Source organism: Podarcis filfolensis (genome assembly GCF_964270895.1).
Source record: "Podarcis filfolensis genome assembly, chromosome: 10".
NCBI lineage: Eukaryota > Metazoa > Chordata > Lepidosauria > Squamata > Lacertidae > Podarcis > Podarcis filfolensis.
This window is the reverse complement of record NC_139612.1, coordinates 54,416,168-54,555,529: the sequence shown is the minus strand read 5'-3', so window position 1 is coordinate 54,555,529 and position 139,362 is coordinate 54,416,168. Positions and strand designations below refer to the sequence as shown.

Sequence of the window (139,362 nt, the reverse complement as noted above, 5' to 3'; positions counted from 1 at the left end):
ATAATGCCTGGGTGAATGAGTGCTAGGAAATCCTGCATGTTTAAGCAAATTATTTTTCTCTTTTTGTCTATCTCTGTGTGCGCGCACACACCCATCACCGCAACCCACAACCATCGCACTAATTCTGCTTCTGGCTTGCTGCAATTCATAATTGATCCAGAGATTAAAGCTTGGGTGAAGATCAAACAAAGAAAGAAGTTAAAGTTCCCGAACTCTCCTTCTTCTTCCTGGGAAAAAGGCATTGAGGTTGGAGCAAAGCAAACTCGAGTACAAGAAGCAAATAAAACTGGCGTATGATGTCAAAGGCAAACGTCTCAAGGGGGAATGCTTGATATCACGAAGCAAAGGAAGTCAGGTTTCTCCTGCTGTTCCTATATGGGAGGGCATACCAGGATGTTAAAGGAAGCATGTTGCTAAATCCAAGGCACGTTTTATTTATTTAGAATGTTTCTTTCAGATAAATGGTTCCCAAGAACAGAGAGTGAACATGGAAACAAAAAAGGGAGGAACTCCCCGAAAATGACTGGGAAAGGAGCAAAACGCCTGGGGTATGGAAAGAGTAATTTCTCATGCAGCACAGTGGGACCATCAGGACAATCTACCATTTAAAAATATTTATAATTGCAAAACTGTATGTCGTATAAAGAAACTCTTCAGGAATAGCATGTTTAAAAAATTAAAAATCATGATAAGGTTCAAAAGCAATTTTTGAAAATAGACATACATCAAATGGAAGTGTGTATATGTGTATACACACGCACACGTATCATACCATTTCTTATATATTAATATCATGAAAACATGGTTATAGTATTGGATTTAAAATTGGAAGATCTGAGTTCAAATCCTCATTAACTAATGTTTATTTTTTTTTGTAAACCGCTCAGAAGTTCTCTTTACAATCAAGTGGTATATACATTTTGTTAAATAAAAATAAAAGCTTCACTCAAGCAGCCGCTAGATCTCAGCATAACCTACACCACAGAGTTGTTGTGAGGTTAAAAGGTGTCTGTGACTGTGTGGAGAAGGGTGTGCAGCATCCATCTGTGATACAATTGTTGTTAATCTACTTTAAAACATTTTGTTATTCCTTTCTTAGCTACCATGGAAGTGTCAGCTGAAAGGCTGCCTGGAAGTCCTTGAAATAAATAAAAATAAAGCAACACAACTGACATGAATTAAAAACAAAACAAAACAAAACAAAAGACCAACGTAATGCTTTAATGCCAACCCATGGAGCACTTGAAAATTGCTGAGATTTTTCTGCCTGCTGTAGCAATTATAATGTGTTGTGCTAGGTACTGTACATGTACAGTATGAATTGCATTTCCATTGCTTCTTTTGTTTACTTTTATTTATTTGTTTCCTTTCACTCTGCCTTTCTGGCTTCTAATTCTTTCCACTCCTTTGACCTGCCTCTCCCCCCTGCCCACTAACTGCACTCCATTCCTCTCACCATGGAGGCAGATTAAAGCGACAGAGCACCATCAGCACCTGTCATTCACAGCCACTGCTTCCACCACTCTCCACACAGACATGCTGTGGACCACTTGAGTGGAGCTTTTAGACCATCGGTGATCCAAGGACCGTAGCTTGGGAACCCCTATTTTAAAACGTAAAGTCAAGCGGAGCACAGCAAAGAAGAAAAAATAATGCGGAGTTCAGCCGAAAAGAACCCTGTTCTCAATATCCCCTAAACCAAAGCAAAAATACAGCGAGAATCTTTTGAAATTGCTTTCTACATTTTCCCCCCATTAACCCACAAATTGGGTAATTAATATTAATAATTGTAAAAAGAATGAATATTGATTAGGCCATTACTCTGATGAGTGCCTGAAAACCCTGCAAGAAAATTGAAACGAGCTCATAAAAATTCTACAAGTAAAAAAAAAAACCCACCTCAGCAGTAAACTACCACGATATTAACAAGATATTAATGAAGTGACCGAACATCTTCTGTGAATAAATATATGGAACTCCCAGGGTGATCTAGCCATGGTTTGTCAGGAGACAAATGTGGCCCATGTCGCCTTCTCTACTGGAGTTATCTATGCACTTGGTGTTATCTATGCTGTTGCAAGGAATGACTGCAGGACGATAAAGTCCTAGGGCTGATTAATTTGTATTTGTTATCTTAACGATGCTTCTCAGATTTGTTTACACTTCTGAGTAAATAAATAAGTTGCAAAGAGAGATTGTGGTGTGATCAATGGGCTTCCCTGTCTGCCTCCATTCATCTCATGCACTAATGCTGGGATAGGAAAAGTGGGGTCTTCTCCTCCACCTCCTATCCTTGAGAACTTCCAGCATGGTGTCAGGCTTTGGAGAATCGGCTTCCTCCCCCGTGGCCGTCAATGAGCAGATCAAACGAAAGGGAATTCTTACCAGTTAGTTTCATTAATAAACACAGCAAAAGACAACAGAAAGCTTCTTCCCAGAATGGCGGTGCTCCCAATGAAGGTATTTCATTGGGAGCCAGTGTGGTGTAGTGGTTAAGAGCGGTAATCTGGGGAACCAGGTTTGTGTCTCCGCTCCTCCACATGCAGCTGCTGGGTGACCTTGGGCTAGTCACACTTCTTTGAAGTCTCTCAGCCCCACTCACCTCACAGAGTGTTTGTTGTGGGGGAGGAAAGGAAAGGAGAGTGTTAGCCGCTTTGAGACTCCTTCGGGTAGTGATAAAGCGGGATATCAAATCCAAACTCTTCTTCTTCATCATCTCCCCCCTCCGTCCCTGTTAATCTACATCACACTTCTGCGTCTTGTAATCTGAGTTTATAGCCTCTGTGTTTTCTGTTCTGACACTTTCTGAGCTCTCCGTGACTTTGGGGGAGGGGAGGGGATGGTATCCACACTGTGAAGCTGTTAATTTTCTCTCTTCTAGTGTTTCTTCTGCTAGCTGTCCCCCACCCAGTATTTCCCAGCTTCTGCCTTCTGAACTATGCCCCTCTGCAAACCACTGTTCCAAATCTATACTGTCCTCCTGCTTCTGAGAAGATTCAGGATCAGGAGGAGGGGGTGGCTCCCACCATTCTTCCTCAGCACGGTCCCTGACACATGGCACCCATAATTACATATCATGTATATATGAGCATTGGCCCAAGCTAGGTCCCCACCATCCCCCAAAGCAAAGTTCACCAGTGTGTACTTGTGAAGATGAGAGCCCAATGGGTAATCCTGTGCAGTGGCGGAGGCTATCCACTCCCAGTCTTGTAGTCTTGAAAATAAGCCAATGTATATTATGCATAATTTATTGTAAGAGTTTGCAACTTTTGGATTTCATTAACACCATAGGTGGACACTTTGGGGTGCCTGGTCTGCCCAACCGACTCATAAACCGGGACGGAAATTCACTGGCTCAACTATTAAAACATCTGCTTTTGGTTCTTATCTCCTGATTTATTTTTTGTGGGAGCAATTTGTACAACCCTTGCTTGCTTAAAAAAAAATCTAAAGAAAAGTCCATAATGTTCTAGAGAGAATTACGAGGTCCCATAAAAGGGTTTTATTTCCTTGCAGGTGCACCATTAGCAAGAGGTCACTTTTTCACCAAGATTGCGATCAGATGGTGTCAGCAAAGGGAACAAAATGAAATGTTAATGACGGAGGCCATGCTCTCCAGTTTTTGGTGATGAATCAGTGCTTTGCAGCTTGTTCATGGAGTTACGGATCATCAACAAGCTTCTACCATTGTGTCCAGGGTATGTTCTTCCAAGAAGGGGGAGTTGGGGAAAATGAGATCACAACAGTAATCAGATTCTGCCTTCTCTCAATTGAGTTATATGCAGAAGCACATCAGAATACTTCTACTATCAGGAACTGACTGAACTTTTTAAGTGAATTAGTGTAGCTGTTCTAGAACATAAGCAGAATGCTCCTTCAACCTTCTGTGCTGGATCATCACCTTGTCATGGTGAGTGGGTTTGTATGTTCCTATGATCCTTGTGAGTGAAGCCATCAGGAATCTCATACTCCCAGCAGGGTCACCCAAAGCGGTAAGGTCAAAGGGTAGGAGCTAGACAAAGAATGATCCAAGAAGTCCTCAGTGGCAGAACAGGCGGATGATGACAAGCGGTATGTTACAATGGCTGTGAAGGTGAATGAAGGCTGCATCAGATAAGAATCTACCGGTTGTCGTGACTACTCATGCCATCGAACAGAACCTTACTGCGAAGACTGTGCGTTGGTCAGCGTACACTGATTTACACACATAAAACAAATCCACGCGCAGGCGTCTTCCAAAAACCCATCCCAAACCCCCAAAGTCCCATTGCGATCGGCAAATGGTAATGGCGGCAGGATCGTGAAATCTGGAAGCCCCTAGTCATGAACCGGCACATTAGTGTTGGATACAAATCAGTCATTCTGACTCAAGGAACGAGGCATTTGAGCAGCTCGGCAGCTGTATCCATGACTGAGCAGCCCTTTTTAGGATCCACTCTGCTCACCCTGAAAGGGGGGGGGCTAGAAACAGCACCCTAAACATAGTCTGCCTCCCTTTTCCCTTGACTGGATTACCGCAGCCAGTCACCACCTAGTGCTCATAAAAGACAATTGAAAATGTAGTATAAACACCAACAACTGGGAAACACTTGCCTGTGAGCGCTCCAATTGTAGAAAAGCCTTAACCAAAAGTGTCATGAGCTTTGAAGACACTCAAACTCAGGATGCAAGGGAGAAACGTGCTAAGAGGAAGGCATGCTTGGCAAATCCACACCGTGATCAACTCCCACCCAGAAACCAATGTCTCAACTGTGGAAGGACATGTGGATCCAGAATTGGCCTCCACAGTCACTTACGGACTCATTGTTAAAACCGTGTTTATGGAAGACAATCTTACTCGGCTACAAGTGATTGCCAAAGAAGAAGAAGGTGTCTCGGAAGCTCTGGAGCAAGACAAGTTCATCCTGTTCTCCATTATGCAGTCAACGGTCAGCAGCCATACAGCCCCAGTGGGGGCAAATCAGACCAGCATACCAACAGGACACTGGGAGAAGGGAGAGTGATGCTGCACTCAAGTCCTGCTTGCAGCCTTCTCACAGGCATCTGGATGGCCACTCAGTCAGTTCTTGGCTTGATCCAGCAGGCTTGCCTGTGCTCCTAATTGTACTTAAATGCTAGAGCAAAGACTTTGCATGGAGAAGGTCCCAGCTTCAGTCCCTGACATTTTCAATTAGAAGGATCATGTGGCAAGTGATGGGAAAGACCTCAGCGTAAAGACCTGAAGAGCCATATCAAGGGTGCCTATGCTACAATATTTCATTGCAGAGGCGTAGCTCCATCCACTTGACCATTTTTGTTGCCCTTTTCCGAACCTTTCCCAACTCTACAATAACCTTTTTGATTTGAGGCGACCAGAACACAGTATTCCAAATGTGGTTCCTCCATATCTTCCTTTATCACTAGTTTTTAGGAAAAGGCCCATTCCCAAGAACTTTCACTAGTTTCCTAAGAACTCATTTAGCTTCTCTTAGAATTCTTGATTTTGCCTTAATCTAAATTTCCGACTAAATTTCCACCCACGTTTTCAGTTTAGGCAAAATTCAGTAGGAACGGCCTTAACCCTCCACTTTGTCGGCTTCCAAGGGGTGCTAAGCAGAATGCTGACACAGCCAGATATTTATATCTTCTCAACCCTCCTTGAAGTATCTGTCTAGCCTCAGTTGTTACGACCTGTCAGATTCCAACGACGTCTTACACAGCTTTGTTTGAAATAAACCAGGCATTGCTAAACCAAAAGGGATTCTTTTGAAAGGCTCATCTCCATTGTCAGAGTGAGAGTTCTGTCCTGGGGTGGGGGAAATAGAACCTGGAAAAATATACAAGATACATGAGCTGAAGGTCTGATGGCAGAAAATCATGTCACCCAAACTGGAGAAATGTCATTAGTGTATCAACTCCTGACCATAATCTGTTCCTGCTCTTTCTTGAACCCATATATAGATCTTAGTCTTAGGACTGCCATGATGTTGACCCGTTTTGGAAATAACTCAAGCTACAAATGGCCCCTAAAAATTCTCCATCTTGGTTGCCAACTCAGTTCTAACATTGGCCGTATTTTCAACTTAGCAAGCAAAATTGTCAGCATCCCAATTCAGGTGAGTCTCTAGACCACCCTTCCCCAACCTGGTATTCTCCAGATGTTTTGGACTGCAGCTTCTATCAGTTTTAGCCATCATGGCCAATGGGCTGTGATGTTGAGAGTCATAGTCCAAAACAACTGAAAGGGCACCAAGTTTGGACAGACAATTTCATTCCGTTTCCAGCAACCCAGCGTACACATACAGGCATCGAGTGCCTATCATCTTTCTCCATTGAGTGTTCCAAATTTACCAGCGGGAGACTTAAATGGACAACAAGGAAGAAAGTGTTGTTCCCCACCCCTAGACAATGCCAGTCAAAGCAGAAATATAGACAGAATGACACTAGCCTTAATGGAGAGAGATAGCTGTACAATACAAAATGGGCCAATGCTGTCAAGCTGCCACGTTTAGCTAGCTTCCTGCTCCCAGCTTCTGAAAAGGCTAATTCAAATTGGGGCCTTGAGGGCAGTTCAGTACAGTGATAAGGGAAGCAGCCATGTCAAGGTTCCTTGTAATCTAAGATGCCGGATGCTCCCTCTTTCACAGTTCCTTCTGCTCCCTTTTCTATCAGACAATGAAGGACTGATCTGAGGAGTAACTGAAGGAGTGGATGAGAAGTTCTTTCACCCTTACCTTTTGTGTGGAGAGTTTCTTTGATGCTTGCTTTGTGCCGGAGGTGTGCAAAGGAGTCTTAGGCAATTTATGGCTTTCATATATTTGTTAACAGTTTCCCCCCTTGGGGGCAGAGCTGAACAGCTGCCTGCCAAGAGGTGATGGGCAGATAGACGGCTTTCAGTCAAATGACCTATAGCTGTAAAATAAACAGAGATCAGACAAATAAGCAGCCACGGACCAGCGTCGAAAAACATGCTTGGAAAGTGTGGTGGTTGGTCCTATTTCAGTAGAACTGCTCATCATGAAATAGTTGGTGGCATTTTACCATTGTACTGTTGAGAGTGTATTAACTTATGGTCTGTATGTGTGGTTTGGGAGCTGCATGATCAGGGAAAAAACAATGCTCTCCAGGGTTGTAAAGACTGCGGAGAGAATAATTGGGTGCACTCTTCCCACCTTGGATCAAATCTATGCTTCCAGGTGTCATAAGAAAGCTGCAGAGATAGTGCAGGATATGATCTCTTTCAGCTTCTGCCTTCTGGAAGAAGGTGCAGGGTTATAAAGACTAGGACTAGCTGCCTGAGAAACAGTTTCTATCCAAATGCGATTTTGGTTTTAAACGCAGTGTAAGGTAGTCTCTATGGGAGTATATTGTATTTAATTAGGGGGTATTAGAGTTTTTAGGGGATTAACCAGGCTGGGATAGCTGGGATGGTAGGCTTGTTGGTTTTTGAATGTCTGGTGTAGATTTTTCAATTTTGTTGTTCTGTATGGGACAATGACAAGGTGACAAGATGACAATAATGACAAGATTATTGTATCATATTGTATCGTATAGTCACATTACCCTTTTAAGGTTCTATGAGATGGTTAGAGCAAGATGCCATATGTAAGCTTGCACCCCTTTTGATATGAGGTTTAATCTCAGAGGAAATAAATGCTAAGACTTTTCAATCTTGACAAGGTACTGGGATGGGATCCTATGAAGCAGCAGGCAGGCAGCTCACTTACGGTACTTTCCAGCAAACCTGCTTCGACCAAGTACTCCAGCTCTATGGGAAAGGCTGTAACCCAGTGGTAGAGCACCTGCTTTTCCTGCAGAAGGTCCCAGGTTCAATCCCCAGCATCTCCAGGGAAGACTGAGAATGCCCCATGTCTGAAACTTTGGACAGTCACTGCCAGTCCGTGTGGGTAACATTTAGCTAGATGGACCAATGGTCTGGCTTGGAGTGAGGCAGCTTCCAATATTCCAGATGTTTATGGTGTCTGCTCCTCCTCCACATTTAACCTTTGAGGTGAGGTGGTTTCTAATCCTTTGTACAGTGGTACCTCGGGTTAGTACAGTGGTACCTCGGGTTAGTACAGTGGTACCTCGGGTTACGGACTCCGCTAACCCAGAAATAGTACCTCGGGTTAAGAATTTTGCTTCAGGATGAGAACAGAAATTGTGCTCTGACGGTGCGGCAGCAGCAGGAGGCCCCATTAGCTAAGTGGTACCTCAGGTTACCACTCAGTTTCAGGTTAAGAACAGACCTCCAGAACGAACTAAGTTCTTAACCCGAAGTACCACTGTATTTATTAATATAGGTACCACTTAAATTAATCTCCTAGGAGGAAAGACTAAGTCGGGTCTCTCCACCTCCAAATGCTAATCATGTGCAGTTGCCACAAAAGGTTTTCCCAACATGATGTTCAAAAATAGTTACTGGATTGTTTTGTAGGCGAAATATCCGATAATGTTGAAGGAAGTAAAGAGTTTCTATAAGGCTAATCACATTTCTCGGAGGCTCCTGGAATTGGTTTCAGTCTCAACATTTTTCTGATGGAGCCCCAGAATTCCCAAAAATTCTAAGAAAATGGTTGAAATGAAAGTGTATGATACGTAACCAATTGGTCTCCAGCACAGGAGACTGAAACAAAGATATGGAAGCAGCCTGCAATTCTCCGGAGGCCTGACAGCCTATCCCCAAAGGGTCATTAGGCTCTGTCTATCACCAGCTTTTCAAACTGTGTTGGCATCTCACAGGCCCTTGTTCAGCAAAGCACTTTCCAGAAGACTGCAGTTGGCATGTTTTGATCCATATTGCTGGGAAGAGGACTATGAGCAATGTTGGAGAATGCTAGTGAAAGCAGAAAACAGGAGTGGAAATCACTGATGTTTGCTTCTTCATCCCACGTCTGGAATGGAAATCAATCCAATGACTCTGTGATCAGTACTTGCTGTTGTTGCTTTCAGTCCACAAATGTTATGTAATTGATTGCACCTCCTGCCCCTGCTTGCCTTGCATTTCCTTTGCATTGAAATGAATGCATCGGGAAAATATAACGACAATGTAATTTATGTAAGTAACTTAATATTGCCACAGAGGACAGCCAGATGGATAATGTAGTTTTATGGAAGAAGACGAACAGCAATGTAATGGAAGCAGTGCTGCATGTGATCAATACAGGGCAGAATGGGAAACTATGCTTGCTTACATAGACATAGATTTGCCTTTAAATGTGAGCTGAATCTAATTTTTCTCCCACTGATTATATCCTCTCCCATTTGATTTGTTTATCCTGGTGCAGAGTCCAACAGTGGCAGTCACAAGTTACACTATTTTATTCTCATATAAGAAGGCTTAGTCAAGGGATGCAGGTGGCGCTATGGGTTAAACCACAGAGCCTAGAACTTGCCAATCAGAAGGTCGGCAGTTGGAATCCCCGTGACGGGATGAGCTCCCGTTGCTCGGTCCCAGCTCCTGCCAACCTAGCAGTTCGAAAGCACGTCAGAGTGCAAGTGGATAAATAGGTACTGCTCCGGCGGGAAGGTAAACGGCTTTTCCGTTTGCTGCTCTGGTTCGCCAGAAGCGTCTTTGTCATGCTGGCCACATGACCCGGAAGCTGTCTGCAGACAAACGCCAGCTCCCTCAGCCTATAGAGTGAGATGAGCACACAACCCCAGAGTCGGTCATGACTGGACCCAATGGTCAGGGGTACCTTTACCTTTTTAAGAAGGCTTAGTCAGTTCTTTCCTGGGCTAAGGTGAAGACCGCCATGGCAGATTTGAAAACCCCCAGTCTCGGAAATGGCTGTGGCAATGCTGGCTTTTCTGTTCACCGCTTGGGAAACAGTCTGAGCTCAACAAATATTTGCTAGGAACCTTGCAAGTGCCTCACTCGGTGTTTTGTAATTGATTCTACCACCTCATTAACTAATCCATTTCCAGATTAAATAGGAACGAGCTGTAAGAGGCAAAAGAGTGCAAAAAAGGGTGAGGAGGCCACTGTAATGGAAATGTGCTTTCGATGGGATATCGTTTTGGTAAACTCCTTAAATTCATTAGTATTCCGGGAGTTCCCTTGCTTACATGCCTGTGCTTAAATGTCAAGGTTGAGCTGAATGCAGCTGTCAGAGGTGAGCCAGGAATCAAAAGGTAAGAGTTAACCAGTGTGCCAGAGCTGTGGGACACATACACACAGCTGTCAATCTTGAGGATAAAATTGCCCACTTTTGAAGGAGGCACTCCAGAAATAAATTTGGGATTCAAGCTGTTTAGAGCCAGTTGGAAAAGGATGGGGAAATCTGTCAATTTCAGTTCTTCGCATTTCTCATTTTTCCAAACTTTAACACACATTTCGGCAGATTTTGTTTTTCTTTTGCGGAGGGCGGTTGTTCTCTTGAAAATTCACCAGCATTTTAGTGTGAATTTTTCCTAACGAATACATTTTTTTATGCAGCTTTCTCTAATACACACATTTTTGCAAACAATTCCCCCCATTACAATGTATTTTTCTTCACCAATATATACATTGTATGCACATTTCCCCCATATATGTTTGGTTTTTTTTGTACATATTGTTTGGCTGGAAAACTATAGAGCACATTCAGAGAAATGTGTATTTTTAAGGGTACTATAGCTTTGTTTCAGTTTGCATATTGGTTCACAAAGTATGAATTAGATAGTTTCTGATTAAAATGTGTAGCAAATCCTGTTTCTCCTCCACCCATACTAAAATATCACAAGCACAAGCAGCACTTTGATTTTATAAAAAATATTTTTTTATTAATTTTCCATTTAAACATATATATAATCACATCATTATTATCTGCTTTACTTCTTTGGCTCTTTGGTGCCTATTGATTTTCTTCCCTCCCACCTCTTGCCTTTCAAAAGTAACCTTTATATCACAGCATTTTATATATTTTCCAATTCTAATATAACTTATTGCAAAATACCTCAAAATTTAAATAAATGTAGAAAGGCAAAAAAATTCTCACTTCAAGTCTTCAGATAACCCTACTAGTATTGTTAATTGCTTACAATGATCTTTCAAATATTGTGTAAATTTACTCCAGTCTTTTTGGAATACTTGATCATGCTGGTTTTGGATTTTTCCCATCAGCTTTGCCAGTTCCACAAAGTCCATCATTTTCATCTGCCACTCTTCTTTCGTTGGTACTTCTTGTTGTTTCCATTTGGGGGCTAAAAGGGTTCTTGCTGCTGTTGTTGCATACATAAACAGTCTTTTACCTTTTTTGGTATCGCTTCATCTACTATACCCAGTAAAAAGGCTTCTGGTTTTTTAACAAAAGTGTTTTTAAACATTTTCTTAAACTTATATATAATTTCCCAGAAAGACTTTACCTCTTTACAAATCCAGCACATATGACAAAAGATACCTTCCAACACAGAGGCGCAGGCAGTGTAGTGTGTTTTTAGGATCAATGTTATATACACCCATTGACCATACATAGGTGAATAACACTGGGCAACAGTTTTTTACTTTTTGAATGTTGTCTAGATTTCTACAACTGATTTAGGGTATTTTTGCACTGCTGAATCAGGAAATGTTCCCGTTACAGATAGGTAGCCATGTTGGTCTGCCATAGTCAAAACAAATTTTTTTTTTTCCTTCCAGTAGCACCTTAAAGACCAACTAAGTCAGTTCTTGGTATGAGCTTTCGTGTGCATGCACACTTGGGTGCATGCACCGTGTATCTGAAGAAGTGTGCATGCACACGAAAGCTCATACCAAGAACTAACTTAGTTGGTCTTTAAGGTGCTACTGGAAGGAAAAAAAAATTTTTGTTTTGAATCAGGAAATGACATCCGTTTCTCTCCATCAGGTCAGGTTTACTGTAAACTGAATGGTGGGCATTGATAAAGGTAAGTACACGTAAATTGCATGTTGCTTCACCATTTTTCAAACTTCAGGGCTTGAACTTCCATTTCTTGGAACTCCTGGAATGCTCAGCGGCAGGGAGGTCTCTCTTCAGAGTCCAACAGTAGTCAGCCATCATGATTGCATCCCAGCGACCCTGATACCTGGTCTCCATCTCTTTCATGCCCTGATGGAATCTCTCCCCCTGCTCGTCACTCATTGAACCCAGGTTCTCAGGAAACCGGTCCATATGTGAAAATAGGTAGTGCATCTTGACGCTCATGTTGCAGCCCAGGTTTCTGAAAGCAGTCAGCATGTTGTTGACAAGTTCTGCGTAGTTTCTGGCCTTATTGTTGCCAAGAAAGTTCTTCACTACCAGAACAAATGCCTTCCACGCTTCCAGTTCCACTTCGTTCATTGACTTTCCGAACTCTGGATCTCTGATGAGCTGATGGATCTGAGGACCATCAAAGATGCCAGCTTTCAACTTCTCCATGGTCAATCCTGGAAAAGCTTGGCACAAGTAAGTGAAGCAGTCACCATCCTTGTCCAGAGCCTTAGTGAACTGCTTGATTAAGCCGAGCTTGATGTGCAGTGGTGGGAAGAGTATTCTGTCTCTGTCCACCAGAGGGTCGTTGATGACTTTCCTTTCTTTGCAAGGCACCAATTCCTCCCGCACAGGCCAGTCCTTCTTCGTGTAATGCTGAGCACGATCCCTACTATCCCACATGCACAGAAAACATGGGTACTTGGTGAAGCCAGACTGTTGTCCCAACAAAAAGTTCACCATCTTCAGGTCAACACAAATAAACCACTTATGCTGATCATAACCAATTTTCTCCAGCACATACTTCACCGCTTCATAGTTCTCCTTCAGTGTACTCAAGTGAGCCAGGAGTATAGAGGCAAACTGGCCGCCATTGTGTAGCAGAACACATTTGAGTGATCACTTGCTGCTGTCAATGAACAGTCTCCAATCTTTGGGTTCATACTGTGGCACTCCAAGCTTGAGCAGAAGCTGCGCAATATCTGCACAGTACACCAAGTCCTTCTCTTCCGAGAAAAAACGGAGCTACTCTTGATGCCTGTTGCGGAGGAAGCTGATGCAAGCACTGTCAGAGAGGAGGTTTTTTTCCTTCAATCTGGATGCCAACAGTTCGGCAGAGTCCTTTGACAAGCTGAGGTCGCGAACTAGATCATTCAACTCCTTTTGGGAAAATGGATGTGGAGCATCATCTTCAAGAACCACTTCTTCTTCATGTCCTTCAACACTGGAGGCATCTTCGTCACTAATGTCAGGAAGTTCTCCGAAGATAGGCACTGGAATTTCATCACAATGAGCTACAGGACGATGTGCTGATTGAAGATCAGGATACTTGAGGCTGCTCCGGTTCTTTCTTTGTGGGGCGGGTGCCCCATTAACTTAGTTTTGATCCCCCAACTTTATGCTTTGCCGCACCAATTTATGGAAGATTTTGAGGTTTTATGACTTCAAACAGATCCCTTTTTGACATAATCACCCAGAACTATCGGATCTGAATACTTCTTGTCATTAAAATAATCATTTCCAATCAAAACAATTATTTGACATGGCATTTTACCCCCACCAACTTCTTCTAAAATGTTCCACACAAGCGTACATGTGAACAAAAACGTAAAAAACGGCATGTGGCCATAGCTCAAAAACTTGACCTTATTGAGCAAAACCAACATGATTTTTGGATTCAGCGCATCAGATTCATCCTAAATCAGCTGAAAAAACGCAGACAACATTATCCTAAGTAGTTCTTGACACTGAATATATAAATAATATATAAAAAATTGAATTAACAATTGAAGTATTGATGAGATTGGTAAGATTTATTTATTTTTAATCAGTGTCTTGATTTAACACATTGCATATTCTAAGCTAGTAAAGGAGAAAACTACACCACTCATTATTTTGTGATTATTTTGTAGATTATTACCTAATAATCATAATGAGTTGTGATACATTCAACAACTTTATAAATAACTTTGATGAAGGTATTGAGGAGGTGCTCATCAAATTTACAGCTGCCACCAAACTTGGAGGGATAGCCAATGCCGCTGAAGACAGAATCAGGATTCAAGATTACCTTAGCAGATGTAACAGACTTCCTTGGGAAGTTGTAGACTCTCCTTCCTTGGAAGTTTTTAAGTTTTATAACATTTACACAACTGCTTTATAATATGATCATGGGACATCCAGAAAGTATTATACAATGCAGCTATATAAGAACATGTATTCTTTCCAAAATATAGTATTGATTCTCCAAGAATCGCCACCACACTTGCCAGCCCTGCTTAGGAAAGCTATTTGATGTTTGATGTTTGATGTTTTATCGTGTTTTTATTATTCTGCTGGGAGCCACCCAGACTGGCTGGGGAAACCCAGCCAAATGGGTGGGGTATAAATAAGAACATTATCGTTATCATTATCATTATCCTTTTCTGCATGTGCAAGAATAATAGAGCTTGAGGAAGGAGACAAGAGGAAATAAGTTGAGTAGAGATGGGAGAGGCAAGAATCATGTTTAATTTTTTATTATTGTTACGGCTCCTGTGCCCACCATGGAATAAGGCCCTTTAAAATGAGTTTAGCGCTAGCAACGCATGCCAGGATGCCTGGGAAGTTAAGCTGTTAATTATGTTCGCAGCTGGGAGCAACAATGCAAAGCCACCCCTCCATCATCCTGCTGACAGTGCCTCCAATTTCTTTTCCAGGTGGATTAGCTGTAAGGAAAAAGTTCCATTATGCTGCCCAATCCAGTCTTAGGTTCCACCTGCTCAGATTCTCTGCCCAGTCAAAACCACAGGGCTGGAGCCATTTGTTCCAATTGCTCTATTGATGCAGACTGCTCTCGTTTCTGAATAATGAAAGTGGGTATGCACAAATAATTTATTTGCCATCTGACAAAGCACTGTAACAGAATCTCCTTACGTAACAGTCTGTGGCTGGTTTTTTTATATATATAAAAAGAGTTGTTGTTTTTTACTTAAAAAAACCCTATTGACATGAAACTCATTGTAAGCGACTGTAAACTGGCATAATGTATGCCTTTGATGGCTATTCAGAAACATCAGCTCATAACAGGAACATATTATATCAACAGCCTATTATGCCATACACTCTCCACTATATTGCAAACTTGGTTTTAGATGTTTTGGGAGGTTCTTCATTGACCCAGTTCAGGTAGGTAAAGTCAGGATGGGACATGGATCTTGGTGGCATTTAAAGGCAACTAGAAATTTATTCTTCTTCTTACAATTTCCTCTGAGAGTGACAGAACATCATCAATTCCTGTTGCTGCCAGGATGACTTGCTCTATTATTAAGTCCTGGTGTGTGGGGGTAAGGACTCTCATGCAATAGCTGCTCCAGGCCCTGGCCAGACAGATGGCACATTTTGGAGCTTTTTAAAGAGGGAACGGGTTAAAAGGAGAGAGGCAGTGCTGCAGCCCTTGAAGCACCTCATAAAGGGATCTTCAGGACTGTGGGTTATGAAGTGGACTCAAGATCTGATCCAGATCACAACCCACCACTCTCCAATCAGGTGAGTTCACAGTTATCATCAGCAAGGAACATGCATTTGAGAGGGTTCAAAAAAATAAATAAAAATGAGGGTCTCTCAATGCACAGTGAGGACATCCCTGTAATCTAATAACAACTCCAGCTCAGCAATGTGTTCTCAGTGGCTCAATGTTGGAGGTTTTTTGGACTGTTCAGCAGATACATTTGGATACATTCCAACAACTTGACCTCACCTCACCCACAAAGGCATACTCCTCCATTGCCTTCAGAGAATAAATGAATGAATCTTTATTTGCATCAGCCATAGCAATAAAACAACATTATGATATACAAACAATAGAAATAAAAAGTCAATTATATAAAATACATTTGAGGGTTTTGAATCAATAGTCAAATAGTGGATCTTATTCTGATTACCCCAGCTAAAAACCTTGCAACCTTTGCTGTCATCTGCTCATCTTGAGCTGCCAAGAGAAAGGACACTGTGGCAGTGGTTGGGTGACCCGGAATGGACAATAAAAGTGGGGTGATAATCTCATTCCCCAAGTCTTTATAAAGAGTGCAAGCCAGAAGGGCATGTGCCACCAATTCAGTACTGCCATCTCCACAGGGACATAAGCGTTTTCTGTGTGAATCTGTTGGAATTGTCCCTCAAGTACAGCCGAGGGCAACATATTCAATCTTGCAAGAGTAAAAGCGTGTCTATATTTTAGAATTGCTAGATTATGCAGATAGAGTGCCAGCGAGTTGAAATGGGAAGGTGGAAAATAGTCATACCATGGGCAAAATTCTCTTATTGTGTCCAAGTTGTTCTGACGCCCAATATCATTTAGGCGCTGACAAATTAGACTGTTTGCTTTACTAAACCCCCAAGGTGAGTAGCTGTTGTGGTGATTTAGATACAGGTGGCTGTTGGTCACATTTGGACAAACACAGGTATGCTATGTTCGCTAGATGCCCCGTGTTTCTTGAATTTTTAAAATCCTCGATAGCTCAGCCAGCTTAACTATTGGAAATTGCTCCCGAGCTTGGAAATTTTGCTCCTGCAGCCAAGCTGAACTGGAATTTATTTCAAAAATAAGCAGAGAGACTGACTGCATCTCATCACCAATGCCCAGGAGCCAGCTGATCTTTCTCTCTCTTTTTATTTCTCTTTCTCTAGAGTTCATGATCACTCCTCGGCAATAAAACAGGAGCACCGTAGTAAAATTTTATTGTTGGGCTCACACAGTTGTAAAGAACAGTTTGTTTTTCAGACTACTTGTGCACTTCTGTAGAATGAGGACCAGGCAAAACCTTAAAACTGGATCCCAAAGTACCCCATATTTATACAGGTTTGTCCCGAAAGCTCAAACAGACTCAAGACTTGCTATTCTTGCACCTTGCACCCTCATGTCCCTGTGGCTTCCAGCTCCATTCCTGAGTTTCACATGTTATGAGCTTAGGAAGCTGCCTGATACTCTCCAGGCTTTCAGAAAGTGGTCACTCAGCCCTGCTTGGGACAACTTGGGACCTTCTGCAGGCAAAGCAGATGCTCAACTCTCTGAGATATGGTCCTTCACAGGAAGCTCTGAAGTGTGAGTGTTCAGCTGTATGGGTTTAGAATCTCTATGTGATCAGGAATCCTAGACCCTTCAAACAGAGGGCAGTCCTCTGTAAAGCACACATGTCCCCTTGCATGTGTGACATCAGGTGTGTGGCAGGTGGACATGGCTTGCTGAAAACAGCTTCATGAGTCCAATGGGAAGACCTGCAAAGCCATGTTTCATCCACAGGCCAGAGGTTCTCCATCCCTGATGTAACAGAGCAATCCCACCAGGTCTGGGAAGGCAGAATTGAAGGTGGTAAAAGAACCCAATTCCAAGTGTGATAGGGCTTGTTCCAGCAGAGTGGAAAGGAAGGAGTGTCATTTTCCCCACTCCTCTGAAAAGGAAGCTGTGTCTCCATTGACATCTTATTTTGGAATGTGCAAATAACAGTATAAATGAGCATCATTTTCTCACCAAGGACAATGGGACTAATGCTCCAAAGGATGTGCATATTGTCTCAGAAAGTGCACGTTAGGAAGCTTTGAGTTAAAATGTGAACTGAACTGAATTTCCCCCCATCTATACATTACAGAATCAGAGGTGGATCTGGAAGCTTCCCTGGGACTCCTTCCATTTGTCCCCTCCAACGTCAGAATTCTGACATCACAGAAGTACTGGCTGCTGACATTTCTGCACTCACAGATAAGGAGGCTTACAGTGTCAGATCTTCATCTCGAAGAGCAGAACACTCTCTCTTCTGGCCCTTGGAAAGGAAGATCTGAAAAATCCCATGTCCCATGGAACACTCTCCCAGGGACCATAGGATTGTGTTCTAAGTTGCCTTGATTACGATTTTATCTCTTCTGTTGATATTTTTGGCTGTTTTCAGCTGCCATTTTTCAATTTTATGGCTTTGTTTTCAATTGGTGCTCCTGCTGTTTTATTTTAATTTTAATTTTCCAGTGTGTTATATATGTATTTGTTGTTGCTATGATTTTATTCTACAGTGCCTCGAGAGATTTAACTGAAGACTGGCATAGACCACATTTATAAGCAACCTAACAATCGAGTACGAGCATACTCTCTGGCAATTCACAAGTGCTCGGAAAACATGCTTGCAGGAGTATAGTTGCTTCTTGAAGTCACTGCTAGGGACCTTCCTGTCCCAAAGGTCTTCTGCAGCTCTTGCCCTTATCAATGCAGCCATTGCACAAACCAATGGAGATGCTTCTTCTCCATCTCTCATAATAGTAGAATTTGGGGCCATCCAATGAAGATCAGTGCTGGAACACAGCACATTGATGAACCATGGAATATGCTATTGCAATAAGGGAAAATGCTCATCCACTTGGATGGCTTCAAAAGAGGATTGGGCAAATTCATTTATGAAGAAGAAGACTATCAAGAGCAACCAACCACAATGGCTATGTTCTGCCTCCACTATCAGAGGCAATATGTCTCTGAATGCTAGCTGCTGGGAACCACAAGTGGGGAGAGATGCTATTGAGCTCAGGCCCTACTTTTGTGCTTCCCAAACTCATCTGATTGGCCACTGTGAGAGCAGGATGCTGGACTGGGTGTGTTGTTGCCTTTGTATCCCTGGGCTTACATTTCGCAGAGTTCCATGGGAAGAGACAGTGCTTTTTTCTTTTAAAAAAATGTTTAGGGGTACTCTCATTTTGACTCAGTAAAATCACCATTTTATAGTTCAAATCAGGGAAAATAAATATAGTAATGGACAAAAGTATGAAGAACATGCATTACCTCATATTACACAGCTGACAGCTCACAGTAACTTCCACACCGGAAGTGCTAGATTCCAAATCCTACTTCACACATTAAACGCTCACTTCTGTCTGAGACTCAGGAAACACCGTGACAGAAAATGAGGCCGCCATCAGGGGCAGCAACGGGACTGACGATTCACCATGCTAGAGAAGAAAGGTGTTTGTTTGTTTGTTTAAAAAACTAGTTTCTTCTCCCATTAGATTCACAAAATGTTTAGGGGTAGCCCTGCATTCCCCCCCCCCCAGAAAAAAAGCACTGGGAAGAGACATTGAGTGTTACACCACTGTGAGACTTGCAGCTCTGTGAGGAGAATGGGGGTCTCGGCACCCTTAAGCAACTACAGTCCCTGTGATTCTTTGGGGGAAACAATGACTGTTTAAAGTGGTAGGATAGTGTTGATGGGTCCTTAGTCATTGGCTCTGGCTCCATCTACTATATGTTTCTCTGCCTTCCACCCCACCAGTCCCAAAGAGCACCAGTCACCACTGCAAAAAGGTCTCTCCTTCATTCTCTGACAACTCACATTCCAAAAGCACTGGAGAGCTACTGGCAGACAAAGTAAACAACACTGTGATTATTTCCCCCCTTCTTCCAAGGGGCTCAGGGTGGTATAGATGAGGATTGTTCCATCCAAGGGGAAGGGCCGTATCTCAGCGGCAGAGCATCTGCTTTGCATGCAGAAGGTCCCAGATTCAATCTCCGGTAACTCTATTAGGGATTAGAAACATTCCCTGTCTTAAAAAAAAATCTGGAGAGCTGCTGCTAGTCAATGGAGGCAATACAGATGGGCAGGATACAAATAAATTATTATTATTATTATTATTATTATTATTATTATTATTATTATACTGAGCTAAATGTTGTGCTTTTATAAGATTGTCATCTGCTCTGGGACCTTATGGCGAAGACATTAATTGTTAAGAAACGCAAGAAAGAGATGCGAGTCCTAGAGTATTGATATCACTACTGTGAAGGAATGGGTGAAAATAATGTTTCTGAAAGTTTCCCCATCATTCCTCAGGTAGGCCAGAGAAGCGACTGGCAGCACTGAGTGACTGCCGAAAATACACATATCTCCTGAAGGCAACTTTCTCAGAGCAGAGCCAAAGCATTTATTTAAAGTATATGTTTATTTCCCTGATAGCCGAAGACAGTCTAGGGGCCTCTTGCGATGGTATCACAGGGAGGACTGCAAACTCAAATTCCAAATTCCCTTTGATAAGGCTGCCAGACTTGCTTTGCCTGTCGTGGCATGTTTATGCAAGAGAATAATTGAAAATGCAGAGTTTATTTCATGGTGCAGGTTGAATGTTTCCAGCCTTTCCCCCATCAATCTTTCCCCCCTCCCTGTTCATTTATAAGCTCATCTTTACTTGGCAGCAAAGACCGTCCAGGATTTTATGGGTTGTGGTTCATGAGGCTAACCAGCAAAAAGGAGAAAGAATAGCCGCCCCACCCTCCGTCTTACGCTGGTGAAAAGTAATTCCCATGCTGTAGAAATTCAGGCCAAAGAACTGCATGAAGGGGTCTAAAGAACACAGAGTTCCTTTTCCTGAAGCCCTGCTGAGTTCATTTTCCAAGGCGGAGCCTAGATTCTCCACTAGTTCTCTGCAGCAGCTTTACTTCGCACTAATGAAGTTGGCTGGTCTCTGCAAATTCTATTACCCGCCCCCTCCCACAGTGGAAAATAGTTTGATCGAATTTTGAATTCAGACACTGCCAGACTCCTAATGAAGATGTTAGTGGGAACAATGCAGGAGGTGAACGTCACTTTCCACACCATGCCATACCCTGGGTGGACCTCCTGTGAGCTCCTCAACCCAGCCTCACCATCTCATTCCCAAAAAATATTTCCTGGTAGCAAGGCAGGAGCTTCGCTGGGGGGTGGGGTATAGAGACAACTTGCTAAGAGCCTCTGTGCAAGGCTTCCTTCCTTCCTAATGCCTAGAATGCTGTCCTGGAAGTAGCAGGAACCCCAAGAAACGTAGCACTGACTCCATACTAAGGATTGAGGTGCCATGGGAATATTCAATTTCCCAGGCTCCCCACCTCCCCAAGTATGGGATGATGCCACTGCAGAACTGAAGGCACAAGGAGGAGCAGAGTTAGGAGAGAAAAGGAAGATTGTTTAATTGTGTCTTCCCTAAAAGAGGGCATGTGTTGCGGTGAGACCTGGAGACTGATAGCCATGTTCAAATATATAAAAGGATGTCACATAGAGGAGGGAGAAAGGTTGTTTTCTGCTGCTCCAGAGAAGCGGACACGGAGCAATGGATCCAAACTACAAGAAAGAAGATTCCACCTAAACATTAGGAAGAACTTCCTGACAGTAAGAGCTGTTTGACAGTGGAATTTGCTGCCAAGGAGTGTGGTGGAGTCTCCTTCTTTGGAGGTCTTTAAGCAGAGGCTTGACAACCATATGTCAGGAGTGCTCTGATGGTGTTTCCTGCTTGGCAGGGGGTTGGACTCGATGGCCCTTGTGGTCTCTTCCAACTCTATGATTCTATGATTCTATGATTCTATGATTCTATGATTCTATGATACTATGATTCTATGACTGACCTCCTGTGTTGTGGGTGGGTTGGATTGGTTAGCCACAACACCCGATTGGTAGGTCCCTTGATGTTGGGTTCAATCTGGTCAATGGGGTGCAATCTAAACAGATTGAGGGACCTATGCACATGACCCAGAGCTTCGTCTTTCACCTTGTGCGTTTGGAACACCTGCCCACCTCTCCCTAATTTTAGGGCATTGTGCAATTGACCTTGCTATGCCATTGTGTGTCGTCTGTCATTGGGACAGGGGCATGGCAGGAATTTACCCACTTGGCTGATTGGCTGTTGCCATTTGGGTTTCGCCTGCCGCATAGCTAATCGTCACAACACAAGGTTGCGGACAGGCACTGGTTCAGATAGATAGATAGATAGATAGATTCTTTATTGTCATTACACACGTGCAACATTGCACAAGTGCAACGAAATTGGATGCCATCCCTTAAAAACAACAAAAGCAAAACAACAACAACAACCCACAAACCACATTCCAGCCACACCCACACCCACACCCATCAATCTCCCAAGTCACACTATCGAGTTACAGCATTCAAAAGGGCCACAGCTCTCGGGTAGAAACTGTTTTTCAGTCTATTTGTCCTTGACTTGATGTTTCTATATCTCCTGCCAGACGGCAGTAGTGCAAACAGACTGTATCCCGGGTGAGATGAATCCTGCAGGATGTTGTTTGCTTTCCTAAGACAACGGGAACCGTACAATTCTTCCAAGGATGGGAGAGGTTGACCAATAATCCTTTGTGCTGTGGTTATGACCTTCTGGAGCACCTTCCTCTCCCTAGCTGTACAACTGGAGAACCAAGCACAAATACAGTATGTAAGAATGCTCTCTATGGAGCCTCGGTAGAAGGACACCAGCAGTCTCTCACTCAGATTGTTCTTCTTTAAAAGTCTGAGGAAATAAATTCTCTGCTGGGCCTTCTTCACCAGAGCAGTGGTATTTGCGCTCCAAGTCATGCCCTGATCGATAGTTACTCCCAAAAACCTGAATTCCGCCACCCTCTCCACCCGTTCCCCATTGATATGCAAGGGCTGAATGTCCGCCTTTTTTTTCCTGTAATCCACCACTAATTCCTTGGTCTTAGCCGTATTAAGAGCCAGATTGTTCTCTCCACACCAAACACAGAGCCGCTCCACCTCGTCCCGATAGGCGGACTCATCCCCTCCTGAAATGAGCCCTACCACCGTAGTGTCATCAGCAAACTTGATGATTTTGTTGCTGGAATAGATGGCTGTACAGTCATACGTATAGAGAGCATAGAGCAGGGGACTCAACACACAACCCTGTGGTGAGCCGGTGTTAAGGCTAAGGGCTGTGGACATATGTGACCCTACTCTAACCCTCTGAGAACGTTCTGACAAAAAATCCAAAACCCAGAGACAGGTGGAGTTGGAGAGTCCAATCGCCTCTAGCTTGGACACCAGTCTATGGGGGAGAATAGTGTTAAAAGCTGAGCTAAAATCCACAAACAGCAGCCTCACATAACTCCCCGGCTGCTCCAGATGGGACAGAGCAGCATGGAGAGTGGTGGTGATAGCGTCCTCTGTGGATCTATTTGCCCTGTATGCAAACTGGTAGTTGTCAAAAGTTGATGGAAGACAGGAAATAATATGACGGCGCACCAGTTTCTCAAAACACTTCATGATGATTGGAGTCAGTGCAACTGGTCTGTAGTCGTTCAAACTACTGATTGTGGATTTTTTGGGCAGAGGGACAATAGTTGACGACTTCAGGCAGGGTGGGACAATAGACTGGTGTAAGGACTTGTTGAAGATCTTAGTAAAGACCCTCGCCAGCTGATCCGCACAGCCCTTCAACACCTTTCCAGTGATGCCATCAGGTCCAGCCGCCTTCCTCGGATTCACCATCCTCAATACCTTTCTCACCTCATGCTCCTCTACCGTGAATGAGGGGCCCCTAAGGGCTGGTGGCTGTAATACCGGCGTCTCAGGTGGCTCCCTCTCGAAGCGAGCAAAGAAGAGGTTAAGCTCCTCCGCCAGCAAAGGGTCACCGTCGACAGCACCAAGGTTAGGTTTGTAGTTGGTAATGTGCTGAATCCCCTGCCACATCTGTCTTGTGTTGTTGCTCCTTAAATTATCCTCAATCCTCAGCCTATAATCCCGTTTTGCCTGTCGAATACCCCTCTTCAAGTTTGCTCTTGCCACACTGTAAAGCTGCACCTCGCCTGACCTGAAAGCCCTGTTCCTTTCCCGCAACAGGCCCTGGACCTCTCTATTCATCCAGGGTTTCTGATTGGGATAAAACCGGATGGATTTGTTTACTGTGACAGTGTCTGTGCAGTGATTGATATAGCACAGAACTGCCGCCGTGTGCTCCTCCAGGTCTGAACGATCGAAAATATCCCAATTAGTTCTCTCAAAGCAGTCCTGCAGCTGGTGAATAGCACCTTCAGGCCAGATTTTAACAGATTTTAATATTGTGGGAGCCCGTTTCCTGAGTGGGATATATGCTGGTACCAGGAACAAAGACATATGGTCGGACTGGCCCAAGTGTGGCAGCTGTAAAGCCCTATAGCCGTGATTTACATTCGAATAAACTTTATCTAGTGTCTTGTCCCCTCTTGTGGGACATTTCACATGCTGATAGAGCGTTGGGAGCACTGTTTTAAGTTCTACATGGTTGAAGTCTCCCGCAATGATGTGCACAGCTTCAGGATACTTGTCTTGCTGGCTGCTGATAAGGCTCTGCAGACGTCCCAAAGCCAAGTTGGCATTGGCATCTGGTGGCACGTACACACCAGTTAACATAACAGCTGTAAACTCCCTAGGGAGATAGGCTGGTCTACATTTAACAGCCACATATTCCAAATCCGGTGAACAGTGACTGCCCACAGTCTTAGAATTATTGGACCAGCATTTGTTCACATATACGCACAGCCCCCCTCCTCTAGTTTTTCCGAAGTCCATGCCTCGGTCATGACGGTGTACCACCCAGCCTTCCAACTGAATAGCTGTGTCTGGTATGGACGGTTGAAGCCATGTCTCAATGACAAATAAAACGCAGCAATCTTTTACAAGGCTGTTCTTTGCTGCCTGCAACCTCAATTCATCCATCTTGTTGGCAAGAGATCTCACATTGGCAAGAAATATGCTGGGGAGTGGTGGTTTAGATGGACTCCTCTGTAATCTTACCAGGACGCCAGCCCGACAACCCCGCCTTTGCCTCCTGTCTCTACGCCGCCTTCGCCTCCTCCCTGGAGGCATAGTAATCCATGGAGAGCCCGGCGGCCTGGCTACTCCCACCGGAACGTTATCTAGGCGAAAATAATCAGCTCTTACAGCTTGTTCACACTGTAATCCGACCTTCAGAAGTTCCTGCCTGCTGTAAATCTTTCTTGCCCGGTCAGACATACTCAGACCAAGTAAAAATAATAAAACAAAACAAAACGCTAAGGGAGAGCACTAAGCCGCAGCGTCTATGCGCGCCGCCATTTGCAGAAAACCATTTGCAGGTGATAGGGATGGGAGAGCAGTCTTGCAATCCCTATGTGAAGGGTATTCCGTTAAAGGAATCTGGGGATTTGATGGTTTGGTCAACCCCTAAGGGGGTTGAGCCCGTGCCTGGGTCCGGGGGGGGGGGAAATCTGGGTGGTGAACATAGTCTGCTCCCAGCTTTTCGCCCACCCAGGTGTTCACCCTTGGCTGACCTATGCTGGTGCCCTGGGTCAGCACTGCCTGAAAGGGTGCAGGGAGCTAGTCGAACCAGAGCCTATGCAACCACTCACCTTCTGTAATCAATAAAGTTGTGGCCTAAATTCTGCCAAAACCAAAACTAAAATTTGAGTCAAGTGTGAATTTATTTAGGGGGGAGGTCTCTGGGTCTGAACACGCAACTTGGAGACACAATGCCCCTGTGACTCTGGGCAAATAGAAGTGATAGAGCATGTGCTTCTCCAGTGTCTATAGAGACATTCGTATTCGTCTCATCTCCCCACTACTCCATAAGTACCCAGGGCACACAGGTCAATTCTATACCTCCCTGCTGCTTTCAGGTATCAACCCTGTTCCAACATACAGTGTTGCCAGATTCTGCACAGCGGTGTGTGCCACAAACTAGATTAAATGAACACTCACATCAGAGTGCTCTCTAAACTGATAGTTATAGTCTTTTATACACTATTGTTTTATGCTCCTCCACATCTCTTAATGCTCTTTACCCTTCTTTTAGATTCTTTTAGTTTCCTTTAGATTTTTATAGTTCTTTAGATATACCTTCTGTTTCAATACTTTTTAGCTTTCCAAAACGTTTTATAGATTCTAAATGATTGTATTCCACCCTACTTATGCTGGTCTATGACTGTAATAAAGATTTGATTGATTGATTGATTGATTGATTGAAGAGGTACAGAAGTGGCTCCAGCAGCAAAGGCGAGAGTGGCTGTTGCCATCAGGAAGTGGGAAGGAACATTTATCCCCTTTAATGCTAATTTCACTCCCCCCCCTTCCAAAAAGCCAAAATGTTACTCCAACTTTGCAGGCTGCAAATGGGCTTGGCAAACTGGGAGGACATTTTGCCCGCTTTAGTTTTATTTTAATGATGATGTTGGCTGCATTGCTGTTTTGTATAAGATTTTTAAAGAATTGTCTGACTTAAGAACGATCTACAGTTTTCCTTCTCGCCACAACTAGCAATTTGTAAAGGCCAGAATTGTCAAAACAGTGTGCGCTGCAGCAGAAAGGTGACATTCACACATTGGAAATAAATTGTATTTCCTGAACAAATGTGTGCTAAGGCTTATTTTCTTTAGTGATATCCTTTTGCTGCTTCACCAGTATTAAGGAAGCAGGAGGCACAGGTGAATGCAAAGCACAATTTGGAAAGGAAAACCCCAGTGCTCTCTTAGCTTTATTTGCACACACATTTGGCCACCTGAAAAACGAAAATAACAATATTGACTTACCTTTTAGGACTGGTGTACCGTTGATGAGATAATGTATGGTTCCATAAACCTGTCTCCAGTGCTCCCTATGCTATAAAAAGCATTCTTCAGAGTAGTGGTTTGCATGACCCAGTAAAGAGATAATAACCCGGTAAAATTCAAAATCAGTAACAATTGCACATTTATTCAAAATATAGTTAAAATTCAACAAAATTAATGAACTTGATCCAGTGCTACCAACTTTTCAAAGTCTGGTGATCATTTACACATCCGGTGTTCCTTGCTTCTTAGTCATCCCAGGAAATCCCACCCTCAATGTTGTGGTACCACCAACTTTAGGAAGCACCAATGTAACAACAGTAAATATTTCAAAATTTGCATCATATAAAAAAGGAGCTGCAAATTTGATGCAAACGAAGAAGAAGAGGAGGAGGAGGAGTTTGGATTTGATATCCTGCTTTATCACTACCCTAAGGAGTCCCAAAGTGGCTAAGAATTTCCTTTTCCCTCCCACAACAAACACTCTGTAAGGTGAGTGAGGCTGAGAGACTTCAGAGAAGTGTGACTAGCCCAAGGTCACCCAGCAGCTGCATGTGGAGGAGCGGGGAAGCGAACCCGTTCACCAGATTACGAGTCCACCACTCTTAACCACTACACCACACTGGCAAACCTAGGACCTCTTTGGGGTGATGCATAACTGGCAACCTCCTTGTTTGACACTTGGTGCTGCAGAATTTTCTTCCAGTCGTCTCCCCTTGCTTTCTTTGCCCTTCAGCAATCTTGATCTGTGCTTGCGGACTGTTTTCTGTCTCAGCCACTATTCCAGAGCCTTTTATTCTCCTTTTGAGAGGCCAGAAGGCTTGCTTATATTAGAAACAGAGCTGATAAGCAAGCAGTGAGCAGCAATGGCACCCAACCAGGCCACCCACTAAACTGCCCATGGACAAAGCATCCCTTATCATAAGAAGCTTGTGTGTGTCCCCTGCCTCACTCTGCCCTTAAAGGCTGCCAGGCGTCAGGACTAGCAGCAAGACACATAACACTAATAGCAAGTGGAGAGAGGCAAACTGGAAAACCAGGTCTCTTGCTGGGACCCTGCAAGCATTCAGACTAAGAAGCAGGTTAGCTTGCCCATGGGGCACAGAAGGAGTCAAAGCTAAGGCACCATGCCTTAAAAATAAAGTAAGAAATTCCAGCCAGACAACATGATCAGCTTCAGTGGCGTAGCGTGGGTTGTCAGCATCCGGGGCAAGGCAAGTAATTTGCGCCCCCTAACCCGTGGATTTGCGCCCCCTAACCCGTGGATTTGCGCCCCCTAACCCATGGATTTGCCCTAACCCCAGATGTTGCGCCCGGTGCGGCCGGCCCCCCCTGCACCCCCCACGCTACGCCACTGATCAGCTTTTTCGATCAATATACTCTGGTTGATATTATAATTGTTAAAATTATAGAAGCAAATGTCTGTGACAGTCTTTGTAAAGATTAAAACACCTTTGACTGTGCAGAAGGCAAGGTTCACTCATTAGCTTCTGAATGGCGAAACATACAGAACTGAATCTGCTTCCATCTCTTCTGAAATGCTGGAGAAGGTAGCAAAGACTGTCTTCTACTAGCAGCTGCTGCAAAAGGCAGGGATTTTCAGGGCAGACAGGTTTGCTCTGCTTGCCATTTGCTCCCAGAAGGGAGGAGATAGTGAAGAAAAAGAAGTCCTGTTGACAGCACGGCTGTTCCTTCACCATCACTTCCCCTCTGGGGGAAACTTGGCTGCTATTCTCCTCCTCCTCCTCCTTCAAGTTTTGACTTCCTCAGTATCTCAGTATTACATTTACAGGAAAGTAAATCCCAATGAATTCAAGGCCAAGCCTTTTTTAAAAAAATGCACATGACAGTCACCAGTGGGTGCAACTGATCATTAGAAGGAAATCAGCAGCTGAGGAGGTGAAGTTCAACTGTTTTCAGCCCTGCTGAGAGCCTCACAGAAAACTACTGTTCCAAATCTGCTGTTTGTCTTGAGAGGAAAGCTCCCATAGGCGCCAGTGACAGAGTCTGTCCCAATGCAAATAGCATCTTCAGAGGAGAGATCTTTTTTGTCAGGATTTCAGCAGGGAGGAAATGGTTAAACCTCCACTCTGCCCACCCACTGCTAAGCACCGAGATGCCAGAATTACCAGCACACACACACAGTGGTTGCTTGCTTGCTTACTTATGTATTTAAAACGTGCATGCTAAATGCAAATGCAAAGACACATTTGATGTCAAATCTAGTTTGGACCTATGACAGAATTGCTTCTGAATGAATGCATGCATAGGATCTACTAGTTGCACATCTGCCAGCAGCTGCCTTTGGGACAGGGCTCTTTCTTCTCGCTCTCTCCATCTCTGCAAACAGACCATTCTGTGTGTTCCTTTATTAGTAGGATTATGTATGTCTATTGATATATGCACAGATGGAAGATGTTTAAGACTCTGTAGTCTCTGCAGAGACAATCAAGAAATTTGCTCTCCTACAGTTCACAAAAATATATTATGACAAGTGAGTTAAGCAAGGGCTGTTGGAATTTAAGGACCAATGAGTGATATAATGCCTCCAGGAAGTCTCAAAAAAATGGTTACATTCGGTGCTATTTTTCTAGAAAAAGAGGTGCTGGAACTCACCATAAACACCTCTCTTGTTCTCTTATAATGGCAATGGTGCCCACCTGACAGGAGCCAGAATTGAGTTCTGACGAGTTCTGGCTGATAAAAAAAGTCATGGTTACATTAAATCAATAAATGAATTTACTAGCATAGCTAGTTTGGTCCCAAAAGGTGTCACCTGGAAACACTGCAAAGGGATTTTGGGTCACACCCCTTAGGGCCAGAGTAGCCATGCTAAGTAAATCAATATTTTGATTTAATATAACCATTTCATTTTGGTTTTAAATGCAAATAGTTCTTCCTGGAGAAGAGACATTAATTGCTCGGATTACAGCAGAGAGGTGGTGGTGGTAGGGTTAACCCTTTTCTGTCCTGCTGCAATGAGGGTATGAAATCACTCACCCAAAGCTGCTATTTGCATTGGGAGGGAAGCTGCCACTGGCACTAATGGAAGGTTTCCTCCCAATACGATGAGCAGTTTTGGAGAAATGGTTTTCATTAGGACCACAGGATGGGAGGTCTCTCCCCCCCCCCCGCAACACCTGCTGCAATCTCAGTAATTGTTCCCACCCCAGGCAGATGCTATTTGCATTTTTTTTAAAAAAAAGTGTCACTGAGTATCACATTTCATTTGACCCTTAGATCACACATTACAGCTCTTTGGGCCATCAAAATGACTTGGGTCAGCCAGGAAACCAATCGTCTTTATATAAATAGAAGCTGCTTTCCTCCACCACTGCCCTTTCCCTGGAAAAAGAAAAGAAAAAAAAGGTTGCCACAGAGATTGCATTGCAATGCAATGAGATCTTCCATATTATGGGGGACTCACCAGAGACGTGTGTTGTTCTCAAACCAATTACCTTGCAAAGCTTTCTCTAGATTGTGTTAAATCATCTTTCCTCAGAAGTTGTGTACAGCACTATATGCTTGTGTGTGTGTGTGTGTGTGTGTGTGTGTGTGTGTGTTGGGTGGTTCTCAGTGCTTATAACAGGCTTGTGTCAATGAAGCTAAAGTTAGAGGATTTGTTTCTTATAGACAGAACAATGTGAGGCACAAATATCCTTTGGGACAATGACTTATTGATGTGGTGAAAGTCTCAGCTTGCTTGCCCTGTGTAATGTCAAAATGTCCCTGGGAGTTGCTTTTGTAAACAGAAACACACCTTGACAGCCACTTAAAAGATTTCTCCGCTGTCTAAGCATGAGCGCAAGCCCAGTAGCATAAGGGCACTCACAGAGAATCAACAAACACTAAAAGCTGTTGAAATTATGCATTGGCATCGATTTGTTTTGGGTCGTCGCAGCAGGAAACGGCAAGATATTTGATGGCATAAGTATTGGGAACAAGTCTTCTCCACCTGATGCTCCCCCCACCCAATGGACTACAACTCCTATCAGCCCCAGCCAGAAGAGACATAGTTCAATGGTGATGGGAGTTGCAATCCAGCAACATCGACCAAGGTAGCAGGTCGAGGAAATTTGCCTTGGAATGATACTTGTAAGTACGGAATGTGAAGCAAGCTGGAAAAATAATAACAAACACCCATTTTTAAATGCACATGTTAAAACTCAGGGCCACTACTAAGCAAGCTATTGCTGCGAGGGATGAGGATGCAGCTGGAAGCTACAGAGGACGCAGCACTGGCACTTTCCATTTTGCCTCAGGCGGCAAAATCTTCTGGGCCCGCCCTGCTTATGTTTATGGAAAGTGAAGAAAGCCTTCTGTAACCAGACTGTGGGTGCAGGAGGAAAACTCATGCTTGTGGTGTTCACAACATTTTGGGATGGCTACTGTGAGAAAAATAATAATGACACAGATGCCATATCCGTCAGAACAGCTCTCCACAATAGCTCTATATTCAAAGACAATGTGCCATTACATACCAGGTCCTGGGGACTAGCAACATGGATTGAGTACCGCTATCATATGGTTCAAGATGGCAATTGCTTGACCATGGAGCAAGATGAGGGACAGAAGCTGGGCCACGGAATAAGCTCTGCTGAGAGAACAGCAACTTTTGTCTCTTCCTCTCCTTGAACAGTGTTCCATAGCAGCTGGCTGGTTCCAATAACTAGCATAAGTAAGAACTGGTGCCTGAATTTTCTTCTTTTTCTTCTTCATCCCTCTCAATCCCTTTTCCTTTTGTGCCATGTGCCTCTTAGTTTGTAAACCCGAGGTAAAGGCCTGTCTTATCACTGATCTTCCTTAGCTGCTATGAGAGCCCTTTGTGGCTGAAAGGTAAGGTTTAAAAGGCTTCAAAGAAATATATACCGAGCTAGAAGGATTGGGAACATTTGTGCATTTTTAAGAACCTTTGAGGGTATCTTTGGGGTAACTTTCAAGGACAAAGGTACTCCCTCCACCTTCAGAACACTTAGTATCTGACAGGAGAGACACCTCCTTTGAAAGTGTCGTCCAGAAACACTCTCAAAGAGCAGGGAAAAAGATCCACTGAACTTTATTTCATGCAAGGTAGGTCTGCTTATGTGGAACTCTGTTGTTTTGTTCTGAAATGCCAGCCATCATCAATATTTCAATAGAAGGAAACTGACAGGTTTACGTAAGTCAATATAGCACAGAGAAGCTGTGGCAAGATTTACTTCCAATAAGAGGGAAGCCATGCCGTGTCACACAAGGGACAATTGCCCCCCATCATGCCCTGCTTGTGAGCTCCTGGGGAGTAGCTAGCTGACCACTAATGGAGACAGTGAACTAGGCTCGATGGACTTTTGGCCAAAAGCAACAAGGCAGTGTGTCTATGACTTTTAAGTCCTAGAGCTTGCTTTGCATAGAGAAGCTTTCCCCAACCAGGTGTTTTCCAGATGCTACTAACTACATCTCCCATCAGCCTTGACCATCCGCCATGCTGCCTGGAGATGATGGGACTTGTAGTCCAAAACATCTGGAGGGCTGCAAGTCGAGGAAGACTGGCATAGGGATTTGGGTGCAGATATTGCTTAAGGACAAAGATGAACAACATCAGCACTGTCAACCCAGCCAGATGGGTGGGGTATAAACAGGCTATTTTCAGGTGGGGAAGACCTTATTAGCTCTTTTAGCATTTCATGGTTTTGGATTTGATATCCCGCTTTATCACTACCCGAAGGAGTCTCAAAGCGGCTAACATTCTCCTTTCCCTTCCTCCCCCACAACAAACACTCTGTGAGGTGAGTGGGGCTGAGATACTTCAGAGAAGTGTGACTAGCCCAAGGTCACCCAGCAGCTGCATGTGGAGGAGCGGAGACGCGAACCCAGTTCCCCAGATTACAAGACTACTGCTTTTAACCACTACACCACACTGGCTCGTGGTGGCAGAAAGTGAAGCCTGCCGTGCAAACATATTTTTGTACCTATCCCCTGTTCATTCATGGGAGGGAAAACATTTTCAGGAAACACATTAAGAAATCATTATGGACTAGAGCCTTAAGTTGTTTTATTAAAAGGTGTAAATTACAACCAAGTTAGTTATTTCAGGGCAGGTACAATCTGGGGACAGAGACCCACTCTTGCTGTTATAAAACGTAAAAAGTCTGTTTTACACATCATAAGACAGCCAGTCTGCGCAGCATACGGACAGACCATTCTGACATCATGGAACCTCGATAGAACACGTCCTGTGGGATTTCCATGTGGGTCATAAGTCCTGCCCTTAGCATGCAGAGTCAGGCCTTAAGAAGATTGGACTCCAAAAGAGGAAAGGGGGGGATTTGGGGTGAATCTATACTTTCCAATATACAATAGTAAATCAGGTACTAAATGACATTACTGCCTTTTTATGGCAGACTTCTACAAATGCGGTTAAGGTTATACACTTAAAACACTAAAGTAAAAAATAAAAAAGAAGAAGAATAAAGAGGGCGAATTGGTACGTTTATTTCTTCCTATTGTACAATTAAGCTATAAATAACTTCTGGATAAAACGCCTAGGTGTCAATGAAACTTGTTAACCGATTACATTCGAGGAAGTCCCTTTCCCGCGTAGCCCAGCACATCTTCACTATTCCAGTGTCTTCTCCTGTTTCTTGCCTTCTTTTTTCTTTTTCTTGGGCTCTGTTGACACAAGAAAAAATTACAGTGTTACAAGAGCATCAGAAACAACTCCACAAGGTGCCATAGCTGGACATTTGCTAGGGCCCCAGGATTAGCAAAGGAATCACTGCCCTAACAGTGGTCCCATTGCTCACAAAAGCATCCCAGAAGATCAGGTGCAGCCTAAGAGAATGCTCACTTTGCACGCCTTGTTTCCTCCAGGTTTGGGGGGCCATCTGCGAGTGCCTCCCAAATCCTGGTGCCAGAAATGATCAGATACACAGCCAAAATCAAAGAAAGAAGAAAGGTTTCTTCCCAAACATCTAGAGTGTCCCTGATCCTATCTGAATTGAACTGAAAGCCTTGCAGAGTCTTCAATTTGGGTCGGGAGGAGGAAGGAGAAAGAAAAGCACCAAGGAAGACTCTCCCTGCACCTGCTCCAACCCTGGGGAAATCTAGGGCTGCTTCAACCAGCTCCAGCAAAACCCCGGTTGACTCAATTAGCCTGAGGAGTTGCAGGATCCAGGAGTCATCCAGAGCCAGTGCACGGCCGGTTACTAAAGCACACCTTTTTTTCTAGTGGTATGTTTCACTCTGACAACCAAAACAGAGTTGATTTTAGACTATGAAAATGTAATAATTACACTCACTTAGAGCAGTCCTGGGTCAAACTTTGTAATATCTAAAAGCTCTTCCTGAACATTTTTTTTTTATTTTTGGTGGGAGGGACATTTTGGGAGGGGGATCTCTGCTCCTCTGAGCATTTTTATGGGAATGGAGTGATTTTTACAGGGATGTCCAATGCTTACCAGAAATAAATGTCTTCAAACCTCCACTGAGCTGATCCTACCATTTTATATTTTCCAGAATGTCTCATTCCAATACAGTGGTACCTCGGGTTAAAGACGCTTCAGGTTACAGACTCTGCTAACCCAGAAATAGTACCTCGGGTTAAGAACTTTGCTTCAGGATGAGAATAGGAATTGCACGGCGGCGGCAGCAGGAGGCCACATTAGCTAAAGTGGTACCTCAGGTTAAGAACGGACCTCCAGAACGAATTAAGTTCTTAACCCGAGGTACCTCTGTATATCTTAGGCTGCAGGGGCAATGATCACAAATGAAAAAGGGGGAAATAAAAAATGGCAGCTGCCAGCCTGATGAGTTTTATCCTACCCCCAAATCACTAGAGAAAAATTCGTCCCTACTTTTGTGGCTTGCAGATGAGGCCATGAAATGGAGGGAGATTTGGATAGAAGATCCTGCTTCCTAGGTTTCTACACAAGTTGCTGTTCTGAGCATGTCTTCTTAGAAAACAGGAACCCATAAGGTGGCCCATACCCTCCCAGTGCCACAAAATGCTGGGATAATCATGAAAACCCTTAAGCCATTGCGGCTTCTCTCTTAGTCACAGAGAGCCAGCCATTGGGGGTGGGGTAGAGGCATTGGGAAAGAGGAAGGAGGGCTTCTTCCTGAAGCCTAGTTAGTGCTTACTAGGCTTTGAGAAGAAGATGGGTGGAGTGTAGGACCCTGTCAGAGCCCTCACGCCTCCTTCCTGAAGGACTTGCTTTTCACTTTCATTGCCAGGCACATGCTGGAATGCAGCAGAGAGCTCTACCCATTGAGCTTCCTCCCTGGAGGGCTCCTCTCATGCAGGGAAGGAAGAGCAGTTGCCCAGTTATGCCTGTGTGTCTCACTGCCTCCTTCGATCCCTTCACCAGGCAAGGCAGCCAGCCTTTGTTGACTTCACTCTGCTTCTCCATCCAGTTAATTCCATTGAAGGAGGCAGAGCTTACTTCCAAGCAGACGTGTTTAAGATGGAAAGCAAGAGTAAGTTATTCATAGGACAGGGTTGTGCAGGGCTAGGTTTCTTAGGGGAGATGAAGTAGTTGCTCTCGCCGAGCTCAATGAAACTGAGTAAATATGCGAAGTAAATAAGCGAAGAGTCCTACTGCACACAAGCACTGACCTGGGATCAAGTGGGACTTACTTCTGAGTAACCTTATACAGAGGGCGAAGCTCCAGGATGCAATCTTCCGCATACACGTCATGAAAGTAAACGTTCCTAAACATAATGAGACCTGATGTCATGGACTGACTGGACACAAAGGAATAGTGGGAGGCACCAGCTGGGGAACCACCAAGGGAAGTAGGTTCTGAGCCTGGGGAGTGGTGGTGAGACAACGATAAATGGTCAGAGGCAGAAATCTGAGAGGAGCTGTCAGAAGCTGAAGAGGTAACAGGGTTTGTTGAGAAGGGAGTGTCTGGCAGAAAGAAGTCCAGAATCAGAAGCTGCAGCAGGAGAGGACGGAGGCCAAGAGATGGAGATGAGTCAGGCTGGTGAAGAAGCCAGGGTGTCTCCCTCTCCTGCTGTGACCAGCTCCCCTCCCACCTGGTCTCCCAGGATCAGAAGAGGTATGAAGAGTGAGGAGCAGAGACAGGTGTGTCAGTGCAGTCTCAGATTGCTTGGGAAAGGAGATTATTTAGGCAGCTATTGTAAGGTGGGGATCTTCAGCCTCCACAACTCTCTCATAGGGAGAGAAGATTTGCTGTGCTCCAGATCATATGCAGAGTACTTTCTCTCTGCTAGAGGTGAAGAAAGGCCAGGACTCCAGTCCCAAAGCTTTTTTCCTCTCAACTTCATCAGAATCCAGATGGTTCTCCAAAGCAGCCTCTGTGATTTTATCTCCTCCTCCTCCTCCTCCAAATCCTTGTACGGAGGTTGTTTCCATTTCCACATCACAATCGGCTTCCTTCAATTTAGTGATTCTGTGATCCAGTCCTCCCAACTTTTCATCAATTTGGTCTGAAGCTTCTGAGTATTCCTCATTTCCACCTCATATTCTTCTTCTTCATCCTCTGGCTCATTTTGTTCATCTTGACCAAACATTGATCTGAACATTTTCGGTTGTTCAGTCATCATCAACTGTTTAACAATGCCAATTGTTACCAATACCAATACCAATACCAATACCAATACCAATGCCACTTATTGATCCAAAAGTACCTTTGTCATACTGGATGCTTTGAATGTTCTGGGTATCATTAGGCACCCAGTCCACCTTAATCCCCACCCCCTTAGAATCACAGCTACAACTGCACATCCCCTTCTCATGGCTAATGAAGGGCAACAGGGGTGCCCGACCCTTTAAAGCAGTGATACTGATGTAGGATAGGATGCCCCTATTTTCAGCTGAGGAATGTTGGAGAGCATGCCATCCCACTCTGCTTCCTCTACAGACGTGTGCTGGCAACGGTGCCAATTTCTGGTGAGATCTCAGGAGATCTTGCTGAAACCTTGTGAGACTTCACTGTAACCTGCCACCGCCACAGAATCCACGTAAGGGAGGCTTCTGCAGGAGGTGGCAGCAGAGTAGGGTGGCACTTTCCCGTTTCACCTCAGGTGTAACGGGATGAGCCACCCCTGCAAGAAAGCAATGATCTACTCCATAGATGGACCACGGTGATGGACCACTGATGTTGTGGACTATTACTCCCATCATCCTTTACCATTGGGCATGCTGATTGAGGCTGATGGAACGTGTAGTCCACAGCATACCTGGAGCACCGCAGTGGTCTACTCCCAATGCATATATTCAATGCCACTTTATAGACACCTAATACGCATGAGGATTTTTCTTAAAATAAAAATTCAAAAAGAATATTCAGGGGCTCGGAAGCAAGGAAGGAATGATGAGGAATAGTCTCTGGTTGAGGCAGAGGCGTTCTGATCACAAGTGCCAGCTCTACTTGGCATGCGAGGTATTGTCTCAGGGTCTAGCTTAGAACAAACTGAAAATAGCAGGCAGCTCCTGGAGAAACCAGGTCACAGCTCAGTGGAAAGCAAGAGAAAGGTTTTTACACATACATCTATAAACACAAAGACACCAAGACACCTCCCAGCTTTCCTTCCTTATTTACTGCGGAAACTGGGTTTACTTCCCTGATAAACTTATTTGACCCTGCTTCCCACCCCCAGTCCCCTTTCTCTGCCCCACATGCTGGCTGTATTTCCCCCCTGTCTGCTAAGGGCATAGATTTTCCTTTCTTCCAGAAGAGAGGCAAAGACAGAGAGATGGCAGATGATGGAGGCCAAGCTACCGAGAGATTTTTGGAGGCAAGCCGATCCAAACATGTTATAGGATCATAGAATTGTGGCATTGTAGAGTTGGAATTTCACTACTTATATTTAGAAACATTCATGGTAGTTGTTTTTAAATAATCTGTTGATATTATCTCATTTTGATTTTATAGTGCCTGCTATTTTTAAGTACTATTTTTATTGCTATTTTTAATGCATTTATACCTACTTTTTTTGTAAACAACTTAGTTATTAAGCAGTATATAAACCTTGTTAAATAAATAAATTACATAATTTGGAAAATCATATCACAGGAAGTGGCAGGCCTATATTGAATGATCTGAAATTAGGACTAGTTCTAACACTGGGCAAACTGAGATGTCTGGACCAGGAGGCTGTGGGGACAGCAGCCACAACCTAGCTGTTCCTTCTAACGCTCCACCCACCTACTGCTTCTCAGGAAGTTCCTCTCTCCCAGGACCAAATTATAAAATTTGTGGCCAATTTAGACAACTGCATGATTTTTTACTCAATTTTACACCATAACTAGGGGTTCTAGTTAAACTTAAAAAACTTATGCAAGATGGAAGCCATCTATCTCTGGTTTAGGACACAATCCACCATCCCATTATTTTCTCTTGATCTGCCATAGACCAATCTAATTAGCATCCATTTCAGTTTTGGAAGAAAGCTGTTACAGTTTAGGCTACACAGTTGTCATGGACTGGCTGGATGCAGAGAGTGGTGGGAGGCGCAACTGGGAACCCCCCCATAGGAACCCCCCAGGGGAAGAAGGCTCAGAGCCAGGGGATTGGTGGTGGGACGATGATAAGTGGTCAGAGGGAGAAGAGGGAGCAGACTGGGAGGAGGAGGAAGGTGTTGGGAACGGAAGAGGCAACAGGGTATAGTGAGCAGGAAGAGACTGGGGCAGAGAGCAGTCCAGATTCAGAGGCAGAGGGAGACCAAGAGGCAGAGATGAGACAGGCTGGTGAAGAAGCCAGGGAGTCTCCCCCTCCTGCTGTAACCAGCTCCCCTTCCTCCTGGTCTCCCAGAACACAGAGAGAAATGAAGATGGAAGCGAAAAGAAAGACAAAATGAAGGAATGTTAGGTTTCTGGGAAAGGAACCAGTGGGAAAACAGGACCATCAGTCCTCCTCATACCTCCCTCATTGGGGCAAGACCTACTGGGAAGAGTTGCTGTGATCATTAGGCCTGCACTGTTTTGGTTTCTTTGAATAAAGAGTTAACTTCACTGGCACCAGGTGTTTTATTGCTAACCTACTCCTGACTCTGGCTCCTCACAACAGTTGATGTCAAAATTCAGAATTATTGCATGCAGTTTGTATCACAGTATAAGCAGCTATTCTGAATGTGAAGTCATTCATATTGACTCCTTAATGGAAGATAACAAAATCAGAACAGTCCAATGAATCAAGTTTACAGGCCTTATTGTGCGGGAATTTAAATTCCTCTACAAGTGTGCTGATTTCTCCAAACGTATGTTTGCTTCGGCAGGTTGGAGCCATGATTCAGCATCATTTGTATGGCTTCCGTGGCTTTTTAGGATGCCATAACAACTCACAGTTGTTAAAACTGAGCCAGCCCCTCCTCTTACGGAGAAAAATAAATTGCGAAAAATAAAGGTAGTGCTTCGACTCTTGTTTTCCATTTGTGGCTTTAAATTGTGGGTTGCTTCTAGTCCTTGGGCACTATCTCTTCAACATAATTGCCTTCCCCCTGCTGCTTTTGTAGTAAAGGTTTATATACATAAAGTAAAGGTGATGGCTTAGAAAAGGCCGCCTGCAGCTATTCAGCACTGCTGAGCATTGCTATCAAATTACTAAGAAGTGATGCTAATCCATCACGCCTAGACCCAACAAAATCCACGGGGCTTATTCCTATGTTTGGTTAGGATTGGGGAATTCATTCCCAAGATTTCTTGCTTAACAGGTTTGTGAACTGAGCCAAGTGTTGGGATGTTGACTGTTTGCCAGCTGTAATTGATTGACCCCTGGATCTTGGCATATGACAGGTCTCTTTGTATCACCAACATTTATAAACTCTAAGTGCTTCTGTTGGCACTATAAACACGAAGCAGTCACTTAACTCTTGTGGCTTTGCTCAAGGGATCTCGGGCTCTCTGGTTTTACAAGAATGATGAAGAATCTCAAAATATTCCTTCACAATGAGATCGGCTGGGCAAGGAAAACTCCCCCGTTTCATGGTGATGGACAGGCTGCCAACTTTTCTCTGATATGGCTGCAATGCCTTTAACAGATGTATGGCAGGCAGAAACTTTGCTGACAAATGAAATGGGAAAAGCCTCCCCTGTTGGATGTCCACTTGGCCCACATCTCTTCAATTCACAGCCTACAAGAATAATGCTGAAAATCTTAAAGTCCGGGCCATGAGCAGAATACAAGCAGAATGCACCAAACAGGTATCCTTTACAGAAAGATCAAGATCTACACTAAATCCAAACTACACATCTTCACGGTCCCCACAAAGCCTCAAGTTGCTCTTTATACAGCTCTTTTCTGTGTTGCACACTGCTCTGCATTTTCCCACATCTTTGTGTGTTGTTCCGTTCCATAGGTTATGGAAGAAGTGAAGCTGTCGAAAACGTTGCCTGCGAGGCAATGAAAAGTACCATGCTTTTGCTGTTGTTGAAGCACAGTTAAACCTTCTTCTCTTTCTCCTCCTAAATTCTTTTATTAAATTTACAACCCGTTCTTCCTCTCAAAGGAGCTTAAGGCAGCAGTCACTTGGAGGCAGAGCTCGTTCCTTGTTACTATGTGGTCTGATGTGATTCACACCATTGGTGGTGGGAAATAAAATACTCAGCAAAAAAGATACCAAGACATGGAGTAAGTTGTCATTCGCCTCATAGATGGGAAGAGAGAAAACAGCACATGGCTGCCATTTTCAGCAACAACCCGCCATTTCTTGTCACATAAAGTTCTGTCCTAGAATTCAAGCTCTTTCTCCATTCCTTTCTCCTTTTCATTTCTATATAAATATAACAACAAATCATAACTGCCAGAACTGAATATAGACAGTTCTTCCAGATGAAGACAACCCATTAGATATCCTCTGCAGATTGAATATTTCCTCTTTCCCAAAGTTTCCTAACAATTTCAAGCTTCTTTCACCTTCTCGTTCTTTCTGAATAACCTTCTGCAACTTGAAAATCTTATTACATCGCCATTGGAGTCACCATCAGAGCTTCAACATTAGTCTAAACTCCATACCCTCCAACATTTCTCCAATTAAAATAGGGACATCCTAAGAAAAAGTGGGACATTCCAGGATCAAATCAGAAACCAGGACGGCTTCTCTAAATCAAGGATGCCCCTGGAAAATAGGGACACTTGGAGGGTCTGGTATATAGAACTTATAAGTAAATAAATATATGTTGATATAACAGGAAGATGAATGAGCACCACAACAGTTTGGAAGCATAGCAATTGTCTTCCAAAGGTTAAAAAAAGGCTGGAAAGAAATTGAAAAGAAATTGATAGTGATTTGCTAAAGTCTCCAAGAAGGCTTGCTTGCTTCCTTTTATAAAAGGGCAGTATGACTGTGTTGTTGTTTATCGTCATACCAGCTGCATTAACCTACTGATAGGATCTGTGTTTTAAACTGGTGGCGCAGCTTTGCTTTTATTATTCCACAGGTGTGAGAATTGCCTCTTGAAAATTCCTGTGAGATGCTTACAGAGGACAAAGGGTGGAGTGAAGGAGACAAGAAGGAAGGGCGAAATTAAATACAAGAAGGAAAGAAAGAAAGAAAGAAAGAAAGAAAGAAAGAAAGAAAGAAAGAAAGAAAAGGAAGGGGCGTAGAAGCCAGAAAGGAAGGAAGGAAATGATTTACCCATTTAGAATAGTAATGAGAATAAACATTTGCTTATGCTGGATCTTTTTATCACAATAAGCATAATAGCTCCAGGCACTCTTGCTGGTGATGGGCACTGCTGAATGCCAAAATATGCCACTGAAGGAAGATGCAAAGAAAAATATATATTGCTAGTTCATGCAAGCAGCACAAAAAGTGTCCTAAACTCTTCCTGAACCGTACCACTTCAGGGTGTCACATGTGTGTGCGTGTTTGATACTGTTGAATGTTCTGCCCGCAAAAAAAGCTCCCTGCACATATTCAACTAGCTTAGACAATGCTTTTCAACTGTGGGTCCCCATATGTTGTTAGACCACAATTGCTGTCATCCCTGGCTGGGGATGTTTGGAGCTGTGGTCCACCAGGACTTGGGGACCCAAGGTTGAAGAGCACTTGTCAAGCAGATGACCCTTCTCCCTGAAGGAATCCTTTACAACATGCAATGAAATTTTTAGATGGGGAGAGCGTTCAGAATATGTCCCCAGTCCTCCTACGGTCAGAAGTGGTAAACTCCAGAATCCTACCACCACCATCCACCTCATTTGACATATTGTGTAAATCAGATATAATAAATTATTTGCTACTATGATTTATTGCATTTGTGAGTTGCTTTATATTGCACAAGGCAACCCAAAGTGACTTACAACCCTCGACCACAAATACATGAAAACCAGGGGAGAGGATACATTAAAAACATCCCAGTCACTTCTAAAGGTCACATATAGTTAGGCCATCTTAAAAACATCATCTTAAATGCAGAGACATTACCTTGCCAACAAAGGTCCGTATAGTTAAAGCTATGGTTTTCCCAGTAGTGATGCATGGAAGTGAGAGCTGGACCATAAAGAAGGCTGATCGCCGAAGAATGGATGCTTTTGAATTATGGTGCTGGAGGAGACTCTTGAGAGTCCCATGGAATGCAAGAAGATCAAACCTATCCATTCTGAAGGAAATCAGCCCGGAGTGCTCACTGGAAGGACAGATCCTGAAGCTGAGACTCCAATACTTTGGCCACCTCATGAGAAGAGAAGACTCCCTGGAAAAGACCCTGATCTTGGGAAAGATGGAGGGCACAAGGAGAAGGGGACGGCAGAGGACGAGATGGTTGGATAGTGTTCGCGAAGCTACCAGCATGAGTTTGACCAAACTGCGGGAGGCAGTGGAAGACAGGAGTGCCTGGGGTGCTCTGGTCCATGAGGTCACGAAGAGTCGGACACGACTAAACGACTAAACAACAACAATAGTTAGGCCAAAGGCCTGGTTATAAAGGAAAGTTTTTGCCTGTCACCTAAAGGTAATGACGGCACCAGGTGAGCACCCTAGGGAATGCATTCCACAAATGGAGGGCCACCACTGAAAAGCCCTGTTCTTGTGTTGCTTCTTTCATAATCAGATTTTCACAGTTGCCTTTTTCATATATAGGCTTTCTAAAGGGAGCAATCTTTGCATTTTTCAAAATCTATTTACTGTTGATTGTTCCATTATCTCGTTGAACTCTGCTTAGTAGTAACTGCCAGGAAGAAGCTGAAATTGACAAGCTGTCCTAAGAAAGTCGAAGGACTTGCTCCAGAGTACAGACAGGTCCCATTTTGATGGACTCACATCAGGGCTGACCCAAAACATTTTGGCAAAATGGCTCCTCTTCCCAGCCAGGAAAGATGGGGGAAAGTGAAGATTGACATCAGGAAAAAAGGGGGGAATAAAGAGCTACATTAGGATTCACTGCCCCTGTGGATTCTGCCGCCTGAGGCGTTTGTCTCACCTTGTCTCATGGGTGGGCCAACCCTCACAAGTGCTTCATTCATCATGGCAATGGGCAATGGAGCTGAGCAGGAAATCCTTGGCTGTTCCTTTCGTTTCCCCCATTCTCCAAAAAAGCTCTTTTCACATGCCTAACTTCCAATCAGAATGAAAGAAGTTGTCTATGTGAAATCATCACTGAAATCATTGGCTGGGAGAATGTTGTTGTTTTTAATGCTTTTAGAGTGTTTTAAACCGATTGTAATGAAATTGAGTTTGCCACCCTGGGTTCCTTTGAGAGAAGATACAAATTGAATAAATAATAATAATACTTTTTTAAAAAAAAACCTTTTGAAGCTGAGAAAATCCCTCACTTTTCTGTCTAATTACTGTGAGCAGCAGCTTATTCTTTTGATATCTGTAATGCTAATATACACTAAATTCATGTGAGTCCACCTAATGAACAACATTAAAGATAGAGGGACATAATAATCAATCATGAAGATGAATCTAGAAAAACAATAATATCACATGAAGGGAAATGCAGGGCCTTGTTTCCTATTATGGTTGTATTTTTCTAATAGGACTCATGAATGAGTTTTAAACTGATTGCTTGGGTGGGTGAGTTTTTTGCAATAATTGTTAGACCTGAATTCTTCTTTCAGTTACCAAAATCATAATTTGGGTGCTTTTACAGGGATATTGAAGGGCTGGAACTCTTTCACCTCAAGGATCAGATAAACCAACTAAAAAAAAAAAAAAGCAGCCAAACTCCTCATTGTTAAGATGAGGCTGGCTTTTATATTTTCACCTTTGGATATCTGAAGTATAGAATATTGAACTGTATCCAAGGAAGCTCTAAGACATTTTGCTGTCTGAATAGAAACAGTAAATGGTCTCCCTCCCCAAATCAAGCTATAAAGAAACCAAGGCCAGTCAAGTTGTTTTGGTACGTGAGGCAGATAACCTTACAAGTACCTCTTCTTGGGAATAAAAATATTGCAGTTGCAATGGCAACTAGTATACACTACTATACACCAAGACTCACAACTTAAATACCAGTTTGCTGCTCTTTCATCTTTAAAAGCAGCTGCCCTCCATTCCTGTTTCCTGAAGTCTTCTTATGATGGCCCCCCTATTTCAAGAAGGTCTTAAGAAACAGGAGGAAAACCTCATTTACCATTTCCCAAAGTCTTAGAACTTCTTGCAGTGACAATTCCCTGAGGCAAAAAAGGGCCCCTACTACAGGTAATAAGAGATGTGGGGACCAAATGTGTCTTTGACACCTAAAAATACCTGAAATAGCTAGCAAGGAATGTGTGGATGAGAAGCAAGCAGAAAACTGACAAATCTGAGGGGGTTTGAGGAGCCACTTTAAAATGTTGGCAGGGGGATATGGCCTGTGGCACATGGGCTAGCCATCCCCAGGGCTTTTTTTCAGCTGGAACTCACTGGAACTCAGTTCTGGCACCTCTCAGGTGGGCGCCATTGCCATTCTAAGAGAACAAGGAAGATGTTCATGGTGAGTTCCGGCACCTCTTTTTCTAGAAGTACGTTTCCGAGCACAATTCAAAGTGTTGGTGTTGACCTTTAAAGCCCTAAACGGCCTCAGCCCAGTATACCTGAAGGAGCGTCTCCACCCCCATTGTTCTGCCCGGACGCTGAGGTCCAGCGCCGAGGGCCTTCTGGTGGTTCCCTCACTGTGAGAAGCGAAGCTACAGAGAACCAGGCAGAGGGCCTTCTCGGAAGTGGCACCCACCCTGTGGAACACCCTCCCATCAGATGTCAAAGAGATAAACAACTACCTGACATTCAGAAGACATCTGAAGGCAGCTGTGTTCAGGGAAGCTTTTAATGTGTGACATCTTAGTGTATTTTTGGTCTTTGTTGGAAGCCGCCCAGAGTGGCTGGGGAAACCCAGCCAGATGGGTGGGGTACAAATAATAAATTATTATTATTATTGTATAGGAAAAGAGCACTGGCCATCTCTAATGTAATGCGCATAGTTCTCCTAAAATACAAACTGGAAACGGTCCTTCTTACAGTGCAGTCCTATACAGCGAAATGGCCATGTGCCATACTTTACAAAGGTCAATTCTCCATTTGACGGTCTGTCAGTCCTCTGTTTTGAATGTGCCCCCCCTTTTAAAAAAGGGTTGTCCAGTGTTCAGTGTAAATACAGGGTGAGTCTTTTAAAAGAGGCCCCATGGAACATGTGTACTCTGTATCCACAGGTCATCTTTTAAAGGACTCACCCTGTATAAGGAAGGAAGAACAGCAAGGAACCTGAAGCTGTCCATTAGCAGTTAGCTTCTGAACAGCAGATTTAGCAAGTACCCCAAGAACCTGGTCACAGTCGTTGCCTACAGCAATGATTAATGAATGTGCAGCAATACATATGTTAGCACATTTTCTGCATATAAGTTATATACGTTTTATGCAAATCTGGATAATCTTGGGCTGAGTTCGAACTGAGCAAACTTAATACATAGCAACTTGGCTCCTCTCATTTTACAGGGCTGAACTGAGTGACTGTGGGTGGTTGAGAAGACCCATTCTACTGAGATTCCCTGGGAGAGTTCAAAGAAAGAAAGAAAAAAAGATCTTCCTCCTTTTCAGCCCACTAGAGAAGCTCTCTCATAGATTTGATAATTCAGCCAAGATATTCATAAGGTCACCCTTCACAAGAGGCAGTTTCAGGTGCTCTCAGCCTCCAAACTCCTGTTAACAAGTCTCTGCAAATGATCAAGATGAGTGGTTCTCTCCCTGTGACTGTTTACCTGTCTTTGGGAGCTGACGTTTGTGGGTTCTCTTTTTTAAAAAACAAGCATCTTTGTTTAAATGTGGGTTTAAATGTGCTTCATCTTTGGGTTTTTGGAACCCTGGTGGAAAGACACTTGTCAGGAAACAGCAGCACCTGCTGGCAGAAGGCGGCACTGCAGGCCACAGCAGTAGCAACACCCAGTCGACACAAGCTGCAAAAAAGAGGGACAACCTAGGGGTGGAATTAGGACCAGAGACATGGCAACGGGTGATGAGTTGTCCATTAAGCTGCTCCCCTTCCATGGAAAAGCCTTTCAAGTCACATCAGTCCAGATGGACTCTATCAGGCACCAATGAGCAGCCACAGAAAGGGATCTCCAGGAAGCACCAGTCACCAGAAAGGAACTCCCAGGACACAGCTTGAAGGCCCACAATAAAGCAAATGTGCCACAGCATTGTTGGTCAAGGGCTGGTCACTGCCTAGATGGGAGACCACCATGGGACTCTGCCTTGAGTTCCAAGGAAGAAAGATGAGCCATAAATGCAATTAATGAATTAAGAATTGATGCTTCAGCTGAGACTCCTGCATTGCAGGTTCCCCAGAATGATGTCTTATAAAAGTCTGATAGTTGTTTATCTCCTTGACATCTGATGGGAGGGCCTTCCACAGGGTGGGTGCCACTACCGAGAAGGCCCTCTGCCTGATTCCCTGTAACTTCTCTTCTCGCAGGGAAGGAGCCGCCAGAAGGCCCTCAGCACTGGACCCCAGTGTCCAGGCTGAATGATGGGGGTAGAGAAGCTGGACTCACCTTCCACTCTCTGTACATAACTGTACATCTGGAAGGAGGTGCTTGCATGGACACCCCTTTCAGGCATCAATGAAAGCGTCGAACGAAAAGGTTGCAGCCCATCACTGTCCCCACCCTGTGTTTATTGCCTTTGTCAATGGAATATCTAGAAGGGCTCTCTTATACGGGTGGTTTTAAAAAACCTCATGAGCAGAGCGCCATTAACACTCTGTATCCAAGGGAATTTTTTAAAAATTGTATTTTAGGTGGTACTTATTAATTTAACAATAGTGATACCTTTCTTGCTTTGTGGCATCATAACTATTTTCCAATGTTTGTGAGACACTAATAGATCTGAAACTACCATTTGCTGACTTTCTGGAACACATTTCTTACCGCAAACAGACCAGATGATTACAGTGGACGCTCAGGTTGCGAACGTGATCTGTGTGGGATGCACATTTGCAACCCGCAGTGTTCACCACCTGCAGTGGCGCGTCTGCGTACGCACGGAACTTCTGCACATGCGCAAAGCACATGTGCAACCGCCGAAACCCGGAAGAAACCTGTTCCGGTATTTCCAGGTTTCGGCAGGTTCGTAATCTGAAAAAACGCAACCTGAAGCGTCTGTAACCCAAGGTATGACTGTATATGGTATAGAAGCATTCAACACATTCTCTTAATTACTATATTTCAACTTTAAAACAAAAGCAAAACAAAACTTTACTGCCACCACATCTGTATAAAACCACCTTGTGTTGCATAATATACCGGTAATTGCCATTCTACTGTTTGCAGTATTGGCAATAATATAAAATTCTGCACCACTGCGGTGCTGCTCTAAATCTATTGGCATGCAGACTATAAATTGAGCACCAATGTTAATTGCAAGGAAACGATGTTTCATTTATCTAACTTTTAATTTTATTTATTGGATTGGTATAACACCCTTCTCCCAAAGGTCACGGGGCAGTTCACAACACAAAAATACAAAATGAGAACACAAAATACATGATAAAAAGAAGAACAAAAACAACCAATGACCCCTCTCCCGCAAACACTTTAAAAGGACACAGAATGGGCCATAGACCTTGGATATAATTTAGATTACGACAGGTGGGTGAAACTCTGGAATAAGGATATGAAATTCACAGCATGTGTGAGGCTCTGAGAAAATATGGAAAAAATGATGTACAGATGGTACATCACCCCCGTGAAACTGGGGAAAATGTATAAGACCGGGGATAAATCCTGCTGGAAATGCAAAACAAAAGAGGGTGACTTTTATCACATGTGGTGGGCCTGTGAAGAAGTGAAGAGGTTTTGGGGACTTATTTACGATGAATTAAAAAAAATTCTGAAATATACTTTCCCCAAAAAACCCGAAGCCTTCCTTTTGGGAATGGTTGGAGAGGAGATCAGGAAAGAAGACCAAACAATGTTCCAATACGCAACGGTAGCCGCCAGGATATTGCTAGCGCAAAATTGGAAAACCCCTAATATCCGAACTGTTAGAGAATGGCAAATCAAGTTATTTGAATTTATAGAATTAGCTAAGATGACACAAAAAATCAGGCAGCAAAAAAACGTAAAATTTATTAATGATTGGAATAAATTTATAACATACATAGAAACAAATTTAGGAAATAATAAAATCACAGTAGGTGTAATATAAAACCGGCGATGTATAGATAGAGGTTGTAAAAAGATACCGCAGAAAGATAATGTGGTGATATAGCTCAAAACTGAAATGGAGGGAAGTCAATTAATGTTATTTTGTAATTTGATATGTGGTTTGTCTTGTGTTGTTGTTTTTTTTCAGGGGATGTAATGTCTTTTTCTTTTCGTTTATAAGTTTTTGTTTTCTCTTTACTTGTATGTTTTTGGTTATGCTGTTTTTTTTTTGTCTTAAAAAAAAGTACTCAATAAAAAGAAATTAAAAAAAAAATAAAAGGACACAGAATGTTAATCAGTCAAAGCCAAAGGTCTGGTTAAACAGAAACACTTTTGCCTGGCAGCTAAAAATAAATAATGAAGGCACCAGGTGAGCCTCTCTGGGGAGAGCGTTCCACAGATAGGGAGCCACTGGAGGAAAGGCTCATTCTTGTGCTTACACCCTCTGGACCACTCATGGAGGAGGCACATGGAGAAGGGCCTTAGGTGATGGTTGCAGGGTCCAGGTGGGTTCTTATGGAAAGAGGTTGTGCTTAAGGTATTGTGGTCCTGAGCCATTTCAGTCTTTATAGATCAAAACTAGCACTTTGAATTGGGCCTGGAAACTAATTGGCAGCCAGTGCAGTCGAGCAAAGATCAGTGTAAAATTCTCAAACCATCTTCCCCCAGTGAGCGAATTTCCCAAACCGTCCGTCTTCAGAGGTCTTCTTATCCTCTCTGTCTAGAGCAAATGTTTTGCATGCAGAAGATCCCAGATTCCCTCTCCAGCATTGCCAGGTATGGCTGGGGATGTCACTGGTCAGAAACCCCAGAGAGTTAGTCGGTATAATCAGTGTAAACGATACTGAGTTAGATGGATCGATAGTCCAACTCGGTAGAAGACAGCTTCCTATGTTCCTATGTTTTTTTTTTTTTTTTTGTGGCTCACATGTCAACACCGAACAGGAATCAATGATCTTCACACAGCACATAGTCCAACAATCGCTCCCATGGGATGTAATGACAGACACCAACTTGAATGGCCTTAAAGGAGGATTAGGCAAATTAATTGAAGATATAGCTATCAATGGCTACTAGCCACAATATCTATGCCATATCTTTTCTATCAGAGATAGCACACCTCTTGAAGCCAGCTGCTGGAAATTGCAATGTTGTACTCATGTCCCGCTTGTGGGCTTCCTACAGACATCTGGTTGACCACTGCAAGAGCAGGATGCTGGACTAGTTGGACCATTCGCCCAATCCAGCAGGATATATATGTTGTTGTTTAGTCGTTTAGTCGTGTCCGACTCTTCGTGACCCCATGGACCAGAGCACGCCAGGCACTCCTGTCTTCCACTGCCTCCCGCAGTTTGGTCAAACTCATGCTGGTAGCTTCGAGAACACTATCCAACCATCTCGTCCTCTTCTCATGAGGTGGCCAAAGTATTGGAGCCTCAGCTTCACAATCTGTCCTTCCAGTGAGCACTCAGGGCTGATTTCCTTAAGAATTGAGAGGTTTGATCTTCTTGCAGTCCATGGGACTCTCAAGAGTCTCCTTCAACACCATAATTCAAAAGCATTAATTCTTCGGCGATCAGCCTTCTTTATGGTCCAGCTCTCACTTCCATACATCACTATAGGATATATATAAAAAGGTAAAGGTACCCCTGCCCGTACGGGCCAGTCGTGTCTGACCCTAGGGTTGTGCACCCATCTCACTTAAGAGGCTGGGGGCCAGCGCTGTCCGGAGACACTTCCGGGTCACGTGGCCAGCGTGACGAAGCTGCTTTGGCGAGCCGGCACCAGCGCAGCACACGGAAACACCGTTTACCTTCTCGCTATAAAGCGGTACCTATTTATCTACTTGCACTTAGGGGTGCTTTCGAACTGCTATGTGGGCAGGAGCTGGGACCGAATGACGGGAGCTCACCCCGCCACGGGGATTCGAACTGCCGACCATGCAATCGGCAAGCCCTAGGCGCTGAGGTTTTACCCACAGTGCCACCCGCGTCCCCATAGGATATATATAGAACCATAGAATTGTAGAGTTGGAACGGACCACAAGGGTCATCCAGTCCAACCCTCAGCTATGCAGGAATCTTTTGCCCAAGTTGGGCTTGAACCCACAACCCAATCTCATGCTCTACCAACTGAGCTATGTTCCCTCAATGTGCAGCTAAAAACAGTGGTGGGTATTTTCTAGCTTCTACTCTTGGTTCGCATGGAGTCGTCATGATTCCTTCCCCCACTCTTCCTCAAATCTTCTGCAGTACAGAGACAAAACGTCAGCATGAAGTCTTCCCTGAAGGTAAAATGTTTGAGACACACAGCTTTAAAGGGCTCCTGCCTCCGTTGTTTTCTATCCTGCATCCGTCTCATTATCCAGAGCAAGTAAACCAAAAGAAAAGTGCGATATTTGATTAGGCTCTCCTGTTTTTCAGGTGGCAGCAGGAACTCTGAACCAGTAAACAAGCATCCATGCAGCGCACCTTTTGTGATGGGCACACAATTCCTTGTCTTAGACACAGTGGTACATTTCACAGCTTCAGTTCCTGCTATCAGTTCCCCTGTGCACACAGCACTTGTTACAGCTGCAGAGTTCATTAAAAGACCCAATTAATTAGAACTTCTCCTTTTTAAAAAACAACCTTATTTATCTGGGATTGACACAGGTATGCCTGTGGTTGAGCATGCAGATCTCTGTGTTCTGGGGCTTACATGGTAAATTATTCCTTCACATTTTTCACTTTTCTGAAGCTGTCCAAAATCCTCAGCAGCAGCAGCAGCATCATAAACATCATTACAATAATAAGTGTCTAACAATACCTGGGCATTGTATATTACAGTTAAACGGCAAACAGAAACGTGTTCCTGGCTGCAGAGTCAAAGTTGAAAATCAACCACTAGGAAGGGTAAGGAAGTAGACATGGTTTAGGAAGACGGAATCAAATGAAAGGAAAAGTAGAGGTGGAGGGGAGGATTCCAAACCATAAACTAGAAGTGCTTCAGTGTTTATAGAAGTTTCAGGGCAGAATAAATAGGTTTTTAATTTAAAAGACAAGAAGGGGAAGGACAGATAATGCCCTTCTTATTATAAGATCACCCTAAATATAGCTCAAGTGTAAACCAAGCAAACAGATTTATCTTATCAGAACATTTGTCATTTGGGGACCTACAAAACAAAAAGAATCTTTCTACAACTTTTTTCAACAGCTTGCCTTTCTTCTTAGACCTTGACAAAATGGCTTAGTTTTATCTTTAAGGCAACACTCCCTATCCTTCACAGCCAAAGGAGGTGTTCCCTTTCTTAACTTATTTATGTATTATATACCTCTTGACTGTAACAAAACCTCTAAGCGTTTTATGGTGGCAAACCTTACTTTCAGTCAATTGTCTATAAATCCTAGATCTCCTTTATCAGTAGTTTCTTTCAGACAATATAAGATGCATTGACAAGATCTATTCTAAAGGAATGCCATAGCCAGTCATTTCATTGGTAGTCTTTCGTTCAACCTGGCTAGAGGGTGATGCAATAATGGGAGCTGCAGCAAGGGATGCTGAAGGATTCTGTCAACAACAGAAATGGCAGAGGAAGATGCCAATGTAAAGAGAGGGCTTGATTCCATCTTTTGGTTCCATCCTTCCTCTTTCAGACTGATGCTTACCAATACATCTGATTGAGGTTTCATGCTTTGTGGGTGGTAGCTAATGAAACCATGCAAGGGTACCATGAAGTTATCAGCCAGTTTTTGCAAGTGTGGTGTGTAGGGGGAAAAAGAGGGGAAATTAAGCAAGTAAAAATATCTGGCACAAATAGCTCCAGTTCTGCCAGTTGAATATGAGGCATTGTCCCTGGAGAACACAGTGCAGGACTGTCTGTCTGTTCCACTGGGGAATCGTTGGCCTGGACTGAAAAGTTTTCTCTTGAAGATTACTCTTCCCTGGAGGTGTGTTTTAGCTTGCAGGGAGCCATCTTTGAATGGTAATTATATTCCCTCTTGTGGCTGAAGCCTTGTGGATGGTTGTTTTGAATGGTTGCATGATGGCTTTGTGGGCATGTTCATTGCTTTGCACTCAGTAAAACTGCATTGTCCATTTCCCTTTCGTGGTCTGAGTTTTTTGTTCCTGCTTACACAGTCTGCAAAACTCTAGTCAGCTCTCAAACAGGCCTGTGCCCCTGCTTACCTGTCCTTTTAACTAGAGATGCTGAAGACTGAATCTAGGGCTATCTGTACTGCAAGCCACTCAGCTATGGCCCTTCCCTGCCAAGGCAAGAGTTCAAAGAGACCGAGAGCAATGTTGGAATGATGGGGAAGGCTCTACATCAATGATTTGTGAATGTGTGTTACCTTGAGGTTTGGGTTTGGTAAGCTTCCCACAGGGCTTTGAGATGGTGACCGTCTTCTGGCAGTCTGCATTGTGTAGGGCTCGCTTGAGGTTCCCAGTTCGAGTCTTCAAGGCAGTGTTTAGGTCACACTCTCCCCATGCCTGGAACTGGTATTTACACTCCGCTGCACAAAAAATATAAGTGAGCACATAATATTGTATTATCAGCCGTTGAAAGGTAAGAACAAAATATGGCTACTTGAACATCCTTGTATGTAGGGTAGCTTCCCAAACAGGGCAAAAATGGTATTGTTTTTTTGTTCCAATTACTTTTGCTAATATTTATGTTAGGTTATCTAGGACCAACCTCTTTTATACCAGGGATGGGGAGCCTTTAGCCTTCCAGATGTTGCTGGACTGTAGGGCCACACTCTGAGGCCACATTTACACCATGCATTTAAACACCTAGGATACCAATTTAAACAATCATAGCTTCCCCCCTAAAGAATTCTGGGAGCTGTAGTTCATTAAGGGTTCTGAGAGTTGTTAGGGAAACTATATTCGCCTCATGAGAGCTACAATTCCAAAAGGAGCTTAGTAATCAATCCCTCTTCCCTGGGGACTTTGATTTTTGAAGCCAAAATCTGCATTACAGAATTTGGAGAAGTGCAAAATCCAAAGGGTAACTGTGTTTTACTCTGCACATTCGTCTGGGGAGCTGCAGAACTTCTCAAGTCACACATGCACACAAATGAAAAAGTGAATCCCTTATTCCCAGAATTTTTCAACATGATCATGAAACCAAATGAATTATCTCTCTGCCCACCTGTCTGCCTTTACTTATGTTTTACTACAGAAAATTGCCTTGTGGGATATTGCATTTTCACTAGGTTTTCCTTTCACCCTGCATCAGAAAAATAAAAGCTCCACAAATCTTAATCCTAATGGAAGAGAAATGCCTAATTTAGTAGGATGATATGCTCAAATCTCCAGCAAATGAAGGCAACAGAATGTTGCTCCTAATTACTTTTCACCATTGCTTTATCATTTAACTGTCTCATCAAACTGACTTCCTGTTGCTCAAAATTTCCTGTTCTCCCAAAGACTTTGATGAGCTAATTAACCTACTCAGTCTGACATGGCCATCTTAAAAAAATAAAATCACTCTGATTCTTTTTTGAACTTTTGGAGAAATGAATGGAGCTTGAAAACTCACTTTTGTCCTATGACGCCTCCACAGCTTCCTTTTTCTGATACGTCATCCCATGATGGCAACTTTGTGGCCAGCGCCCACGGCACTTCCTCAAAATTCCGAAGGCGCCCTCCGGCTCAGAAATATTGGTAATGCCTACCCTAACAAATGGTTCAAGGTATGTACTCATACTTAGCATAATGGTTAATCTCAGCCCTGTGAACATTACCTCCAAATTGCTTCTTCCAGTTGCAGGGGATCTTACACCTTTGCGTCTTCATTGTTTGCTTACAATCAACTCCAGTCCGGGTGCCCTCACGGGTCCCTAGACCACAGTCTCCGCTGGTAGGGACACAAACGCTCCATTGCCATTCTCCACAGTCAGATTTTTTCACCTTCTTCTCTGGAAAGAACCACAAGGAACACAACTCAGAAGAAAATAAAGGTCAGGGTGCACCTAAAGTAACTCGTGTGGACTGACTGCTTGGGACGGGAGGTCACTGCAGTGGTGTAGCGTGGGTTGCCAGCAACCATGACCGCGCCAGGTGGAGGGGGAGGAAATGGATGGAGTACACATAGGCATTCAACTGCCTAACAGCATTTGCATCACCCAGCGATCACAGCAGCAGAGATAAGAAAAGAAGAGTTGTTCCATTGTCTGGAGAGGTCACTTCCTGGTTTGCATGGAGAAGTTGTTTTCAACAGAGCCTAGCGATGGAAGCACGCAGCTGTATTGAGGCAACATTGAGTGTCAAAATTTTGTACCCCTAACAATTTTGTGCCTGGGGCAGCCGCCTCTGTGCTACGCCACTGGGTAACTGCATCCTTGCTGTACTCTACTTAATACAAACCTTGAGGCAAGTCTGAGATTCCCCTGCTTAACCACTTATATATGATCAAACTATAAGATCAGAGCTAGTTCTTTGCTAAAATTAACTGATCTTGGGGTTCAGCAACCCTTTCTTTCTCAAAAGTTTTCCCCTCCCTCACGTAGCGATGCAGCCATTCCAAGACCTTCCTGAGTCAGACAGTTCTGAAGATATGATGCTATATTTCTTCCTTGCTGTAAGCCAACGACTCCAGGGATGTCAGATTCTGCTGCATTCAATTCCTCCATTGCCATTTACAATGAAACACAGCATCAGCAACTTGTCACTTCAGCAAGTCCCCAGTCACTTTGTCAAAAAAAAAAGTTAATGGTTTCTTTGTATTTCATAACAAAGCACAAAGTACTTGACATTCTCACATCAGTTGAATCTGTCCCCTGGGAGAAGAGAGAGTTGAGGAGCCTGCCCAATAAAACCCTAATATTTGCCGTAAGGTTTTGAATGAGGCACAAGGCAAATTTTGAATGAGGCATAGGACCTGAAAAGCCTGAGTAGTTTTCCTATCCTTCAAATGAATCCTGAGAACCAAACAAGACATTTTCATCCCATAGCATAAGTAATATGACCAAATGATGACCACTACTACCATGAATAGAGACATGTGACTCAATTTGCAGTGGGCTCAACCAAAGTTACTTAATTTGGGCTCATTTCAATCTAGGCAAGAATTAAGGTGGCCTCCATTCTGAGCTAATGAGAAATCACTCTCCTGATGATGTCATCAGAGGGTGACCACTCCTTGAGGTCTCCCAAATCCCATTTCCTATGAGCCCCACACTTAAAATGAAACAAAACCCTGGTGGTAGCAAGGCCTCACTATGGCAATGCCTCACTATCAGAACTTTGATATCCAAGTAAGATCTACAGGATGCATGGGAAACTGCATGCCCGATGGATCCTTGTGTCTGGGTTGCTGTGATGACACTCCTGAAAGTGTCATGCAAACCCTATGGAAAGGCTTCCCCCAGGGTAGCTGAAGTTTGAACAGAGGTTTATGGGGGGAAATTCGGGCCAAAGTACCAACAAATATTCATGAGGATTTTATTTATATATAACAGAAAAATGCAAATGGTTGCAGAAATAGTTCTCAGTAGTGGCACCCTCCCTGTGAAACACCCTTCCTTCCGATGTCAAGGAGATAAAGGACTATAGAACTTTTAGAAGACATCTGAAGGCAGCACCCTGTATCAGGAGGTTTTTAATCCTTGATGTTTTGACGATGTTTTTAGATATGTTGTAAGCCGCCCAGAGTGAATGGGGAAACCCAGCCAGATGGGCGGGGTATTATTGTTATTAAGAACTTAATTTAAGATTGGGAAAATGAGAAACCTGGAGGGATGAAATGGACAAATTTGTCCATATTTTCTTCATACATAGGAGTGGGGTGGCAGTCCAGTACTCTAGCCCTAGACTGCAATTGCTGTCCATCCATCATCTCCATGGCTGTGATGTACTGATGCGCCTACAAAGTGTTTTAGGTGACTGATAAAGGTAAAGGTAAAGGGACCCCTGACCATTAGGTCCAGTCGTGGCCGACTCTCAGGTTGCGGCGCTCATCTCACTTTATTGGCCGAGGGAGCCGGCATACAGCTTACGGGTCATGTGGCCAGCATGACTAAGCCGCTTCTGGCGAACCAGAGCAGCGCACGGAAACGCTGTTTACCTTCCCGCCAGAGTGGTACCTATTTATCTACTTGTACTTGACGTGCTTTCGAACTGCTAGTTTGGCAGGAGCAGGGACCAAGCAACGGGAGCTCACACCGTCACGGGTATTCAAACCGCCAACCTTCTGATTGGCAAGTCCTAGGCTCTGTGGTTTAACCCACAGCGCCACCCGCATCCCGAGATGACTGATATGCCCCTCCCCAGACAAATTGAAATTGCAGAGTTTTGAGAAATTAAAAGATAAGGTGCGAGATTGGCTGCACTATTTTCAAATAAGAGAAGCTTATAACATGGATAAAAAAATAGGTTTCCAGGTGGAAAAATCAAAATTGGAAACTGAATTGTTAGAACCCAAAACTAAAACACTTTCAAGAATGTATAACTTGCTGCTAAAATGGAATACGCAGGATGAAACAGTTAAATCTGCTATGATAAAATGGGCACAAGATGTTGGTCATAATATCATGTTCGCTGACTGGGAACAGTTATGGACCACAGGTATGAAATTTACGGCATGTAATGCCCTAAGAGAGAATATTATGAAAATGATATACAGGTGATACATGACACCAGTCAAGCTTGCAAAAATCTATCATTTGCCCGACAATAAATGTTGGAAGTGTAAAGAAAATGAAGGAACATTCTTTCACCTTTGGTGGACATGCCCAAAGATTAAGGCTTTCTGGGAGATGATTTATAACGAAATGAAAAAAATATTTAAATATACATTTCTTAAGAAGCCAGAGGCCTTTCTCTTAGGCATGGTCGGCCAATTGGTGCCAAAGAAGGACAGAACTTTCTTTATGTATGCAACTACAGCAGCAAGAATTCTTATCGCAAAGTATTGGAAGACACAAGAGTTACCCACCCTGGAAGAGTGGCAGATGAAGCTGATCGACTATATGGAATTAGCGGAAATGACTGGCAGAATCCGAGACCTGGGAGAAGAGTTGGTGGAAGAGGACTGGAAGAAATTTAAAGACTATCTTCAGAAATACCACAAACTTAATGAATGTTAAAAATGCTTGGATTGGTAACAAGTGGTAATTAGTGACAAAAGTTAGTAAGATTATGTAAAAAAGGTATTGATAAATGGTTAAAAATATTGATGTATAATATGTTATGGTATAAAGTTATAATATTTGAAAAAGGGTAAGAATTTGCTGAATTAAATTTTTATATGGGAATACAAAAGTGGGGAGGCGTGAGGAGGTCAAGAACATAAGTATATGAATTTGAGATTATTGGGAATAATGGATTTGTTTTTATTTTTGTGTTTTTTGTTTAATTTAACTTTTTTTTTAATTAATTGTGATTCTTTTTTTGTATTTCTGTGTGTTTTGTTTTTTCTGTAATGTATGGTTTTTTATTTTGAGAATTTCTATCCTTCCTTTTTGTAAAATCTTAATAAAAATTTATTTAAAAAAAAAAGATATGCCCCTCCCCCAAAAAGTGGTGGTGTTAATGACAATGGGCAGGATTCACCTGAGTGAAATCAGAGGAAGCTTGCACACAGAATTCTGCAGTAGGACATTCTTCTTCCCCTCGTGCCCCCTAAAACTGGCTTGGGAGGGACAGGAGAACCCCAGAACAGGATGTGGAGGGAAGCATATCATTCCATCTGGCAAGCTGAAATGCTTGTGATGATGGAACAACCAACATAGCAAGATGTTGAATTCTTCCTCGCAACATTTCCCCAACTAGTCAAGGTAGGGGAAAAGGGAGGGGGAAGAAAACACTTTGTATAGCAACACATGTATAAAAAAGACAAGGAAAGTGAAAGCTTCCCCACTTTTCGAAATTACTCGTAACAAGCAATAGCATCCTTACCTGGCTTTTCTTTTTTTCCTGCCTCAGTAGTGCTCACGGCTGCTAGCAGGAAAATAAACGCGAAGAGGACAGCTGTAAATACACGACTCTGTTCTTGCCATTTCTGCATTCTGGGAATTAAGAGGCGGGTGATATATCAGAAGGCAATACATGGTATATGCAAACAATATATAGGTAAGATGCTCCAGAGCGACTAAATAAACCTCTGTTTGTACTCATAGTGTACTGCTAATGGAATAAAGCACATTCACGTACAAGGAGAACAAGGATCTTACTAGGAAGCTAGAATATGAGTTCCAAGAAATGTCCCCCAGATTTGATACAAAGTCGAAGGTTCTTCTAGCAACCTGGGAGGCCTTGTGTTGGCAGTGACAGCAGTGGTCTAGCAGGCCTTGCACCAGCGGCAGCAGTGGCAGGAGGTGGCGACAGAAGCACAACATTGTGGGCAGGCTAAGCATGGAGCCCAATGCTGTGCAGCTTCAATGGCCACAGCTCCTCCTCTCTCATGCTCAGGAGACGTTTGTCACTGATGCTGTGCCACTCTCAGCTCCACCCTCAGCCCCCTCAGTATTGGGGGTGCTGAGTCCCCCTATAAAATTTATTGAGAGGGCTGAAGACACACCTCAGCCCCTAGGAGTTGGCACCTGTGGCTTTCATAATTCTGGGACTATCCCTGGGAAATAGGGACACTTGGAGGGTATGTGGTTTTCTCATAATGGATTGGCGTAAGTGGCTACAAATTGATTTGGGTCCACTCAAGGCTCTCTGTAGTGATCTGTCACTACCTCAGCCCAATCCAAACTCAGCACAAATGGTTAAAATAAACAGTGCAGTGCAGTTTGGGATTCAGACAAATTGGTTGTACAGCCCTACTGAAGAATGTTGAAACACTGTGAATATTAAGGTTGTTGTTGTTGTATGTGTATTAAGGAGAGAAAATGAATGATTACTTTGGCTGCATCAAATATGCTGATTTTGCCAAGAATATAAGAATTGTCAAAAAATTGGCCCTGCCTGACTTATGGCATACTTTCCCCGCCTTAACTTTATAGAAGCTTCAGAACAATAAGAAGAGGTTCACAACAACTGCCCCCCAAATAAATAGAAGTGGGATCCATTTTTTCACCATTTATGAACACTGTTATTATGAACAAGCCAAGTGGTTTATATTGAGTCCTAAGCAAAACAGATTTTAAAAAGCTTTTAAAACACAATGTAAATGTATCAATAATAAACAGCAAATTATAATACCAGCAAAACCCCCAAAACAAAGAGCAAAGTATAAGGTGATTCTAGATCATGGGCATGTGTATGTAGCATGAAAAGCCTATTTGCAAATAGGGCGGGGGGGACTTAATTTCTTAAAAAGAAGGTGCTTTTGATTTAAAAATGTGTCTCTTTTGCATTCTGTTCCGCCTAAAAGCATTAACCTATGAGAAGCTCAAAGGCATTTTTAGCTGTTTGTGTTGAAACAGCCGCATGCTATTCAGTTATCAGCTTTTATGCTAACCATGGCATCTGGATTCCACAGCATTTCTGTTGCTGCAGTTCCCCCTTCTCCGATTTTTGCTGTGGTGAATGTGGGCAGACCACATTATCAGGTTGCAATGCAAAACCCACATTTCTGGTAATAAGTCGCACTGAACTCAATAGGACTTTTCTCTGAGTAGACGTGTGCTGCTTGGGCATGATGGGACTTGTAGTTTTAAATATCTAGAGGGCACCAGCTTGGTCAGCTAGTGTAGAGTTAGGGGGCAGGTTGAGATATAAACTTCTTCACCCTTTTCTCTAATGCTGTTTTGCCACTGATAGTCCCCACTTCTCCAATATGACTTTAATTCCACTGGTCAAAAGATAAGCTCAGCCTTTCCCAATTTGCTGCTGCCTTTGTGCTATTGGGTGCCCAGTTCCCACATACCCAGCAGCCAAAGGAAGCAATTGTCAGGGATAAGTCCAACAATATCCAGAGGGCACCAGGTTGAGGAAGGCTTGAGAGTGCTTAGCCCTCCCCAACGGATTTCTATAGAAGCTATATAAAGAAAATGGTGGCAGGAAAAGAGAAACGTTCAGCCTATCAAGAGTTATTAGAGTTGCATCAAGGAGATGATAAGAATAAATAAATTAATGGAACACTTAGTAATGGGAGGTCACAAGCTTCAGTGGTTTTCTTATTTACAACTAGTAGAGAGATTTAAGCTTGGTTAAAAGATGGGGCATGGAACAAAGTAACATGGATTTTGAGATGCAATTGTGTAATGATGATGAACATGTTATATCAAAACTGTATAAACACTGGCTGAAATTTGAAATGGAAGATGAACAAGTTAAAGAATGCATGATTAAACGGGCACGTCTTTTTCATAAGTCTATAGATACTGTATGGGACGTGGGTGGCGCTGTAGGTTAAACCACAGAGCCTAGGGCTTGCCGATCAGAAGGTCGGCGGTTCGAATCCCCATGACGGGGTGAGCTCCCGTTGCTCAGTCCCTGCTCCTGCAAACCTAGCAGTTCGAAAGCACTTCAAAGTGCAAGTAGATAAATAGGTACCACTCCGGTGGGAAGGTAAACAGTGTTTCTGTGTGCTGCTCTGGTTCACCAGAAGCGGCTTAGTTATGCTGGCCACATGACCTGGAAGCTGTACACCAGCTCCCTCAGCTACTAAAGTGAGATGAGCACCGCAACCCCAGAGTCATCCTCGACTGGACCTAACGGTCAGGGGTCCCTTTACTTTTACCTTTATAGATACTGTAGCTGACAGACAGAGAATCAGAAATCTTTTTCTTTTCAAAGAAAAAAGAGGGAAAAAAATGCAAGTGTTTGAGTAAACACTTACAATTAACAAAAGAATAAGTATAAAAACTATAAAGATGAGGATAGAAGGATAAGAGACAATAACAATTAATATAGAGATACCATATGAAGATATCTAAAAGCAAACAGGGGAAGTTAATATGGGGGGTGGGACCAGAAGAAGAAGTTGAGGGAAGTCAGGAGGGAGGGGGGAAATTGGGGGAATGTATATTGTTGAGTCTGATGATCTGATATGTTGCAAGATGATAAAAATGTAAGACCTAATAAAAAAATTATTTATGTTAACTTTAGTACATTGTTTTTTCTTCCCTTTTAAAGCTTTAATAATAATAAAACCTTTCATTTAAAAGAGAGAGCACTCCCTTAATACTCTGCCATTCAGGGGGGGGGGCCTGATGCACCCACAGAAAAGAGGAAATCCATCATCAAAAGAAGGAACAAAAGACAGCAGAGATTTGAATACAATTTACATATACTAATGTATATGTATGGATTCAAATTTAGAAATCGCACCAAGAAACAGTCCTCTACCCCAAGAATGCATAACCTGCAGTTCTCCAGATGTTGCTGTACTACAACTCTCATCATCCCTTTCCATTGGCCTTGCCTGCTGGGACTGATGGGCAGAGGACTCTGACAACATCTGGAGAGCCACAGGTGCCCCATCTCTTCTCTACCCACCCTCCAACTGCCCACCCTATGGAGATGGGGGCAACTGGAGGACAGTGCATTCCCTTATAAATTTTATGCAGACTGATATGGGGGAACTGACTTTCACCACTCTGATTTCAGCACAAGACAAAAGCAGTGCATAAACGAGCCTCCAGTCTTCAAAAGCAAAGGCTTTAAGTTCATATTGAAAAGAAAGTAAAAGGACTCTGTCTCTAATCCGACAAGGGAAGAAGCAATTCTCACCATGAAATGTGTTTGAAAATGTCATTTGGCACTTTTAAGTGTCTCCTGCTGGTTGCCTTCTCACTGAAAAGTCACATAATTGCTATTGATGTGCACTACTGTGAAGGGAAGCCCAGTATCGGGGAGAATAAAGTGCTAACTTCTTCGGCGTTAGAGGACATATTTTAATACATAAAGATGTTGATTGCAATACAGTTAATTGTATGGCCATGAGATGATGATGTAACAGCATCCCTGAAAAGCCCCGTTATGACACTATAGTAATCTGTGAAGAAGAATCCGTTATGTACACTCCACTCCCCAAGCATCATTGGACAAATCTTGCATGAGGGGTCACCAATGTGGCACTGGTGGGCACAAATGTACCCACTGGTACCTCCTACGTTGCCCATGAAAGGTTTCTGTAAATATTTCCTCAAGAATCCACAATGCATGAGGGACTGTTTGTTCTTCCTGCTCACTGCTTGTTTGCACTTGCTTTGCCTCTCAGGCACTGAACATGCCCTATCAAACATGCCCACGTTTCATTAGGTGCCAGGATTGGACACCCACTCTTCCATCTGTTCTGAATTCAGGAAAGGTGCAAAAAGTCACCCTCCTCGCAGGATTGGCATTGGCTATCAAGCTGTTACTGGGCCAAGTTCAAGGTGCTGTTACTTACCAGTACATATGCAGCTAGACTGGTGACTGGGAGCAGCCGCCGAGACCATATGACACCAGTCCTGAAAAACCTACATTGGCTCCCAGTACGTTTCCAAGCACAATTCAAAGTGTTGGTGCTGACATTTAAAGCCCTAAACGGCCTCGGTCCTGTATACCTGAAGGAGTGTCTCCACCTTTGTCGTTCAGCCCAGACACGGAGGTCCAGCTCCAAGGGCCTTCTGGCAGTTCGCTCCCTGAGAGAAGTGAGGTTGCCTATGTGCCCACTGGGTCAAAAAGACTGATTCCCCCTATATTCCATGCTTTCTAGATTTTGTGGTCCCACCTGGGAAATGGTGAATCACTCTACTTCCAGCCCATAGCATTTTCCCACTTCTTCACCCTTTAGTCCATTCCATACCTTTTGACTCATTTATTTGTGGCAGTAAAAGAAAAAGGTTTTGTTTTGTTTTTTTGCGGGAAATCACATTTAAATGCTCATTAAAAATATTTTAAAATGTGTTCTTTCTCAGAACAGGCATTGATATTTTTCTCTCTCAAAATACTTTTTTTTCAAGTATACTTTTTCTGCCTCCCCCCTCAAAAAAAAAATGACCTTTGCATTGGAAGGTTTGGGAAATGCAAAGCTAGAAGGCAACTAAGTTCCGATTCACACATTAGTCCAGGGGCTTATGAAGCAAGTCACTTCAGACTGGAATGGACAAAGATCAAAGTCTTTTAGCCCACCCGCACATCAACAATATCCAGATTTTGTCCGCAACAGGGAGAGGCAATTACAGAGTCCAATGATTGCTTCCATTCACTCCGTATATATGCAAGACCTGGGGATGAATGGTGTCAATGGCTCGAGTCTTGAGGAAAGTTCAGCCACCTTCCGATATATCCACATTAGACTGTGAAACCAGGCATGCCTCTTATGATAAATCTCATTTCAAGGTGAGACGATCCCATATTGGACCCTAAGGCATATGTTCCGCTCTTCAATTGTTTGGCAGCGAAAAGGTAGCCTCGCATAGCCCTGAATTTGGGAGCAGTCCTCTGCTGAATTTCCCACAAAGATGGATATTCCCTGCAATGGAGAGAGGCAACATATTCACCCAAACCTCCACTGCATCCAGTCTCGTGATCATTTTGACACACCTGTTCATGGTCATCATTCTTGCAATCTGTTGCTGAAGAATACATTTGCCTCTATGGATAAGGCAAGTGGGTTGCATGTTCCCTGGCATTGAGATGCTCACTCATGTGCATCCCACTGAAAGTCATGTGATGCAGGGGCATGGCACCTGCAACTAGATGCACATTTAAATGCACCACATTACTTCCAGTGGGATAGGCTTTTGAGCAAGTACCTTAATGCCAGGAAGAATTGGCTTGGTTACCACAGTGTTTCCTCTTACCCTTTGATGCCCACCCGCTTGTGACACATGTAGTTTGATCTCCCTAAGGAGGATTCACCTACCATGGAATTATTATTATTATTATTATTATTATTATTATTATTATTATTATTATTATTTATACCCTGCCCAACAGATAATAATGATAATAATAAAAAGTGATAGAACATTAAACATTAGAAACTTCCCTAAACAGGGCTGCCTTCAGATGCCTTCTAAAAGTCAGATAGTTGTTTATTTCCTTGACATCTGATGGAAGGGCGTTCCACAGGGCGGGCACCACTACCGAGAAGGCCCTCTGCCTGGTTCCCTGTAGCCTCACTTCTGGCAGGGAGGGAACTGCCAGAAGGCCCTCAGAGCTGGACCTCAGTGTCCGGGCTGAATGATGGGGGTGGAGACACTCCTTCAGGTATACTGGGCCAAGGCCATTTAGGAAGTTGCAGAAGCCTCCAATCCTGATTTGTAACATTTTGTTGCCAAAGCATTATGGGAATACTGGAGATAGTGAAGCTGCTCAGCCCTGACCTCACTCTTCTCTGAACTATTTCAGAGAGTCCTCCCAAGAATTCTTGCTTTCTCTTTGGGCGAAGCAGGAAGCAGTTCCTATGTCTCTTGATGATCTCTTTCGGAAGGGGAGACGTCTGCTTGTACGGCTTCGCTCATCCTCGCGTGACAAACTTCATTTGCTTAGATAATTCCCTCTTGTGCCCAATTGCTAGAAGTACGGTGGGTAATTAGCAGGTATGAAACAAAAACACAACTAAGCAACACATGAACTGCAAGTTGCCAGTCGTGTTTATCATTTACACAGTGCTAATGATGTAAAAGGAAACTGTAAAGGGAATTCTTTAAAAAGTGGGAGTACTCTTGGCAAAACCTGTTTCTGGGGAATGATGCTCTTGGGGTCGTTTTCATGATCCAGGAACAGCAGCTTTAGCTATTCATCAACGTTTGTTAGGATGTGTTTAAATTTAATTCAAAAGAATAATGCATGGGTTGGTGGGAAAAGCTGCCAGAACCACGATTTGATAGCTCAGGGATGGATGATCAAGTACAAATACTTTTAATAGAGGGTCTGCTGTGTTCACATGCTGCCAGAGGTTTTAACGTCCAGCCACTACTAATTCCACTTTTTCTCACAACAGGTCATTATGAGGTGATGATTCAGGACAATTAAGTCATTCTGTGCTAGAGTAGTACAGGAAAACAGGTTGTGCTTGTACTTTAGACCTATAGTCCTGGTGGACACAGCTGTTTCAGGGAATGCATCCTTAAACCAGTAGGGGGAGCTGGAGTTTTCTGAAAAGGGGGTTTATTTGGACCCTCAGAGCCCATTATGGTAGCGTGGCTGTCAAAAGGAGGGCCTGAGTCGATTCTGAGTGCTGCTTCCCATCTCTTCCTCAGCAAGTTGTAAGAATGAAACTTTTGTTGTTGTCGGTATGAGGCCCAGCATAGCTTATCTAGCAGTGGCTAACTTTGCTCTCACAAAACCTCCAACATTTTACAATGAAAACAGGGACGTTCCTATGCAGGAGAAAGGCTGAGGGCAAGATCTGGAAGCTTAAGCAAAAGGTCCAAATGACAAAAGACAAGCTAGGCAGGCCACAGGCTAGGATGGGGATGGTGACTATTTTTCTGCCCAAGGGCCACATTCCTTCATGGACAACCTTCTGAGGACCACATGCTACGAGTGGGTGGAGCCAGAGGCAAAAGGGAGCAGAGCCATTGATGGGAATTTCACCTTCGTACAGTAGGCTACTTTCTGCATGCTCACAGTCCTCTTTATCCTACACCCAGATGAGCAAGAGTTTTTAGTGTTCAACAACACAGTCCAGCCAGGCCAGAACACTCAGATGTTGTCTGGGGTGGGGAGCATGGTTAAAATAAAAACATCATTGAATTCCTGCACCTACATACTTTGAGAGCTCAAGTGGTAGGAGAAGAGAGGAGGCATGGGAGTAGTGAAAGGCAGGGAATTCAATCCACATTGAAAGGAGGAGCTACCCAATTCCCATTTTTTGGAAGAATATGAGAAACAAAACATAGTCATCTTCAAAATTCACGCTTATCTGAATTTTGCGATGAAGTTATCCGGCCAAGTAATGTGTACAGAAATGCATATAGTAGGGTTAGGTGTGTGCAAAAATGCATACTTTGGAGAAAATAACATGTGGAAATGCATTATAAAGCAGTAAATTGCTTTGCAAAAATGTGTGTGTTGGGCAAAATTGCATACAAACATAAATATTAGGAGACATTTGCACTAAAATGCTGATGATTTTTCATTTTTTTTAAAAAAACCAAAAAGCGATATAGAAATGTGAAGAATTGAACTTAAGATTGGAAAAATTAGAAACCGAGAGAAGACAAATTGGTCACATTCGAACATCACCACACGGGAGTGTTGTGGTTGTGGGTTGTCTGTGCACAGAGATGTACACTAAGAAAGATTAATGTGGTGGGGACTTAAAGTCAATAATAGCCTTTCAAAACAAACCATGGTGTGGGGGGACACACATCACACATCTCTTAGAACAGGTGTCCCATTGGGCTATGGGGTTTTAGTCAATTGATTGGTTAGATTAATTATTATATTGATTCATTTTAGCACAAGGCTTTTGAAGAACCATAAGTGGCAGGAAACACATTGGGAGAGGCATCCCCCACCCCATCTTTTTCCACACATGAAGGAATGTCTTTCTAAGATGTGTCTGACATTTTAGTATCCTCTGAAAGCTAAATGCACCCATAAGTGAGGTTACAGGGAACCAGGCAGAGGGCCTTCTCAGTAGTGGCACCCACCCTGTGGAATGACCTCCAGTCAGATGTCAAGGAGATAAGTAACTATGCAGCCTTTAGAAGACATCTGAAGGCAGCCCTGTATAAGGAAGTTTTTAATGTTTTATTTTTATTATTGTATATACTGGAAGCTGCCTGGAGTGGCTGGGGCAACCTAGTCAGATGGACGGGCTACAAATAATAAAATTATTATCATTATTAGTTGGCCTTAGCAGGACCCTGAAAGCTGCCTGTGGGTTCCGATGTCCTGAATCCTAGGATTTTTGAAAGAGATCTCTTATTGCTACCTAACTGTTAAGAAGATACGCATTTTTCCCTATTTTCTGTCTGGTTCAACTGAATATATTTAGAGAAGCCTGTGTTGGGAAGGACCCTGAGCCCTGGAGGTTTGGGCAACTGGCACTCTCTCTCTCTAACCATCCTTTCCCCCACCCCATCAAGTAATATAGTTCCTATCTCCAGAAAAGGGCAGCTAGTTCAGTTACAGAAAGGTTTGATGTGTGTGAAATAAAGAATCCCACAAAGGCACATTCTGTTCTTTCATCCCTGCTTGGCCTAATTGGTTCATGCAGCTAATCAAATATTTCATTATCCCGGATAAATATTCTTCTTTTGTTCTGCTCCTGTTTCTGAAATAGATGGATTCTCAATGCCAATGCAGGGCTGAACGATTCCGTGTAAGGGCTGAAGCCAATGCTCTTAAATGTGTTTTGGATACATTTCCATTTAAATGTAAAATCAATGTGAAAGAACGACTCCTCGACTAAGCACCAAGTTAAGGTAGAGGGATATAAAAGGGTCGATTACCCCCAAACAAGGAAATGTCTAGTCAGACACATAACACTGGCCCAAGTGTATGGGCTTGAGGAGAGAGCAATCAAATCAGAACCTAAAACGAGTCCTTGTTGTGAATATAGAAACTGTAAGACAGGGCCTTTCTCAGAATAGCTTTATGAGAATTCAAATGTAGAATTGTTTATTAATCGATGAAAGTGTTGTAAATCATGAATAATACACACACACCGAGAGAGAGAGAGGTCTCCCTCCATTTTCTCACTATTCTGCTGTTTGCATTCCCTCCCCCATCACTTCATCCTAACATTATGACAGTATGGCAGGGCCAGAGGCATTACTTTTGCTTCAAGCAAACATTTGCCTATAGCATCTTCTTTACACTTGGACCACTGAGATGCCAGGAAGCACTTGGAAGCGATCCCTGCTCTGATTTGTACCACCTTGCACAGAAATTGCTTGAATTCAATCAGAGAGAGAAAGAGAAATGGTCACAGATATAGGGTGGTTGCCAGTACTAGCCCTACTCAGAGAAGACCCATTAAAATGAATGGACTTGAGTCATGCCTACTATTTTCAATGGATCTGCAATGAGTAGGACTAATACTAGGTGCAACTAATAATCCTGAACCTTCTCTCTCCTTGCCCCTAACCTGTTGTTCTACTTGCTGAAGGAGGAAAGACCATGATTTGGTTGGGGGGGGGAGGCTCTGTTTCTTCAAAGTGTCCTTCTTATCCCTCAAAGTCTCATTGAGGCCATTAGAGAAGGGTTTAGATGAGGAAGTGGAGCTCAGCTTCCTCACTTCTCTCCTGCTGCCTTCTTCCTCAAGCTGAGGCTTTTCAGCTAGAAGCGCAGCTTGTAGTTCCTCCACAAAATCCACGGACACTCTCCTCTTCCCCCCTCACACCAAGTGTCCTCTTCCCTCTATTGTTGTTGTTTAGTCATTTAGTCGTGTCCGACTCTTCGTGACCCCATGGACCAGAGGCACTCCTGTCTTCTCTTCTCTCTGTAGGACCTCTTGATTCCATTCTGCCTCCCAGTTTTTCTCATCTACCTCTGAGGCTTCTAGATGAAGTTACGCCTGTCCAGGGGTGTCCATGTGACATCAGATTTGGGTAGCTGTGATTGAACCACATGCAGTCCTTCTTGCAGCAGCAATGAAAGGGGGGTCGGCTAAACCAAAGAATGCAAGCTGAGGGTTAATTTGTTCTAAAAGTTTTAATGCAGTCAGTAGATACAGTGACAGGAGTCACACAGGGATGCTTCCAGAGAGCATGGGTCTATAAGAGCCAACTGGTAGGGGGCAAGGTCCCTTCAGGCCCCCCTAAAAAAATTTGGAGGACGCCCCCTGAAACAAACTTGATGGGCATTGCCATTCAAATGGTGTGCATGTGCCACATCATGTGATCAATTATTTGGAATGGGGTGTACCTCCCCCCCATTTTATTCAAGTTGACATCCCTGCATGGGCCATAATTAGGACAGGGCATGTTGCATGCTTAGCAGTTGCATGGAGTAAAATGAATTTCCTCCAGCCTTGGTTTATTTTGTATAGAAGGGGCAGCAGATTCATTCTGTTAGAAGCCTATCCTGGTATGTTCTGCTGCCATATATAGGACTTGGTCTGTAAACTATTAGGTACAGCATTTTTACTGCTGCAGTTTTGTTCAGCCTATTAGTTTAAAAGTTTGACGGGTCCTGTGTTTTCTGGATTCAGTCTGTTTTCTTCAGCTGCTTCTGCTAACATGCCTAACCTGTGGCCACAAGCGATGACAGGAGAATCATCAGTGAGTTAGGGTTGCCATGGTGGAAAATCCCAGGCCCAACAAGGACCATATGGTCTGACTCTGTTCAAGGCAGTTTTACGTATTTAGAGCAGTAACGGGGAAGCTGTTGGCCCTCCAAATGTTTTTTGGCTCCAACTTCCACTTGCCAAACAACATCTGAAGGGCCACACACCCTCCCATCCCTGGTTTAGAGTTCATGGAGCAAGTGCCAGCTTCTGAAAAGGGGCAAAAAAACCCAAGACCACCACTCTGTATTGATAATGCACAAGAGAACCAGATAAAAGGAAGAGTGCTTCAGAGCAGTTTAAAGGGGTGAGTGGAGCTCACAAGACAGTTAAAGAGGAAGTGAGAAATAAAACGAGAGAACCAGCAGTTAATAAGAGCTCAGTAGCCGGAGCCACGAAAGCGTGAGATGGATAATGAGAAGGAAGAGGCTGCCTCAGACAACTGTGCTGTCAAGTTGCTTCTCCAGAGGAGCATGAGGGACAAGCATTACTGAGAAGTAATGGTTCATTTCACCATCGATCCCTGGTGGAGGAAAAGGAAATAAAATGCAAGGGAAATAGGCATGAGGTAATCAGCAGAAGTCATTTGAGTTAGCGGAGTTTATGAGAAGCCCTGAAATGAGAACTTAGGATTTCTTCTAGCAGAACAGGGCTTCTCTCTCCCTCCCTCACTCCCCCTTTTTAGAATATGTTTATTCTAAAAACAACAGCATTTATTTGGAAACAAAAATACTCTGCCTTATTGTGCATAGATAGCCCAAGGGCCACATTCTCTTGTGCATAAGAACATAATGTGAGCCTGCTGGATAATGTGCCATCTTGTTCAGTAGGCACCCAGGTGCTCACAAGAGCACTCGCCACTCCTGTGGTTTCTAAAAACTGGCATTCAGAAGCATTACTGCCTCTGACCACGATGGGGGAGCATAGCCATCATGGCTTATAGCCATCCTTGTCCTCATACTTTCTTTTCTCTGTCCTGAATCTTCATTGTGAGCAGCCTTCCAGCGGCCAAGACAAAAGTCGTGCAGGGCATGTAGCTCTTACATTTTGTACCTACATTTCACCCACGCAAGGACCAGAGAAGTTTGTGTACACATCCATCCATCAATCTGAGGAAGAGGCATTATTGCAGTTGAAAGACATTGTCTAGCCAGGCAAAAGCTGTTGAGGAGGGTGCACAGCATCAGTGAGGGGTTGTTTGTGGGGCGGTATATAGCCTAGGCAGAGTCCTGAGGGCCAGATAGGGAGACCTGGGGGGCTGCATTCAGCTCCTGGGCCTGAGGTTCCCCAACAACAACAATGAAAAAGAACATTTCTATCTGTCACTTCTTTTTCCGTCTCCAGTCTTAACTAGATGCATTTGTTCCAAGTCAGAACTCCTAGCAGACCAGAGAGTTAATAAAACAGAATATCACCCCCTTGTGTCACACACTTGTCCATTCAGAGCTGCTGCCTCGCCCTATCTCTTTACATTTATGTTAGCCTCTGATGTCTGCTGAAAGGGAGCTCTGCCCCAAAATTCACCTTTTCTCAAATGTCATCCCATAAAACATCACCTTAATCATAACAACTGCATTGAAAGGTTCATGGGTGTTCCAATGAACCCACAAAATTAGCAAGATGCAAAGGACTCGCAGCTTGGTGAAAGAGTGCCTGCTTCGCAATTCAGGTTCAACCTCTGTCACCTGTATATATCAAGCAGAAGGTGATGGGGGGAACCCAAACTTAGACTCCAGAAAGCTCCTGCCTTCCAGAGTAGTGAATACTGGACTAGATGGGCAGATAATCTGACCTGCTATAAGGCAGCTCTCTATACTACGATGAGAACTTAATCATTTCAGCATCAACCACTGCATGATTATGTGCAATGGGGAGGCATGAATGGAGCTGTCCCTGGTACTGAAGTGAAGTATGCATGGAGGAATCTGCAGGATGTGAACTGTGGAAAACCCTAGCTGTTGCACTCTGTGCTCCCTGAATTCCCTATCTCCTGTGTCTCTGTTAAGCAAAGAATGTTGTGGTGGTTTTCTTCATTGAACCATTCATTTATTGGGTTTGAGGTGGTGTCTATTTGTTGTTTTATTGTTTTATTTTGTGAACTACTTTGAAATCTCATGAATAGTGGTGTAATTAAAACATACAAACAAATAATAAAGCACATTAAATGGAGCCAAATAAATCCAGCACCATTTGTTTATTTAAAACATCTAGATGCTGCCTCTCATTAAAACAACGTGAAGGTAGTATTCAACAGAAGTACCACCTCAGAGACACCCATAAAGGGACTCCATCAAAATCTCCTCACCCATGCCGGAGTTACACATATAATGGTGCTAACAACATTTGCCAGACATGTAGGAGAAGAACTCTGAATATGCTTTTCCTTCATTATATGACCATAGGCACTAGTGAAGCATGCTGGAGTGAAACATAGATGCCAACTATAAGCTCTGATGATGCTCCAAAGTGCATGGCTGTTGTGCATGACTACTGCTGCTTGTGGGCTTCCCATAGGTATTTGGTTAGCCAGAGAACAGGATGAGATTAGGTAGGCCACTGGTCTGATTCAGCAGGAATTTCTTATGTGCTTATGAAGTGAGCCCTTCTGAGTTCAATGGGACTTACTTCTGAGTAAGTGCTTATAAGATGGGCAGCTCTGATTTTGAAAATCCTCCCATGCTTTCTTCCACCAGTCGGTCACTTTAATCATCCATCACTTTCTTTCCTCTTCCATATCCAAATGAATGGCAACACATGTGGCATAATAACTGTGTAAGAATGTGTAAAAGTGTGAAATAATGTGGAGATATTCTCACTGGTGTGCATTTTAAAGAAAGAATGCATGAAAGACTCATTTTGTGTCAGTTGCTTTTAGAATCCATATCCTGGAGGTGCAAAGTCCTGTTATCTTAACTGACTTATTTTTGACAGCTTTCAGGCATCCACGTGTCCAGCCTTCTTGCAAATGCTTTACCCTCCACTGCAGGGTTGGGGTCCCCCGCTGATGGCTCCCAGGCAGTGGCTGATATGATCCCTCAACTTGTCACCCCAAATTATGCTTTTCCTTTCTTTCTTTCTACCTCCCCCATGCAGAGCTCTGCCAAAGCACGGGTTGATCTTTCCCCTTTTAGTCCTAACTGTGCCTCGGGATTCTTTGTTTAATTTTTATCTGTGAGTCACTTATTCCTACACTATTTTTGCTAACATTCCCGTCCCTGAAGCCCTTCTGAGAATAGCTACTGTAAACAAGCAGATAATAAATATATATTCTTTTCTATTAAAATTTCCCATGCTACCACTTAAAACAAATTAAATGCAAATAAAGCTGCAGGAAAGCACAAAATTGCCACTATTATTATTATCGTTATTATTATTATTATTATTATTATTAACAAAAAAAGAAGACTCTTATGATAATTGCTAGTAATTTAAATATCACTTCTAACAGTAGCAAAGTGCTTAATCAGAAGCAGGGCTCAACAAAGCATATCACTAGTGGCAGGAAGCAACTTCTAATGGGTTCTTGGTGAACAGATAGCAATTTGTTTGTACCTCACAGACGCATCGGAGAATATAGTTCTTTCTCCCTCTCCCCCTTTCTTTTTATTTAAAAATGGCAAGATAGGAGATTCTAATTCAATCTTAAGAAGCTCTTTCAGATAGTAGGAGTGGTTTCTAAGCAGAGATTGGATGGCCCTGTGTCATGGATGCTTTAGCTGAGATTCCTGCATTGCAAGGGGTTGGACTAGAGGTGGTCCCTTCCAGTAGCGTAGTGTGGGGGGTGCGGGGGGGCCAGTCGCACCAGGCGCAACATCTGGGGGTTAGGGTTAGGGGGCGCAAATCCATGGGTTAGGGGGCGCAAATTACTTGCCTTGCCCCGGGTGCTGACAACCCACACTATGCCACTGGTCCCTTCCAATTATTCCTCATCACAATTTTCAACCAAACAAATCAAAATTGGAAAACAACTGGTGCAGGCCTACAGGGATCTGCACCCCAGTCTCTGTGGGTCAAATCCACCACCCTTTTTCTGTATTCAAGACTGAATCTGCACTGGGATTTTCAAAGGCACAACTCTTCAGTGCTCCATTGTTTTCTTTATTATTACTTAAATTCATGTTTGCATAATCTATCATTTAAGCCATCACAATTATATATAGCTAGTGAATATTCAGTTCACAGCTTCAAAGTGATGAAGCCACAATTCAGATGATAATGAAAAACAAAACCCCTCCCACTTCCTTGAATAGAGCTCATAACGTTCAGAGTCCACTCCAGTCACTGGGAGTTCTGCATTGACTTCCCTGATGAATTATATTCAGGTCAGTGGATACAAAACGAACAATACAAAGTCAATGAGAAACTCCCTTTGATTGGTATGAAGTCTTTAATATACAGCTGTGCATTGATTTTGTACGGTTTTGTATTTTGCTTTGTCTGCAGCTAATGGGATGGAGAAATGTAATTGCAATTTTTTGGTTGTTGTTTCTAGAAAATGGAAAATGACTCCTGGTTCGGGTGCTGTGCTGCATGCAGAAGGTTTTGGTGCAACATCTGAAATGAAATTGACTCCAGGCAAGTAGGGAAATTAGTGCTACCCCACTTGCCCTTAAAAAAAAAAAAAATCTAAAACACAAGTAGCAAATGTGATGCCATCCAGATATTGTCAGACCACAATCAGTCTCATCCAGCATGGTTAATGGCCAGGGATGATAGGGTTTGTAGCCCAACAACGTATCTGGTGGGCACCATGTTGGCTACCCGTGGACTACAACATGCCTAGGGTGAGATTTGCTTCCCTCCTCTGCATTGATAAAAATCAAATTAAAGAATCATGAGGGAGGTGCAGGATTGTTTAGGGTGAGTGTCCACGTGCCTCTTTTATACTGTGAACTATGTGCAGGGAACTCAAGCCTGTAGCCTCTGAGCTACTTGATGGGTTCGTCCACACTTCGGCTTGTGCTGTGCCTAGAAAGCATGGGTCCAAGCAGTTTTTCAATTGACCTGCACCTTCTAGGCATGGGTCCAAGCAGTTTTCCCCTTGCCCCACTCATTGCCAAGCAATAGATCAGAAGAAATGGCAAACTAGAGGAAACCCGAATTGCTATTTACTCTAGCTGAGTGCTAGGCTTGTTCCACTTCCTTCTTGAGTGTTTTGTGTTGGAATGTGGCTGGAATGTGTCCTTGAGCTGTGATAATACCTCTTGCTTGCTTGAAAGGAGAGGTCTGTTTTTGTGGTTTGATGTAAAGCCCACCCTGACTTTTGCATGACTGGGATGTAGCTTACCTGTAAAGGTAAGAGTTACACCCACTAAACCATTACACCTGCAGCAGAATAGGTCAAACGTAGGGTCTACTAGTGAAGTCCTAAACATGTCTACTTAGAAGTGAGCCCTGCTGCGTTCAGAGGGAGTTGCCCTCATAGATGCAAGGCAAAGATTGCAAAGTGTTCCAAATCAGCACGTATGCATATTTTTAAAATCAGTGTAAACAAGGCTTCAATTCTGTTGCTTTCTGTTGCATAAATTGTGGAATTTATCTGGTATACCCAGAGGAATGGAACCCTATCCTTGATTTGATTTCATTCATTCATTAAGTCTCCTACATTCATGGTCTATTCCCTTGACTGTCTTGAAAAACACAATATTATTAGAAAGCTGTTTAAGATGGACACTTATGACCTTTCACCTCTGCCCTCTATTAATCTTTCCACAGATATGCAAGCTGCTTCGATCCATCCTGGAAATTGCTTCCCCTTTTGGAAAAAATATATATAGAAGAAACACTCAAGATATGGGCCGGGGGGGGGGGGAGAGGGGAACAACTATAAAGAAATGAGAGAGAAAATTAATTCATCGAAAACAAATGCACTGTTGCAAATGACTTCTGTTTTTCAGCCCACCATGTGATTGTAATTACAGAGGCACAGAGCTGGCTTTTCAGTCACTTTCTGGGTAAGTAATTTGTTTTCAAAGAACTGGACATCTGCAGAAGAGGCTCACTTGCACATTGCAAAAGGAGGAAGCAATTGCAATAGTTCCTCCATATGTTGATTAGTCATGTTAAAATCGCTCCAAGGATCTTTCTCAGTCCTGTGCATAGGGTATCAAACTGAGCTGGGTCACCCATGGCATAAGGAGGTGACGTGTGTGACAATCCTGGAGGATTTTTTCTGGCCTAGACCGACACTACCACCCACCTTCCCAGTGCTGAGCATCTGCCTATTCCCTAGCCCAGGCATAGGCAAACTCGGCCCTCCAGATGTTTTGGGACTACAACTCCCATCATCCCTAGCTAACAGGACCAGTGGTCAGGGATGATGGGAGTTGTAGTCCCAAAACATCTGGAGGGCCAAGTTTGCCTATGCCTGCCCTAGCCCATTAGACAGATCCCACCCCAAGACACAGCTTCGGCTATATATGCACTGCAGTGCACATTTGAATGGTTCTATGAATTTTACCCCCCCCCCAAAAAAAAACCACCATTGCATTAACAGGGGCAGAACTAGCTGCTCCAGCCCCTGGAGCAGCAGGGATGGGGCAATCCACACACAGGGATGTTGTGGTGATCCGTCCAGGGGGGCAATGCGGCGAGCTGCCCACGGAGTGTGCCTGGTAGGCGCAAGCCCCACGCTGCCATTTTGAGCAGCACAGGGGCCCGAGCCACCGTGTCACTCCCAGCAGAGACGCGTGGCTTGAGTGCACTGCAGGCCAGGCCCCGCAGTAAGTGCCGCCCCCCACGGTGTGCCATTTTGTCACCCCCCCTCAAGGGTGATACCCGGGATGGTCCACACCCCCTGCACCCCGCTTCCTACGCCCCCTGTGTGCTAGATCATATTACAGACAAATCTCACTTTGCAGAGGGAGGGATATTGTGATCCTAAATAGATGAGACGAGGAGGAGATGTAATCAGATCTGCTGCCGTTTAATTTTTTAGCACAGACCAAAGACTGGGGTTGTGGGGAAGGAAGCATTTTGGATTGGGACCCAAGCACTGATAGAAGAGCTGTGAATATAAATCAAGAAATAGTGTGCATGTGGGTGGGTGAATGGATGTGGAGACTGAAATTACGCAAGCAGAAGCCTAGGGTAGATTGCAGTATATTATTACGCAGGTAGAAACCTAGGGTGCCTAGGCATGGAGGAAGGGCTGGCAATCTAAAACTACATAAATCATACAGCTCTAACATGCTTTATTTTCTTCAGCCCTTTGACGTGAACTTCCTCCCCTTGTAATTACCCTTCCACATGACACCTTGTTTAGTCCCTGCTGATTTCTCTGCCCTCTTCCCCCACCTGGCTGTTAGTATAAATAGACATTATTTTTGCTGGGATTTGTTAATGAGTCAATCAGCAGTTTATGCCTCCTTCAGGTGAGGGAATTCTATCCTGATATGAGTGTGTTTGAGAAAGAGGGTGGGGGAGGTGGAAACAAACACTGTGGGAGCTTTGCAAAAAAGCACATGTAAGAAAATATTATAGCCCAAGGAAACTAGGCTTTTTTTGCACAAGATATAGGCTTATGTTATCTATTCTCTGGTGGGGGAACAAATAAGTTTGCTTCCTTTTTCTTGCTTGTTAAGATGTTGTTTCTTACTATTTGCAGTAAACAGTCAGCAGTTTAGCTAGACAGGAAGGCAGATTCTGCTCTGGAATCAAAGAATCACAGAATTATAGCATTGGAAGGGAAACAAGGGACCATGCATATTCCAGCCTGAGAACATTAGGCTGGATATTAAAAGGAGTGGGAAAATTCATGGGGTGATCTGAAGACAGAGTATGCATACATTTTTCCCTCCCTACACCCTTAGATCTGCTCTGTATCCCCTCCTTTACTAGTGCAAGACAAGTGAGGATGCAGACAATGTTTTCCTTGGGCACCTTCTCTTAAAGAATAGATAGTCTATCAATACCAATAGCCTTTGGTTACCTCCCTACCTGGGATGCGGGTGGCGCTGTGGGTTAAACCACAGAGCCTAGGACTTGCCGATCAGAAGGTCGGCGGTTCGAATCCCCGGACAGGGTGAGCTCCCGTTGCTCAGTCCCTGCTCCTGCCAACCTAGCAGTTCGAAAGCACATCAAAGTGCAAGTAGATAAATAGGTACCTCTCTGGCGGGAAGGTAAACAGCATTTCCGTGCGCTGCTCTGGTTCGCCAGAAGCGGCTTAGTCATGCTGGCCACATGACCGGGAAGCTGTACTCCGGCTCCCTCGGCCAATAAAGCAAGATGAGCGCCGCAACCCCAGAGTCGGCCACGACTGGACCTAATGGTCAGGGGTCCCTTTACCTTTACTACCTCCCTACCTAGGCTTTGCCAATGGGTGAATACGTCTCTGTTTAGGAGAGCCTTCTGCAGATAAGCAGTTCTGACTGACTCTTGGGTATGCAATTCTTCACAGGATAGAGCCTATATAACTCTCTCTCTCTCTCTCTCTCTCTCTCTCTCTCTCTCTCTCTCTCTCCTGGGATATGTATGTGTGGATTGTTTTTGAATTGCTTTGAATTGCTTTTGATGATTTTAAGTAAGTTTGGTGAGTATAAAATATAGATATTATGTGGGCCACAGACAGCAGGAAGCTCTTCAAACAAATTCATAGCCAGTCTTCTTTCCACTGGTCGCTCCATTATGAGATACATTATGTGGGAGTCTTTTAAATTGAAAGGGATTTCTGAGTCAATATGATTCATTGGTTAAATGGGGCAGGGGGAGCTCCCCTTCTTCACTCAAACAGTGGTATAATGAAAGCTGCCACTTCTCTTGCCCCTAGGTTGCCAGACCATAATTACGTGCCAAAATTCCATACAGTATTTTCAGGATGAAGAAACTGGCAAAGAGAGAAAGTGTTCTCTTGGCAGCGGTTCCCTGTGGGGTCATGTCAACAAACAACCATTTGCTCGCTTCCACAGGCCTCCCATTCTTCCAGCCAGACCATTCAGGCCAACTCCAGATCAAGATCTGTCACAAAGCTCACCTTCAAAAGACCCCCTTATTATCAAGAGCCCAGGCGCCAGCAGTTGGGAGTCCCCTGTCCAGCTGAGAACCTGCATTCACAAATTCAACTCAAAATACAGTGGTGCCCCGCAAGACGAATGCCTCGCAAGACGGAAAACTCGCTAGACGAAAGGGTTTTCCGTTTTTTGAGCTGCTTCGCAAGACGAATTTCCCTATGGGCTTGCTTCGCAAGACGAAAACGTCTTGCAAGTTTGTTTCCTTTTTCTTAACACCGTTAATACAGTTGCGACTTGACTTCAAGGAGCAACTCATAGAACGCAGTGTACATAGTAGCCTTTTTTGAGGTTTTTAAAGACTTTGGTGATTTTTGAAGCTTTTCCAAAATTTATTTTGCAGCCATTTGGTAAGTTAAGCTTTTAAAACTTTTTTTGGGGGGGGTTGGATTTTGGGTTGGGGTGTTTGGAATTCAAGGACTTGGTGTTGGGGAGGGGTTTGCAAGAAACTGGAAGCTTGTGTGTTTTTTTTCTGCATTTTTATGATTTTTTGTGACCATTGGGCCAATCTGCTGTTTTTTAAAAAAAATTCTGGGTTTGAATTTTGAAATGCTCTTTACAGTATGTGTGACTTTAAAGAGCACTTAATAAACTCTTGTTGTACCAAATTTGGCTTTGTTTGGACTTTTTTTGACCATAGGAACGCATTAATTGATTTTCAATGCATTCCTATGGGATTTCGTGCTTCGCAAGACAAAAAATTCGCTAGACGAAAAAATTCGCGGAACGAATTAATTTCATCTTGCGAGGCACCACTGTATTGTAAGGGAGCACATATTAATAATTTTAGTCTGGACATAACAACAGGGCACTGTTTGGGCTACAACACTTGCAAGCATCATCTGCTGATCCTTAAACTGTGGCCCGATTGGGTGGGGGGAGCTGTGGGGAGCTTGCAAGGGCGATGGGGGGAGCAATGCATGACATCCAGATGTTGGGAGCAGCTGGGAGTGGAGACAAACGCGGTAGCCATGCTACTTTGACTCTCCTTCCCCTCTGTGGCAGAAGGAGGAGGTGAAGGAGCTAGTCACTGAAGCAGTGACACAGTTGTGGTCTGTGCTTCACCTCCACACTTTTTGGACATTGGGGGGGTGGCGCCTACCCCAAAAATCATAAGGCGGGTGGCAAAAGGGCTCAGCTCCCTGGAGCTGGTGCCCCCTGGTTAAGCTACTGGTCTTGAGGGCATCTTCAAATCTGCCATGTAGGAATACGTCATAATCTGTAAAAGACAGGTGAACAAGAATAGTTTCCCACCATAATTGGAGAGGCATTGCAATGAAAGTGACCCCCCCCCCAAAGCAACAGGACATTTGTGGTATTAAAAATATAGCATGATTATGGCAGGAAGCTGCAAGACATGCACTGACTGGAAACGAAGCAGCAGAGCCACTCGTGAACTTTTGAAAGTGCAAACTGTATCGAAAAGGGGAATCATGTACAACCAATGCGAGCACAGATCATCATTACAAATGCACAATAAAATGAAAGCCTACAGGGGTCCTCTGCCTTTGGGAACAGTCACAGTTCTCAAGCATATAGCTCTCTATATACAGCTCTGTACCGGGTGTTTATATACAAGCTGCAGCAAGATTAATTACATGCTAGCTTTCTCATTCCACGTGGAAGACCCTTGCTATCACTCTCTGCTAGGCAAGCATTCCAGCTTGCAGTTTCCCCAGTTCCACTTTACTGCAGTGAATGCGCAAACTCAATTGGACAAGGAAAGGGACCCCACTTGAGGGTGAATGGGTGGGTATTGCAAGGATCAGAAGGCCTCCTTCTCTGTGTATTGTTTCAGCACAGAATAACAACAGTGGGAAACAACAGAGGAGGAACATCCAGCTAGGTGGACTCCCCATTCCCTGCCTATCATTCCCTATGGTATCTGCAGAATTTACTGGCATGGAATGATTTCTTGCTACGGTAGTAAGTTTGAGGTTTGGGACAACTGCCTGTGTCCTCCTATGCCCAGAGATCGTGAACAGTGTTTATTGCCAGTTTGTGTGTTTCGGTTTGGCACATGGTTTTGTGTGTCACCCCAAAGGAAGCTTGCGAAACCATGCCATGGAAGGGAAATGGCTGGCTCTTTGACAAAATTAGGTTAAAAAGTCACGGTGGGTTTGCTGTGTTTTGCACAGTGAAGGATGTTGACTGCAAAACTCCAGCTCCCAGAGTCTTCTGTCTTGCTTTCTCTCTCTTATTAAGTGCATGCATTTCATTGTATATGAAATATGCTGTTGTGTTCAAGCAGTCGCTGTTTCTTATCGGGAGTCCTTGTGATTAATTCAGTGAACCTCTTTCTCTCTGCCAGCACAATGCATCACAGCCCTCTGCTGGAACATGCTAGAGCTACTCAACGCAAGAGAGTTTTCTGGTTCTGGTCGAGAGTACAAAAGCACTACCCGCCTGCCTTTTGCGGTGCAAGACATCCTGTGACAGAAGATAGCTTTGTGTAAGATCCAAATGCCTATCTAGTATAGCGGGAATGACTGAGGTACCAGTGCAAGCTGTCTTATTTGGGGTGTACACGGCATATCTATCCCTTGATTCTAGCCAGTGTGGAAGAATACTTTGAGGAACTGAGTGATCCCAGATCAGTCCATTGTATGCTTTCTGCAGAAATGAAGTGAACAAAGCCTCTCTGAGAAGAGATGCCAGGGAGTGAGTACTGATTGGGTCCTATACACATGTGAAATCTAAGGCTGCAGTTCCAACCGTGCTTGCCTGGGAGCAACCGTCACTGGGTTCAGTAGGGCTTAAAGCTGCCCAACACTACAGATAGAAGGTTTAAGGTGAATCTTGTGACTGGTGTGCACACCCAGTAAAAACCACCATTCACTCTTATATATGAAAAAAAAAAACCATTCGACTTTTAATTTTCCAGCTGGCATTTGAGTTGCCAAGCTGACACCTGCTTTAGTGACTCTCAGAAAAATCTGCTCTCCCCTTGTCTTTTTTTGTCTGTTTTTTTAAAATACTACTACTACTACTACTACTACTACTACTACTACTAATAATAATAATAGTTACAGATAGGTAGCCGTGTTGGTCTGCCATAGTCAAAACAAAAATTTTTTTTTCTTTCTAGTAGCACCTTAAAGACCAACTAAGTTAGAACTAACTTAGTTGGTCTTTAAGGTGCTACTGGAAAGAAAAAAAATTTTTTGTTTTGAATAATAATAATGTTAAGCTGCTTTGAGCATTTGTGTGAAAGGAAAAGGTAGCAAATAAAAAGAAACTTTTTAAACTACATATGTTGTGCTGTCACACAAAAGGCTGCTTATCACTTTTTTAAACTTATTTAGTTATTAAATTTGTATCCCACCTGTCAGGGAACTGACATCGGAGCCAGGAGTGGAGGCAAGGCTCCCAAGCGATGCCGGAGAAGGGCCCAGCAGGGAGAGAGGGGACTCATCGGCTGGGGAAGGAAATCAGCGTAACACCAGGGATAAAGGGGGGCGGATGGGGGAATCGGAGAGGGGGCTCCAGGACTCTTCGCCGGAGACCAGCGGGGAGAGCACAGGTCCTCCGCTACCCACACCCACCCTGCGCAGAAGACTTCCGCGCAGGGAAAGTAGGCGTAGACTTGGCGTCAAAGAACTTCTTTGCTGGAAGAAGTTCAAGAAACGCCCACTGACGGATTCTGCTAGCGACTGAAACAGCCACGAAGTGAAGGGCTGTCCAGCCAGGAAAAGGTTTAACCAAGCAACCTCGCCAAGAGTGGCGGCAACTTACGCACGAGCAACCCCATATAACCATTACACCACCCTTCCTCCCAAAGGAGCCCAGGGTGGCAAAGACTTTTGCATGGAAAAACAAAATACAATGAAAGGTTGTAGGAGTGGGGAGGCCAGTGTTCAAATTCCCACTTGGCCATGAAACTCGCTGGGTCTGTCACAAGCTTTCAGCCTAACCTACCTCACAGGGTGGTTTGGGGGGATAAAATGGATAGGATAGAGAGCCATATTTGCCACCTTGAACTCTTTGGAGGAAAAGCAGGATATAAGGGGAATGATAAATGAATAAATGCCCTCTGCGCTGTAAAATTTTGTTGCGGGCCTTATTTGTGGCCAGTGGAGTTGTAGCCCAGCTCTTGAGCCCCAGCTCCTTATTCCTTGGTCAAGACTCAGCGCACCTATAGATTTAACCCTTTGCCCACAGGGAGAAATCTCCAATTGGCAGCATCTTCCTTCCGTGTGTGTAGGTAGAAATTTAGCCATGTTAAGTGAAAGGAAACCTGAGAGCCACACGGATATATATTATTATGCTAGCAGTCCTAGCAAAGGAGCTTTCCTGGAAAACAAACCACAGTACAAATATGAGTCTAAATCTCAACCATCTGTAGAAGCAGCTTGGGATGAGACCTGAAAAGTCACACAGAGGTACCAAAGAAAGCCATTGGTTGTGTGTGTGTGTGTGTGTGTGTGTGTGTGTGTGTGTGTGTTGCAAAGCTTGAATGCTGAAAAGTAATTCTTTCCCCAGTCCCCCAACTTGGAGCTAGCGGCACATTAATCACAGTTGCAGTTTGCAGAGAAGTATAAATCGCACACAGCTGAGGCTTCGCTGATAACTGAACGTTGTTGTTTTAACTCAATCTGGGGGGGGGGGGGAGAAACCCTGAAAAAAACCACAGAACCTCTGGTGGTGTCCATTCATCCTCTTGCTCAGCAAATACCTCCTGTTTGCAGTTTGGAGGATACTCAGTTCTGCTGCAGGACAAAATTGAGAGCAGTGGGAGAGCATGAGCAGATCTGCAGAAGAACATTGGCACGTCCCCAAGAGCTTAAAAAGGCAGGTAGCATCAGGCAAATCTGTTGCTATACATACACAAAGAAACACACACACACACACACACACACACAAGCAGCAGCACTATATAGAATAAGAATCAATTTATTTGGATAAATATAGCTGCAATCCTGCATATATAGTTCCCTGTAAGTAAGCTCTATTGAACTCAGTGGCCCTTACTTCTGACTGCATAAGTTGTTCAACTTGCCAAACAGCTGGAGCCCCTCAGCCTGCTGAAATGGAGGCTTTCCCTTTAAGAAATGCAAACCATCTTGCAAGGAAGGGCTGCTATTGAAAAGGCTAGTCAGAAGCAGGGAGCCCATCAAAGAAAAGGAAAGATGTGTCCAGTGCTATTTTTCTAGAAAAAGAGGTGCCAGAACTCACCACGAACGCCTTCCTTGTTCTCTCATAATGGCAATGGCGCCCACCTGAGAGGTGCCGGAACTGAGTTCCTGTGAGTTCTGGCTGAAAAAAAGCCCTGGATGTGTCTCATCTCTGCATCAATGGTTCCCAAACTTTTCCCCTCACTTACTATTTGAAAATTGCTGGTAGTCTTGGCAGACCACTTACTGCTTTTTCTGCCTGTTGTAGCAATTGTAATATGCTGTGCCAGATGCTATACAGTTTTTTAAATTGTATTTTTGTTCCTTCTTTTATTTTAATTGCATTACAATTTTCATTCTGTGGGAGAAAAATTAAAATATAATTCCAAATCAATATGAATATTTAATATGGACAATCCCATGTACCACCTGAATGAAGCTTACAGACAACTGGTGGTCCACAGACCGTAGTTTGGGAAGCTCCACTCTGCATTCTTATTTTCCTTATTCCTTCTTACTTCCTCCATGCTAATCTCAGGTACTCTGGCAGATGAAGCTATTGCTCCTGCTTGTGGGGAATCCTGAAGATGTGCACCTTGGGATTCCCCCTCCACAACACCAAGGTAAGTAAGTGGGCCACTGGAACAGAGGGGGAAGGAAGCAGCCTTGATAGCCAGGCATTCACAGGATCCAAGCATATGGGGTCCAGTTCATCTCATTCCTGTTTGCAATACCTTTATTAGGTCAACCAAAAATATCATGTCGTTGTGGATGTCCTAATTCAAACACACATAATACCTGTCGGGATGTGAGCACACAATCACATCTGAAGGCAGCCCTGTTTAGGGAAGCTTTTAATATCTGAAGGACTACTGTATTTTAATATTTTGTTGGAAGCCGCCCAGAGTGGCTGGGCAAACCCAGGCAGATGGGCGGGGTATAAATAAATTATTATTATTATTATTATTATTATTATTATTATTATTATTATTATTACTATTACTATTACTATTACTATTATTATTATCCTTTTGATGCAGCAACTGAATCCATGTACAAGTGAGCATAGATCATGGATGTGTCTACTGTGGGAAGTGCAACACAGGTTTGAAATTCAAGGGTTAATTCTGTTAGTGTTCAAGGCAACTAAGCAAGAGTGGGAGGTGTTGCTTGGCAACCAAGCAGAGTGGCATGATCTTCCCTGAGGGAGCACATGCTCTGACTGACTTTTGCAGTTCTGAAGGAGGTCTTCCTTCCATGTGCAAGGCCTGAATGAAGAGAGGCAAATCCTCTCTGCTTGTTTCTCCTCAAATTATATACTGTTTTTGTTCAGTTTGCTTACTCGAGTGTTATCAGGATTTGTTTTCTCTCTGGACTCTGTCTGCATTATTTAAGGGACTTTGCTAACACATGTGTATCGATTAAATCAGAGCAGAAAGAAGGACTCCTGACGCAATTGTGTGCACATCAAGATGCCTCTTTGGGATGTCATTCTCGGCATTGGTATGCTCTGTGCTGGTGTTTACAGTGGTACCTCGGGTTAAGAACATAATTCGTTCCGGAGGTCCGTTCTTAACCTGAAACTGTTCTTAACCTGAAGACCACTTTAGCTAATGGGGTCTCCCGCTGCCGCCACGCCGCCGCCACACAATTTCTGTTCTCATCCTGAAGCAAAGTTCTTAACCCGAGGTACTATCTCTGGGTTAGCGGAGTCTGTAACCTGAAGCGTATGTAACCCAAGGTACCACTGTATTAATAAACTGTAGGGAGAAGTATTGGTGGATAAAGTGTCCACTCCAACATTAATTGCAGAAATTCCCCAAATTAAAATGGATAGCATACAGAGTTCTGGGGCAGAGGGAACCAATGGAGCAAGGGGAAATCTACTAATCCACAGAGTTTCTGTGTGAGTAGCACACTGGTTTCTGGCTACATACATTGCTTCTCCCTACATCTTTATCCTCCCTGCTACAGTGAAACCAAATCTTAAACCTTCTGCCTTTCCGGTTACTTCCTGCAACCAAGCCACTATCGGGGGACACAGGCTGAGTGTTGTGCTAATTCTGCTATTGCTGATCTCGCAAAAAGAGAAAGAGAGAGAGAGACAATAGGGCATTTCAAACATCATGGCTTGATATTGTGCGGAATGGGATGGCAGCCAAGGAATCAGGACATCTGGTAATGCAGCCATCGTGCAGAAGTCCTTGGGGACTGGGAGAGAGTCTTAATTAAAACAAGGAGCTCTTCTCTTTTTGCATTAACCTATTGTTATCTTCGCTGAAAGACCAGACTCGTTCAATCCCTCTCCTTCCTCTCTCACATTGTTTCATTACCCTCTCTCAGCAGCAAGGCTTAAATTGATATCAAGTCCATTTCATCTGGTGTGCAGATCGAGTGAATGGGTGAGAGCACTGGTTTATTAGGAGAGAGAGGGTTTCCAGCTGAGTAGATACCAAATGGACCATTTACGATGGGACTAGCATGTTGCTCCCTTCCATAGCTGTCACAGATTTGAAAATAAGGGACCAGCAGCCTTGAAAATAAGGGACCAGCAGCCAAAATAAGGGACCTGCAGCCCCACCTGTTCCAGGCACTCCAGTCTTCCTGTCCTCCTGCAGTCTGGTCAAACTCATGCTGGTAGCTTCAAGAACACTGTCCAACCAACTTTGTAACCAGAGGTTCAACTGAATAGAATCTGAATCACATGCACCACAAGGCCTATGCTGCCTCAACTTAAGATGGCTCCCTGGCCTGGCTTTGCACTGCAAAGTTTGCAGCAGCACGTGCAACAAAATGGCGTCCAGCATTCAAACCCCCCCTCAGCTTGCATTAACTAGCCACACACAAGGCATGCAAGCTCCACCCCCCAGTTGTTCTTAGACTTCTTATTGGGTGAGCAACACAGCCAAGCAACACAGTTGGAGCCTCCCTCCTCCCTGGCCGACAGGGAGGGAGGGAGGGAGAGAGAGGAGCTGCTTCCTTTCAAATTTAAGGGACATCATTTAAGGGACATTTAAGGGACATCCATCAATAAGGGACAGCAGCGGGACATGGCGCTGGAATAAGGGACTGTCCCTTCAAATAAGGGACACTTGACAGCTATGCTCCCTTCTCTTTTGCACTGTATGAGAGTGGTATGAAAGTATATGCTTACCACTGGGTTCTCGTGTACCAAAAAGTATTACAATTATAATCACCCCTCTACCCAGGAGTTCCAGCAATCGTGAGCACTGAGTATCTTCACAATAGCTTTCTCAGGTAAAAAGTTATTTTCCCAAGGATAGCCTTCATGAATGAATTTGGACCCAGCTTCAAATTTCAAATCTTCTTCTTCTGTAAGTTTCTGCTTTATTGCTGCATTCTTCATTTTCAGTGTTCAAAACTTCTCTCTCTCTCTCTCTCTCTCTCTCTCTCTCTCTCTCTCTCTCTCTCTCTCTCTTTCTGTCTCCAGCAGTGTTCTTGAGTATCCAGATGTTGTCAGACTACAACTCCCATCATCCCCAACCACTTGATTAAGCTTGCTGGGAGATGATGGAAGTTGCAGTCCAATAACATCTGATGGGACTCCAAGATGGAAGAGCACTGCTCCACAACTTCCAGTTACAAAATGCAGCTTTAATTCGTATAGTTTAGGTTAGGATTCTAGTTCAGCATGTGCTTTTCTGAGTGCTCTGCTGCACTCACCCACCCACATGTGTCACTGTGAGAATAGCTACATTCCAGCCCATGCCTTATTTTTTATTCCCTTGCTAAAGCTTCTTTCACCTATATGGAAAGTTGTGTGCCAAACACTACATTATCTAGCCTGCCTCTCCTCTCACATCAAGGTGTTCTATGACTCTCAGTGGGTGATTGCCTCTGTCTAAAAATAAATGGTGTTATGATTAGTTTTCACTTGTATGTTGATTTAATTAAATTCTGCCATCATAACATGCACCGTGGTGCAACGGTGTCATCCTCATGTTATTAAAAAGGGCCATCTTTGTTCTTTTTCTGAACTCCTTTTCTTTCCTCCTTTCTCAGTGGTTTCATTTTTGATTGAAACTGTTTTCAAGTCAGGATCAGCTGCAATAAAACAAACCTACAGAACCCAAAAACGGGGGAGGGGAAAAGAGAGCAACAGCTGGAAGTCAAAATTGTGGCAAAAATTGTCAAATGGCTTATTTTTCAGCAGACAAAAAGATTTCAACAGAATTATTGCTGTTTCACATTTTCAAAGTGAAACTAACTTGCACCACTACTTTATTTATTACAGTAATATTCCACTATTTTCTCCAAGGAGCTTAAGGTGGAGTACAAAGTTCTCCCTTTCCTCTACCTGTGAGGTAGATTAGGCTGAGGGACTATGAAATGTCCAAGATCGCCCGGTGGGATTCATGACCCCTGGAGATTTGAACCCTGATCTCCCAGGTCCTAGTCTGACATTCTAATCCCTACATGACTCTGTCTATCTATCTATCTATCTATCTATCTATCTATCTATCTATCTGCACCTAATGAAATATGGAGCAGTTTGCAGCTTTTTTTTTTTTTTTTTACTAGCCACACATTTTAATCATTGTTTAGTATTGGGTTTTTTAAAAATGATGTTCTATATTTTAGCATTCTCTACTACCTTGAGAAACTGTTGGAAAACACAAAGGTATATAAGTGTGTGTGTGTGTGAGAGAGAGAGAGAGAGAGAGAGAGAGAGTGAGTGTATCAAGAAATATACCCTTTCCTAGAAGTTGACCCACTGAATTCAATGAAACTTACTTCTAAGTTGACATGCATATGCAGTCCTATGCATATTCTACTTGGGATAAATTCCCAGTGGACACAGTGAGGCTGACTTTTGCGTTAACACAAATAGGATTGTGCTAATTCCTTAATGATGTTAGAGAACAACTCCAAAATGATCGTGCTTGGTGTGGTGAGGCAAGACTTCATAGGAAGTTCAGACGCACAGGATTCACATGACCCTGTTCTCTTGTGGTCACAGAATCCTCAAGGCAACAGTGACAAGAGGATAGGAAGTCCCAAATCAAAGACTTGGAATGTATGAAAGCAAACAAACAGGACATCCCCACCCTAAGCAGCATAAAGTTACCAGTTTTACTGACTCAAATGTATAATCTCTGTACAAAATACACAGAGGGGCAGAGGGATCATAAAATGATCATAAAGTGATAAAAATATCAATTGTCAGATTTATACCCATATATGCTATCAACTTGTTGTCACATGAAAATACAATTCATAAAGGTGCATATGTTGATCGTGCTAAATCGTGAAGGTTGGTCAGCCCACTCTTTTCATAAAGGAACTTATTCATGAGTAGATATACTCAAATAAGGCATCAGTGCTCATGCAACCATTACCTGAGCGAATTTACCAAGGAAGTTATCTGCTAGTTTCTATGAAGAGGACTCTTCCAGACCAGCCTCCCTCAACCTAGTTCTCTTCAGGTGTTTTGGCCCTCAATCTCAACCGGCATGACCAATGTTCAAGGATGAAAGGAGTTGTGGTCCAAAATATCTGTAGGGGAACCAGCTGAGGAAGGCTGCATTGGAATGAATTAAAAAGTTCTTCAATCTACTAGATACAAACTTCTAGTCTGTATCTTCTATTTTGAGTTCTTACAACTGTATCTGTAAAAAGTGACTCAATACTTGTGAAAAAGAAAGGGGTGGAGAGGGAAAATGTAGTTAATTATAACCTCTGTTTTAACTTGTCCTTGGACACAGCATCATGTCACGAGGGATCCCCGCAAAAGCAAGAAACAGGCACATGTTTCTTGTCTCACATGTAAAAAGGGGGAAAGGGGGCAACGAGTTTGGCATGATGTGTGAAATCCAGTCATACCTCTTGTTACGTTTGCTTCAGGTTAAATCTTTAAAAGTTGCGTCCCGCGTCGACCTGGAAGTACCGGGTTACTTCCGGGTTTCGCCACTCACGCATGTGCAGACGCTCAAAATGATGTCACGTGCATGCGCAGAAGCAGCAAATCATGACCCATGCATGTGCAGATGTACAGAAGTGGGTTGCGTTCTGCTCGTGTTGCGAACGGGGCTCCGGAACAGATCCCATTCGCAACCAGAGGTACCACTGTATTAGATAAGATGGATCACGGAATCATATAACCTTAGAGTTGGAAGGGACCCCAAGGGACCCCAAGGTTCATCTAGCCCAACCCGTTGCAATGCAGGAATCTCAGCTAAAGCATCCATGACAGATGGCCATCAAACCTCTGCTGAAAAACCTCCAATGAGGGAGAGTCCACAACCTCCCCCAGGGAGACCATTCCCCTGTCAAACAGCTCTTACTGTTCCAAGGTTCTTCCTGATGTTTCGTCAGAATCTCCTTTCTTGTATCTTGAAGCCATTGGTTCGAGTCCTACCCTCCAGAGCAGGAGAAAACAAGCATGTTCCCTCTTCCATGTGACAGCCCTTAAGATATTTGAAAATGACTATTTTTAAAAATTCCAAAGGTACATCTGAAGTATGGAATTCAGGCATGGCAAATTGAAAGCACCCTTCAAATGTTCATTTCTGCAATCAAAGAAGCAATCAAAGAATCCAAAGCGGTGTGTAAGCAGGGGAGCTCTTTATGTGAACTCAGCCATCATCCAGCCCTGTCATTTAAATATGCTTCTCCTCCACAAGAGGCACAAAGCTGCTTCTCTGGAGTGTGTGTTAGGAGAAGAGCGAGGGGAGAGTTTCTGCAGGTAATTAGCCCTGGCTGCTAATCACATCAGCCAAAGATGATGAGCAAATTAAAGCTTCAGCCAAGCAGTTAGTCTGAAGGTTTCCTCCTGAGTCCCAGAGCAGCAGAGCTGGTTACCGTGAATCTCTGATCTGTAAATCCAAGCAATGGAAGGAGATCAGGGCTACATTCCCATGGGAATTGAAAGGCTGGCTGTAGATCCAGGCTGACAACACCTAATCATCAAAAGGAACCAGTGGACCTCTTGCTCCATCTGCTTGCCAAAGGCCCCAGGATGTGAATGGCCAATGCAGAGATTTGAACTTCAGACCACTTGTTGAAATCCAGCCCAATGAAATGAGAGTCGAGGGGCTAAATTAAATGTGATGTCAAACTGGTGCGACTGCAGTGAACGTGTCTCCCTTTTTTCTTCTGAGACCCCATCCTCACTATGCATCAAAGGCACTTTAAACAGTCATGGCTTCCCCCAAAGAACCCTAGAGAGTGTAGTTTGCTAAGGGTGCTGCGTCTTATCAGGAAATCCCTATTCCTCTCACAGAGCTACAATTCCCAGAGTTCTCTGGGAAGAAGGATTGATAGTTTAAACCACTCTGGTTGGGGAATAGTGCAGATGGGGACGTAGTAACAGCCATGGTTGGGTGCTGATCTAGATTTGGACTACAGTGTGGGAGGAAGGAGGTTTAACTCTGCACACACACACACACACACACACACACACACACACACACACACACCAACCCTGATAAAGATTATCTTTCTATTAACTGTGTAGTGCTGATGGAAGATTCACTCCTGGGGCAGGTAATAGCAGCTTTGGTGAAGGAGCTACTTTCATCAGGACCACAGTGTTGGGAAGAGCTCACCAGCACAATGTTGCCCTTCTCCCTACCATCTCCCAGGTGCTCTTTGACACTCGAGATACAGGGATGGAGGAGAAATGTGCTTCAGTTTGCATTTAAAGACAAGCCTAATTCATGCTTTCCCAAACAAGACACAAACCAACATTCACACTGCTTTGAATGTTGCAATGCAATTCTTCAGTCAAGTAATGTGTACCCAAAATGCACAAAGTGTGCATTTAAGTGCATATATTCATGAAAATGCATTATACTAGGGAAAATTGCTTTGCAAAAATGTGTTTGCAAGAGGGGGATTACACACAAATTCTAATTAATTTTCATGAGGGCCTTTTTTAAAAAAAGAAAGAAAGAAAATTGAGAATGTGAAGAACTGAACCTAAGATTGGAAAAATGAGAGGCTACGAGAGACCAAAACTGAGATTTGCATATCATAGCATGCATACTGTTATTGACTGTAAATTGTTTAAACTGTTTTTTAAACTTGTATTGTTTTGAAGTTGTAACCCACCCTGGGAAGGGCAGGTAAGAAATCAAATAAATGGTCCTAATAAGGATGATTAATAATAATAATGCTTTATTCAGCTCTCCTTTGAGAATCAGGCATTTCCTTAATGAAGTTTCAAGGAGGAGGAGAACAAGTCTTTGGCAATGGAAAGAGGAAGGGACCGAGTAAAGGGCAAGAGTTTAATTTAGCTTCATCTTCTTGCAGCTAAACATTTACGTTGGTCTAAAGGCCCCTGGAGAAGTTAACTGCACCCATTCTGCGTCAAAGATGTGGGATTTCTGCCACCTGCTTCCAGCTGTGTTACGCGGGCTGTCCTATCCCTTTTCCTCCCCCAACTATTTATGGATTCCTCTCCCCTTTGCAAGCTGGGCTTGTAAGCAGCTTTCTGCCAAAACAAGCTCTGATGATTAAGCTAACTACTTCACAAGGCTCAAGGCTTATGCCTCCCCTATTTACTGTTCCAGAAATAACTCAGGAAAAATAAAAGCAGATCTAAAAACCTCAAATATGCAGAGGAATATTGGGGAGGTGTTGGAAGAGCCAGGTACCCTCTCCTGATCATGTTGAGGAAATGTGATGTCAGAGGAGCAGAGGGTGGTCTGCTAGGGCAGATGGGGCAGTGCTCCACCAAGCTCAGTCTGGTCTCAACCATCTCTCAATGACCCAGTGGCATAGTGTGGGTTGCCAGTGCCCGGGGCTGCCCAGAGTGGCTGGAGTGTGGGGGGTATAAATAATAAAATTATCATTATGGAATGGGACGTCCCTATTTTCATCAGAGAAATGTTGCAGGGCATCCTTCCCTGTAAACAGAGATAAGACTTTTCCTGTAAGAAGAGCCTCGGGAGCTGTGGCCTCACACAGTTGGACCCTGTCACGGCAGCATATAAGAGCATTCTGCACTGCACACTGAGCTCAACACACATTCTATTGCCATTAGCTTCCATATATTCTACATTTTCTTACAGATGCACGGAGGCATCTGCCTAGAAGAAGGGAAAGGGCATGAACTTTTCCCTTGGTGATGCAGCAAGGCCTCCTGGGAGCTTCCCAGCCACCAAATGCATTCAACAAACAACCATCCCCCTGCAGTAATAGCCCCATGCTTGAATGGTGCCATAATAAATCAGTGTTCTGTGCACATTACAATACATGGTCTCCCTGCAGTGTGCTGCACCCTGCTCTCTGCAGCTCACTTTCGATTCCATCAGAAGGCACCGGCTCCCTACCAGAAGATGCCCAGTCTTCTAGCCACCAAGCAAAAAAGAGAAAAGGATCAACATTACCATCCACTGCAGCGTAACTACATAACTTGCGTATATACATATTTTTTGCAAAACAGTCATAACTCGGACTGTCAGCTCCCTGAAGAAAGCATAAGCCCTCAAAGCCTTTTGGGGATGTTGAATCCCTGTCCCTGACCTCCACATGTTGATCAGCTCTGAGTTCACAAAGCTGGCAGGCATAAAAGCTGCGGACAAGCAGGCTCTGTGTACACAGAGCTGATCAAGGCATGGAGGTCAGGGGGAGATGACGGGACACCCTGTGTCTACCTTTGCGCACTCTGCCAACACATTCCAAACATGTGTAAAGGGCTTTAGCTGATGACTCGTGTGCATTTCAATTGATTAGTCAACTAATCCGTCCAATTTGCATATGAACCACACAACCATTCTGAAGGAAATAAAGCAAATCTCTATAAACTGAAACGACAAGTAACGGGAAATGCAGCATCTGGTTCTTATACTGCAGCCAGGATTTCAAACAAATTAACTGGTTCTCATTTGCAGAGCCTTTGTTTTGAGCAGGAGATACTTTCCTTTTCCTTCCACTTCAAAGATTCCCCCTTTAAGATCCTGAAAGGTAAGATAAAGGTAAAGGACCCCTGGTTAAGTCTAGTCAAGGGCAACTATGGGGTGCGGTACTCATCTTGCTTCAGGCCGAGGGAGCCGGCATTTGTCCACAGACAGCTTTCCAGGTCATGTGGCCAGCATGACTAAACTGCTTCTGGCACAACGGAACACCGTGATGGAAACCAGGGCGCACAAAAATGTCATTTACCTTCCCACCGCAGTGGTACCTATTTATCTACTTGCACTGGCATGCTTTCGAACTGCTAGGTTGGCAGGAACTAGGACAGAGCAATGGGAACTCACCCCGTCACAGGGATTCAAACCACTGACCTTCCAATTGGCAAGCCCAAGAGGTTCAGTGGTTTAGACCACAGCGCCACCTTCAATTGGTGTAGACCATTAGTTTGAGTCCTTATAAAGCAGATAACTATATTTATACCTTTCTCCCCCACCACGGGAGATCTGAAAGGTGGCAACATGAGAACAGGTATTTTCAGTGGTGGCTCCTCACCTCCCTGGGGAGGCACACCTGGGGCCATCTTTACATATCTTTTGGTGCCAGGTGTAAATATTCATTTCGCTTTTAACTATATAGGGGCTTTTGGTGAGGGTGATTTTGTTAAGTGCTGGGTTTAATGTATGTATGTATGTGTTTGTTTGTTTGTTTGTCTGTTTGTTTGTTTCCTTAAAATATTGTAAGTCACATTTCGTTGCCATGGCAAAAAAGTGACTAGTAAATTTAGTTAGTTAGTTAGTAATAATGTGCTCTTTCCTGACTAGCATCATTCATCACACATATTTCTTTCTTGTGACAGAAGAATGCCAAGGTATGTATTTTTACTGTGTGTCCTCACTGGGGGGAATGCTCATGTACTTTTAACCAGCGCACCACCCAGGGGGAGGGAGAGCTATGCTTAAACCTGTACCCATTGTAGTAATTGTCCCTCTTGACTATCATAAACTTTCTTGAGCACAAATTGAATCACCTAAGTGCTTATCTTTCCGTTTTCAACTTTAGAGACTTTCCTTCCTGTTTGGATCCTACACATAGCAGAGGAAGCACTTTTCATAAGCACTCAAAGTGCTTAGTTTACCCCAATAATCTTTGCCACAAGCCAGTAAAGTAGGCCAGAGTGCTTGTCCTGCATATTACTGTTCAGGGAGGAGTTGAGGCTGAGAGACAGTGGGTGAGTTCCCTACCCAGCAAGTTTATAGCTAAGTGAGGACTGGTGTTTTTTTAGCATAGGCAAGTGGTGTCCCCCAAATGTTTCTGAGCTGCTGCTCACATCACTGGCCATGTTGGCTGGAGCTGACTGGAGATGGGGATCAACCAGTGTCTAGAGGGTGCTGCGTTTGCTAGCCTGGTATAGCTTGTCACACCATTTCCTACATTTCTCAAACAACATGGCAAGTATCCACTAGGAGAGAGGCGGGGAACCTTTGTCTGAGAGCTGCATTCCCACATGGAGTACTTTCTGTGGGTTGCTTGGCAGTAGTAGGTAAGGCTAAGGATTAAAGGGGGTGGGGCAAGGGCACATTTGGCTGCATTGCAGCCATGTCAAAGTTTTCTACATCTTCTTCTTCCTTGGCGATCACTCGTAGCCGAGTAAGATTGTCTTCCATAAACACGGTTTTAAAAGTGAGCCGGTAAGTGACTGTGGAGGCCAGTTCTGGATCCACATGTCCTTCCACAGTGAGGACATAGGTTTCTGGGTTGGAGTTGATTATGGTGAAGGTTTGCCAAGTGTGCCTTCCTCTTAGCGCATTTCTTCCTTTCTTCCCGAGTTCAAGCATCTTCAAAACCCATGACACCTTTGGTAAAGGCTGTTCTCCAATTGGAGTGCTTGCAGGCCAGTGTTTCCCATTTGCTGGTCTTTATACAACATTTTTTTTTTAGATTTGCCTACAGAGGGTCTTTGAACCTCTTTTGTTGACCACCAGCATTGTGCTTACCATTTTTAAGTTCAGAATAGAGTAGTTGCTTTGGAAGACAATAATTAGGCATCTGCACAACATGACCAGTCTAACGAAGTTGATGTTGAAGAGTCATTGCTTTAACACTGGTTATCTTTGCTTCTTCCATTACACTGGCATTAGTTCACCTTTCTTCCCAGGTGATGTGTAAAATTTTTCAGAGACACCATTGATGGAATCTTTCAAGGAGTTGGAGATGGCATTTATAAGTGGTCCATGTTTCACAAGCAAACATAGTACAAGAGCTTGGTAAACAAGCATTTTGGTTTCCCTGCGAATGTCCTGCATTGCAGCCATGTCAAAGCTTTATACATCACAACCACAACCACACACCTCCCCATTCAAACTAGCAAAAGGCATTGTTTCAGTTCAAGACACATTCTGGTTGGGGAAAAGGAGAAGCAAGGTTAGTGAGGGGCATGACCTGGAGAGAGGGTGTGATTTATGAAGAGTCTTAAAGGATAGATATAGAGGCATTGGGGGGGGCACATTTGGCCTGTAGCTCTGGGAGGGGAATAGGGATTTCCAGCAGTTCTCAGCACCCTTAACAAAGTAAACATCCCAGAATTCTTTGGGGAAAGTCACTAGTGTTTAAAGCGGTTTCATACTGCTTTAAATGAATGGTGCGAATGTGGCTACTGTGAATGGGATGCAAGCCAAATCACACACACACACACACACACCACCATCCCTAATCTCCACTTGAAGAAATGAGATCTGTTAGCATTGTCAAGGAAGGACTCTCCATCACTCGGGAGCAGACTTGAAGAGTTGGGCCGCCGAAACATGGCACATGGCTACACAAATGAATCACGTCTCTATTAAGTCGCCAAATGTAATCCTGACAGAGACGGCAAGGGCTTAACGTTCCCTCTCCCTGATCTCTTCCCCCTTCGTCTCCTCCCTCCATCTCTCCCCCCCCTTTTTTTTTGCTTTGATTCTTTTGACAGCCAATTTCTTGGAGAGTTACTCTAGGTTACATTGTGCCACCTCTAATGGAATTCAAAGCTTTAATTCAGAAAGTGGCCACTCTTGACCTCCAACCCCATTGCCACCCACTCTGCCACCCCCTTCTTTCTCCGTCACCATGGCAATGAATAGCGAGTAGGGAAAAATGGGAGCAAGTGAAGTCTAAAGCTTTTCACACCAAAAAAAAAAAAAAAACAGAGAGAAAGATGAATGAAACTCATTCATCACTGAGTGAGAGACCCAGAGAGAAGTACGACTGGAAAAGCAAATCGTAAGAGAGGGGAAGGGGGAGAAAGAGATGGAGGGAGGGGAAAGGGGGGAAGAGAACATGGGAGAGAAAAAGATGACTTCATGCAGGAAGTTATGTGATCTGAGAAAGGAAATAAAAGGACATACTGGTAAGAATGCAGTCCTCCTTATAAATCAAGGGCTTCATTCAACAACAAACCAAGAAGGTGAGGCAACTTCCCTGTTTGCATGAGTATGTCATAAACCCAATTAAGCATTTTTGATGCTCAAATTCATGTCATGCCAAAATCTCCAATTTTTCAGACGTTATCCACCCCTGCAAAACAGTTCGTTATTTCCCATGGCGCTTTAGAATTTCCTCCAAATTTCTGTGGATGCAAGTGTTCTCAGCTTATCAGTGCAAGGTAGCACATTTTTTCTTCTCAGTAAATACTTGCCCCAAACTTTGCAGCCTCACCAGCTGCCCATGCTTTCTGATCTGATCTGAAAAATCCCCATGAGAGTTCTCTCATGACGGCATCCCCTGGGCTTTCAGTGCAGCACAGGCACCTGGGAAGGCTGCATTGCATGAACTGCTGATGAGGTGATTTGCAGAATGAAAGAAAGGATTCTCACAAACACCCTTTTGCCATCTTGAGTAAGTCAGGTAAGCATACAGAAGGGGGAAGGAAATAATTCCTCATTTTGATGGAGAGAAAATTCCAAGTGGAAATTTACTCCACTATTCCAACGAATGGGGAAGAATGTGGACACAGAAGTCCCTGCTATAACTCTTCCTGTCACTGGGATTGCATAAACACAAATTTGGCTTTTTCATAGATAATAAATAACCAGAAATAAATCTTTAAAAGTACAATAAATTGGACATTACTGGAAATAATTATTTCTCCAAACTTTTAAATTTAGATGTGTAGTTTACTGGTGCTGTCCATTCTTCTTCTTTGGCGATGACTTGTAGCCAAGTAAAATTGTCTTCCATGAACATGGTCTTAACTTTGAGTCTGTAAGTGACTGTGGAAGCCAGTTCTGGATCCACACATCCTTCCACAATAGGGACATAGGTTTCCAGGTGGGAGTTGATCACGGTGAGGTTTTGCCAAATGTGCCTTCCTCTTAGCTCATTTCTCCTTTTCGCCCTGAGTTTGGCTTCTTCAAAGTCCACGACACCTTTGTTAAAGGCTGTTCTCCAGTTGAACCACTTGTAGGCCAATGTTTCCCAGTTATCCGTGCTTAAACTACATTTTTAAAGATTTGCCTTGAGAATGTCTTTAAGCCTTTTTTGTTGTCCACTGGTATTCCCGCAGGTTGTGCTGTTAGAATTCTAGCCTGTAATAGTTACATGTAACTCAGAGTAACTGTGTATACCCAAGGCAGGGCTGAAATCCCACCCATCCTCTTTGCCGCCTCATTCATAAGAAATGAAGAAAAAGCAACTACCTGACTTTTAGAAAACATCTGAAGGCAGCTCTGTTTTGGGAAGTTTTTAATGACTGATGTTTTAATGTATGGTGTTTTTAATCTTTTGTTGGAAGCTGCCCAGAGTGGCTGGGGAAGGAAGGAAGGAAGGAAGGAAGGAAGGAAGGAAGGAAGGAAGGAAGGAAGGAAGGAAGGAAGGAAGGAAGGAATTATAGCATTATTATTATTATTATTATTAAGTGCTAGGGGAGTCTTTTTTTCAGTTTGGATGAGCAAGGACTAGATTCCAGATACCGGGTTCACCATGTCTGAACAGAGTTCTGACATCTCTTGCTAGCCCACACAATCTCCATAAAACACCACTATGGGATGATGTGGCATCACTGTAACAGGGACTTCCAGGTTTTAAAAAAGGTACTTCTCAGTGCCAGCTACAGGGCTATCTCCCGTACCACCAAAACACTCACCAGAGCAATATTAGTGCCATGATTCTACAGGGATTGTTGGTAAAATAGCCACCATGAAGAGGAGCAACTACCGTATTTTTTGCTCTATAAGACGCACTTTTTCCCTCCTTAAAAAGTAAGGGGAAATGTGTGTGCGTCTTATGGAGCGAATGCAGGCTGCGCAGCTATCCCAGAAGCCAGAACAGCAAGAGGGATTGCTGCTTTCACTGCGCAGTGATCCCTCTTGCTGTTCTGGCTTCTGGGATTCAGAATATTTTTTTTTTCTTGTTTTCCTCCTCCAAAAAGTAGGTGCGTCTTGTGGTCTGGTGCATCTTATAGAGTGAAAAATACTGTATATCTGGTGAGCTTCTGGGGGTTTTACAGGGCTTTGCACATCTGCATTTCATGATGTTTCCTAAAATACCATTGCATTCACTCTCAAGTGAATGTTCCCTTTCATTGTAAAAGCAGATATGTGCACTGGTGCGAGGGAGCCCCCCATCCATCCCCTTTACACACTAAGCATGCTGAGTAGCAGGACATGGGGGGCAGCAAAAACCATGACTTATAGCAGATCTAGATCTCCCAAGAGTTGTTACAATAGCAAATGAGAATGGATGAATCTGACCATTGCGGGTTCTCTCATTTTTCCAATATTGAGTTCAGTTCCAGTTTGTGATTTAAAAAAAAAAAAGTTTTCCTGAACATTCATCATCATTTCATTGCAAATTTATCCTAATATACACATTTTTTTGTATGCAATTTTCCCTAATACGATGCATTTTTGTACATATTACTTGGCTGGAGAATTATTACAAAATTTAGAGAAGTGCTCGTTTCAAACGATGGCTGTGTTTTGTTTCAAATATTCAGTCACCCACCCACCCAGCAGCACTTAAGAAAGTGCAGGTACAAAGACAGGACTCAAAACTATTAAAGATCCAGTGGAAATTTAAATCTTTGAAAATCTACAACGGAAACTGTTCATGGTCCAGTTTCTTCTCGACAAGTTCTTCCTTAAGTATTCTCTTTTTGTGTTTCTTTATAAGCAAGATAATTGGATTGGAATGGACTTAGCAGACAGATCCCCCCCCCCCGTACTCAACAGACTATCTTAAGCAGCTTTTAGGTAGAATGCTGTGAATGGACACTGGATTAGTGCTGTCTGTCATCATAATGTGATTTTTATTTTTACAAAAACATTTAAAGTTTTTCTTATAACTGCCAAACCTCCATTGGGATAACCTAACATTGCAACTCCTTAACTGGAGGGATGACTGGGGCTTGGAATCAGGTCTCTATTGAGGGCCACATCAGGAATTTAGCATGAAGTTGAAAAATGCACACAACACCCACAGAGCACAATTCATTAAGTAATGCAACCCTCCTTGAAATTAAGGTGGTAAGCGGGGACAGTCCTTGATAAACACATAGGCCTGGCATCCTTGGCCACGCAGGAATGTTCTAAGACTTCACAGTGCGGCATGTTGGGCTCCATGATTTTATAATAATTACTTAACACATTAGTGAACAATGGAGGGGGGGGGAAATGATGCGATAAAGGTTCAGAAATGTGCCATGAAGGGCATCCTAATTGAGTTATGAAACCAGCACTTGCCTCCTAGCAAGCAGAGATGGTACTGAAAATTAGAACTTATGCAGTCAAAGAAAGAAAGTAAAAAAAAAGAAAAGGTCCCCTTCTAAAAAGAAATTGGATATCCAGCCCAAGTGATGCTGATGGAAAGGAGCAACGTTGGCAGGCAAAATGTAAATTGGAGATTTAAGAGAAGCCTAGTAGCAAATTTGAAGAACGAGGAGGCAAATGCAGGCCGACAAGTCATAAGGATTTCTTTAAGTACACCAGAAATAAGATGCCTTGTGGGAGAGATGGTGGGCCGACAAGACTGGGAAGCTATGGAGGGGCAATCAAAGGGGATAAAGAGATTGTCCAGAAACTAAATCATTGCTTTGCTGCAGCTTTTTCTGCAGAGCACAAGGAAGAAATGCAGAACCTTCAGGGTCAGGCAGGTATGAAAGCCATGAAGCGGCTGGTATGATGCAGCAGCAGTCAAGATTTCATAGGATTTGACAAGATGACTTGCATTATTGCAAATTGGCTTTACGGAATCATCTAGTCCAGTGACAGCCAAACTTGGCCCTCCAGCTGTTCTGGGACTACAATTCCCATCATCCCTGATCACTGGTCCTGTTAGTTAGGGATGATGGGAGTTGTAGTCCCAAAACAGCTGGCGAGCCAAGTTTGGCCATCACTGACCTAGTGAATCAACATGGGCAAATTTCCCTTTTTTGCACCGCCATGAGAATCACTCCTTCATTTTTCAAGTGTGCTAACTTAGCAAACCTGGGTTTTGAACACAAGCCCTCTTCAGGAATTCGGAACCCAGCAATAGTGAAGGGGCTTCTGAGACACTGATGGGGGAGAGCTATGGATTTATTCGGATTATCCCCAACCCACCAGCTGGACTTCAAGACAATGAATGTTTGAAGGATCAAGGCTGAGATTCCCTTGGAGGGAGTCCTGTCAGATGATGATGATGATGATGATGATGATGATGATGATGATGATTGATTGTTATTATTGTGTTTCATTTATGAATCACCTTTCACCTACCGGTAAGTCTTGAGGCACTTCAAAGGCATGTAAGAGAAACCACGAAACTTAACTTTAGAAACGATATAAAACACAACTAAAGACTGATAGTAGAAACTGCATTCCAAATGCCCTGCCCAACATATTCTGACTCTCCAGAGCCTTTTATCAGTGGAATATTTGGACAGCTTCTCCTTCTGCACAAGGAGAAGTTATAACACACTGCAAATGCATAGAAATGTAAAACCATACAAGATTACCCAGTTATTATTGCATATCCTATTGGCCATCAGCCAGATACTGTACTCTTGCATATATATGTTAAATAAATATATTAAGTTTCCTTAGACCTAGTTGGGTTTTTTTTTTGTATTTAGTGTGTCAAGGATTGTGTTCTCCAGCACCAGCTTGATGAAGCTAAGCTAGTCTGGATCTGGCCAATGTGTGGATGAGAAGGGGGGTGGGAGTAATACAAATACAAATGTAATTAATAAATACAATAATACAAATACAAATGTAATAAATAAATGGAATACAAATGTAATAAATAAATCAGAAGTACCGTAACCCATTCTTAGCACAGAAAGGTTGCTAAGAATGGGGGAAGAATGGTAAGTAAGAATGAACAGTGCTGGCCATTCAGTAGCAGTCAATGCACATTACAACTGTTAAGAGCCACTGCCTGGATTTGATAGTTTTCCTTTTTGCCTTGATTCTTCCCCCCCCCCCCCCATGTGCGGCATGTACTACATTTCAAGCCTGCAGACGGAGCCAGTGTTGTTTGCTGGTTCTCGCACAGCACCTAGAGAATTTTCAAAGCTCTGTAAATAATGCATAACTACAACTTGCTGGACAGCCAAGTGATTTGTCTGTTGTCGGGCCAGCTTGTGTAGGGAAGAAAAAAATGATTAACTCCGCCACCGATCACAATAAGCTAATCTGGCCAGAGAAGGCAGTAATTGATCATTTGGCCAGACATCCAGATGTACTGCATGTTGAACTTGTCGCATGGCCAGGACTAATTTCAACCACATGAACATCTCGCCACAGCAGTGTGCAGGCAACGCAAAGCTATGCAGTTGATTGAAATGATTAAAGATGGTGCACATGGGGACCAACCACCTTCATGGGCTGGGGTCAAGGGTCAGCATGAACAGGCCCTTGCCTAGGATCGGTACCCCAACAAGGGGTCTACTGACAAGAGTCCCCTGGACCTTCTCTTGCTTTTCACCATTGCATCCTGTGTGTTCATATGCACCTCCCTCTGGCCCAGAGGGAATGAGCTTGCAAAGGATAGCAGTGGTGAGGAAGAGGAAGAGTAGCTGTCATTGTGTGCTTCCTCGCTGGCTCCACTGGGCAAGCAAGCAGGTGTTAGGAATGAGGAAGTAGAGTAGCAGCAGCAGCAGCAGCTGGCAAGAACAGCAAGATGCTGGTAGAGTTTTCCAGACCAAAGGTGGCATTCTCTCATGGGCAACTTTCTGGAAGCCTCATGGCCATGGTGAGTGTGACCAGAGGCAAAAGTGGGTAGGCTTACATATAAATGGGGGGGGCAATGGATATAGCTCTTATCTTTGTACACTAAGCAAATACCAGCCATGCAAAATCCACAGGGTTTGGCTCACATGCCCAGACACATCCAGGCAAGCAGGAGGCAGGGTCGTGACTCAACACCACATTCCAGCCAGGAAAAGGCAGTCAAGGAGGTTGCACAGCAGGACTGGTGAGGGAGATGGCTGAGAGGCAGATAGGGAGGCCTGCCTCTAGGCCTGAGCTTACTTACCCCTGGGGTAGAACCACCGGGGGGGGGGGCAACTGCAGATGTCCTGTGGAAGCCCCTCCCCTTAAAAAAAAGAAACTCAGTGCTTGCACTCACCCCCTGAAGTGGCAGGCCAAATTAACTAAAGTCAACTGAAAGTCAACTGAAGTCAACCAAGTCAACTGAAATGGCCTATATATAGTCACATATTTCGGGATCCTAAATTACCAGTACTGCCCTTGAGGCTGACAAGTATTGCCTAATGCCTGCTTGTAATGTTCTTTCTGTAAATACCCACAGCAGGGTTATTTTCTGCTTCCATGGATGGAAAGAACTACCCTGAGTTACAGTAATTAACCAACTCAATGGAAGCATCATGGGACCAGCCCAACTCTCAAAAGTCGGTGGAGTTTCCGGCAAACAGCAGCCTCAAACCTCATCAGACGAATAATCACAAAAGTGCTCAGGAAATCCAAACTCTGTCAAGGAAACTTTGGCTTTCCTCAAAGTGATCCTCCAGTAAAATAGTTGCAGATCACGGCCAAGAGGATTTGGGAACAAATGGAGAAAGTCATCCCAATGAACTGGCAACTTTCTTTAAAATGCATCTCTGTTGCTCAATTGCAACAGCTCTACAGTGACTTCTGCCTACCACCAAGACAACCATAATTCTAATATGCCAGATATAAGAATATCTGGATCTCTTTGACATACACATTCCAGAGGCAAGGCAGAACAGGGTGGAATGAGCTTTGAAATATGACTGAGCTATTATCTTAAATTGTCCTTTCTGCTAAGTGTGGTAGACAGTGTATCCCTGTAATTTAATTATAATGATAGGGCATACTCCAGCCAAAGTTAAGCACTGTTAAGGCTCATCTATTTCAATGGGAGAATTAAGTATGTGCTTAAATCTCCTCCACTAAAATTAATGGGATTTAGGCCATGTCCCAGCATTACATTTAGCCACAACAATATAGCTTGTTCCTGTGCAAAGTCATCTGGATGCTCACCTGGAACATCTATGCTCTTACAGATCTATGGCGTGGCTCTTTTTCATGCCAGCTCTGCCTATCCTGAGAACAGGAGAGGGCTGGCATAGGATGTAACTGCAGCTTGGACTTCCTCTAGTCTGGTTCTAAGAGATCTCCATTGGTTCCCAGTATGTTTCTGAGTGTTTAAAGTCCCAAATGGCTTCAGCCCTGTCTATCTGAAGGAGCATCTCCGCCCTTATCATTCAGCCCAGACACAAAGATCCAGCTCCGAGGACCTTCTGGTGGTTCCTTCACTGTGAGAAGTGAGGTTACAGGGAACCAGGCAGAGGGCCTTCTCCGTAGTCGCACCCACCCTATGGAATGCCCTCCCATCAGATGTCAAGGAAATAAACATCTATCTGACTTTTAGAAGACATCTGAAGGCAGCCCTGTACAAGGAGGTTTTTAATGTTTATGGTTTTTGTGTTTTAATATTTTGTTGGAAGCCACCCAGAGTGGCCGGGGCAACCCAGTCAGATGGGTGGCATGTAAATAATAAAATTGTTGTTATTAGTGTGACCTCAGATTCCCCACATTATTTATTTGGAATCATTTGTAAACCACTAACTAAGATGTTGTTCCAACAAGCAGCCCCCACCACACCCCTGGTACACTGGACTAGGATATTTTTAAAAGGGGAAGGGAGGAAACTCACTACAAAGTAGCACACATTCACACATAGTTCATTCACACAGTCACACGTAATTCATACATATACAGACTATGCCTGGAAGCTGCTGGTTTGGATTGAGGATTTGTTTCCGTAGGAAAGTAAGTATGCTTAGACCACTGGAGGTCAATATGGTGCCCCCCAGGACTCCAATTCCCATCAGCCCTAGCCAGCATGGCCAACAGTTAGTGTTGCTTGGGAGCTGTAGTCCAACAGCACCACTGGCTTACATGTTGAACTCTGATGAGGGAAATCCCCCCCCCCCACTATTTTTCTTTTGTGTGGCTATCTGCCAACGCATGGGGTTAGAGCTGTTTTGGATCCACCCAATATCTTTTGGGAGGTTCCCCCACAACGCTGAGGGTCTGGAGGAGGGCAAGTGTGGAGATGACAACAACAACAACAACAACAACAACAACAACAACAACAACAACAACAACAACTTTTATTTATATACCGCCCTCCCCGGGCTCAGGGCAGCTAACATCAGATATATAACATTGGTATAAAATCAAACAATAATTAAATTACCTCCTAAAAACAGGTCAAAATCAAATTAAAGTCTAATTAGATGGCTTTTCACAGGGTTAGGGTTGGGAACAGTAAGTGCTCACCGGCCCACCTGTTTACGCTGATCTTGTATGGGCCTGTGAGAATGCTGGGAGGTCTCTTTCATATTAGTTCTTATACAAAAAGAAAAGGGGAGTCAGGCTGAGCCCCGATCAAAGGCCTAGCGGAACAACTCCATCTTGCAGGCCCTGCGGAAAGATGTCAAATCCTGCAGGGCCCTGATCTCTTGTGGCCAAGTGTTCCACCAGGCTGGGGTCAAGGTTGCAAAGGCCCTGGCCCTGGTCAAGGTGAGCCTAATCTCTCTGAGGCCCGGGATCTCCAAGGTATTATTATTTGCAGACCGTAAGGTCCTCCGTGGCAGGTGTACCAGGAGAGACGGTCCTGTAGGTATGGGGGTCCTAGGCCGGATGGGGCTTTAAAGGTTTAAACCAACACCTTAAACCTGATCCTGTACCAAGAGCCAGCACAGCTGGTATAGCACTGGATGAATGTGATCCCGTGGCTGAAGACCCCATAAGGGTCTTCTTGAGATGAGCGTGGTGTTGCTTCAGTGGCCAGCTCCTCTTCCTCCTGCCATGAAAGGAGGAGTCACCGGCCATTGTAGCCAAGCTGCGTTCAGCTCCGCACTCGGCCTCTTCCCGAAGATGCGACAATGCACACATGATGTCACGTGTGTGTGTGTCGTGTGTTGCACGTGTGATGTCACCCATGCAACGCCAGGCACCCGCAATATCCATTGCAAGCTGACACCTCTGGTGTGTGTAAAGCAGCTTTTCAACAACCTTGCATTTCGTCTGGAAAGAAATGGAGCTACATCTAAAGGAAACGCTGATGCAATTGGAGGGAAATTTAATGAAGAAAACCCATGACCGTTGACTGAAATGTACTCTGATTTGGTCTGGGAGGGAAACCACTGGTTGGATTTTCTTTCCTTTTTCTACCCTTGCCTTGGTTCTCACTGTAGGCTCAGCTGCACCCAGGCAATCTGTTAGTGGAAGTGCCGGAGACTCTCACACAAAACAAAAACACCATTGTGACCTCCGGGAACAGAGCAATCCAAACAAACAAGTGAGTCAGGTGACCCAGGCCACTGGGAGACAATCAAGGCATCTCAGAGGCCTTCCTTCAGTAACAGCAAGGATTCCTAGCAAGAGGATGGAGAAGCAAGTTGGCTTAAAAATAAATAAATCATTCTCTCCTGACAGCAGAAAGCTAACGACATCAGGTTGTGGTGTCCATGGTACCAATTGCAAATCTCACAGGTGCAAACTGTGAAAGGACACTTTAGAATGAGTGACTTGGGCACATCAACAGCTTGAGATCCAAGCCCAGATGTAGGCATATCTGTTCCTCATCAAGAAACCCATATAAGCACACTGATACCCTGATCAAGCTTTATGTTATGACATCAAGGGTAGGGTTGTTTAACACAGCATTGAACAATGCACTGTGACAACTAAAAAGTAATTAAAAGGCAGCTGAAATTTACAGAAGCCTGAAAAGCACTTTGAACATGACCCTATGTTGGTGTTTTTAGTTTTTTTAAGCCGACAAACACTATAGATGAAAGTGACTCCAAGCCAAGAAAATTGTAGGCAGTTGATGGATTCCTTACAGATTGCTGGCTTTTACCTACTAGGCAATCATCAAAATAAAGATACTGAGAGATCTGTGATGGGCATATTCTGTTGTTACTGATGATAGGCCTTATCTGAGCTTAATAGAAGATCAAAATGTTCCCTGAATCAATTTGAAAAGGCTATTGACCTGCTTTCTGCCAGAATCCCTCTTTACTGTAAACATATGACTGACCCCAAGAGAAAGAGTTTTCACAAACTGCCTGACACTCAATACAGTGATACCTCAGGTTACGAACCTAATTCGTTCTGGAGGTCCGTTCTTAACCCGAAACCATTCTTAACCTGAGGCGTGTTTTTGCTAATGGGGCCTCCCGCTGCTGCCGCGCCACCGGCACACTATTCCTGTTCTCATCTTGGGGCAAAGTTCTCAACCCGAGGTACTACTTCCTGGTTAGCGGAGTTTGTAACTCGAAGTGTTTGTAATCCAAAACGTTTGTAACCCAAGGTGCCACTGTAATCACAGTAGTACAGATACACACACACACTACAGTTATGATCACTATTAGATGCAAGGTTTGCATTTGTCAACATTTCCTAGATGCCTGTCTACAAAAAGAAATCAGTCATCATGTTTATAAACATTTGCATAGAATCTCAGATAGCATGAGGACTACTGTGTGCAACCGCTGCACTAAGGGACTGCTTTGCAACCCGCTTTGAGGTCATTGGTTTTTTGCAATCAAGTGGTGCATGAAATTTTGTAAATGAATATGCAGACAAAAAACACCCAAGAAGCAGCTCAAGATTTATGTATTGATTCATTTCATAGTAGTATTGTATGTAGACATTTCCGTTGCCACAAAAAGCTTTGGTCAAACCTTACTATTAATGACAACAATCACATGGGGGTATATGATCATATATAATTCCAGGGCGTCCCTTCCTTCCTTATTTCCTTCTGTACATCCATCCATCCATCCTTCATTCCTTTCTTTCCTTGGAAAAAAATAACCCAACGCTGTCACAGCTACGATCACATTATGGTCACAGCTGCAATTACGCCAGCCTGCAGCACACTTAGAAATGTCAACGATGCATTCTACGTGCAGCCGAAACCAGGGCACAGTACAAAATGCATGTGTTGGATAAAACCACATATATCCAATGTGCATCCACCACACAATGGACTATGTATATAGTACTAAATATAGATAAAACCTTAATAAGTAGCAAGAAATCTGAATCCCATACCAAGGGGAGTGGGAGGAACTTGACTGACAAGACTTGATATTTGGGAGGTACACTCAGAGATGCTGAGAGTCTAGCCCAGGGGTCAGCAAACTTTTTCAGCAGGGTGCCAGTCCACTGTCCTTCAGACCTTTTGGGGGGCCGGAGTATATTTTGGAGGGGGGGAATGAATGAATTCCTATGCCCCACAAATAACCCAGAGATGCATTTTAAATAAAAGCACACATTCTACTCATGTAAAAACACACTGATTCCTGGACCGTCCACTGGCTGGATTTAGAAGGTGATTGGGCCGGATCCGGGTCCCGGGCCTTAGTTTGCCTACCCATGATCTAGCCCTTTCCTTATGCTCTGGCTCAAACAAAGAGCATGGAAGAAGCCAAACTACCTGAGATATTTGTATCAACCTTGTCCTTTAGGCCCAACGCCTAGGGGTGTCACAACTCCAGCTGAGAGATACACCACTTTCAAAAGCCAGTATTGATAACACATCCTCCAAAACCACTTTTGAATTAGTTCCCACCTACCCACCCAAGAAATCCACTGGAGATATTCATCTGTTGTATATATTTGGAACCTCTTTGTGCTGATCCTGCTCTGAAATACAAAATGAAGCCAGCATGCAAAAAAGATCTATTTTGCATACTTCAAAAGTTACATGTACAAAAGGTGTGATTGCACTACACCAAATGCATGGCATTTCTTTGTGCCATTAACTATGTCTGGACTTCCAGATGTTGTTGGACAACTTTCACCCTCCCTCACCATTGACCATCCTTGCTGGGGCAGATGGGCTGCACAACCCTATCATAAACTGTTTTACTGATGCCCTCAGCTGAAGTGTATTGATATATCCGCTAGTAATATCTAGGGATGTTTTTGGTTTTAAACATCAGATTATTATTATTTGATGTTGCTGTTTTGTTTTATTTTTATAGGTGTTTGATTTTATTGTTTCATGGAGAACTGCCCCAGAAATTGTTACTGAAAGGTGGCATATACATTTGTGAAATAGGTAAAAGGCCAATGCAGAGGGACACCATGCCATCAAAAATTGAGGTCAACAATGGAGCTTAAGAGCACAGTGGAAGATCAGATAAAACCAAGGTGGCTGGGTGATGGAAAGAGAAAGACACACCGTGCTCAAGCTGGAGAGTGGCTGAGAGAAAATCAGGAAACTGAATGATCATGAGGGCTACTAGTTCCCTGTGGACAAGGAAGATAAAATCCCAGGCAATTACACAAAAGATATGGGTCAAGCACTAGCAAGGCACCTGAATCCCACGAGGAATTATGTGCATGAGCATGTTAGGTTAGTTACAGTGTCCTGGTTTCATACCACATCACATATTGATTGCTGTATGCTTTTCTTGGAGATAAAAAGTCACAAAATGAATCCCATGCATGCAACATGTATTTCTGCTAACAACATATTGCCAATCCATTAATTGAAGCTATATTCTCCAGCAGAAAATACTTGCCTACCTTTAGGGGAAATAATTATAACCTTACTAGAAAGATATGGTTCTTTCTCTCCTTTGGTTTAAGCAGAGAAGCAGATTCACGTTTTGGAAAATATGCTTTGGAAGGGCAAGTGTATTTGACCATTGGAACCAAGGCATTTTAGACTATTCAGATGAATTATGCTTGGGTGATACCATTTTGGAACGAAGGGCAGGACCACAGTTTGAATGCTTCCTCACATAAAAACATATCTTTCCACAGAAGTCTGGAACATTGAGAACAGTAGGATAGTACACTTCTCCCTGATATTCCCATTGAAGGAGAATTTGGATGTTGTGGAGCATTCATTTGTATCATACCAATCTTATTTTCTGAAACTGGACAGTCCTATGAAGTCCTATGTTCTTTACATTTAAGTGTAGATACAGTTTTATTGAAAACCAATGAGGAAAGAAATCCACAGTTTCTCCAGAAAAATGACAGACTTCCTTCTTCAGGGTTTTGTAGGGGGGGGGGGGGAGTGAACAGCCATCTTTTATTAACACACTGAGGTTGGAATAACTTGTCGGCCATTTCCATTCTACTTCTGTAATGTTCATTCCACTGAACATAGAAGGGACAGCGGGGTCATAATGGCAGGTCCCTGGGCAGATTTTTCCTGTGACTGAGAGTCCTGCAGGATAAGTCAAGGTCCAGGCTGGTCACTGCAACACACCCCACCCCAGCTGTGTGGTCGTGATACACACAGTAGATGTCTGCAAAGACCTATGATCCTAAACAATGGTGGGTTTACACACAAAACACATAAACAGCTGGAGTTTTCAGCTTCATTACACAAACTTATCTCTAATAAGCTCAACAATCTTCATAAGCTCAGAGCAGCTTTGGACAATACAATCAAGTCACTTGTGATACCGCTTCCCCATTTGGCTGACGGCACTTGTCTGCCAGGCAGGACAAATCATCTGTGTTTGTTCTCCCGCAAGTCCACTCTATCCTGTTAGAAACACACATTTCTAGCTGCATTTTCTTTTAAAATGCTCTTTTAAAAATACATCTCATACTTAAAAAGAAATGCTGATCACTTTATTGGCACATTGTAGAAGTGCGAAATATGGCGAACAACTAAGGTCTGATCTGCACAAGCCCCAGAGGTGTAGATTGGGTTAGTTTGCATCAGAATTAAGGATGGGCAAACCTGTCAATTTTGTTTTCCGTCAGTTCCCCCCATGCCCACCTCATCTTAGGTTCAGTTATTCACATTTGCACATCAGTTTGCAATTTTTAAAAAAATCCTCACAAAATTATTCAGCATTTTAGGACACATTTCTCCCAATCTACATAATTTTATATACTATTTTGCTTACTATATATATTTGTTGCAAGCAATTTCATGCAGTTTTGCCCATTATATGCAATTTTGGAAGCGATTTCCCCTAATATAATGCATTTTCAATTGTTATTTTCAGTAATGTAAGTTTTCTGGTACATAATCTGCTCCAGTCGATTACTTGGCTGAGGAACTTCAAGGCAAAATTCAGAGAAGCGCAAATTTTGCAGGATGGCTCTGTTTCAGTTCTTGTACTTTGGAAGGTATGGACAGTGGTGTCGCAACGGGGGGCGGTACGCCCTGGGTTCCATGTTTGCGGGGGAGATAAGAAATCACCCCGCGGGGGCTCACGGCAGCACAAGCAGCCATCGCACCGCAGCAGCCGCCTTTGGAGGATTCTCCGTTCGTGGCTATAGCTGTGAGCAGAGGAACCCGGCACCAGCAGCAATCCGCTAAGTACAGCGCATGTTCAGCGTTGCATGCATGCGCTGTATGTAGTGACACCACACTTGCACTGTGTAGCAGTTTGTCTCCGGCGCTGCTCCAGCGCCGTACTGACGGTACTGGGATCCCTCCATCACCACTGCAGCCATGAACACAGCTATAGCAGTGACGGAGGATCCCGGCACCATCTGTACGGTGCTGGAGCGGTGCCAGCGGTAAGCCACTACACAGCGCATGTGTGGCTTCACTACGTACGGTGCATGCGTCATACGTAGCGATGCCGCACATGCACCCTACATCATGATGCCCGCCCTGGGTGTCTCGATGCCTTCATTTGCCCCTGAGTATGGATTAGGTAAATTCATTGTTACTTGGAAACTGAATTAAATTCCCTCCATCCTTAATCAGAATCCACATAGGCTAAATCCCTTAAGCAATCCTCTTTGCTTGTAATGTCTGGAAAGTCTCACAGTGTCTGAGAAGGATCTTATGTACAACATTTTACATCTTTTTCTGTTCAAATGTCTAGTATGTTAATGGGTCTGGAAAGGGAAGGTTCTTTATCTTGGTGCAGCAATAAAACTTCCAGCACATCTGCAAAGCTAAGCAGGGTCTAGTATAGTTTCAAACTGGATGGGGACCGTATGCTTTGCAGAGTGTTGGACTAGATGACCCTTCCAACTCTACAATTCTATGATACTGCACATTACTTAATGCCGAGTATGATATACCTTAGTGCCTTTGGAATAATATTTGTTGAGGAGTATGAAGGTCAACATTGGTTCACATGGAGCTAATAATTTTAGAAGATCATGATGTTTTCTGCAGAAAAAAGAATTTTTCCTCACTCTTAGCTACCCTCACAAATTTGACCTTAAAATGTAACTGTAGATACTCAACAAAATAAATGCAAAAAATTAATAATCACCTGTTAGTAATTTAATCAATGTAATTCTCATTGGGGTGACATGTTTTTTCAAGGAAAGGAAATCTCAGGATTAATCTTCCTATTAAAGGGCAGTGTTTGACCCTAATCAGTTGCCATTGCACTGAGGACAGTCCCTAACTCCATCGTTGCTTGTCTTCCTTGAGTGCATCCTCTGTCCGTAGAAAAGTCCAGACAGAAACTCAATACTTTCCTCTCCATTTCCCTTCGCTTCCTCAAAGCTTTTTAATATTTATCCATATTGATCCACCATAATTTCAGAGTGATGTTATTACCAAATAGCTAAATGGAGCTCTCTGCTGTTTCATCAAATCCACACTTAGCTGAGATCATGGAACTTGTTCCATTATCCTATTAGCCTTCAGGGGTAATTCCCCAGGGGGTCCGCTGAATCTTCTTCGCTTCTCGTGTGTCTGGCAGAGAAAGAAAACAGCTTGTAGGGTCAGCCACAGATGAAAGTAGGGAGAGAGGGCATTTCCTTCCACCACCTCCGGACACCTCAAGCGGAGAAATCAGCTCCTCTGAGTTTTATGGAAGCTAAGGTGGGAAGAAAGCCTTCCTGTGTGCTAAATTCAGAGGCAGCCAATATGGCGCTCTTCAAATGTTGGACTCCATCAGATGCAGCCAGCATGCTCGGGAATGGTAACAGTTGTGATCTAGCAACATCTATAGGGTACTGCATTGGCTAACCCTGTGCTAACTCCCCTTATTTTTTGCACATATTGAAGATGCAAGCCTTCTTGTTTTGAGATTTATTTATTTTTAAAGTTTGCTGTGTGCTTCATTGTCCAGGGGTCTTCTTTCCACACCAGCACTTCTTTCAACATTCCCTAAATTGAATCTAACGAAGTGTCTAGATGGATTTTGAAATATACTTTGAGAATCCTCAGTTTCATGGATTTTATTTCAGTTTGTAATAGAAACAGTCAGTCACTGGGTGTGTCAGTCAGTGCTTGTGTGTGTCTGGCCCCTCCCAGACCCTAGGCTATATATCCTTTGTTCACACCCCAGGTCATACCTGATAGGCTGATTCAATCTAAAATCCTACCTGCCTATTATTCTGGGATTGAAGCTCCAGACATAACAGATTTCTTACATGGCAGCAGTGGGTTGATAGTGGAATTAGGGCACCGCTGAATTTTTGCGGAGTTCAGATTTTCATTGTGAGAGGAAAATCTGTTTCTACCTCCCCACCCCTGTGTGTGTGTGTGTGTGTGTGTGTGTGTGTGTGTGTATGCTTCCCCAGACCTCTTCACAGGCACTGATTCTGAAAAGGTTAATGTAAATGGCAACCAAAACCATCAAGGGTTGCAGCATTTGGGGCTTGTAAGTTTAGAGAAAAAGCATCTAATAGGCGATATGATAGAAATGCATAAAGGGTAAAGGGGACCCCTGACCATTAGGTCTAGTCGTGGCCAATTCTGGGGTTGCGGTCCTCATCTTGCTTTATTGGCCGAGGGAGCTGGCGTACAGCTTCCGGGTCATGTGGCCAGCATGACTAAGCCACTTCTGGCAAACCAGAGCAGCACACGGAAGCGCCGTTTACCTTCCCGCTGGAGCGGTACCCATTTATCTACTTACACTTTGACATGCTTTCGAACTGCTAGGTTGGCAGGAGCAGGGACTGAGCAATGGGAGCTCACCCCGTTGCAGGGATTCGAACCGCCGACCTTCTGATCGGCAAGTCCTAGGCTCTGTGGTTTAACCCACAGCGCCACCCATGTCCTGATAGAAGTGCATACATATATGCAAACTGGGGAGAAAATGGACAGAAGGAAGTTTTTGTCCTTCTCTAGCACCAGAACCTGCGGACATCCATGAAGCTGAACATTGGACAATTCAGGACAGAGAAAACAAAGAACTTCTTCGCCTAGCACATAGTTAAACTACGGCCTTTGCTCCCACAGTGATGGCCACCAACTTGGATGATTTTAAAAGAGGTTTACAAACATTCATGGAAGAGTAGGCTATCAAAAGCTCTGAGCCACAATAGCTAAATTCTCATTCCAGGGCTGGAGTTAGTATTCTTCTGAATACTGGTTGCTGAACACTATAGAAGGGGAGAGAGTTTTTGCACTCAGGTCCTGCTTGTGGGCTTTCAATAGACAGCTGGCTTATCACTGTGAGAACAGGATTCTGGGCTAAGTGCGCCACTGACTTGATTCAGCAGGCTCTTCTTGTATTCTTAAAATAAAACAAGCAAGCCAGCAAGAATAGGTGTGTTCAGGCTTTTATCTTTCCCACAGCAACATATCGATGGTACATTTTTCAAAAATCACTATTTCCATTACACCTTTGGCCTAATTCTTCAGTCCTCATTCTCAGCTGAACCAAAGCTTAACAGTACAATCCTATGCATGCCTCCTCAGAGATCGGGATGTCAGAGAACTTTGATGAAAATGGAAACAGGAGCAGAAATTGCCATTGTTTGCTTATTGTCCCATGTCTAGAACAGAACTCCATCCAGTGAATACAATCAGTATTGGATGTTGTTGTTGCTTTCAGTGCACAAATGATATGCAATTGATTATGTTTTTCTGCATTTGCATTGTGTTTCTTTTGAGTTGAAATGGATATGGGATGGAACTACATCATGACAACGTAATTTTTGCCACAGTGGACAGCAAGACAAATAACGTAGACAAACTGCAACAGAACGGAAGCAGGCCTGCATGTGATGAAAACAGTGTGGAACAAAAAAACAATGAATTCTTGCAACCCTGCACAGAGGTGAACCCCACTGAGCACAATGGGACTTACTTCAGCTAATTGGGTATAGGATTGCAGCCAAGCAGAGCAAAACTAATTTTCCTTTATGCCAAGGGTGGAGGAGATCTACTGATATATCTACTGCCAAATCTATTGAGCTGCTGTTTTGTAATGCTCAGAGCAGGAGGTGAGAGGCAGCATTTTCTCTCCCCCCCCACCGCCCCCATTAAACGCAGTCGAAGGCAACTAACTATGCCAGCCACAGGGTTAGCATACAGTCTGACCACTATAGTTTGGGGAAGCAAAAGAGCTGGAGATGTGAGACATACCCCTGGCCCACAAGCCCAACAGCACTTTTGCAATATCTATGTCAGTGGAGCCAAGGCACCTCCAACAGAGTAACTCTCGTCCCACCAACATATCTCTCCCATTCTTCCAGCCTCCAGCATTTCCCCCTGAATATTTGTAATTCAATTTTCTGCCCTTCATCCCTGGCTAATATCATCTCTCCCTCCCTTCCCTTTGTTACCCTACTTCCTGTCTAAATTTGGGTAACCTTCTTTTTCACTTACATTACCCTGAAAAGTGTAATGTGGTGAAGGGAGAGACAACTGAGTGGGGGGGGGGGATATAATGCCATAGGAATATAGAGAGCAGACTCTAGCATAGCAGAGTGACAAAGTGAGATTTGCACTGCCCAATGAACCAGCCTCAGCTCTCACCTTTTTATCACCATTGTTTTAACCCAGAAGCAGTTGACATGGTGCCATCCAGATGTTATTGCACTACAACTCCCATCATTCCTGACTACAACTCCCATCATTCCTACGCTGGCTGGGGCTGATGGGAATTCTAGTCCAACAACATCTGGAGCCACCACATTGGCTCCCCCTGTTGGCCAACAACAATCCAAGTGTCTTGCCCCTGGGTCCCAGTAACATTTAACTAAAGCAGAAGTGTAACATAAGATCAGTTCAGAATTTGACACTCTATGTCATTGATTATCACTGGTGTCAATGTTGTCATATCATACCTTGTGTTAACTGTGGCCACAGTAGGGTTCACTCGAACAGCCTCTGTACACTTTCATGTGCATTGGCCAAAGCCAAAATGGGCTGCAGTTAGTGTCACTGTGAAAGAGCTGTCCATGTGCATAGCAAGGTGCCCTTGAAATGTTTTAAACTGCAACTCCCATCCATGTTGTCTAGGGTTGGTAGGAATTATAGTCCAAATTTTTGGATGGCATCAGATGGACAAAGGCTGATGTATGGTCAGTGGCGTAGCGTGGGGGGTGCAGGGGGGGCTGGCCGCACCGGGCGCAACATCGGGGGGGGCGCTCGCACTCACAGCTCTCTGCCCCTACCTGGCTCACTCACTCTCTCTCACTACAGGGGGCGCAAATTACTTGCCTTGCCCCGGGTGCTGACAACCCACGCTACGCCACTGTGTATGGTGAGAGATGGAAAAGAAGTGGAGAAGGGGCAGATGCCTTACCTTTAAACTGTAGTTAAATCCAAATTCTCAGATCCCATTGAATACAATTTTAAAACACCAGGCCAGATTTTAATATAAGTGAAGACTAGTGGGTCAGTATTTTTTTAAGGAAAACTGGATTTAGATATTTAATTTTAATAAAAGCTACTGCAGCCCAGAAACCAAGAGTGGTGGCAGGAATGTTGCCCAGGTAGTCTTTAAAAACTGATTTTAAGATTAGGGTTTGGCAAGGGCAGGTTGGGGTATCTAGGGCAGCCAGATCTAATTCCAACCCATCTTGGTCTACTGTTGCATCATCATTTATTATTCACAGTTCAGATAGCTGATCTCCCAGTGGAAGAGTTCTCTTTAATTAGCATCAGCACCACAGGGTGAATGGTCATTTGACTGATTTTGCCTGGCAATGAAACTTTAGAACACCTACCATTATTCTAAAATGCAGTTAAGGAAACATTTAAATATAACCACACAACTAGTTTTGCCATAGGGTGACATCTACTTGAGCTGACTTTATCATGATTGTATGATCATATATGATCACAAAATCATGATTATATGGCCTGCTTAAAATCCTTTAACTTCACCATCATTATGAACCGCATTGAACCACTTGCCACAACAGATGATATCCTGTTGCACTCAGGTTTTGCTTGTGGGTGGGCTTTCCATAGGCATCTGGTAGGTCACTGTAAGAACAGAGTGCTGGGCCAGGTGGGTGTTGGGCCTGATCCAGCAGGCCTTTTCTCAAGTTGTTTAAATCTCTATGTACCACACACAACAAGAATGGGGAGCCTGTGCCACCCCAACCCCATGAGAGGTTGTTGGACTCTTATGATCATCCTCAACCATTGGTCTGACTGAGGCTGATAGGAGTTGAATTCAAGCAAGTTCTGAAGAGCCAAGGGCTCCCCATCCTTGGCACAAAGGGTTCAGCTGAGTCCTGGGTTCTTATCCTGACTGGGTGGCCTTAGTTAAGCCATCATCTTTCAGCCTAGTTCTCTTCACAAGCTAGTGGGGAGAATAAAATGGGACAGCACCACATATGGAAGACTGGAAACCCAAAAAGCCCAACGTCAATGAGGTCATGGAAGACTGTGTGATTGCTGCCCCTCCATTCCTTGAACCTTCTTCTCATCCTTTCCTCACACTTTCTATGGAACAATACAGTATTAGATTTCCATTTCTTATAGCAGGTGAAAAGGAAGTACGTCAGATGCCCAGTCTCTTGCTGCTTTGCTAACACTACAGGTGAAATTGGGTTCCCTGTGTTGCAATTGAACAATCAAACCACCAGTGAATAGTTTGAAGGTACAGTTTAGTAAGATGGCAACCATGTTGCACCTCAGCAAGCCTGGGTCTGGTCAGTGCCACTGGGACACTGTCTAGACTTCTTTATGGTGCCACCTTAGCTTCCATAGAATAAAGTTAAGATATAAAATTTAAACACAAAAAAGCAATCACGCACATATGCACACTGCCCTGAGTTCTTTCAAGCTTGGGAAGCGGATGTGGGATGCAAAAAAAGCAGCTTTTAAAAACATCCCATTCATGACAGTTGCATTGTATAAACATCCTTGTAAAACTCCCACTAAATTAGATTCTTGAAAATAGAGTTGCAGAAGCAGCTTTTTGCTGCTTTTTAATGCTAGAAAACCTCACTTGGCATCCAACCATCTGCAGTCTTGTCCCCGTCAGCCTCTAAATGTCATTTCATCCAATGGAGCGGAAGGAAAAGTGACCAACACTAGCTGGTACCGATGAGAGTATATGGAAAGCTCCACCCCTCTGCTTATGGCTGGGTACAAGAGCGCACACTCTCCGTGGGAAAAGATGTGGAAGAACAGGTTCTTCTGCACGTCACTCAGCTCTCCTTCATCCCATCTCAATACACCAGCAGGGCTCAAACAACAGGAGGAATCCAAGGGCCCTCGTTCCACTTCTAACACTTCTCTTACAGCCTGCCAATGTAGAAGATACCCGAGAGAAAAGCCCAGGAAAAGTCCCCACACATTTTGCCCCTCGTAATTTGCTCAGAGTTGACCCAAACTGGTTCCCCTGGTCAGTGCATCATCATGCCACCCATCTAGGACCCAAGAAATTCATGAATGGTGCTCCTATTATGTGGCACTCAGTGTGAACTTCTACTGGCGAATACCAAACACTGCTATTGTTACACAGAAGGAACAGCACCCTCACTCTGTTGGAAAACACAAAACACACATCCAGAAGCCACTCTGAGGTCCCCCATCAACTTTCTTCAATCCATGGAAACATTGAAAGTTAAGGATTTCTGTTGCTGAGCATCCATCCCCTTTTACACTGAAAAGAGGGGGGAAGAGAGATCAAACAGTAGCGTTTGCAAACCAAATCCACTTGTACTTACTTTGAGTTGCAAAATCTCCCGTCTCTGTTAAACAGTCTTCAATCCCCCGTGAGGACTTCTGAGCTTTCGCTACACCTTCACTCGGCAAATGCAGCACTTTTCCGCTTCTCTCTCTTTTTCTCCCCTTCTCGAAATTATTGACTCCTTTTCTTCCTTTGCCCCCTTTCCAATGTCCCTCTGCTCCTCCTCCTCTTCTTCTCAGTTTACCCTCTTCCTCTTTCAATTTCCCCCCCAGAATTTCTCTACTCAAGGCAGGGAACCTGATCCTTGCTTTGACTATAGAGAGAGCAGACTGTGAGTGACTGAGTGAGCGAGAGAAAAGAAAGGGAAGGAGGGGGGGAGAGAGCAGAGCACAGTTCCCTCATGTGATCTGACTGGGAAGCTTATTAAAAGCAGGTCACTCAAGGGGCAGTCTCTCCCACCAAGACCGATGGAAAGGCAGGAAGCGGGGAGGGGGGAATCAGAGAGGAACTCTCCATCAGGAATGACATCTTTTTCAAGGGGCTTCAGTCAGTGCAGAAGGAAAGTAAGAGGATACTATTCAGTTCCTCAGAAACTTCAGATGCAGGAAGCACCCAATCAGTTTGTAAGCTTTTGCACAACCAGTGAGTATCAACCCTTTTTGCTCAGTCTGTAGCCAAAAGTCAGCACTTTTTCACAACAGCTGGCAGAGATGCATTTTGCCAAAGCTCATCTGAGCTGGAAACAGCTTGAACAAACAGTCTACACAGGTGAACACTGCAATTTTAGTCACATACACGAACAAAGGATCACAACAGCTACATCTGTAAACAAGGGCCCAGTGCCAACAATTAGGGATAGGGGATTCTGCCAATTTCAGATTTCCTCAGCTTCTCATTTTTTTCAGATACAGTGGTACCTTGGGTTACATACGCTTCAGGTTACAGACTCCGCTAACCCAGAAATAGTACCTCAGGTTAAGAAATTTGCTGCAGGATGAGAACAGAAATCATGCTCCAGCGGCGCAGCGGCAGCAGGAGGCCCCATTAGCTAAAGTGGTGCTTCAGGTTAAGAACAGTTTCAGGTTAAGTACAGACCTCCGGAACGAATTAGGTACTTAACCCGAGGTACCACTGTATTAAGTTCTGCTCTCCACATTTCCACATCACTTGGTGTTTTTTAAAGTCCTCATGAAAAATTGCCAGTATTTTTCAGTGAATTTCTCCTCGTATACAATTTTCGCCTGGTGCCTTAAAATATATAATGAAGGCACCAGGCGAACCTCCCTGTGGAGAGCATGCCACTAATGGGGAGCCACTACAGAAAAGGCCTGTTTCCATGTTGCCACCATCTGGACCTTGTGTGGAGGAGACACACGAAGAAGGGCCTTAGATGATGAATGCAGCAGAGTCTGGGATAGTTTATATGGGGAGAGGCAGTCCTTGAGGTATTGCAATCCTGATCCATTAAAGGCTTTAATGGTCAAAATCAGCACTTTTAATTGGGCCTGGAAGCTAATTGGCAGCCAGTGCAGTAGGGCCAGGATTGGTGTGATATGCTTAAACCATCTTGACCCAGGGAGCAAGCTGGCCAGCTGAAGCTTCCAAACCAACTTCAGAGGCAGCCCTATGTATAATGTGTTGCAGTAATCCAACCTAGAGGTTACCAGAGCATAGATGACAGAAGTTAAGCCACCCCTGTCCAGATAGGGGTGCAGCTGGGCCACCAGCCAAAGCTGATGGAAGGCACTCTGTGCCACCAAGGCCACCTGAGCCTCAAGCAACAGCAGATGATTCAGGAGTACCCCAACCTACATACCTGCCCCTTCAGAGGGAATTATGATGTGCCTTATAATATGGCAAATGAAGACAACTGACGACATGCATCTGGGGTACAAGGTTCAGGCATGTACTAAGCATTATCCTTAGCCTTGAAAGGCCTTGTCCACAAGACCTCAGTCCCATTTTGCCCTGCAAACATCCCACCCACCCTTGGGTTAGGGTCTCACTGTCACTGAGCTTTTTGAGTTGCTGGTTGACAGGGCCGAAAAGGATATTTCTTCTTTCCAACCTCAACTGGCCTCCAGTTTGTGCATTTTTCACCTTTCCCTCAGTGAAATACAGCTTACTTGTATTAGGCGTTAACTGGTTTGGTAAGAACCATGGGTGGAAAGGGCATAGGGCAGGAAATACTAAATAGTAAGCTTGGGTTAGGGCCTCTGCTTGGCAGGAATCTCTCACCCTGGTCATCCAGTGAGATCCTGGAGGCTTGGCTCGCACCACAACAGAACTCGATTCTCGGAGACTCCCAGGGAAGGGGCTATGCACTTCCCAACGCTGACAGAACAACTTCTCCTTACCCAACTGCCATGCCAACCTCAATAAAGATTTGGCCTGGTTATCACTCAACACCTGATGTTCTGATGTTCTGTTTATTTCACCACTCCCAAGAGACCACATAATACACCTGCTTGGGCAAGCAGGTGGACCAGTGAAGCCAAACCTCCTTGAGAAAAAGTGTTTGTTCGCCGGTGATTGCAAAAAGCAAAACATTCCTCTGCTTAGGTTTTGATTCTTGCCCTCAGGGCTTCCTTCAAGCTCTTCAGTTTCAGATGGATTATGTATAAAGGCGATGTTTTTAAGGAGAGGGTGGGGGAGGAGAGGTAAGCGATAAAAGTTGCCGAAGTCAAATCCCTACTTTCAAATAGACTGAGAAAACAGCCTGCAAGGAAAGGGGGATCAGAATCGGTCAAGAATAAGGCATGCTGGGAAATCTCCATAGACTATGAAGCCTGAGCCTTCCTGAGGCAGTTCATTGAGTAAAAGGGAAGATATGATGGAGTTCTTTTGAAGAAGGATAGAAAAAGCTAGCATAAGTGTTCATCTGAAATCTGCTACTTTCTTTCAAACATCTCCAGTAGGCTAGTCCTCCAAGGGGTGAGGTAGGTACCCAAAAATATCTGTGGAAGGGAACATAAGAGGAGCATTGCTGGATTAGGCCAAAGGCCCTGCACTCTGGTCCAACCAGATGCCCAGATAAAAGTCACAAGCAGAACCTGACTACAGTACCACTCCCCTCTCCTAGCGTTGGCATATTTCAAGCTTTATTTAGACAAAGTGATTTTTGGTTTACTTGCCATAGATCCAGGACAAACCTCCGCCTTAAGGAAATTCCCCCTTGACGTCACTTCTACCTTTGAAATCCTGGTAATATCTGGGAAAATCTGGACGTATGGGCAGCCCTACTCTCCACATACAATGCCCAGCAAGTGGGATTCAGAGACATGCTGTTTCTGACAGTGGAGATGGAACATAGCCATCATGGCTGCTGGGAAATTGATTGCCTTACCCTCCAGGAATGCGACTTAATCCTCTTTTAAAGCCGTCCAATATGACATCTGGTGGGGTGCATGTTTCCCCTAAGAACTGAAGATGTTGGCACACTTGCAATTATTCTCGTAAAAACATAAGTGTCCTCCTTCAATAAATGCCCAAGTGTGGGATTAAGGAATATGATTCCAAAGAACTTCACCCGTTTCGAGACAGGTATGAATATGTCTATTATGAGGCATATAATATACCACCTTAATCTGATGTCTCAGATGCAATCTAGTTTGGGAGGGGGTCACTAAGAGTGGGGAGTGGGGCTCATATATAATTTTGAATGCTTTTAATCAGGAACCACCATCTATGGCGAGGTACTTATGGTAAGTAGCATTATCAATTGCCCTCTGTTCTGTGGCTACAGAAGTAAGGGGGAGCTTGCAGTCTCTAGCCAGGTGTCAAAGAGATGCTGGGAACTTTTTCCCCACCCCATTCCATTAAGACTCATAGAACTGTAGTGTTGGAAGGGACCTTAAGGGTCATCTAGTCCAGCCCTCTGGAATCACAGCTAACACGCATAATAAATAAGATCTGAGGCCTATTGGGATTTCTGCGCACCCCACCTCATTTCTTCAATAAGTATGTTTCCTAGATCACTGCACTACTGCATCATAAATGTTTCCTAGATCACTGCACTACTGAAAGCATGCATTGAAATGGCATTCCTTATGTCATAAGGAGATACATAAATCATCTCAACAATGATGATTTACTTATTGCATTTATAGTCCACCTTTTTCTCCAAACTGCTCCCCCTCCCTATTTAACCCCCACAAGGACCCTTCAAGGGAGGCTACTCTGAGAGACATGATCACACCTCAAGGACACTTTCTGGCTAGGCCAAACTCTCAAGGAGGATGTGAAGCAGTGCCAGCAGGCTGTGTGGCTAGGGAGGATGTTGGGTGAGTCCCATGGGCTGGGTTAAGAAACTTGGAGGGCCACATTCAGCTTTGGGCCTTAGGTTACTCATACCAGCTCCACACTGACTGGCAGCCAAGTTTCTAGTCCTAGAGGAGATGCTACAAGAAGAAACCCAGGGCATTCTGCATGTTCTTCTACCACTGATCTATGGATGGCCCTTCTGGTATTTATACCCAAGTGTTATGTACTAATTTTGGATACTAGAACAATAGGCAAGTAGGATCCTAGAATGCAACAACTGATTGGCTTGCAGGAGAAGACTAATCAGGCTCCAGGAAGAAGTTAATCAGCCTATTAGGCTGGTAGGATCGTAGAATGCAACAACTGATTGGCCTGCAGGAAAAGATCAATCAGGCTCCAGGAGGGAAGCAGAATCAGCCAATCAGACAGGACTCATTGTGTAAATAATGTATATAAAAACCTGAGGTTTGGGGGGCAATTCAATCACTGTTTTACAAGCTGCAATAACGAGCATGAAATCACTACAGGACTCTGAGTATATTTCACCAAGCATATCTCTCTCACACACACACACACACACACACACACACACACACACACACACACCTTATTTGATCTGTCTGAAAGGCTGACTAAGTGGAATAGGGCCACACCACACCAACAAAAGTTTTCTCTCTTTCTCAAAGCAAACAAAATTGCACACATGGCTCCATCAGCAGGTCAACTCATCTTGATCTTATCCCTTTGTTCCAGATGGCCCAGAAATATCAATTTCTTTCTTTCATCCACGCCAGCCTTTAGCCTCTGCAAGCATGAAGCTGGGGGGGAGAGAGCAACCCCATTCCAGGAAAACGAGAGAGAGAGAGAGAGCGCACATGACCATTTTAAAGATTTTTTCCCCCACCTTCTCCTCCACTGTTGTTTTCAGAGTTATTGAGCTGCCAAGCATCAGCTGTGAGTGCCCACAGCTGCCACCTCATCTACCATGATCAGATTTCCATTAGCGATCCTGAATTATTTAGCTGAAATATCGAGCATAGGGCTTGAGCTGCTTTCGGTCTACCTTTCATAACATGCCTGTGCCATGACAGGAATCTCTTCTTAGAAATTAGTCAGCCTCTGGGGCTTGAGGGGCAGGCGGGTAAGCCGATGGAGAAACCTATGGAGGTTTAAACAGAACCAAGCACACAGTCACCCACCATACCATTTCAGATCCTGCATGGCAGAGACTGGCAGAGGCAGTGGTCTAAAGGCAGATGAGGTGACCAGCTTCCTAAGCTAAGCAGGTCTGGGTCTGGTCAGTGCCCGGATGGGAGACCGTGTGGCAATCACATGTACCCAGCTTTGGGTTCCATGATGGAAGCAAGGTGGAAGCAGGAAAGCAGGCCCAGAAAGACTACCTGAGAAAAGCAAAAGTCTTTCTATGGGCACATCTACTTTCAGATGTGCTTAGAATCCTCAGTAAAGAAATGGGATGGTCTCTTTTGAAGATGCACTTCTCTGACATTTTGCAAACAAAAGGCCAAAACTCAGTTAAGTGATCCGAAAAGCATTCTTCTCCCGGTTGATAAGATTTTCATTTTGCGTGAACCATTAACATCAAATAACTTCCGCACATGTGACTAGAAAATGGCTGGCTTTGTAATTTTGAACCTGGAGCTGGTACTGTACCAGAGAAAGAAAAAGTGTAAGGTGGCAGCTTTTCTGTGTCATTTTCAAAAATAAGTTTAAAGAGTTTCAGTCTTTACAACCCCCAATGGGGTGACATCAATTAGCCGCTCCAGGATAGCCTTGTATGGTCTTCCTTTTTGTTTGTGGCGATTCTTTTTTCTGTTCTACTTGCAATCCTTTACATGGAACAAATTTCCTGCTCTCTGGGCTTTGAACTCAGAGACTTACAAGGAAGCAGATACAAGCTGCAGTTGGGTTGCCCCGAGTTCCTGATTCACCAGCAACTGGGCCAAGTGGCAGCTGCCTGGGTCACCTTGCCCTCAGCGCCCAGGCTTGCTCCAAGTGACCTTTGTCCCTACAATGACATCAACTCTACTTAACCATTTTCAAAATAAGTCTTGCTTGCCAGGAGCATTGAAAACTGCCTTATCCCAAGCCAGACCATTGGTCCACGTAGCTGAGTACGGTCTACATTGAGTGACAGCAGCTCTCCAGGATTTCAGATATTCCCATCCCTCCTTGGAGCTGCTGAGGATCCACCTTGGGACCTTCAGTAGGCAAAGCAGATGCTCGACCTCTGAGCTGCAGTCCTCCCTCAGGTATCCTGGACCCAAGCTACCTTTCAAAGGTAGTCATCCAAACTGTGATGTTTATCCCTGACCTAAGTTATGAGAAGAAGCTGGGTTCTGTGGGTATCAAATTCCCATGTGCCTCTTTCCTCTTCACTGTTTACGGTGATCCTTGAAGAAGTCTTGGATGTTACGCTGCAGCCTTCCGCTCTCCTGATCAGCAATTCTCAGGCTATTTTTCACGAGTGGGACAGGAACAATACAACAACTTGAGATGACGGCTCCATTAAGGTGGCATAAATTAAGCATAAATTGCACTATTATCTAACCATTGTTGGCAGCAACAATGCTGCAATATTTGTGTTTCAGGATTAATACTGGATATACCTTCAAAGGCTGTAATGCCATTAAACGTATTTGTATTGTATTGTACCTTCAAAGGCAGTGTAATATTTAATAACAAACTCCTGCTATTAATTTCATCCTGTTTAGTCATTGCTGGCTCTCTTGCACGTAAATGTAATGCCTGTTGCTCTGGGATTAAAGGAGCCTGAGTTCCTGCTTTTCCAGCTGAAATGCAGTCATACTTTTATGCAAAGGCTGCATCTGCAAATGGCACATAGTGTGTGTGTTTTGAGTTTTAATTGTAGACTTGGAAGGGACCGCGAGGGTCATCTAGTCCAACCCCTCTGCAATGCAGGAATCTTTTGCCCAACGTGGGGCTCAAACCCATGACCTTGAGATTAAGAGTCTCATGCTCCACCAACTGCTATATCAAAATTTATATACACCAGTTGTCTGTAATAAAACTTCTAAGCAATTTACAAGTAATATTAAAATTATCAATAAAAACAAGTATGGATAAAAGTGTATATGTTAATAAAAATAACATAAAAAATGCATTGTAGTGGGGAAACTTGCTTGCAGAAATGTGTATATTGGGAGAAATTTTCTGATGAAGGCTTCTTTAAAAATAATAATAATAATAAAGGATATTCAAACAGATGTGGAAATGTGGAGGACTGAATTGAAGGCTGGAAGAACGAGAAACTAAGAGGAACTGAGGAGGCCCCAAATGTTGCTGATCTTTGAGCAGATGGAAAAGCCCTGCAGTCCCACTGCTCTCCTGATGGAATGGCTGCTACAGATGAAAGGCAGAGCCTGATGGGGCTGGTCTTTAATGGAAAAGTCCAGCTTATACTGGAAATGAGATGTATTTTCTGGCCTCACTGGGAGGTGTTTCATCAAAGTCCATTCAGAGAACTTCATCACGTCACCGTGACCTTGAAGATACCAGAACAGCAATAAATTCCTCAATGCTTGAATATGTGTGTTTTGCAATATAACACTTTCCAGCTGATGAATATAGGACTGATCCCCAGAGTGGTTAGCATTCCACCTTTTGAACATTTCCTCTTAAGAGGATGCACAGGAAGTGAGAGAAACAAGAGCTAAACACTCTGAGCAACTGATCTGCTCTTCCAGAGAGAGAGGGATCAGACTTTCAGCTTCTGTTGGAATTTAAAAGTGCTCCAAGCTGTATCCCCTCTCTCTTGATTTTCATGTAATGACTCAGTCAATTACAGATAAGATTTCCAGGAGGAAAGCATTTATTCTGTACCATAAGCTTAAAAAAAAAAAAGCACAAGAAGCATCACAATGTAATTTGGTTTAAAAGCATGTGCGTGCACGCACACACACACACACACACACACACACACGAGAGAGAGAGAGAGATGAGAAAAACAGGGCTCTGGAAAGCAGGGTGATTACAACCTGCTCAAGACAGGCAGCTTATGATAATAATAAATAATAAATTTTATTTATATCCCGCCCTCCCCAGCCGAAGCTGGGCTCAGGGCGGCTAACAACAATAAAACAATACAAAAGTACAACACAAACAACGCTCTAAAATCATTCATTATAAAATTAATTAAGTTCAAGCCACTGGCCACTATTGGGCCAGGGCTCCGCGAAGATTGCCGAGGGAGGGAGTCAGGCTGTGCCCTGGCCAAAGGCCTGGCGGAACAGCTCTGTCTTGCAGGCCCTGCGGAAAGATGTCAAGTCCTGCAGGGCCCTAGTCTCTTGTGACAGAGTGTTCCACCAGGTCGGAGCCACAGCCGAAAAAGCCCTGGCTCTAGTTGAGGCCAGCCTAACTTCTCTGTGGCCTGGGACCTTCAAGATATTTTTATTTGAAGACCGTAAGTTTCTCTGTGGGGCATACCAGGAGAGGCGGTCCCGTAGGTACGAGGGTCCAAGGCCGTATAGGGCTTTAAAGGTTAAAACCAGCACCTTAAACCTGATCCTGTACTCCACCGGGAGCCAGTGCAGTTGATATAGCACCGGATGAATGTGATCTCGCAGCGAAGACCCCGTAAGGAGTCTCGCTGCAGCATTCTGCACCCGCTGGAGTTTCTGGGTCAGTCTTAAGGGCAGCCCCACGTAGAGCGAGTTACAATAATCCAGTCTGGAGGTGACCGTCGCGTGGATCACAGTGGCTAGGTCAGGGCGAGAGAGGTAAGGAGCCAACTGCTTAGCTTGGCGGAGATGGAAAAATGCCGCCTTTGTTATAGCTGCAATCTGCGCCTCCATGGAAAGGGAGGTGTCGAAGATTACACCCAAACTCTTAACGGACGGTGCTGGCACTAACTGCGCCCCCGCAAGAGATGGGAGTTGCCCCCCCAATCCCATATCGTCCCGTCCCAGCCACAGGACCTCTGTCTTCGAAGGATTTAGCTTCAACCGGCTCCCACGTAACCATCCAGCCACAGCTTCCAGACATCTGGTCAGTGTGTCTGGGGCCGAGTCAGGATGGCCATCCATCAACAGATAGAGTTGGGTGTCATCGGCATACTGATGGCAACCCAGCCCAAAACTCCGGACAAGCTGGGCGAGGGGGCGCATAAAGATGTTGAAAAGCATTGGGGAGAGTATCGCACCCTGAGGTACTCCACACACCAAGGAGTGGCGCGATGACAATTCCCCCCCAAGCGCCACCCTCTGTCCCCGACCAGAGAGAAACGAGCGCAGCCATTGAAGGACTGTGCCCTGGATCCCCACGTCGGCAAGGCGGTGGTCCAGAAGTTCATGATCGACCATGTCGAAAGCTGCTGACAGATCTAGAAGAATCAGCAGCCCCGACCCGCCTCGATCCAGCTGTCTACGAAGATCATCTGTTAGGGCAACCAGAGCTGTCTCGGTCCCATGACCAGCGCGGAAGCCAGACTGGAATGGATCCAGAGCCGATGTTTCATCCAGAAACCCACCAAGCTGTTCAGCAACCGCTCTCTCAATCACCTTACCCAGGAACGGAAGATTCGAAACCGGGCGGTAATTGGATAGATCTAAAGGATCTAATGATGTTTTCTTTAAGAGCGGGCGCACCACTGCCTCCTTCAGTTCCCCTGGGAATGTCCCCGTGCCAAGGGACAAATTGATGATATCCCCCAGGAGGGCCCGCACCTCGTCTGGACACGCTCTAATCAGCCAAGACGGGCACGGGTCGAGAGGACAGGTGGTGGGCTTTCCAGCTCGGAGGAGTCTGTCTACATCGGCTGGGGATATCCGGTCAAAGTGGTCCAATACTGGACCCGAGGACAGTCGAGGGGCCTCCAGTTCATTTATTGTATCCAAGTTGGCAGGGAGGTCATGGCGGAGCAACAAGACCTTCTCCGCAAAAAAGCTCGCAAATGCCTCACAGCCGTGTGTCAAATTGTTATTTAAATTTGGCTGTCCTTCAAGGGACGTTAAAGACCTGATTATACTAAATAATTGTGCCGGGCGAGAGCTAGCGGATGCAATGGAGGCCGAGAAGTAAGACTTCTTAGCAGCCTTCACCGCCATCTCATAGGTTTTCATAAAAGCCCTATAAGATGTTCTTGAGGCTCCGTCACGGGCACCCCGCCATACTCGCTCTAGCCGTCTGAGGTCCCGCTTCATTTTCCGGAGCTCCTCGGTAAACCAGGGAGCCCGGTTTCTGCGGGGTCGCAGAGGGCGCTTCGGTGCGATCTCATCGATGGCTGCCAGGAGCTGGATATTCCAGCCCTCAACAAGCTCAGTCAATGAGTCGCCAGGGGGAGCAGGTCCCGCAAGGCTTGGCGGAATCTATCAGGGTCCATCAGCCTCTGCGGGCGAGCCCAAATCGGCTCGGCACCTAAGCAGGGTGGGGGTGGAAAGTCAATCCTGGCTTTCAGAGCGTAGTGATCAGACCATGGCACCTTCATCGAAGGAGACATGATCACATCTATACCTGCACCAAAGATCAAATCCAGCGTGTGGCCTGCTTGATGTGTGGGGCCCGAAACAAACTGGGAGAGCCCTAGTGTCGCCATGGAAGACACCAGGTCCAGAGCCTGTGAGGAGGGAGTGGCATCAGCATGGATGTTGAAGTCCCCCAATACCAATAGGTTAGGGAACTCCAAGGCCCAGCCGGCCACCGCCTCCAATAGGCCTGACAGGGTGGCTGCTGGTGCGCTAGGTGGCCGGTACACCAGCCAGACAGCCAAGCTCTCCTCGGAGCCCCACACTAGGCCAACACATTCAATGCCGGGGATCGATGGTGATGGTAGAGCCCTGAAAGAACAATCTTCCCGGATTAATAATGCCACCCCTCCCCCCCGGCCCACAGTCCGTGACTGGTGGAGGACGGAGAAACCCGGGGGCGCCATCTCTCTTAAGGTAACTGTTGCCCCTTCGCGCACCCAGGTCTCCGTCACACAAGCCAGGTCAACCCCCTGCGAGATAAAGAAATCTCGCAGGGTGGTGGTTTTGTTGCCTATAGACCTGGCATTGCACAGCACCAGTGACGGAGGTGAGTAGTCCTTGCTCGCCCTACCCTCGTCCCTCGGGATGAGGCGCAGATTGGAAGGGGTACGAGCATATCCATATCTCGATCCCCTTCGCCTATAACATCTGCCCCCACCGCCATACCTCCCTCGCCCCTCCACGGTAGCAATCCCAAGCCTCATAGTAGCCTCCATTGATGGCAATTAATGTTATTCTTTCGCAGCCTAAGACAATAAAACCTTAAAACAATAAAAACAAAAAACAAAACAACCCAGAAAACAATAAAACAATACAAATAAAAGCTACAAAATTACAAATTCATCAAAATCTAACGAATTCCCAAGCCCACCCAAACATCCCTCCCACCCCCATATATAAAAATCTAAAGGGAAAGGAACATTTTAAAACATGTTAAAAAGAACTCTGCGCCCCTCGGGGTCCTCATGGGCAGTAGCAGCATCAGTGGCAACAACCGTCCCTGTGAGGCCCCACCTGGGCCAGATAGTGGTAGGAGCAGTCCTTGTGAGGCTTTAGGCCCCGCCCCAGGCCAGATGGTAAGTGGCAAGAGCAGGCCCTCAGACACTCACAGGGGAGTCCTCCTGGGCAGCAGAGCAGTCCTTTGAGGCTTCAGGCCCCACCCCAGGCCAGATGGTAAGTGGCAGGAAGGAGCAGGACCCTCAGACACTCACAGGGGAGTCCTCCTGGGCAGCAGAGCAGACCTTTGAGGCTTCAGGCCCCGCCCCAGGCCAGATGGTGAGTGGCAAGAGCAGGGCCCTCAGACACTCACAGGGGAGTCCTCCTGGGCAGCAGAGCAGTCCTTTGAGGCTTCAGGCCCCACCCCAGGCCAGATGGTAAGTGGCAGGAAGGAGCAGGACCCTCAGACACTCACAGGGGAGTCCTCCTGGGCAGCAGAGCAGACCTTTGAGGCTTCAGGCCCCGCCCCAGGCCAGATGGTGAGTGGCAAGAGCAGGGCCCTCAGACACTCACAGGGGAGTCCTCCTGGGCAGCAGAGCAGACCTTTGAGGCTTCAGGCCCCGCCCCAGGCCAGATGGTGAGTGGCAAGAGCAGGGCCCTCAGACACTCACAGGGGAGTCCTCCTGGGCAGCAGAGCAGACCTTTGAGGCTTCAGGCCCCGCCCCAGGCCAGATGGTGAGTGGCAAGAGCAGGGCCCTCAGACACTCACAGGGGAGTCCTCCTGGGCAGCCGAGCAGTCCTTTTGAGGCTTCAGGCCCCACCCCAGGCCAGATGGTGAGTGGCAAGAGCAGGGCCCTCAGACACTCACAGGGGAGTCCTCCTGGGCAGCAGAGCAGACCTTTGAGGCTTCAGGCCCCGCCCCAGGCCAGATGGTGAGTGGCAAGAGCAGGGCCCTCAGACACTCACAGGGGAGTCCTCCTGGGCAGCAGAGCAGACCTTTGAGGCTTCAGGCCCCGCCCCAGGCCAGATGGTGAGTGGCAAGAGCAGGGCCCTCAGACACTCACAGGGGAGTCCTCCTGGGCAGCAGAGCAGACCTTTGAGGCTTCAGGCCCCGCCCCAGGCCAGATGGTGAGTGGCAAGAGCAGGGCCCTCAGACACTCACAGGGGAGTCCTCCTGGGCAGCAGAGCAGACCTTTGAGGCTTCAGGCCCCGCCCCAGGCCAGATGGTGAGTGGCAAGAGCAGGGCCCTCAGACACTCACAGGGGAGTCCTCCTGGGCAGCAGAGCAGACCTTTGAGGCTTCAGGCCCCGCCCCAGGCCAGATGGTGAGTGGCAAGAGCAGGGCCCTCAGACACTCACAGGGGAGTCCTCCTGGGCAGCCGAGCAGTCCTTTTGAGGCTTCAGGCCCCACCCCAGGCCAGATGGTGAGTGGCAAGAGCAGGGCCCTCAGACACTCACAGGGGAGTCCTCCTGGACTCAAGAGCATAAGGTGAGCCTGCTGGATTGGGGCCATGGCCCTTCTAGTCCAGAATCCTGTTTTCACAGCAGCCAACCAGATGCCTATAGGAAGCATACAAGCAAGACCTTGAATGCAACAGTACTCTACCCACCAAGTGGTACTTTGAGATTCCCAGCCACTAGTATATACCACCTCTGACAGTGGAGGTAGAACATAGCCAACACCTTTTGTAACCCATAATTGAATATTTGTATTATTTAACTTGGGGAAGGATTCACAAGCTGCGCAGTAAGCAAACAAGGAGTGTGTTACAGCTCCATCTGAATGAGCTGCTGGTCAGAGAAGACAACACTGGACTGATTGGGCAAACAGTTTGAGATGGTAAGAACATAAAAGCATCAGAAGAGCTGGATCAGGCCAATGGCACATCAAGTTCAGCATCCTGTTCCCACACTTGCCAACCAGACGCCTGTGGGAAACCCGCAAGCAGTGTTAGAATTCCTGCTCCATGACTGCAGTCATGGGATTTTTGTCTATCACATGACGGTATATGTTTTGACTCCACAGAGTGGGAAGTGACGGAGACAGGGTGTTTGTGTTACTGTGTTCCGTGAAGTGGGACTATTGTCCTTTGTTTTTCCCCTCTTTGCTGTCTGATACTAGGGAGAGAGGGAGCCATGTTGCAGTGCTCCGTGTGTGTTTATATGTAAATAAAGTAGATTAGCCAAAATGCTGAGTTGCTGAGGTCTGTTACGCAAGCTGCAAAGACTCTGCGGATCCCTAAGTGTGCCGGTGAAGAAAGCTTATGAAGCTCCTGAATGATCGACCAGGAGGGAGGGAACATGCCAGTCAGGCATGTGTCTCTGCCAGGGTCCTACTCGAGTGTAGGCCGAGCTCCTGACAAGCAGCACCTGAGCACAAGAACACTCTTCCATCTTTTGGCTTCCAGCAACTGGTATTCAGAAGCTTTGCTGGCTCTGAACCTGGAAGCAGAGCAGGGCATTGAGGGCTAGTAGCCACTGATAGCTTTATTCTCCACGAATCTGTTGTATCCTCTTTCAGTGCCATCCAAGTTGGTGGTCATTACTGCTGTGTCTTTCTTGCTGAAGTACAGATGGAGGAATCTGCCCATTGCTCTTCCTCTCGGGACCCAAAATGAGGGTGAAAGAAGAGGTACATGAAATGCAGCTTCATCTGCCCTCACTCACATCAGTTGGATAGGCTATGTGAGTCAATGACATCATCCTGTTCACTATGTGATTTCCTGATTGGCTGGGATCACCTTATAGAAAAAATAACCCCTTCACAGAAAATGGTGCTGAAATAACAGCACAGCGCAGAACATTGACTATTTAAAAATGGAGGGGAAATGCAAGAGATTGGAAGGGACAACATATGATAGCAGCAGAGGAAAAGGTGGACAACTTTTTGCAGCCAAGGGGCTGGATCCTTAAGTTACCCAACCTCCATGGACAATTTTGACAGGTGATGTGTTTTTCTTTACCTGTGCAGCTGGAAATCGAACCACATGCACAAAGGCACAGGGCTGGTGATCAGTTGATTGTGAACCCCACTTTGGGTAGAAAGCCAAATCGTTACCTGCCCCACTTTAGAGTGCTCAAAACATTTCAGCTGCATTGTCACAGATATCCCTGTAACAACCCTGCAAGGTAAGTATTATTATCCCCATGTTGACGATATAAAGGGCTGAAGCTGAGAGAAAGTATCTTGCCTAAAGCCATCTGTTGAGTTCATACCAGAGGCAATATTTGGTCTGGGAACATTCAGATCTGTTGCTCAGCCTTTCAGCCAACTGCTTTACACTGACTCTTATTTACACTGGGCTCCTTAGAGAGTTTCTTCTACTAGCACCGTCTTCTGCACAAATCTCTCATTGCTCATCAGAAACAGCAGAGCAATCTCACAACAGGAGAAGAAAAGCAGTTGTTCCCTAAAATATGACACTCACCTGCTTCAGGACGTAGAGTGCAGACTAGATTTTGCTTTGAGCCAAGAATGACAGCGGGAAGAGATCACATCCTGCTTTATGCCAGTGGCTCTCAAACTTTATTATACTGAAAATCAACATTCATTTCTCTGTGGACCACCACATTTCCGTACCTTACGATAATCACATGTGGAAGCAATTGAAAGGTCCCTTACCTGAACCTGCTGCTTGATGCTGCCTGTTTGCTTCAATTTGTCCTGATAAGCCAGGGATGGAGAATTGGATTGGGTTGGTGGGCTGGAATCTAACCTCCCCCAAAGCCTGTTGGCTGTTTTGACAGATAGCTAGCTTGACCATCTGTCAATCACCATGGCTCACACTGATTGGTGGGGCTTAGAAAACCTACTTTTGGCAGGGAGCCACATCTTTACCTTAATAGCAGGTAGAGGTATAGTGATCATGGCTTGTGGGGAAATGACCCCATGGACTAAATTATGCCTACAGGTCAGAGTTTTCCCACCACCCTGATAAGAGTTGCTTCCTCTTCAACATCCTGGTGGAATGTGCTGCCCTTCCTACTGCAGGCTTTCCATGGGAAACTTCCTGGTACCTGGTCCAAATGTTCCCTGCCCTGCAACTGGCTTTTTCTCCATCTGGTTCCATGGATCATGCTAGTCTTCTTCCTCATTTTGCAAAGGAGTGTCCTGCCACATGAGAAGTGCAAGGGAACTGGGTGGTATAACTTATACAATAAATGCAAGCCCCACCAAAGAAGTGGAAAGGAGAGGTAGTACAACAGAAAAGATGAACACCTGAAGAAGCAAGCGAATTATAACACTAATACAGGATCTGCCAAACTGGTACCATTCAGATATTTTGGACTACAAGTCCCATCAGCCACAGCTTCCTTCTGGAGCAATTGTTTATAGAGTCACATCCAGTAAGCTGTGGCCTGTTGTCAGACATGACAGTTTCAGGTATAGGTAAAAAAGGTAAAGGACCCCTGGACGGTTAAGTCCAGTCAAAGGCGACTATAGGATTGTGGCACTCATCTCGCTTTCAGGCCGAAGGAGCCAGCGTTTGTAACAGACAGATTTCTGGGTCATGTGGCCCACATGACCAAACTGCTTTTGGTGCAATGCAACACCATGATGGAAACCAGAGCGCACAGAAATGCCATTTACCTTCCTGCCGCAGTGGTACCTGTTTATCTACTTGCACTGGCATGCTTTTGAACTGCTAGTTGGCAGGAGCTGGGACAAAGCAACGGGAGCTCACCCCGTTGCAGAGATTCAAATTGCTAACCTTCTAATCAGCAAGCCCAAGAGGCTCAGTGCTTTAGACCACGGCTTGGTGACAGTGTATATGGTCATGTTTTTAACTGTTGCATGGCTACCTTTGCAAAGTGCAACTAATGTTCCAGGACTAATTGATGGTTTTGTTAAGATGGATCATTCATCATTATTACACAAGACTTCTTGTTTTCCTGGAGCAAGGTGAGCATTGACCTGTTTATGTAAACAAGTCAATCACCATCTTTCTTCAATGAAACAGCCAGCCTCATATAACAATTAGGGACTGTTTTGGTTGACTTGGTCTGTGTGCTCAGCAAATTCTTTTGAGTTCCTAATCATTCGTACCTGCCTGAAGCACTCATCTTTTCCTGTTGAGAGGGGAAAGCAATCACTTGACAGCATTCTACTTCGTGATTTATATTTTATACAATTCTGCAAGAGTCTCCAAGATAGAAAGTGTATCTTTTAAAAAATTAACATTTCTATTTTTGTTCTTTCCACTCCAGTTGAGAACCTCTGTTTGTGAACTCAGTGATCAAGTTGGCTTTGTATGCATTGGGAATTGAAGACAAAAATAGGAAAGAAAATACTTTTCCACTTAACAGGAGAGAGAAAAAAACCACCTCTGCAGACTTTTCTCTCAACTCATCCATTCCATCTGAACTCCAGTTCTGGATTAAAGCACAGCATTGCCACTCTCCCCCTGCCCTCCACAGCTTTTCTCTGCCAGCTGGCAGCCCCTTGATACACATCTCAGGGATACGCTGCAGTGTGGTCAGATGGCATGAATGAGCCCTTTGTGGTATTATTGCAGCACTTGGAACAGATGTGAGGTTGAATGATATGATATCAACAAGTTCTGGGGCTCTGGATGCTCATAAAATGTTAGCTGAAGACATATTTTGTTGTTCTCCTTTTCAGCTTGCGTCTTTCATTGTGGGACTGAAAAATGTTCTAAAAAGAAAATAGGGAAGGTTCAAAACTTCCTTTCCAGCAGTATCACTAGGGATGTGCCAGCTGTAATTCAGGAGTCGTTTATAAAACATGCCCTATCCTCTCTTCGCCTCATGTGTGATGACATAAGAAGAGCCCTGATGAATCAGACCAAAGGACCGTCTAGTCCAGCATTCTGTTCTCACAGTGGCCATCCCAGATGCTTATGAGAAGCCTACAAAAATGGCCTGAGTGCACCAGCTCTTTCTTCACCCATTATTCCTAGCTGCTGGGATAGCTCAGTCAATACAGCATAAAACTCTTAATCTCAGGTTCATGGGTTCAAGCCCCATGTTGGGCAAAAGAGTCCTGTATTGCAGACTTGGATGACCCTTGTGGTCCCTTCCAGCTCTGCTGTCCTATGATCTTATGATGAACTGTGATCCAAAGGCATACTGCCTCCAACAGCGGAGGGAAAACATGGCCATCATAACTAGTAGTCATTGACAGGCTTAGTCTCCATGCATTTATCTAATCCTCTTTTAATGCCATCCCAATTGGTGACCGGCACTACGTGTTATGGGGACAAATTCCACCGTTTAACTATGCACTCTGCAAAGAAGTGCTTTTGATATTCTTAAAGTACTCAGTGCTCCCCAGCAGCTCACAATGATTACTGGACTGAAGTTGCCTGCTCCAGGACCATCAGGAATTATGAGGAATTCTCAGTGCCTGGTGTTCTTACAATGAATTCACACCATCAGACAAGAAGGCACTCCAGCAGTCCTCTGCCCTGGCAGTTCTTCCATGTGACAGCCATTTAGATATTTGAATATGGCTATCGTATCTCCTCTCTGTCTCCTCTTTTCCAGGCAACTGGAACCCAACTCCCTCAACTGTTCCTCATAAATCTTGGTTTCCAGACCCTTGATAATCTTGGTCACCCTCCTCTGCACACATTCCAGCTTGTCAACACCCTTCTTAAACTCTGGCACCCCAAACTTGACCCAATACTCCAGGTGGGGTCTAACCAGGGCAGAATAGAGTGGTACTATGACTTCCCTTGATCTTGACACTATACTTCTGCTTAGAATAGCATTCACTTTTTTGCTGCTGAATCACACTATTGACTCATGTTAAGCTTGTGGTTTACTAAGCCCCCTAGACAGTGCTATTTTTTCAAGAAAAAGAGGTGCCAGAACTCACAACAAACACTTCCCTTGTTCTCTTATAATGACAATGGCACCCACCTGAGAGGTGCCAGAACTGAGTTCTGGCTGGGGGGGGGGGAACCTGCCCCTAGGTCCTTTTCACATGTACTACTGGCAACCCAGGAGTCACCAATCTTATATTTGATGCATTCTGAATGCGTCCTGCACAATGAAATTCATGACAATCTGGATTTGAAAACAGCTCAGAGCCAGAGCATTATAATTAATAGGATGGACGACCAATGCCTTGCTGAACTTCATCCCCCACAGTTGGTAATAAACAGAGGGTCAAAGACATAAATCTGGCTTCTATTATCGATCAGAGCACATTGCCACTCAGTTAGGTGTAATGACAGTCTCATAAAACACCATTCATTCCCATATAAAATTCTCCCTTCTGTAACACAGAATGATGATATTGATAAGTTCTGCGTGCCAGGCATTAGATATTGCACCCATAACATAATAGTTTTAATAGCATTCAAGGCAATAAATTCGATGTGGCAACAGAGCAATGCAGAAACCAAGTGCCTGCAAGGAACAATGAAGCCAAGAAAACAAACCATGGCTGTCCTTTGTTGTTAAAGACATCAGGTGAGTTCTCCTGGATCAGCATTCCTGTTCTCACAGGAGCCCACTGGATGAGCTGCTCCAGAAATTAATTTTGAAGGAAATTGCATTCCAATACCCCAACTAACCAGGCTGTTTCTGTTTTACAGCCATGTTTCTGAAACACTGGGCCAGGGCTAGGGACAAGGGAGAAATCTGACTATGTTTGCATTTACAGGCTGACCTACCTGATTTCCAAAGCAATAGGTAAACAGAAATACAGAGACCTTTTGAAATCCACCTTTCTCTGAATTTTGTATTGTGGATCTCCAGCCAAGGAAAAAATATTTTTATTTTATTTATTAAATTTATATACCACCCTTCAGCATAAGATCTCACAGTGGTACACAGAATGCATGTACTGGGGTAAAGAGTGCATAAGCGTGCATATACTGGTGAAAATAGCATGAAATGCATTATATTAGGAGGAATTACTTTGCAAAAATTGATATATTATGTGAAATTGTATTAGAAAGATGCATATATTAGGAGAAATTCACAGATGAGTTTTCATGAGGACTTTTTAAAAATAAAAATAAATAAATGCAGATTGCAAAATGGCATCCATGTTCTCATAGTGGCCTTGGTTCAATGTCTCCCTTTCCTTGATCTGCCATTTTGAAATACAAATCCTTTCTGTAGGTCCATTGAATTACTAATGTGGATGTCAAACAAAGAGCACTTTGTGTTTTAAGGGAGGCTTCCCTTTTGGTCTAGAAAGGCATCCTTTCCCAGGCCAGGTTAGTGACTTGGAAACACCAGGGCAAGGCTGGTGGTCCTGATTAGCCCAACACAAGTTGCGATTGGGCTTAGGAAGGGATGGTAACTCAGCTTTTGAAAAGCATCCAGCCATATGTCACTCTTTTGGGCATGAAATAATCTTACTGTTTTATCATCTAGATCAAACTCCACTGACCTGGTGCCCTTCAGATGTTTTGGGCCCCAGTTCCCATCAGCCCCAGTCAGCACATGACCAGAAGCCATGCAGTTCAGTGCTGTGGGCCCACTGTTGCAGAACTCCCTCTTGAGTGAGGTTAGACAGACCCCTTCCCTGTTGAACTTCAGACGCTTTGCAAAGGTTCTAAGATACATTTCAGTTATTCTTATCCTTTGTAAGCTTTTTTTATAAAAAAATACAATGATAGGAGTAACTATGAAGTTAGTATTATCAACACACCCACATTAATTGACAAAACATGAAAAAACCACCGTAACCATTATTTTTTTTTCCAAAAGAGAATCACATTTATTGTGATCTATTGATAACATGAAATATTGTTGCCCCCGCCGTACTGTAGAATGGGACAGCCGTTTTAAGAGTTACAATGGAACCAAAATGCAACAAAGACAATCTAGGATTAGCCACATTTCACATCATCGGGTTCTGACCAGGCCAGTTTTGTAGATGGCTATACTTTACAATCAGCCTTCCCCAACCTGGTGCCCTCTGGAGCTTTTAGCCCAGCGACTTGCATCTGTCCCAATCAACTTAGCTATGCTGGCTGGGGCTGATGGGAGTTGTGAGCCAAAACAGCACCAGATTGTGGAAGGCCAAGATAAATCCTACTAGTCCAAGAAGTATATTCCTCTTATAAGTGCATTGTCATCCAAATACACCAGCTTTGTAAAAACAAATTAAACTTAATTCATATTGTTTACATTGAAGTGGGTTTCCAGCCCCACACATGAATAAGGAGTCTTTCCCCAACCTTTCAAAGACTTCAGCAGTTGCTAAGGGCCAAGTCTCATCTGATGGTTTTGAACTTGGGTGTCCATATGTGAGTATAAAATGCATGTCAAGTAAGGAGGGTGCATATGTGCGGTTTAAAAATGTGCCAGTGGTCTTTCGGCTGATCTCTGGCCCTTTGTGTGCATTTTAAAGAGAAATGCTACCAAAAAGGATGAGGGGGGAGAAAGAGTTATGCATGCAACCTTCATTTTTTTTTATGAGGCACACAGACTTGGGCTTCCAGACTCAAGTACAACATTTAAATGAGACTCAGCTCTGAGAGATGGGATTCAAAGGGAAGGGCAAGCTCAAACAAATGGATATCTCCTTGGGTATCTCTTTCTGG

The 139,362-nt window shown here is 44.2% G+C and overlaps 2 protein-coding genes across 2 annotated transcripts; both read right to left on the bottom strand.

Moving 5' to 3' along the window:
* Positions 1–11,442: 11,442 nt before the first annotated feature.
* On the bottom strand, positions 11,443–13,636 carry LOC310742813 (uncharacterized protein). Its single transcript, XM_083572424.1, has 2 exons — positions 11,748–13,636; positions 11,443–11,628 (listed from the first exon to the last, which is right to left on the bottom strand). The coding sequence occupies exon 1, from the start codon at positions 12,630–12,632 to the stop codon at positions 11,892–11,894; it is 741 nt and encodes a 246-aa protein (XP_083428550.1). The 5' UTR covers positions 12,633–13,636; the 3' UTR covers positions 11,443–11,628; positions 11,748–11,891.
* An 18,598-nt stretch (positions 13,637–32,234) lies between these two features.
* Positions 32,235–118,507, bottom strand: PTN (pleiotrophin). The gene is made up of 5 exons (XM_083572429.1): positions 118,169–118,507; positions 57,667–57,776; positions 53,514–53,687; positions 52,116–52,277; positions 32,235–32,868 (listed from the first exon to the last, which is right to left on the bottom strand). Exons 2-5 carry the CDS (start codon positions 57,773–57,775, stop codon positions 32,816–32,818), a joined length of 498 nt encoding a protein of 165 aa, XP_083428555.1. The 5' UTR covers position 57,776; positions 118,169–118,507; the 3' UTR covers positions 32,235–32,815.
* Positions 118,508–139,362: the final 20,855 nt, after the last annotated feature.

Bases quoted from the DNA above. Each gene is read 5' to 3' on its own strand.
- LOC310742813 (XM_083572424.1), bottom strand. From the start codon at position 12,632: ATGGTGAACTTTTTGTTGGGACAACAGTCTGGCTTCACCAAGTACCCA.
- PTN (XM_083572429.1), bottom strand. From the start codon at position 57,775: ATGCAGAAATGGCAAGAACAGAGTCGTGTATTTACAGCTGTCCTCTTC. The intron at 52,278-53,513 runs GTAATGTTCACA...TTTTTTGTGCAG, and splicing joins CTGGAAGAAGCAATTTGGAG to CGGAGTGTAAATACCAGTTC. The intron at 32,869-52,115 runs GTAACACACATT...TTGTGTCAACAG, and splicing joins TACCAAACCCAAACCTCAAG to AGCCCAAGAAAAAGAAAAAA.